This window comes from Oncorhynchus clarkii, chromosome 15, assembly GCF_045791955.1.
Source record: "Oncorhynchus clarkii lewisi isolate Uvic-CL-2024 chromosome 15, UVic_Ocla_1.0, whole genome shotgun sequence".
Classification (NCBI taxonomy): Eukaryota; Metazoa; Chordata; class Actinopteri; order Salmoniformes; family Salmonidae; genus Oncorhynchus; species Oncorhynchus clarkii.
In genome coordinates, this window is record NC_092161.1 from 22,083,912 (window position 1) to 22,194,073 (window position 110,162).

At 43.3% G+C, this 110,162-nt stretch overlaps 5 protein-coding genes across 6 annotated transcripts; 2 read left to right on the forward strand and 3 right to left on the reverse strand.

Annotated features, from left to right (window-relative positions):
* The first annotated feature begins 4,992 nt into the window (after nucleotides 1-4,992).
* On the forward strand, nucleotides 4,993-21,577 carry LOC139367047 (thioredoxin domain containing 5). Its single transcript, XM_071105007.1, has 10 exons — nucleotides 4,993-5,231; nucleotides 6,365-6,517; nucleotides 11,808-11,913; nucleotides 12,190-12,286; nucleotides 13,892-14,007; nucleotides 14,322-14,408; nucleotides 14,553-14,696; nucleotides 17,952-18,034; nucleotides 18,412-18,541; nucleotides 19,719-21,577. The coding sequence occupies exons 1-10, from the start codon at nucleotides 5,044-5,046 to the stop codon at nucleotides 19,839-19,841; spliced, it is 1,227 nt and encodes a 408-aa protein (XP_070961108.1). The 5' UTR covers nucleotides 4,993-5,043; the 3' UTR covers nucleotides 19,842-21,577.
* Nucleotides 21,516-61,752, reverse strand: LOC139367046 (bone morphogenetic protein 6). Its single transcript, XM_071105006.1, has 7 exons — nucleotides 59,964-61,752; nucleotides 40,531-40,723; nucleotides 37,267-37,415; nucleotides 36,741-36,938; nucleotides 24,329-24,405; nucleotides 23,262-23,372; nucleotides 21,516-23,041 (listed from the first exon to the last, which is right to left on the reverse strand). The coding sequence occupies exons 1-7, from the start codon at nucleotides 60,367-60,369 to the stop codon at nucleotides 22,892-22,894; spliced, it is 1,284 nt and encodes a 427-aa protein (XP_070961107.1). The 5' UTR covers nucleotides 60,370-61,752; the 3' UTR covers nucleotides 21,516-22,891.
* A 2,160-nt stretch (nucleotides 61,753-63,912) lies between these two features.
* LOC139367048 (enoyl-CoA hydratase EchA19) lies at nucleotides 63,913-85,384 on the reverse strand. Its single transcript, XM_071105008.1, has 6 exons — nucleotides 85,072-85,384; nucleotides 84,291-84,461; nucleotides 79,699-79,796; nucleotides 78,039-78,183; nucleotides 71,476-71,625; nucleotides 63,913-65,550 (listed from the first exon to the last, which is right to left on the reverse strand). The coding sequence occupies exons 1-6, from the start codon at nucleotides 85,313-85,315 to the stop codon at nucleotides 65,318-65,320; spliced, it is 1,041 nt and encodes a 346-aa protein (XP_070961109.1). The 5' UTR covers nucleotides 85,316-85,384; the 3' UTR covers nucleotides 63,913-65,317.
* A 386-nt stretch (nucleotides 85,385-85,770) lies between these two features.
* On the reverse strand, nucleotides 85,771-94,030 carry LOC139367049 (programmed cell death protein 6-like). 2 transcript variants are annotated; one of them, XM_071105009.1, is made up of 6 exons: nucleotides 93,834-94,030; nucleotides 90,930-90,991; nucleotides 88,273-88,317; nucleotides 87,230-87,397; nucleotides 86,765-86,874; nucleotides 85,771-86,422 (listed from the first exon to the last, which is right to left on the reverse strand). In XM_071105009.1, exons 1-6 carry the CDS (start codon nucleotides 94,013-94,015, stop codon nucleotides 86,324-86,326), a joined length of 666 nt encoding a protein of 221 aa, XP_070961110.1. In that variant the 5' UTR covers nucleotides 94,016-94,030; the 3' UTR covers nucleotides 85,771-86,323. The 2 variants fall into 2 exon arrangements, with proteins under 2 accessions (XP_070961110.1, XP_070961111.1); XM_071105010.1 differs by having other exon boundaries at nucleotides 87,239-87,397; nucleotides 93,834-94,019.
* Nucleotides 94,031-94,710: 680 nt separating this feature from the next.
* On the forward strand, nucleotides 94,711-108,612 carry LOC139366738 (REC8 meiotic recombination protein b). The gene is made up of 19 exons (XM_071104430.1): nucleotides 94,711-94,782; nucleotides 94,963-95,031; nucleotides 95,470-95,612; nucleotides 96,242-96,317; nucleotides 97,089-97,209; nucleotides 97,461-97,527; nucleotides 97,621-97,688; nucleotides 97,889-97,967; nucleotides 99,401-99,476; nucleotides 99,610-99,679; nucleotides 99,725-99,826; nucleotides 100,065-100,202; nucleotides 100,470-100,542; nucleotides 101,266-101,438; nucleotides 102,882-102,933; nucleotides 103,671-103,737; nucleotides 107,196-107,312; nucleotides 107,669-107,775; nucleotides 107,901-108,612. The coding sequence occupies exons 1-19, from the start codon at nucleotides 94,727-94,729 to the stop codon at nucleotides 107,993-107,995; spliced, it is 1,749 nt and encodes a 582-aa protein (XP_070960531.1). The 5' UTR covers nucleotides 94,711-94,726; the 3' UTR covers nucleotides 107,996-108,612.
* The last annotated feature ends 1,550 nt before the right edge of the window (nucleotides 108,613-110,162 follow it).

Consider the following 110,162-nt stretch of genomic DNA (forward strand, 5'->3'; position numbering starts at 1 on the left):
AACTGTAACTCAGTAAAATCTTTGAAATTGTTGCATTAATATTTTTGGTTGGTATAGCTGAGTAGGCCTTTTTTGTTTGACTTATATTCTTCAACCTTGGTAGACAGAAATCTGACTGCCATTAATTTGGTCCTCACTCTCCTCCTCTCTTTCAGTCTCCCACTCTCTCGCTCTACCACCTGCCGACTTCTGCACTCTTGAGCACCAACTTCAGGCAATTAAGAAAATAAACAGCACGTCCTAGGGTCCCTGTGGACCATTCATCTGCTTTTGCTATTACAACACATATAGTTGGCCTGGCAAGCTGCTGATTGTCAACAATGGGTAACCAGTAGACACTGGAACTATGTGGCCTCCGTTGTGAGAGGCATGCGTAAATGTGTCAGCTACAATTTAGTCACATTTACCCTCAGTATGGCATGTTGAGATGAAGCTGTTGAGATTATTTGTGAAATGTGGATACTGGTGACCATGGTAACAACAGAACACCCATGGTAGATTTGGCTCTAGATGTTATTATCATGTGTGGAAGTCAAAGAAAATATATCATATTATTTTGCACCTCCTGTTAGCTGTAAAGGCAGAGGTTTCAATGAGCAGGGAGGGATTGGACTTTGATAGGATGGCGAGAGCTCTGAGCTAGTGCGAATATCCAGACCTTTTCTGATAAAAAAATATCTAATAAGCACTTCTGTGTGTAACATTTCAAAGAATACTGAAACCTGACAAATAATGATATGTAAGCACATTGGGCAAGATTAGAGGTAGACTTGGTGGTGATGGTGTGTGTGTGGGTGGGTGTCACTCAGCCCTGTGATTTTGTTAAATCTTGCTCTCTGTCTGCACATCAACAAAGTTGTTCACCACCAAGCATTTTATGAAGCTGTTCTCTCTGAACGGGAGGGATGCTTGGGTTTGATGCCAGAGTTTGAAGTTCAACTCTAGTCAACCATGAGGCCAAAGTGGCATCATGCATCTCTGTGGGAAGAGTCTGTTACGTTGCTGCCCCATAAATGGACCCAGTCCATGTCGAATGGTGGAATTTTAATGTTCGCCCTGAGAATGGCAGGTCACAGTCATTCCCTTGACACAGGTCACCTCCAACCAGTGACCCCCAGTTTAACCAAACCCAGAACACTTTCTAAACATCTCCTCCAGTAACATGTCTGAAAGCAGACCCTGGCACCGGTATAAATATTGTTTCACTGTAGACCAGTGGTTCCTAAACATTTTTGGAGCTGTGATCCATCTAAAGCTTAAGGACTTTTCTTGTGACCTTCCTCCATGAAAAAAAGACCATTGTTTCTGACCAGGAACGAGTTGGAATCTGCTACCAAAAAGTTGCTAGCAATGGTGATATACAGCACACCAGCATCTTAATAGAGACAAATATAAAACATTACAAAATACAGTATCTGTAACCTGGTTACAATAGCCAACTCTTATCATTGTCATGCCATACGACATGGCTGAAGAGTATGTGTAGAGTATGTGCATCTGTTGTCTAGCTAAGAAACCAAACCAGGGGCCTGCACTGCGAGTTGATGAAGTCTTTCTGTGACAGGGTGGAAATAGTTTGCCCAGCCAAAGACTTGTCAGTCCTGGGAGGCAGTGCACTAAATACCTTGGGAATGGAGCTCAGATTTATAGCTCTGTAACCATTGCACAGCACTACAGCCCCCAAGGGAGGGACCATATAGCCTAAGCAATAAAGTGGATTCATTAATAGGTCTAAATGTTCTCACTCTCAGGCATCATTTCCAGTGGTGATGAAGAGGTAGGCAACCTTTACTCATATCTGACCATCAGTTTGGGAGACCAACTGGCTATTACTCATCACAACCGAGTATGATCCAACACCTCCGTCTTAGATGTTTTATTTTGTGGAAAGCAAGCCGTAATGGTATATTCTCTCTGCCACAAATCCCTTTCCACAACATTGAGAATATTGTTCTTTTTTCACTGATTTCTTCAAGGATTTATGAAACTTGCACACCAAGGGGCCAAGCTTGTTCCAGGAGCAGGACAGAGCTAGGTGTGAGGGAAAGTTGTGCTGGCTGCCAAGGAGTTGCAGTCAACCGGAACATGCCAAAGACCATTTGAAAGTGACTAATTTGGTTTTTCTAAAGACCTGTTGGAGGTGAAATATGTGTCCCCTAATCTAGGCTACTGACAGCTGTCATGCTGAGGTTTCTACACATTTAATGGAACGATTTTGGATATTGTTGAAGGGTTATTTGAAAACTATTGTACTGTATTTCATGAGCAAAACAATAGTTCTCACAAACAGAGTCCACTTCAAAGAGCTCTCACAATGGAAAACTATACAAAACAATAAATCTTATGGACATCCCTTTGTCTGAAAGACCTCAACTGTAATTTTGCAGGATAAAATGTAATTCTAACATTCTGAATTTGGGTGAAAGAGATAACTTTGAAAGAACAACCTGTTTGTTACAAGTGACCTAGTTTAACAAACCAACATGTACCTCTAACATGTACCTCTGAATTATATGCATAGAACATCTATGTAGAAGGCGTATACCAAGTCACAAAAAAATTACCAATGTGACTAGGGAAACAAATGTGGTCCATTTCCTCAAAATGGTATTCCATTGTTTTCCATTGTTCTATGTATCGAAATGGCTCAGGAGAGGAAGGCCTCTCATTTCATTTCCTGTTCTCACGTATAAATAATCCTCCTCAGAATGATTTTCGCTTGCTTCCCATGACGGTATTAATAAATATAGCATGGCACAAACAGTGTAAAAGAGTAACTGGGACAATTCTGTGAAATATTGGAATATTTGGACAAATTAGAACTTAACATTTACACTAAGTGTACAAAACATTAGCAACACCTGCTCTTTCCATGACAGACTGACCAGGTGAAAGCTATAATCCCTTATTGATGTCACCTGTTAAATCCACTTCAATCAATGTAGATGAAGGTGAGACGACAGGTTAAAAATGATTTTTAAGCCTTGAGACATGGATTATGTATGTGTGCCATTCAGACGGTGAATGGGCAAGACAAAATATTTAAGTGCCTTTGAACGGGGTATTGTAGTAGTAGTTGCCAGGCGCACCGGTTTGTGTCAAGAACTGTAACGCTGCTGGGTTTTTCACGCTTAACAGTTTTCCGTGTGTATCAGGAATGGTCCACCACCCAAAAGACATCCAGCCAACTTGACACATCCGTGGGAAGCAATGGAGACAACATGGGCCAGCATCCCTGTGGAACACTGTCGACACCGACACCTTGTAGAATCCATGCCCCAACTAATTTAGACTGTTCCTAGTGCAAAAGGGGGTGCAACTCAATATTAAGAAGGTGTTCCTATTGTTTTCTACACTGTGTATAGTCTTTTAGGCAACTTGTTCTAAAACATGTACCCCACACATACAATTATCTGTAAGGTTCCCCAGTCAAGCAGGGAATTTCAAACACAAAGACCAGGGAGGTTTTCAAATGCATTGCAAAGAAGGGCACGTATTTGTAGATGGGTAAAAATAAAAGAAACAGACATTGACTATCCCTTTGAGCATGGTGAAGTTATTAATTACACTTTGGATGGTGTATCAATACACCCAGTCACTACAAAGACACAGGCGTCCTTCTTAATCTTAGTTGCCGGAGAGGAAGGAAACCGCTCAGGGATTTCACCATGAGGCCAGTGGGGACTTTAAAACAGTTACCTAGTTTATTGGCTGTGATAGGAGAAAGGATGGCTCAATATAATTGTAATTACTCCACAATACTAAATGACAGTGATACAAAATAAAAAATATTCCAAACATGCATCCTGTTTGCAATAAAGCAATAAAGTAAAACTTCAAAAAAATATGCTAAGAAATGAACTTTATGTCCTGAATACAAAGGGTTAAGTTTGGGGCAAATCCAACACACATCACTGAGTACCACTCTCCATATTTTCAAGCATGGTGGTGGCTGCATCATGTTATGGGTATGCTTGTCATTGGCAAGGACTACAGAGTTTTTGATGATAAAAAAGAAACAGAATAGAGTTAAGCACAGGCAAAATCCTAGAGGACAGCATGGTTCAATTTGCTTTCCAACAGACACTGGGAGACAAATTCACCTTTCAGCAGGACAATAACCTAAAACACAAGGCCAAATGCACACTGGACTTGCTTACCAAGATGATATTGAATATTCCTGAGTGGCCTAGTTACCGTTTTTACTTAAATCGGCATGAAAATCTATGACAAGACTTGGCTGAGAATGGCTGTCTAGCAATGTCAACAAACAACTTGACAGAGCTTGAAGAATTGTTTAAATAATAATGTGAAAATATTGTACAACAAAGGTGTGCAACTCTCTTAAAAACGTATCCAGAAAGACTATTCGCTGCCAAAGAAGTTTCTAACATGCATTGACTCATATGTGAGTACCTATGTAAATTAGATATTTCTGTCTATCATTTTTAATACATTTCCTAAGATTTCTCAAAACATATTTTCACTTTGTCATTATGGGTTATTGTGCGTAGATGGGTGAGAGAAGAAAAAAATATTTAATCTATTTTGAATTCAGGCTGTAACACAACAAAATGTGGAATAAATTAATACTTTCTGAATGCACTGTAGCTCATGGGAAAGCATGAAGATGCAATGCACAGTCTTGATTATTCAACATGACAATATCTGTCCTTACTCAAATAAACGATTTAAAAGAATGTGCATACCTAGCAACTAGGCTGGCTGACAGAAATAACGAATGAATGAATGAATGACGCAAATGAATTAAATGTAACCAACACTGAAAAGTTGCAAACTTTGATACTAGCTGCTCTAATTCTGAAAGCATCTGGATTTAAACGTGTTAAGAGCTTGTTCAGGAGTGTTTGAAGTGCACCATTTTCGTGATGCCACAGATCTCTATCTAATATGCTTTGCATCTCCACCTGTAAAACGCCAGCAACCACTGTTCAGAGCGTCTCGCTATGCATTGGCTCTATCCAGATTCCCGAAAAGTCAGTAGTAGGGCTAGGGGCTGTCCAAGTATTCACCGACGGGATCATGGCCTCCTCAGCACTGAATTGCACACATTTTATGTTGTGTGTTATTTATTGTGCGTTACTTTTTGGTAATATATTTTGCAACGCTGATTTAGAAGAAGATGAACATGCCAAGCATACGTATACGGTGGATATGTTCAACGATGCTGTCTCCACAGCTCCTCACTTTGTCATGTTCTTCGCCCCATGGTAAGCAAACGTTTTTTCAAGTTTTAACCTGAATGAATGGATTAGCCAACGTTAGCAGCTAGCAGTTTGTAACGTTAACGACAATGTTCAGATAACGTTACCATATGTCCTTAACAATTTAGCAGGCTGTCTGATTTTCTAATTGTCATGATGGGCAAGCTTCTAACTTTGATTGCTGCTACTAGTAAACGTTACCTAGCTAATTTGCAGCTAACTAGCGTAGCTTTTTGCCGGCTAACTGGTTACCGATATAACTATTTATCTAAGTTAGTCAGACAGCTTGTTTTTAGTTACACATATGATATGGCTGTTGTATATAACATGTTAATCCGTCCTTGCATTTGATGAAAGATCAATGTAATCTGGCTAACGCGTTGGCTATTACTCGAGCGTTAGCTAACATTAGGTAGCATGCTGCTAAATTTTGGGATAGCTATTTAAACTAGCGAACCTGCTAAAGTCACGTTTCAACTTGAACTGTCCCGTACTTTACAATTGTAGTTGACAAAGTCGATACATGCACAGCGCAGTGTTTTTTCAATGTGTTCATTTTGCTGCTTAAATGTTTCTACTGTACTGCAGCTTTCTAGCTAACAGTACAGTGGAGGAATAGATAATTTCATGATTCGCTCCTGCTGTGACCGTTTACGTGGCAGGCATTGACTGACGTAACCTCGTAAACACGCACGCACTAAAACTGTGCCTAAAAATGTCCGTTTTTTTTTAAAACCCAATGACTAATCTACCTACTGTAGTTAGGCCTAAATGGGATATAAAATATGTTGGTGTCTTTACTGACATAAAGGCTTATAGAAAAACGTAGTCCTTCATCATGGAAGTAAAAAATATGTTTTATATTCTCAGATTCACCACCTCAAAAGTATTTCTGGTCTCCTCCCAATGGTTCCTTGATACTCATGTGAAGTGTCACAGCTCCCCATATACAGTTACAAGCATAACTGTGGGAAGTAGGGGTGCTGCAGCAACTCAAAAAAAATCTAGATAAAACAAATAAAAAAAAATTAAACAAAAGTACTGCACAGGGCCTTTACTAGTCGTGTATTAACGAACCGATATAGCCATCTGTAGCGCTGGCCAAAAAACAACAATTCTCTGCTGCATTGTCTTTTCAGGTGTGGTCACTGCCAGAGCCTACAAGGGACATGGAACGAGATGGCGGACAAATACAACAGCATGGAGTCGCCGCCTGCCTACGTTGTAAAGGTTGACTGCACTCAGGACGTCAAGTTCTGCTCCAACGTCCATGGCATCAGGGGGTACCCCACGTAAGTACAGGGGCGTATTCATTAGAGCCTGTGTTTTTCTTGCACAGGCACCCCCATCATAGGTTAGTGTAGCAAATGGGGATGTGTGAAACTTAATCCTCAGCCTGAAGTGTCCCGCTTGCGTCGCCTCATAAGATAGCTTTTGAGGTGGCGCAATCAGCTAAGATGCTTGAGGGATGACGGTCACGTGTGTTTGTGAGGTAGAGGTCTTGTGTTCGCGCCAGGTATGGGCTGAATTGGAGAGAAAGTGGTACTCGCTAAGTTAGCAGTGTGACAACCTTTACATTAGCAAAAAATATATTATCACGTCTTGTCATCAGGTGAATGACAATCAATATTTGACAATGAATAGATTTGGTGGACAGTTTCATTATTTTGTCCTCCCCACAGTTCATTGGAAAAGAAAGTGTAAACTCTTAAGTCTATTAGCTAGAAAGGTATCTTGGTGGTGTAGAGCAGTGGTTCCGAAACGTTTTATAGTCCCGAACACCGTCAAACATTCAACCTCCAGCTGCGTACCCCCTCTAGCACCAGGGTCAGCGCACTCTCAAATGTTGTTTTTTGCCATCGTAAGCCTGCCACACACACTATACGATACATTTATTAAACTTAAGAATGTGTGAGTTTTTGTCACACACATCCTGGCTCGTGGGAAGTGACAAAGAGCTCTTATAGGACCAGGGCACAAACAATAATATAATAATAATCAATAATTTAGCTCTTTATTTAGCCATCTTACATATAAAACCTTATTTGTTCATAAAAAATTGTGAATAACTCACCACAGGTTAATGAGAAGGGTGTGCTTGAAAGGATGCACATAACTCTGCAGTGTTGGGTTGTATTGGAGAGAATCTGTCTTAAATCATTTTCCACGCACAGTCTGTGCTTGTATTTAGTTTTCATGCGAGTGAGGGCTGAGAATCCACTCTTACATAGGTACGTGGTTGCAAAGGGCCTCAGTGTCTTAACAGCTCGATTTGCCAAGTGTTAGTGTTTAAATACTGGAGAGTTGAGACCAAATCACGGACGCTGGACAGAGTGGATTTCAGTTGTAACAAAAGACAGTTTTAATGAGTCAGAGATATCTTGTCCCGCAGTTTTACGTGCACGGACCTAGTTCACATAACTCGGCAAGGAGTCAGGTGAAAAAGAGGCCTTATACAACGGTTACATTCATTTTTATACATAGAATAAAGTAGGTGAAGTCTTGTCGTTTCGGTCTTCTTGACTGGTCGGAGGGTTGGAGGCGGGCCTTGCTCTAGCCAGAGCAGAAGCCCCATTGGTGCACAGCAGAGCCTTATCCTGAGCATCCGACCAATAGAGGGGGTCAGTCTTGTGGCTGGGTGTATGTGTTCTTGCGACGGAATGTCTTTGTTTATATGAGCTATGTGTATGAATATTTATATAACACAAGGCAGGATACTCTGAGTACAGCCCTATCCAGAAATCTGGCAGTGGCTTCTGATTAAATTCCATTTTCACAGGACCGCTTGTTGCAATTTCGATGAGGTTCTCTTGTTCAGATATCGGTAAGTGGACTGGAGGCAGGGCATGAAAGGGATAACGAATCCAGTCGTTTGTTTCGGGAAAGTAATTGCGCACCCAGCTCAATCAGGTGCTTTGCTATATCACATTTGACATTGTCCCTAAGTTTGAGTTAATTTACACATACAAGGATGGAAAGACCTGTGTGTTGTCCTTGTTATTGCAGACAGAGAAGAGCTCCAATTTCTTAATCATAGCCTCAATTTTGTCCCGCACATTGAATATTGTTGCGGAGAGTCCCTGTAATCCTAGATTCAGATCATTCAGGTGAGAAAAAACATCACCCAGATAGGCCAGTCGTGTGAGAAACTCGTCATTATGCAAGCGGTCAGACAAGTGAAAATTATGGTCAGTAAAGAAAACTTTAAGCTTGTCTCTCAATAATAAAAAACGTGTCAATACTTTGCCCCTTAATAACCAGCGCACTTCTTCTGTATGTTGTAAAAGCGTTATATGGTCGCTGCCCATATCATTGAATAATGCATAAAATACACAAGAGTTCAGGGGCCTTGCTTTAACAAAGTTAACCATTTTCACTGTAGTGTCCAAAACCTCTTTCAAGCTGTCAGGCATTCCCTTGGCAGCAAGAGCCTCTCGGTGGATGCTGCAGTGTACTGTTTGCATGCGCGTTACCACTTCACTATGTCTCCCTGTCATGGCTTTTGCGCCATCAGTACAGATACAAACATATCTTGACCACCAAAGTCCATTTGATGTCACAAAGCTGTCCAGTACTTTAAAAAATATCCTCTCCTCTTGTCATTGTTTCCAGTGGTTTGCAGAAGAGGATGTCTTCCTTAATTGACCCCCCATAAACGTAACGGTCATATGCCAGGCCCGCCAGTTGTGCCAGCCCCACCACGCCTGTTGACTCATCCAGCTGTAACGCATAGAATTCACTGGCTTGTATGCGAAGCAGTAATTGTTTCAAAACATCTCCTGCCTTGTCACTGATGCGTCGTGAAACAGTGTTGTTTGATGAAGCCGTATCTGTATAGTTTTTGTTGGCCTTTTCCCCAGCATTGTCCCAGCTATATCCGCGGCAGCAGGAAGAATTAAGTCCTCCACAATAGTATGGGGCTTGCCTGTCCTAGCCACTCGGTAACATTGTGCAATAGAACAGTTTCTTCTTGGACATATAACACACTGTGGCTGAGGAAAGGCACTACTCCCAATATACTGAGGGAACCCCAAATCAATGTAGTCATCATATTTGCGCCTCTTCGATGGTCCAACGTCCCTGTCTGTTGTTCTGTGCTTTCCCGGGTCAGGGGGCAGTATCTCTTCGGCTGCATCAGATTCAGAACTGTCAGTGTCCATGCCAGCTGGGCTAACAACAAATGTAGAATTACTGATGCTAGCATTGGATGTGCTTGTGGAAGCCGAACAACTTGTGTCGGTGGCAGGTGTAGTACTGCTGGTAGTAGCAGTACTATCAGTAGAGCTGGTATATGTCTCTATGGACGCGGGCCTTAATATATATTTTTTACTATCAATTTTTGTGCAAACGGAATGAGCAGCAGCTATGTTTGGCTACCTACATACCCTTGGTGGCATTCCTGCGAGAGAGTAACAGTCAGTGCTGCCAACTAATTTTCAGGGTAAGTTGCTAGAGGCAGGTTGATTTGTTGCTAAAAGACGTTGTGATGTCATTGCGTGATAACGTAAAACACATAATAACTTTACTCAAATTGACTGCCATCTCGGCAAAAGATATGATTTGACATTCGTTCAGGTACAGACTCCCACTTTTTTTTCTGTACTTCTGGCTGTACAATTTTGACTGAGACATGTTGATTGATGTTGTAAATTCTGTTCAAGATCAAACATTCGTGACCAACTATATTCATTGGGTTTGGCTCGTCGAACCCGCACTACTGCTGCTGCAGTCCGCCAACAATGATTTGCAATTTACTGAAATTGCTGCTGGCCTGCTGCTGCCAGTGCACGAGCTGGGCGCCTGCTGCTGCCAGTGCACGAGCTGGGCGCCTGCTGCTGCCAGTGCACGAGCTGGGCGCCTGCTGCTGACGTCACGCACAATGCACTTTTGCAGCAGGTGTGTTGGCACGTGTGTTGTGACTGAATGTGTGACAAAGAAAATCGTTTTTGTGTAATTTTAGAGGGAAAATGCGTGCATTTTAGCGTTCAAGTAACTTTTCAGAAGTTGCTAAAAGTTCCAAATACATTTTTAAAAGTAGCTAAATTTGTTGCTAGGTGCTGTCTGAAAAAAAAGTAGCTAAATCTAGCAACAAAATTGCCAAGTTGGCATCACTGGTAACAGTTAATGTAATTGGATGTTAATTATTTGACATTGTTATTTTGCTGAACACTAGATGGTTTAATTTTGGGGGGAGGCAGTGAAACGAGACTACTCATGCGAGAAAAAACATCACCCAAATGTATAGCCCTGCTGGAAAATCTAAATGGACTGTTTGAAAATGTGAATCACATTTTTATTTGGCGTACCCCTGACGGCATTGCGCGTACCCCAGTTTGGGAATAGTCGGTGAAGAGAATTTTTCTGTTGTAAAACAAATTTTCTGCATTTCTACAAACGTTTGTATTGAGTTGAGAGAACATTTAGCAGTTTTGAAGCACATTTCCAGCTATTCTACACTTTAGCAAGGAGCTAAATAATTTTTTTGCAGTTTTGAAGCAAATTTCCTCCAATTCTATGCATTTTGCCAATGCTCTGCTCAAACATAACAAAATCAATGGGCATGTGCCCTCAATTCCCGTATTTAAAGAATAAAATAAAAAATCCCATTCTCAATTCTCCCCGACTGTCTAGTCTTTTTATTTTATTTGTATTTTTCAAAGATGGTATTATTGAAAAAAATATATAGTTCAATATCTTTTCTGCATGCTTTCTATCTGGTATTGGTCGTTTCAGTTGGCACCAAAACTGCTTTTCTATTCTGAAAATTACCACATAGATGGCACAACTAATAATTTTAGCCGAAACGCGTAGTTTAAATCTATTGAACATGCCATACAAATGGCATTGGTCCTCCAATCTTTTTTGATGACCAATTCACCCCGTTTACCAAAGAGCACCTTCTGTCTACCAACATTTACTATTGTGTACCTTAGTAGCGCTTCCTTTCCTCCTCTTTCTAATAATTTTCTATACAGAAAAAAACATGTAATTAGCTTGATTTTTAGCAATGAAGTCATTTATCTACTTCCATAGAGTTTGATGAACAGTTAGCATGACTTCCAGTCATTATGCCAATGCTAGTTAGCGTTGGCTTGTGAAACTACCTCTTAACTTCCTCCATACTGGACCCAGAGACATACAAATGGTATCCACAATTGACCCCAGTTTGAAAACCTCCGCATTAGGAAATACCGTAGCAAAACATTGTGCAATAGAACAGATTCTTCTTGGATTTCTTATTGGATACGTTGAGTATACCTCACCATTTCGAGGCACTATTTTGCTACTGGTATAAACCACAAAGAGCAGTGAGCTTCAATGTAGATAGCAGTGAACATTGACATGCATTTAGACCCTAACATGCTTCTAAATTACTCTGTCGGGAGAAAAAAAACAACTGTCACAAAGAAAAGTATTAACATTTTATTAGCCATGAACATGACATAAATGAGTTGCAATGCATGTAATGACAATGGAATTTACCAATTTGGTGTATTTTGAGTATGTTGATACAGCAGAGCAGTATGGCCAAGCCCTAGTCATTGAGTTGTATGATCTCATTGATCCCTGTGTTGTTTGCAGGTTGATGCTGTTCAAGCCCGAGCAGGAGGCGATGAAGTACCAAGGCCCCAGGGACCTGCAGTCTCTGGAGACCTGGATGCTCAACACTGTGCAGGAGGAGCCTGTGGTAAGGAGAGAGGTCACCCAAGTGATCTAAATAAAACCTACAGTAGGTGATCCTGTATGGCTCAGTTGGTAGTATTGTATTGTAGGTTCGGTTCCCGGGGCCACCCATATGTAAAATGTCTGCACGCGTAACTAGGTCGCTTTGGATTAAAGCATCTGCTAAATGGCATATTCTTTTTTTTATCATTATTATTATTATATATTGAAATGGAAACTATTTGAGACTAATGTGATGTGATGGTAGTCTTTATTTGACGTGTGGCATGATGTTCTGCAGGAGCCAGAGACTGAGCTGGAGCCTCCCAAAGCCCCAGAGCCAAAGCAGGGCCTGTATGACCTCACCGCCAGCAACTTCAAGGCCCACATCTCTAAAGGTAACGTAGGGGGGGGACTGGGATTGATCATTACCACAGACGTGGCAACGGTCTCTTTATAGCCTGGTCCCAGAACTGTTTCTGCTGTCTTGCCGACTTGCAATTGTCATGCGCCATAGGAGTTGGCAAGACGGCACACACAGACCTGGGACCATGCTTGTCTCTTTAGACCTGAACGTTTTATGCAAGTTACATATGTAAAGTTTCTACAAAGTTTAACATAATTTAGGTGCTGTCATTTCCTTGAAACCATGATGCAATCCACGCTACATTTATCTCAGGCAAACAGCATGTTTCCGGTTGCTGGACAAGCACAACAAAAGTAAATGGTCATGATAATTGTCCCAATGAAATTGCAGCTCTTAAAGGGATACTTTGGGGATTTTCTATACTGAATAAAAATATAAACACAACATCCAACAATTTCAAAAATAGAAATACTCCTCAGTTTCATTAGTTGTCCGGGTGGCTGGTTTCAGTTGATCCCACAGGGGAAGAAGCCAGATGTTGAGGTCCTGGGCTGGCGTTGTTACGCGTGGTCTGTGGTTGTGACACCGGTTAGTTGTACTGCCAAATTGGAAGCGGCTTATGGTAGAGAAATTAACATTCAATTCTCAGGCAACAGCTCTGGTGGACATTGCTGCAGTCAGCATGCCAATTGCGCGCTCCCTCAACTTGAGACATCCATGGCATTGTGTTGTGACAAAACTTCACATTTTAAAGTGTCATTTTATTGTCCCCAGCACAAGGTGCATCTGTGTAATGACCATGCTGTTTAATCAGCTTCTTGTTATGCCACGTCAGGTGGATCGATTATCTTGTCAAAGAAGACATGCTCACTAACAGGGATGTAAACAAATTTGTGCACAAGTTTTGAGAGTTCAGTATTCTTCCCCCAGAGTCAGACTTCCTCATTTTGATGTATCTGTGTCCAGTATGAAGGAAGTTGGAGGTAGTTTCACGAGCCAGTGCTAACTAGCATTAGCACAATGACTTGAAGTCTATGGGTGTCTGCTTGCATGCTAGCAGATACCCGTAGACTTCCGGTCATTGTGCTAACGCTAGTTAGCAATTACTTCCTTCAAACCACACGCAGAGACATAAAAATGGTATCCATGAGTTCATCTGACTCTAGGGAAGTAGATAAAGGGCCTCATTGCCAAACTACCCAAAGTATCCCTTTAAGTCTGGTTTTTAGTCGTATGTTAAGGTTGAGAAGAAAAATAAATTATTCCTGTTTTGGAGAAAAAATGCAAGATATGACAAGGTCATTTGTAAGAGGAATGTTTATGGGTCTCACATTTAAATCTGGGCAAGATGAACTGTGACAATTGTGTAATCAGTAGCATTTAACCTCTGTGCGCTCCGTTTATTTTAGTCTCTAGGGCCGCATTGCATAGGCCATTTTTATAGTTGATGTAATTTCTCATGTTATTCCATCAACTCGTAACCCATCCTTAAGCTAAGACGCTCATACCCTATAACTTAAGCTATTATGTACCTCTGTAAAATGCTTTATAATTAGTTTGTTCAGATTGCAGCTATTCCTGGTGTACATTTATATATATATTATGTTTTCCAGTATTAAGTATAATCTCTCCACAGGGTCCCACTTTGTCAAGTTCTTTGCCCCCTGGTGTGGTCACTGCAAGGCCATGGCCCCCACCTGGGAGCAGCTGGCCACCAGCTTTGAGCACTCAGACAACATCAAGATCGGCAAGGTTGGTGACATTCCAACCCTGCCTGAGCAACAGCAGTGTACTGGAGTCACTTATCTATGTAACAAGACCAGGACACGGATCTTCTGACGAGTCATTTTGTTTGCACAATGAGATAATACAACCCACTGAACAAATGTTATTTATGGCTGTTGCCTGTTGTTTGTATTGAATTGCATGTTGATATTTCCAAGTTAAAAGCACAACTAGCTATCTTTACCAGCTACAGGAGTTAAATGTAAAGTGTGACATACTAGGTATGAGCTGGATATGCTGAATGAATTCTGAATAAACTGGTGTGTTGTGTGATTGGCCAGGTGGACTGTACCCAGCACTACGAGGTGTGCTCTGAGAACGCTGTGCGTGGCTACCCCACCCTGCTCTTCTTCAAGGATGGAGAGAAGGTACGTAGTTTGGTTGGCTAGCACACTGAAGACCTTGTGTCATTGTGTTCTGTAACACATTTAAGCTTTTAAGGAGCTATTGCTTTACCATTAAAATGCTAGTCAATTTGTTAACCCTTTCCATTGCTGTGTTTGTCTGTCCAGGCGGATCAGTACAGAGGCAAGCGGGACCTGGAATCTCTGAAGGACTTTGTCAACAACCAGGTTAAGGCTGCAACTAAGGAGGATGACGTGCACCCACATGCTAACGAGATCCCAGTACCCAGCACCGAACCTGCCAAAGAGGAGGTGTGTGTGTGTTTGACTGTTTCTCTCAGGTACCGTGAGGCCAAGCACATGTGCCTTCCAGACTTTAAATACTCCACATGCTATTTTAAAACTCTTAACATTGGTCACTGTTACGCCGAGATCTCATTTTGGGGGCGAGTACCCTGTTGTGTGTGGGCAGCAAGTTTCTTCTCCAGATACTTAATGAGTGAACAAGCTCTCGGGCAGATGTTTTAGCAGTGAGATTACCATCTAGCCCGCTCAGGCCTACGCTGTAGACTACAGTCTACACCAGGCATAGGCCTCTGCTGCACAACGGTCAACTAGACCTAGCAATTATGGGCAGGCTAGCTATTTCCTTCCGCCCATGCCAAGGCATCTCGGATATAGTGTTCAGTGTGAACAGTGACATCAACCTTGAATAAAGACATGGGACGAGTCGTTTAAGGAGAGATCCAAAGCTAATTCTAATACAACACGAGCTCGATTAGTCACGGATGTTCGGTGTAGGAATTTAGGCTACTGGTCTTGTGGACATACACTGCCTTCAGAAAGTATTCATACCCCTTCACTTATTCCACGTTTAGTTGTGTTACAGCCTAAATTAAAAATGGATTCAATATCTATTTTTTTTCTCTAAACCATCTACACACAATACCAAAGTGAAAACATGTTTTTAGATTTTTTTTTGCACAAAGAAATATAGCATTTAGATAAATATTCTCAGCCCTGAGTCAATACATGTAATCGCTGCCAAAGGTGATTCTAACATCTGTCTTTCTGGGTAAGTCTCTAAGAGCTTTGCAAACCTGGATCGTACAATATAAAAAAAATTCAAGTTCTGTCAAGTGGGTTGCTGATTATAGCTAGACAGCCATTTTCAGGTCTTTCCAGAGTTAAGACAATTTACAGTACCGGTCAAAAGTTTGGACACACCTACTCATTCCACGGTTTGTCTTTATTTTTACTATTTTCTACATTGTAGAATAATAGTGAAGACGTCAAAACTATGAAATAACAAATCAAAATCAAATGTATTTATATAGCCCTTCGAACATCAGCTGATATCTCAAAGTGCTGTACCGAAACCCACCCTAAAATCCCAAACAGCAAGCAATGCAGGTGTAGAAGCACGATGGCTAGGAAAAACTCCCTAGAAAGGCTAAAACCTAGGAAGAAACCTAGAGAGGAACCAGGCTCTTCTGGCTGTGCCGGGTGGAGATTATAACAGAACATGGCCAAGATGTTCAAATGTTAATAAATGACCAGCATGGACAAATAATAATAATCACAGTAGTTGTCAAGGGTGCAGCAAGTCAGCACCTCAGGAGTAAATGTCAGTTGGTTTTTCATAGCCGATCATTAAGAGTATCTCTACCACTCCTGCTGTCTCTAGAGAGTTGAAAACAGCAGGTCTGGGACAGGTAGCACGTCCGGTGAACAGGTCAGGATTCCATAGCCGCAGGCAGAACAGTTGAAACTGGAGCAGCAGCACGGCCAGGTGGACAACAAGGAGTCATCATGCCAGGTAGTCTTGAGGCATGGAATAACACAAATGGAATCATGTAGGTGTTAAACAAATCAAAATATATTTGAGATTCTTCAAAGTAGCCACCCGTTGCCTTGATGACAGCTTTGCACACTCTTGGCATTCTGGCAATCAGCTTCATGAGGAATGCTTTTCCAATAGTCTTGAAGGAGTTCCCACATATGCTGAGCACTTGTTGGCTGCTTTTCCTTTACTTTGTAGTCCAACTCATCCAAAACCATCTCAATTGGGTTGAGGGTGGGTGATTGTGGAGGCCAGGTCATCTGATGCAGCACTCCATCACTCTCCTTCTTGGTCAAAAAGCTCTTACACAGCCTGGAGGTGTGATTTTGGTCATTGTCCTGTTGAAAAACTAATTATAGTCCCACTAAGTGCAAACCAGATGGGATGGCGTATCGCTGCAGAATGCTGTGGTAGCCATGCTGGTTAAGTGTGCCTTAAATTCTAAATAAATCACAGACAGTGTCACCAGCAAAGCACCCCCACACCATCACCTCCATGCTTCATGGTGGGAACCACACATGCGGAGATCATCCATTCACCTACTCTGCGTCTCACAAAGACATAGCGGTTGGAACCAAAAATCTCACCTTTGGACTCATCAGACCAAAGGACAGATTTCCACTGGTCTAATGGCCATTGCTCATGTCCATTGCTCATGATTCCATATGTGCTATTTCATAGTTTTGTGTCTTCACTATTATTCCACAATGTTGCCTGTGCTCAGGTATCTTCCATTTTTTAAAAATACTAAAATACCCCCTAGTCCTTTCCGATGACAAGCATACCCATAACATGATGCAGCCACCACCATGCTTGAAAATATGAAGTGGTACTCAGTGATTTTGTTGTTGGATTTGCCCCTAAACATAATGCGTTTTGTTAATTTCTTTGGCACATTTTTTGCAGTATTACTATAGTGCCTTCACTCTGTCATTTTAGTTTAGTATTGGGTAGTAATTATATTTTTTATCCATCCTCAGTTTCTCCTACCACAGCCATTAAACTCTGTAACTGTTTAAACTCTGCAAGTGGTAAAGTCACCCATTGGCCTCATGGTGAAATCCCTGAGTGGTTTCCTTCCTCTCCGGCACATGAGTTAGTAAGGACGTCTGTATATTTGTAGTGACTGGGTGTATTGATACATTATTATTGATACACTATGCAGTGTAATGAATAACTTCACCATGCTCAAAGGGATATTTAATGTCAGCTTTTAATTTTTTTTTTACCAATCTACCGATAGGTGCCCTGATTTGCTGAGCATTGGAAAACCTCCCTGGTCTTTGTGGTTGAATCTGTTTGAAATGTACTGCTCTACTGAAGGACCTTACAGATAATTGTGTGTCGGGTACAGAGATGAGTTAGTCATTAAAACATTATATTAAACACTATTATTGCACACAGTGAGTCCATGTGACTTGTTAAGCAAATATTTACTCCTGAACTTATTTAAACTTGCTTTAACAAAGGGGTTGAATACTTATTGACCCAAGACATTTCAGCTTTTCATTAATTTGTAAAAATGTATAAAAACATAATTCCACTGACATTATGGGGTATTGTGTGTAGGCCAGTGACACAAAATCTCAATTTTAAATTCAGGCTGTAACGCAACAAAATGTGGAAAAATTCAAGGAGTGTGAACACTTCCTGAAAGGACTGTATTAACCAATACATGACCAGGAATGATCCAATCTGATATCACCTCTGTTTTTTTCCTGCAGTCTGGCGTTATTACACTCACAGAGAGCAATTTTGACGAGACAGTGGCCAAGGGGCTGACGTTCATCAAGTTCTACGCTCCATGGTAAGTGCTCTTATATACAGTAGTAACACTCTTTTTAACTATCTATCTCCCACCGTATGATCTTGGATATTTATTTGAGTCAGTGGTACTTGTAAGAAGTTGAGGAGGCTAGTGCATTTTCCCTCAGGTAATGGAGCGGCACCCTCACAGACTAAAGTTCCATCTAAATACTCTACTACTATCTGCCCTGATCTAGGCTAGGTGAAAATAATATCATGGATGCCAGTTGTCACAGCAGTGCACATGACTAAAAGTACACTAGATGAAAGTACCACTCGACTATTGAGATGCAGTCGCAGAGAAAGAGAACCTTGGTGGTCCACTGACTGGATAACCTGCATAATCATAACTGACTTGTCTCTCCCCCCCCACTCCAGGTGTGGCCACTGTAAGAATCTGGCCCCTGCATGGGAGGACCTGTCCAAGAAGGAGTTTCCTGGCCTGACTGACGTGAAGATTGCCAAAGTGGACTGCACAGTGGAAAGGATGATCTGCAACAGGTTTTCAGTAGGTGTTCTACACTGAGTGTACTAAACATTAGGAACACCTTCCTACTATTGAGTTGCAACCTCTTGCCCTCAGAACAGCCTCAATTCGTGGGGACATGGACTCTACAAGGAGTCGAAAGCGTTTCACAGGGATGCTGACCCATGTTGACTCCAATACTTTCCACAGTTGTGTCAAGTTGGCTGGATGTCCTTTGGGTGGTGGACCATTCTTGATACACACAGGAAACTGTTGAGTGTGAAAAACCCAGCAGCGTTGCAGTTCTTGACACAAACCGGTGCGACTGGCAACTACTACTACAATAGCCAGTTCACAGACACTTACATTTTTTGTGGCACACAGACAATCCATGTCTCAATTGTCTCGAGGATTAAAAATCCTTCTTTAACCTGTCGTCTCCAATTTTTGTACACTGATTTGAAGTGGATTTAACAGGTGACATCAATAAGGTATCATAACCTTCACCTTTCATGAAAATGTTTTGTACACTCCATGTAAATTGACTGTCAGTAGCTAAGATATTGCTCAGAAAGAGCAATACTGTAGTGTACTATACTCTGCGGTATAATTAGCAAGACCTTGATTGTATAACTTCCGTTCATAAACACACACAAGCAGCGCCACCCAGCGCCACAGGAAGTATACATGGTGGGTTATGTGGGTTAGCGGGGGTTGTGTACTATGGTTCAAAAAGCCATAAAACTGCACAGCCATCTCATCACGGGATTGGTTAGTCAGTGGTGCTCCGCTAACAGGAATGGTGGATCTCAAGACTCCCTCATGGCCCTGAAGACAGTCCCTTATAACCATCGCAACCTTTATTAATTGGACGCTCTCTGGACTAGTAGTCTCTTCAGCTGCAACCTGTCTGGCTCTTAGAAGCTCACTGTTAGAATTGATTAAATTAGTGTTACGTTATGACTCACACTGCTAAACAATCTAGACGATTCATGCATAGTTTATAGTAAGAGAAAACATTTGCAACCATTATTTCCTTCGGAGTTGGCTGATCTGAAGGAAAGGTGGACGTGATATGGTAAAGGCATTGCAGGGCTAGGTGAAGTAAAGACCATATTGTTTATACCTATCCATTCCTTTCAAATCAGCAAACACTGAAGAGGTCGGGGCTAGCTAGGGGTTGTTACCTTGCTGACTTTGTCTCCTTTCTCTTCTACAGGTACGTGGGTACCCCACCCTGCTGCTGTTCAGAGCTGGTGCTCAAGGTGAGGAGCATCACGGAGGGCGGGACTTGGAGAGCCTGTACAATTTTGTGATGAAGCAGGCCCGAGACGAGCTGTAGCATTGTCCAAACAACATCCACCATTACTTCTCTCCTCCACCCAACACAGAATATCTGGCCAATGGGAGGAGTCCTCTCACCCACAACGACCAGCTCTTATCTCCCATCGTTTTCCTTTCAGAAAGGAGTAGCATCAACGCACTGCTTTTTAACCCCCTCTGTAATGTCTCATGATTGAGGCCAGTCTGATTCTATAATAATCCAATAGTTTGTGTGAAATGTGAATATATTTTGTTTGGGCTGCCCAGTCCCACTGTTCCTCTGGAGAGCATTGGCTGGCTCTGCAAACCACTTTTTGCCAGCGGTACTTAAATCGGCCAAACCTTAAAATGCATACCGTTATAGTCATCCCAACACTTGACAACTCAAGCAGAGTCGTCTTAAATAGTGCCTGCTGGTTATATCAAAAAAACGTTGGATTAAGCTGACTGAGTTTGTATAGATATAAAATGTTAATGTTAATTTGGTGATTTAAGAAAATCATGTTGACGAACAATCATGAGCCGTTGATGTAATGTTACTGTTGCACAGGGGTCAAAGCCGCGTGACCTCCAGTGACGTTGATTGTTAAGTTGACGGTACTTTTTATCCATGCCAGTGACGGCCTAACTAACTTAACTCTCAGGGACCCCCAGTTGGAGTTCTTGGCCTATGCCATACTGCAATCTCTTTATCGGCTATATTTTTCTGACGAATTCCCCCAACTGCTTTTTGGCTATGACAGGAAAGGCTGCATGAAAGTGTTTCATGTCAAACTGCCCTTTGAGTGAGTGGTCTTCTGTGACATTGCAATTGTACTACAAGTCTGAATGTAAAAGTATTTTTTAGGTTTTTCATTTTAGTGCTGTAAGAGGTTCAGTCCCACGGTCCAATGTCAGGCGCCTCGGGACAGTTTTGGCGTTCTCACTGTTTTATGAACAATGATTGTGATCGTCTGTTTGGCGCACTCGAGTCATGCCTTATGCATGGAATGTGCTAGTTTGTCATGAAAGGAAAACCATATGTCATTAATCCATGTTTGAAACATCCCTCACAAATGGTTTGAGGGATTGTGTCCAACATGGACGACTTAAAAAAAGAAAAATGGAACATTCAGAATGTTGCATAGAACAAACGTCTGCTGTAAATGTAATAGATTTTCCAAAGCGGATGAATATTCTGTTGTATTGATTAAGCCCCATATCAGGCCCCAGGGTGTCACTCAAACACCCAGTGAAGCACAACAGTGATGAGGTCATTTTACTTTGGGGTTTTTGTTTGGTTTACCTCAGTTGCTTGGGATGTCAAAGAAGCAAATACCCAAAATATATTATCCACCCATATAATGATCACTCATGACTTGTTTAGTCCATAAATTACGACGACAAAGTTTATTTTCTTTTCTCCATATATAGAATATATCAACCCACAATGTTAGTGGATCAGATTTTTTTTGTGTGTGCTATTCAGGGGCGGTTGAAATGTAAGTGGTCTGAGAATGTGTTCGTATGGAGTTGCTGTGTGAGACAGTTTACATTCAATGCTCAATTAAGGGAAACAAATGCATTCAGAGGCTAACCACTTATTGTCAGTAAAATCTTTATGGATAGTACATGGTCTAGGCAGACTCCAGTGAAGGAAAGCAGTATTTTGTTTTTGTGAGTGGGTTGTACACTGCCCATGAATTTTGTAAAAAAAAAATAAAAAAAAGGCAAGTTGTAACATGAGATTTTGTAATAAAATGATTTTTCCAAAAATAGTATTTTTAATTTGTTTGTTTTTCTCTGTAATATGGCATGTGATTAAGTGGTGCAATAAATAAGCTGAAAATGTACACGTATTTACACACAAAAGTAAGTCTAAACATGACCACAAGAAATGTAAACAGCAGCTTACTAGAGGTATATTTTGTGATTTCTGATTGGTTAGGCACAAAGTTGAATTCTTTTTTTCAGGATTGGGCTCAATTCAGGAAGTGATTACAGATTGTGCAATAGAAATGTAAAGGTCATTTTCAATTGAACCGACATTCAGCGCTTACCGTGAATGCAGAAATGTTGCCTTTGAAATTTCAATCACGCTGTAATGCTGAACTTCCGCAATACGGATTGAATAGAGCCCCGATCCGTAAATGAATCGACAGTAGCAATTACTTTGAAATGAACCAAATCAAAATGTCAAACCCAAGCTAATTTCAGAAAGCTGGTTCAAAACATTTGTTCAGCTGGTTTGACCAACAAATATTTTCCCACAATTTTTGGGGATATGTTAACTCAGTGAGTGGAATAACATGGAAATTACAGTTTGCGGGATGTCCAAGGGATGAGGTGAATGTCATCCTCTTTAGAGCAGTCCATCACTTAAGCCACAACCTGCTACCTGTTGAACCAGCTTGGTGAACACCCAGCATGAGCTTGGCAAATATTGACCCAATGAAGATATTTTGAGGAGTTCACAACTAAAATAGTATGTGGTTGTTTCCGTTCGGCCCATATTATATTTTTGGAAGCCAGGTGAATATGGCGGAAGAACTTCTGAGTACAATCCATACAGAGGAGTAGGAAATATCTGGATCTTTTTACATTAACTGTAATGTATCGTGGCATACATTTCATGAATATTTCAGCAGATTGTCCATGTTAAAATCAGGCTTTGGTTAGTCAGACAATATACATACATCTCTATTAAAATTGGTGTAGTTAGGCTAATGCTTTTCCCCTGCGGTCCTATAAAAGGATTTCTACATGTTTTGTGTCATTTGACTACACCTGACGTCATGTAACAGGTTGGCTGTCAGTATTGAGATAACATTGAGTCGAGTTGTTTCGCTGTAATGGGCCATTAGCCGTCTGAGAACTTGAACACCACTTAGTTTTGAAAGGAGGGGGGGGGGGGGAGCAGCACATTGATCTGGTCCATTTATCAGTTCCTTCCTCGCCCTGAGTATGGGAGAGGAGAGGGTAGTACACAACACACACTCACAAACACGCAGACCCATGATGTCGTGTTCACACAGTCTCTGCTGCAGCCCATGGGCGGGTGACCATGATGACGCGGCAGTTTGGCGGTCGTCAGTGGCAGCCACAGGCCCTCACCACCATGTTCTTGTACTTCTTCAGGATGACATTGGAGTTGTCGTCGAAGTAGAGCACGGAGATGGCGTGCAGCTTGGTGGGGGCGCAGCAGGGCTTGGGCACGTTCTCCGGGTTCATGAGGTGGACCTAGGAGACAACAAGAGGTCAGAGGTCACATTCCTCTTCAAGCACAGCTTGAAGGATCCATGTCACTTTCCTAACGTGAAGTGCGCACTTGAAACATTTGTTTTACAAATCAAATATGCATTTACATCAATGGGAGATTTGCATGAAAATTCAGGTTCCATGAAAATTAGGATATAGCTCTTTATTAGCAATGTATTAGCTCAATTCCTGGAGTGCTCACCAGTGTCTGCACAATGGCATGGTTGGTGGCATTCATATGGGCGTTGAGGGGGAAGGAGCACTCTCCGTCACAGTAGTTGGCTGCGTAGCCCTCAGGTGCAATGATCCAGTCCTGATACAATCACAAGAGGGATACATTTACTATGGCTAAACCCGGGTCTACAATGTGTTCTGAAGACTCTGGAAACGGAATCCTGTGGCAAAAAGGTACTGTGTGTTTTAATGGGTACAATAAACAGTGCCAGTTCAGCCGCAGCATTGTCAGAGGGCATTTATACTCGCATAAGGTCTAAACCCCTTTGGACTGTAGCGTCCTACTTCACAACCTTCAGTCTCAACTGGGTCTCCTAGGACAGATCAGTGCAGAAATGTACAAGTGCCTGTGGAATCACTCAGGCAGCAGGCTGTTTTGCTACAGTCTCTCACTCTCTCTGTGTGTGTGTGTATAGACCTATGTGTGTGTGTGTGTGTGTGTGTGTGTGTGTTGGCATCTTCCCTCTAGATGTCAGTGCTGTCTTAACAGGGGGTTGATTGTTTTGCAGGACCTAGGTGGCTGCATGTTTTCCCCTCCATTAACTGTTCGCGGCCCCTGTTACCCAACACACCCAGTGACCTGACAGAGTTCACAGGCCACTTAAGCTCTTACCAAATGCCTATAAATGCTTCTTTAAAAGGTTATTCAATCGGTACAAAAGCCTGCTTGTTGGTTTGCTTTCACCTACCAAATGTCTTCACTAGGGTTGCAACAATCTGGTAAATTTCTCCAAATTCCCAGGTTTTCCCAGAAATCATGATTGGAGGATTCCGGATATTCTGTTTATTCTCTCCTGATGATTCCTTCTTTCCAGGTTTTCTGGAAAAACCAGGGAATTTTTGGGAAGTTACCATATTTTTGCAACCGTAGTCTTCAATGACCTTCTCTTTGACCTGTGATGTTTGACTCATGTCTGTATCGTTTTGAACTCTCTTTACTCTGAACAAATGGGACATTGTGGGTAATGTAGTCCACCAGTGTGTCACTGCAATTACTGGGGGGGGGGGGGGGGGGGGTGTATATTTGATCCTTACCTGCCAGCCCAGCTCCCGGAAGCTGACGTAGAGCTCATGTCTCCTACAGGCTGTCTTCTGGTCACTGCTGTTGTATTCTAAATGGGAAGAAAGAACTAGAAGTCAGGGTTGAATCATATGCCTCCGCTGTCATATATCGTATTGGGTAGTATGACACGTATGGGTGTTACACCAGTTCACAGTAACATGGGTTCATTTGTGTAATGGGTTATTTTATGTGCCTCACATTCACTTGAAGATAAATTCATTTGAAAGCTTGCCAAAATGAATTGGTCGGCTTTTGGGAGCATTGGGTCGGACGCCGATGACAAACATGTTTATAACTGCCCTCCTCTCTCCGCAGTTTGTTTGAATTATCTCCCTCTCGTCCCAACCAGCCGCAGAGTCACAGAGTTAGCGACTCAGCGGGTGTCAACCACAGGTATGGTGTTTCAGAGGGGAAGGTCATTGCTGGCACTGGCCGGCGTTCTGAAGTCAAAACGGGTGACTCAGACTTTCCACTGACGACGTTGAGAGTCCACCTGCTGATTTTTTGTTGTTGCGTTCGTCCCCCTCTCCTACTAAACAGAGAGAGTGTGAGGAGAGCTATGATATCGGCACAGAGTGGCATTACTTCCTGCTGTAGGAGCTCCCTTAAAGCCAACAGTGGGCAAACCATGCCAGGCTATATGCCATACAGTCTGGGGCCCAGGTGGGCATCAGGGGTGGCAGAGAGGATCATCTCTTTGTTCGTGTGTTTGTCAAAATAATGGGGGAGAGGGACGAGTCACTCACAGACCCCCTCCTGCCCTGTCTGTTCCCTCCTGGAGACCGGGACCCAGTCATTAAACCAGTTTATTTAGTTAGCTGGGTGTGGAGTGGTGAGTTGAACTAACTCATGGCCCTTACTGTACTGTGTTATGACCTAGTGGCTCCACTCTCCGATTTATCAATGCAAGCGAGCAATCTACACAGTGCAGGCTCCTACCAGGCCGCCAAAATGAACGCTTTTATTTGTTTCGTTTTCAGCCGACCCACTCAGATGCCGTTATTAGAGAGCCATAATTTGGATTCATAGGCCTCCCGGGTGGCGCAGTGGTTAAGGGCGCTGTACTGCAGTGCCAGCTGTGCCACCAGAGATTCTGGGTTTGCGCCCAGGCTCTGTCGCAACCGGCCGCGACCGGGAGGTCTGTGGGGCGACGCACAATTGGCCTAGCGTCATCCGAGTTAGGGAGGGCTTGGCCGATAGGGATATCCTTGTCTCATCGCGCACCAGCGACTCCTGTGGCGGGCCGGGCGCAGTGCACGCTAACCAAGGTTGCCAGGTGCACGGTGTTTCCTCCGACACATTGGTGCGGCTGGCTTCCGGGTTGGATGCGCGCTGTGTTAAGAAGCAGTGCGGCTTGGTTGGGTTGTGTATCGGAGGACGCATGACTTTCAACCTTCGTCTCTCCCGAGCCCATACGGGAGTTGTAGCGATGAGACAAGATAGTAGCTACTAAACAATTGGATACCACGAAATTGGGGAGAAAAAAGGATGAAATTCAAAAAATGTGGATTCATAACTGTAATGACATGATGTAATTACTAATTAGATTAAATTCACATAAACATAACAAGCCCAGACAAGTGTGCTTGCTCCCAATGACGACCCAAGGCGAGCAAAGAGAGCGAGAGAGAGAGAGAGTTGCCCTGAAACATGGTAATTAAAAATACCCGCCACTCGCTTCCCATTGGAACAGGAAACACTTCAACATAAGTGCAGCAGTCACCTGACTCGGGGGTTAACTCACGCCGAGGTTGGAAAACAGAAAATGTGGCATCTGGTCATAAGGTCAGGGTTGAGAGGTCATCCAGGATGTTACCGTCAGAGACACTCTAGTGTTTCCCGTGTTCTTTCCTGTGTGTGTGTGTGTGCATGCGTGCGTGTGCGTGTTCGCTGGGTGTCTACTGATGGTTTGTGTAGCTATGGGGGCGATAGATGAGGGGTGTAGCTACAGTATCTGTCCTAATGCAGTGCAGGGCGGCCATAGCCTCTGGGTCAGCCTGCCTGCCTAGCCCGTCAGCCCCCGGGCCAGTCTGGGTTCCCCGCCACCTCGGCTGTGCCTCTGCAAGGTAAATATTTACAGAGATAAATCTGCCTCTCACTGAGGTCCTGGAGCCGGTTTCGAAAGGGTACTTAACCCCTGTCCCCTAGGGCTAGTGTTCCTCTCACATGGCATGGTGTGACCTAGCTACCTGCCTCCACACACACAGGCCCCGATGGCCCTGTTTTATGGCCCAGACATTCAGCTCCCAGCCAAATCACAGGGTGGGGACCGTGTCACGGGACCATGTCACTGAACCCCCCCCTGCCCTGGGCAGCTGCTTTAACAAGCACCCTGGTACAGTTTGACATGTAACAGGACAATGTCTGAAAGGACTAAGGGGAACAGAGGACTTGGGTGACCAGGTGGAAAAGTTCTTCTGAAGGTTGAATACACACAATAAAGTAAATAAATACACCATGCTCTGAAACATACTTTGTGTATGTGTATACGTGCATGCAGGCACACACACAGACACACTCTAACAGACAGGAATACACATACACCTTGTTTCCTTGCACCTCTCTGTCTTTATAACCATCCGTATTTACAGTCAAGCTGATATTTACTGTTGACTTTCATTGAGTGAGTGTAAAGGCCAGAGTTTTGGTACCCATAAACCACCTCTCCCCTTCCTGCCTGTAAAATGTAAATCCACCACAGTTACCGCTGAGCATGGATCCCAAGGGGCTTTAATACGCTTCTAACCTGAAAAACCTGGCTTCCTTATTACCATAGACGACAATTCAAAAGGGCCTTAAAACAGTGGAGCTAAAGGTGCTGACAAGGGAAAAGTCAATAAATAACATTTATCCCTTGTCATTCCAAAAATATAGAAGTCAATGGAGCCAATTACAAAATGATCACTACACTGTTGCCGGGGGGGAGTGACGCATATACAACATTAAATGGGTTCCTTCCACCAAAAGCCTCAATCTCCAGGACTGAACACAGTAATTCCATGGTTTATTCCCGAAACTTTCTAAAAAAAAAAAAAAAAAAAGAGGCCATTTTCAAAACGGCCCCTTTTTACAGTAGCAATTACACAAGCTGTGCCTGTCGAGAGGCGGTGATGGAACGATGGGCTAATAGGCCGTGGCGTTCCCAAAAGAACAGGGTTTTCCTAAAGAGAGAGAGAGAGAACGGGCTAGCTTCTTCAAACTCCCATGAAGAAAATGTGACTGTTGTCTGTCTGTGTCCATGCCGGGTTTTTTCTCCCTCCCTCCCTCTTCCACTGAAGTTTATCTTTCTTCCTGTCTTTCATCAGGGAGGTTATTAAACCCTCTGCAGAGCTCGCCAATGTCTAATTACACCAACAGTAAACAAAGGGAGACTGGAGGATGAGAGGCAGAGATGAAAACACACAGCTGGACAGCGCCGTGTTATTAGAATTCTTTAAGCAATACTGTTAACTTGGTCAGTCTTTTAGCGAGCGGCTAATGACTGGCCTGGGTAATGACAGGTCTGGGACAGGTCTGGGGCCACGACCGGCTAGGCTGCAGTGATACTCCTCCTGGATGGTCGTTAAAGGGCCAAGCCCGGCTTCCATTACCGCCCCAAACCCCAAATTACCTTTAAAGGTGTCGTACTGTTATTTTTTTTCTCTCTCTCTCTCTTTTATTTCCAAGCGTACAGTTACTGTACAAACGTCCCCTCTCAAAGGAACTCAGTATGTAGGTGTGATTTCATTTGTCGGATAGGGTTTTCTGCTTGTATTATCGTAGGCTAACTAACACCAAGACACCTACATGATGAGCCCATGGCTATTTGCCAATATCCATACTAGCATACCACTTAGAATGAAGCAATATATTGGGCATGTATTTTAAGTGGCATGCTAGTGTGGATGTTGGAACAGAGCTCATGACTTGGCTGTTGTGTTCTTAAGCATTAAGCATACTATTATTCTGGTGTGTAGCTACATTGATTTGTTAATATGAATCGGAAACTGTAAAGACGGGGCGATGGTGGTCCCATCAGATGCTAAACAATGAGGCACTGTCCCTATTTGTTTCTCCCTCAGAGCAGCACAGAAGAAGGATGCTCCCTTTATCCATCCATCCTTCCTCTCTTCCTCAGAGCCTGTGAAATGAGTGAGTGATGCGGTATTGGAACCATATGCCTCACTAGTCTGCCTGATCATCGCCACTTGCTGTTGCAAGGGACTCGCAACTTCCCGCACGGGATCTAAATATTTACGCTCCAGACATCCCAAGTGGCGAGGCCGAGGGATTGATGTTTTGGGTTACATAAAGTCCAATCCTTCAGGACACGTTGGTTCAACAGATTGTCCTCATTAGCTTGAGCACCAGCAGACTGGTCTGGGAGCCTGTTCTGTTCCGTTCTGGGAGCCTGTTCTGTTCCGTTCTGGGAGCCTGTTCTGTTCCGTTTTCCTCTGTCCTGCTTTGTTCTGAGGGTTTTTATCTGATGGTTACAAAGCTGAGTAGCTGACCCCGTGACCCTAGCCATAAGGGCTTAGTATTAGCCTGGGCCTCATCTGTCAAATTTGCGCTGGGATCAGGCAGATACAGTGCCTTGCGAAAGTATTCGGCCCCCTTGAACTTTGCGACCTTTTGCCACATTTCAGGCTTCAAACATAAAGATATAAAACTGTATTTTTTTGTGAAGGATCAACAACAAGTGGGACACAATCATGAAGTGGAACGACATTTATTGGATATTTCAAACTTTTTTAACAAATCAAAAACTGAAAAATTGGGCGTGCAAAATTATTCAGCCCCCTTAAGTTAATACTTTGTAGCGCCACCTTTTGCTGCGATTACAGCTGTAAGTCGCTTGGGGTATGTCTCTATCAGTTTTGCACATCGAGAGACTGAAATTTTTTCCCATTCCTCCTTGCAAAACAGCTCGAGCTCAGTGAGGTTGGATGGAGAGCATTTGTGAACAGCAGTTTTCAGTTCTTTCCACAGATTCTCGATTGGATTCAGGTCTGGACTTTGACTTGGCCATTCTAACACCTGGATATGTTTATTTTTGAACCATTCCATTGTAGATTTTGCTTTATGTTTTGGATCATTGTCTTGTTGGAAGACAAATCTCCGTCCCAGTCTCAGGTCTTTTGCAGACTCCATCAGGTTTTCTTCCAGAATGGTCCTGTATTTGGCTCCATCCATCTTCCCATCAATTTTAACCATCTTCCCTGTCCCTGCTGAAGAAAAGCAGGCCCAAACCATGATGCTGCCACCACCATGTTTGACAGTGGGGATGGTGTGTTCAGCTGTGTTGCTTTTACGCCAAACATAACGTTTTGCATTGTTGCCAAAAAGTTCAATTTTGGTTTCATCTGACCAGAGCACCTTCTTCCACATGTTTGGTGTGTCTCCCAGGTGGCTTGTGGCAAACTTTAAACGACACTTTTTATGGATATCTTTAAGAAATGGCTTTCTTCTTGCCACTCTTCCATAAAGGCCAGATTTGTGCAATATACGACTGATTGTTGTCCTATGGACAGAGTCTCCCACCTCAGCTGTAGATCTCTGCAGTTCATCCAGAGTGATCATGGGCCTCTTGGCTGCATCTCTGATCAGTCTTCTCCTTGTATGAGCTGAAAGTTTAGAGGGACGGCCAGGTCTTGGTAGATTTGCAGTGGTCTGATACTCCTTCCATTTCAATATTATCGCTTGCACAGTGCTCCTTGGGATGTTTAAAGCTTGGGAAATATTTTTGTATCCAAATCCGGCTTTAAACTTCTTCACAACAGTATCTCGGACCTGCCTGGTGTGTTCCTTGTTCTTCATGATGCTCTCTGCGCTTTTAACGGACCTCTGAGACTATCACAGTGCAGGTGCATTTATACGGAGACTTGATTACACACAGGTGGATTGTATTTATCATCATTAGTCATTTAGGTCAACATTGGATCATTCAGAGATCCTCACTGAACTTCTGGAGAGAGTTTGCTGCACTGAAAGTAAAGGGGCTGAATAATTTTGCACGCCCAATTTTTCAGTTTTTGATTTGTTAAAAAAGTTTGAAATATCCAATAAATGTAGTTCCACTTCATGATTGTGTCCCACTTGTTGTTGATTCTTCACAAAAAAATACAGTTTTATATCTTTATGTTTGAAGCCTGAAATGTGGCAAAAGGTCGCAAAGTTCAAGGGGGCCGAATACTTTCGCAAGGCACTGTATTAGTCACAAGTCCTCTGAACCGCAGCTCTTCCTGCTGTAAAAGCACTGGCATCCCCCCTCACAGGGCCAGCTTTATGTTCAGCAAAGGCTAACGTTATGCTAGTGTTATGACGGAGCCAGGGGATGATGGCTGATGAGTAGCCGGATTAGAGCCTAATTTAATTTGCCTGCATACCTGTTCATAACATCAGCCGCTAAGTATGAAGAGGGGACAGAGGGCAGGTACTGTAAAGTGCACTCTCAAATGATGAGGGATAGTTTCCATCTCTCTGACTCTATTTTTTCCGATGTCCCCGTCAATTACACTGAAATCTGGTGCTTTGAGAGCTTCCCTGTTCGGCTTGCAGATGTTTGGATATTGTCTTGTGCTTTGTGTGAGTGTAAGGTGTGATGTTGTGGGATAATTGTAAGGTGCAGTTGGGTTTGATTCAAATAAAATGTAATTGTTTTGGTCGCATACACATATTTAGCCGATGTTATTGCGGGTGTAGTGAAATGCTTGTGTTCCGAGCTCCAGCAATAATATTTAACAATTCACAACAATAACAGTACACACAGATCTAAAAGTAAAATAATGGAATTACGAAATATATAAATATTAGGACGAGCAATGTCAGAATCAGGAGTACAATTATAGTGCATTCGGGAAAGTATTCAGACCCCTTGACTTTTTCCACATTTTGTTACGTTACAGCCTTATTATAAAATGTACAACATTTTATTTGTAGTACTTTGTTGAAGCACCATTGGCAGCAATTACAGCCTCGAGTCTTCGTGGGTATGACGCTACAAGCTTGGCACACCTGTATTTAAGGAGTTTCTCCCATTTTTCTCTGCAGATCCTCTCAAGCTCAGGTTGGATGGACAGCGTCGTTGCACAGCTATTTCAGGTCTCTCCAGAGATGTTAGATCGGGTTCAAGTCCGATCTCTGGCTGGGCCGCTCAAGGACATTCAGAGACTTGTCCGTTGTGCTGGCTGTGTACTTAGGGTCGTTGTCCTGTTGGAAGATTAACCATCGCCCCAGTCTGAGGTCCTGAGCACTCTGTTGCAGGATCTCTCTGTACTCCGTTCATCTTTCCCTCGATCCTGACTAGTCTCCCAGTCCCTGCCGCTGAAAAACATCCACACAGCATGATGCTGCTACCCCCATGCTTCACCATTGGGATGGTGCCAGGTTTCCTCCAGATGTGACGCTTGGCATTCAGGCCAAAGAGTTCAATCTTGGTTTCATCAAACCAGAGAATCTTGTTTCTCATGGTCAGAGTTCTTTAGGTGCCCTTTGGCAAACTCCAAGTGGGCTCTTATATGCTTTTTACTGAGGAGGGGCTTCGGACTGGCCACGCTACCATAAAAGCCTGACTGGTGGAGTGCTGCAGAGATGGTTGTCCTTCTAGAACAGGGGTGGGCATTTCCAGTCCTCGAAGGCCTGATTGGTGACAACGTTTTGCTCCAGCACCAGCTAACACACCTGACTCCAATAATCACCTGATCATGATCTTCAGTTTAGAATGCAATTTGATTAATCAGATGTTTTTTCTAGGGAAGGAGACAAAGTCTGACACAAATCAGACCTTCGAGGACTGGAGTTGCCCACCCCTGTTCCAGAAGTGTCTCCCATCTCCAAAGAGGAACACTGGAGCTTTGTCAGAGTGACCATCAGGTTCTTGGTCACCTCCCTGACCAAGGCCCTTCTCCCCCGATCGCTCAGTTTGGCTGGGCGGCCAGCTCTAGGAAGAGTCTTGGTCGTTCCAAAATTCTTCCATTTAAGAATGATGGAGGCCACTGTGTTCATGGGAACATTCAATGCTGCCAAAATGTTTTGGTACCCTTCCCTAGATCTGTGCCTCGACACAATCCTGTCTCGGAGCTCTACGGACAATTCCATCAACCTCATGGCTTTGTTTTTACTCTGACATGCACTGTCAACTGTGGGACCTTATATAGACAGGTGTGTGCCTTTCCAAATCATATCAAATCAATGTAATTTACAACAGGTGGACTCCAATCAAGTTGTAGAAACATCTCAAGGATGATCACATTGGAAGCAGGATGCACCTGAGCTCAATTTCGAGTCTCAAAGCAAAGGGTTTGAATACTTAGTTTGTAAATAAGGTATTTCTGTTTTATATTTGTAATAAATTTGCCAAAAAAATCTAAAAATCTGTTTTCGCTTTGACATTATGGGGTATTGTGTGTATATTGATGAGGAAAAACATTTATTTAATCAATTTTAGAATAAGACTGTAAAGTAACAAAATGTGGAAAAAGGGGTCTGAATACTTTCTGAATGCACTGTATATATGTATGATGGGATGTATAGACATTATAGACATGTGGATAGAATATTTAGTATATCTGTAGAATAGAATATATACGGCAATAGTTTAATAGGATTGCCTTGACTAAAATACAGTATAGACATATGAAATTAGTATGTAAACATTATTAAAGTCACCAGTGTTCCATTATTAAAGTGACCAGCGATTCCATGTCTATGTACATAGGGCAGCAGTCTCTAAGGTGTAGGGTTGAGTAACGGTGCGGTAGCAGGCTAGTGACAGCTATTTAACAGTCTGATGGCCTTGAGATAGCAGCTTTGATGCACCTGTACTGACCGCACCTTCTGGATGATAGCGGGTGAACAGGCCGTGGCTCGGGTGGTCGATGATCTGTTTGGCCTTCCTGTGACATCGGGTGCCATAGGTGTCCTGGAGGGCAGGCAGTGTGCCCACGGTGATGCGTTGGGCAGACCGAACCACCCTCTGGAGAGCCCTGCGGTTGCGTGCTGTGCAGTTTCCGTACCAGGCGGCGATACAGCCCAACAGGATGCTCTCAATGGTGCATCAGTAAAAGTTTGTGAGCGTCTTAGGGGCCAAGCCAAATTTCTTCATCCTCCTGAGGTTGAAGAGGCGCTGTTGTGACTTACTCATCAAACGGTCTGTGTGGGTGGAGCATTTTAGATTGTCAGTGGTGTGTACGCCGAGGAACTTGAAGCTTTTCACCTCCTCCACTGCAGCCCCGTCAATGTGGATGGGGCCATGCTCCCTCTGTTGTATCCAAGAAGTCCACAATCAGCTCCTTCGTTTTGTAGACTCCGCCAGGGCCCTCGCCTCCTTCCTGTAGGCTGTCTCGTCATTGTTGGTAATCAGGTCTACTACTGTTGTGTTGTCTGCAAACTTGATGATTGAGTTGGAGGCGTGCCTGGCCACGCAGTCATAGGTGAACAGGGAGTACAGGAGGGGGATGAGTACGCACCCTTGTGGGGCCCCTGTGTTGAGGATCAGCATAGTTGAGGTGTTGTTTCCTACCTTCAACACCTGGGGACGACCCTTCAGGAAGTCCAGGACCCAGTTTCACTGTGCGGGGTTCTGACAGAGGGCCCCATGTTTGATAATGATCTTGGAGGGTACTATGGTGTTGAATGCTGAGCTGTAGTCAATGAATAGCATTCTTATATAGGTATTCCTCTTGTCCAGATGGGATAGGGCAGTGCGCAGTTGCGAAGGCGATTGCATCGTCTGTGGATCTATTGGAGTTGTATGCAAATTGAAGTGGGTCTAGGGTGTCAGGTAAGGTGGAGGTGATATGATCTTTAACTAGCCTCTTAAAGCACTTCATGATAACTGAAGTGAGTGCAACGGGGTGATAGTCATTTAGTTCAGTTGCCTTTCCATTCTTGGGTACAGGAACAATGGTGGACATCTTGAAGCAAGTGGAGACAGCAGACTGGGATAGGGAGAGATTTAATATGTCCGTAAACACTCCAGCCAGCTGGTCTGCACATGCTTTGAGGACACAGCTTGGGACTGCGACCCCACTTTGTCTCTGTGCTGACGTTTTCCCTGTTTGATTGCCTTATGGAGTGCATAACTGCACTGTATTCAACCATATTCCCAGTCAACTTGCCGTGGTTAAATGCGGTGGTTTGCACTTTCAGTTTTGCACGAATGCTGCCATCTATCCACGGTTTTTGGTTTGGGTAGGTTTTAAAAGTCACAGTGGGAACAATATTACCTATTCACTTCCTGATGAACTCAGTCACCGTGTCAGTGTATACAGTTGAAGTCGGAAGTTTACATACACCTTAGCCAAATACATTTAAACTCAGTTTTTCACAATTCCTGACATTTAATCCAAGTAAAAAGTCCCTGCCTTAGGTCAGTTAAGATCACCACTTTATTTAAGAATGTGACATGTCAGAATAATAGTAGAGAGAATGATTTATTTCAGCTTTTATTTATTTCATCACATTCCCAGTGGGTCAGAAGTTTACATGCACTCAATTAGTATTTGGTAGCATTGACTTTAAATTGTTTAACTTGGGTCAAACGTATCGGGTAGCCTTCCACAAGCTTCCCACAATAAGTTGGGTGAATTTTGGCCCATTCCTCCTGACAGAGCTGGTGTCAGGTTTCTAGGCCTTGCTCGCACACGCTTTTTCAGTTCTGCCCACAAATGTTCTATGGGATTGAGGTCAGGGCTTTGTGATGGTCACTCCAATACCTTGACTTTGTTGTCCTTAAGCAATTTTGCCACAACTTTGGAAGTATGCTTTGGGTCATTGTCCATTTGGAAGACTAATTTGCGACCAAGCTATAACTTCCCGACTGATGTCCTGAGATGTTGCTTCAATATATCCACATCATTTTCCTGCCTCATGATGCCACTCTATTTTGTGAAGTGCACCAGTCCCTCCTGCAGCAAAGCACCCCCACAACATGATGCTGCCACTCCCATGCTTCACAGTTGGGATGGTGTTCTTTGGCTTGCAAGCCTCCCTCTTTTTCCTCCAAGCATAACAATGGTCATTATGGCCAAACAGTTCTCATTTTGTTTCATCAGACGAGAGGACATTTCTCCAAAAAGTACGATCTTTGTCCCCATGTGCAGTTGCAAACCGTTGTCTGGCTTTTTTATCTCGGTTTTGGAACAGTGGCTTCTTCCTTGCTGAGCGGCCTTTCAGGTTATGTCGATATAGGACTTGTTTTTCTGTGGATATAGATACATTTGTACCTGTTTCCTCCAGCATCTTCACACGGTCTTTTGCTGTTGTTCTGAGACTGATTTGCACTTTTCGCACCAAAGTACATTGATCTCTAGGAGACAGAATGTGTCACCTTCCTGAGCGGTATGACAGCTGCGTGGTCCCATGGTGTTTATACTTGCATACTATTGTTTGTACAGATGAGCGTGGTACCTTCAGGCGTTTGGAGGATGAACCAGACTTGTGGAGGTCTACATTTTTTTCTGAGGTCTTGGCTGATTTCTTTTGGTTTTCACATGATGTCAAGGTAGGCCTTGAAATATATCCACAGGTACACCTCCAATTGACTCAAATGATCAGAAGCTTCTAAAGCCATGACATCATTTTCTGGAATTTTCCAAGCTGTTTAAAGGCACAGTCAACTTAGTGTATGTAAACTTCTGACCCACTGGAATTGTGAATACAGTGAATTATAAGTGAAATAATCTGTCTGTAAACAATTGTTGGAAAAATTACTTGTGTCATGCACAAAGTAGTGTCATAACAAACTATAGTTTGTTAACAAGAAATTTGTGGAGTGGTTGAAAAATGAGTTTTAATGACTGTTATCCTCAGAGGCAACCCGGAACATATCCCTGTCCGCGTGAACAAAACAATCTTGAAGCATGGTCAGACCATTGTTGAATTGACCTTAGCACGGGTGCTTGCTGTTTGAGTTTCTGCCTATGGGAAGGGAGGAGCAGAATGGAGTCGTGATCTGATTTGCTGAAGGGGGACGGGGAAGGGCCTTGTATCCATCCCAGAAGGGACATTAACAATGGTGTTTTTGAAGCACGAGTAATACAGGCAATGTGTTGATAGAATTTCAGTAGCATTTTCCTCATATTTGATTTGTTAAAGTCCCCAGCTGACTTTATGATTGATGTTCCAATAGTGAATAATATGTACAAATCAAAATACATTTTCCACATACTGAATTGAGCGAGCAAGTAAAACAAAGCAATACCCATTCCTCACACTGTTATATACTTGTCACACTACTGAGCTGTAATGAACTAGCCTGGTAGCGCATCCACCATAATTGCTGGAACCACGCTGGAAAGGACAATGTAGAAAAAATAAATCCAAGCCAGCACAGTACAGTTTGTGTCGGTACTCAGCACAATCGTTTGAGGGTTTAAGTGGGAGTTAGTCAAACTATGGACCCACCTGCTGGGCTTGGGCCCCTGGAGCCTCCTTCCTGGGGCTGTGTGGGGCGGTTGCGGTTCTTGTTGCGGTTCTTGTTGGTGGAGCGGGCGGTGCGGATGTGCACCTCGCTGACTTTGAAGAAGGCCACCATGAAGGGCTGCTTCTCCAGCGCTCCGTCACGCCCAACTAGCCCCGCCTCCTTGGAGCTAATGCTCCGCCCTGTTTTCCAGAGAGGCCAGCCATCAATCACTTGGACATACTGAATGGGCTACAGTTTACTGAGCGTACTCTATCTGGAAGAGTATCATACACTCTACTGATATATTTGTGACAAATGTCTGTATTTTTCCTTTGATGGATGTTTTGTGTCAAATAAATGTATTTGATTTGCAAAGATATCAACCTTTTCATTTCAGCATTGTGACACATAAAAAAACACTATTATTGCCCACTACTGTTTACATTTCATGATGAAAATTCTAAAGTTAGTTAGCATGTTTCCAATGCTAGCTGTTAGCATATGTTTCTAATTTAGCATTGTGCTCACCACTGCTGGTCTCCACTCTGATCTGGAGGCCCATGTTGTTGTGGGGACTCATCACCCACAGGTTACTGGTGGCCGTGATGTCAAACTCCAGCCAGCCCTCCTCGGCCGCCCACAGCCTGCGAGACTCCAGCAGGAACAGGTCTGCTTCCCTGGGGACACGGTTCACAACAAGGAGCCATGACTGAGGGGCAGCTAGCAGCTTTCCCATCTTCAGAGAAGTATACAAATGTACATCAAAGACTGGTACACTACCATAACAGATACTGTATCATGTCAGTATGACTTTCATGTGTTCGTACAGCTTCCATTCAGGGATTTTGGCACTATACACTAGGATAGCTAATTCCTATACTGTAAACATGAGTAAGATGCCTTCTGACCTCAATGGACCTTCCTGGTTAAATAAAATATGTTAAATACATTTTTGGCATGCTTCTGATTGACATTAACTTCTGCACATCAAGAGTCTATGGGACACTTGACTTGACTTTGTAATAATATATAATATTATATTAACCAAAGCGACTTACAGTATTGTGTGCATGTTCTACCAACTGAGCCCCATAGGACATTTTTGTTTTACATTGTATAACATTCCTCTACTTCGTAACATCCCCCCACCACCATCCCCTGCCCCACTGTATAACTAACTGTAGCTAGGTCTCAGGTGCAAAAGACAACAACAACCCAATGAAAGAGAGAGAGAAGAAGAAGGAGAGAAAAGAGGTCTGTCCCCATCCCTATTACTGTAAAGACACAGCGCAGGTCCGCCGGGCGTTCCCCAGGCCACACATCAAAGCCCCACAAACTCCCAGGTGTTCCGGGAATGCCCCTGCAGTCATGCATCGGCAGCCCCTCGTTATTGCTCATTAATGAGAGTGTTTCTGAGGGCTTCCATATGAGGCCATTCCCAATGCCCCCCTCAGGTAGTTCACACGTTTGGCACAGCGTGGGTCCGGAGGGTCAGTGCTGACTCATTCTGATCGAGGCAGCCATTTTAAAGCCTGTGGACTGGCAGGGTGTCCATCTGGGAGCAGCAGGGGGCGTGGCACTAAAGCCCTATTGTAAAGCCTCTTATTGACTGCTTAAATGAACTGGAATAATAAGGTCATATGTCAACGTTTTGTGTATTTTGGTACCAATAAATCTCCTTTACTGGCCCTGTCAAATGAATGCAGTTAAAAACGCACCATATCGGCCTGTTGTTTAGACGGCTTGTACTGTTCTAACATACATTCAGCTTTAGACTGGTGACAAGACTTGTAAACAAAATAATTACGTCACAGTTCTCAAGAACACCGTGCTAAATGTGCACTGACATATTGGGTGTTGTTGAGAGAGAATATGAAACGACGTAGTAATGTTATTTAGTAAGGAAACAAACACATACCAGTGCATGTTAACCTGACCTTTTTTGCACTGACTAAGGCCACATTCTTTGCAATCAACACATTATCTGCAAGACCTCGCATTCCTTGCGTACTGCCAAACAAACCACCCCAATGAAGTGAATACTGTAGTATAATTCTACAGCCTATCATTATTGCTGAGTGTCATAACAGAAGCCTTTTTAACTGTGAACAAGGGAGGAGGAGCGGAAAGCCCCAGAGTTTGTAGACCGCCTGCATGACTTTAACAACAACTACCAGGGACATTACTGTTGCAAATGAATCCTTACGTAAGGATTTATATTTTTTGCTTATCTTGAGGCTTTTTATGAAACTTCAGAGAATGTATTTTGGCAATGATATGCAGTTGCACCTCTGTTCAGCCCTACTTGCAAGCTTTCACTACCCCATCTGCTTATTAAAGATTAGGAGCTATAATCAAAGCAATTATAACTTCCAAGACTTTAACAACTTGCAAATGAATCTGTTTGTCAGCAAATGTGTTCTGCAAGCCACACAAGTATTTATAATTTGCAAGCACAAATCGAGTTTCTCGGGGAGCCCACGAACCAAACTATATAATTTGCTTCAAGGTAAAACCTTGTCCTACAATAATACAGTAATTGGAGATATTGGCCCCTTTAATCTCCGAAATATCAAAACATTTTGATAAAAATGTCGGCAGCAGAGCACAAACTGTCTATTGTAAAGATAAAGGAATGTGGCAAACAAGTACCTCATGATAGACATGGAAACGCTTTGAGGAAAATAAGAATCCAGCAAAAATGCAAAAAGAGCAACTGTCTTTACAACTGTAATCGAATTGAGGACTTGTAGACTTGTAGACGACCAAAAACGTATACGGCAAATGTAATAATACAACTACATCACTACACATGAGGAGGAAAACAGAGGACAGACCCCCATCTTACAAAGCCATGGGACAAGCATTTTGGGACATATTATGCAACTTTTTGTGGCTTTTGAAAAGTGCCTCAATGAACAACTGCATAATCTTACATCGTCTCCTATTGGTCACTGTTTAAAAAAAGTATATAGCCTCCAGCTATCTCATTGGCCGTTGTCTCTGCGTGGGACGTCTCTCCCAGCAGCCACAATGTAAATGTTTGGCCTTGCTACTCTTTTTTGGACTCTACTAAAGTCAGGCTATTTCGGTAAGGCGTTGTGGTCATGCCTCATTCTACAAAAAATACATGGCAGAAAACCAGAGCTGGAAGTCTGTCTCCCACAGCGACAGAGAGAGGAGCCTGGACTAAATTCACCAACACCCTATCAATTCCCAGGCCGGGAGAGGATGCTGCCCACGCTACACTAACATGTAATCAATGGCTGGAGAAGTGCATGTAGCTAAGTCCTCCCTTTGCATACAGTATACTTTCCCCCTCATCTGGACAAGCTCAGGACTGACTAGGAGGACGGCATAGCAGGAGGTTGGGAATGGGATGGTCTCACATCATATCTCAGTGTTCACTTAGTCTTAGGGTCTGGTATTGTATTGTTCATGTCATCCCAGTGTTAGACAGCTAATTGGAAGCACAACCAGATGGGGACTAGAGAGAGGATTCCATAGCGGTCTGCCCGTGTTTTATGGAGGATTTTCACTCAGCAGCCCTTACACATACTATACTACTATACCTCAAATATATGTGATAACATCTCATCGCTGCAGCACTTTCAAACAGTACAACTGACAACAAGATAACCCTGATATAAACCCATGCATATAACACTAGCAAGCACCAAGCTATTTGACTGTGAAAAGGGATTGAATATATGATCATATTCTCACCAGATTGACATATTCTAAAGCCTGGACTGTGAGTGAATGCAGGGGGTATCGGTGTGGCTGTGTTACCTGTTGGGGTGCTCCTGTACCACTTGGTAGACATTGAGCAGGAGGGTCTCGTTGCGGAAGGTCCGGCTCACACACTCCTTGTAGAGGCGGAACTCGGAGGCGGTGACAGCCTCTCCCTCTGGGATCTGGGACAGGTTGAACTTGAACTCCTTGTGGTGCCGTCTGTGTGGCGACAGCTCTCTATCGTCCTCCACTATCAAACACACACAGGGCAGAGACACAGGTTAGAGCCACACACACATACTGTAAATCAGATCATTGGTTAGACCTCGCTGAGACATGCAACAGTCAAACCTAGGGATTCAACTGAACAGGAGAGATAGCAGAACGCAGGATGACTTTTGATGCATCTCGTATCCCTCCACACCCACTAGTATACAATGTCAAATTAATCTTAACCGTCTTCATTAACATAGACACATAGTATTGGGTTTCATATTGCAAAGTCTGTGTATGTAAACATATCTTACTTTGAGTTGTCCAAATAATTGAGGCTAAACACAAAAAAAATGATGTACCGACAGGAAAAGCTGACCAACTATATACAGTTACAGTTTTCTAGATTTTAAAAATATTCCCCTGACTTTATGGGGATTTACTGACTGTGGGATGTTAACATGTAACTCAGCTAGCATAACAAACAGGGCTTGACATGAAGAGGCCACACAGGGATAGTAAAAAAAATAAATAATAGTAAAACCGGACTTCCGCCTGCTATACTGTAATGCGGTTAGTTACTTAGGCGTTCCATGTATTCCTATGCAGTTGAGTGGTCAACACAATATCTCATTCACAGACACAGCACTGAGGTACACCATAAAAGGGTTTCAAAGCATCACATGTGATTTATGCATATGGACTAATAGGGCTGTGGCTTACAGCTTCCTAAAATAAATTCCCTGTTATTGTCTGAAGTGAAAACCCATGATTTCAGGGCTGTAAACTCAGTCTGTGTTCCAATGACCACTTCAGAGGCTACAAATGACAAAAATCAACTATTGCCTCCCAACAGAGCTTCCCTCTTTCAACTGCAACATGCGTTGCAATAATAATGCGTTCCCCAGGGAATTGGTTGCCATTTCGCTCGGGGACTTCCCCACAGTTCAATAGCACACAGAGAGAGAGAGGGAGAGAGAGAGAGAAGCAAGAACCACAGTGAGCTCCCCTGCACACTGATGGCATTCGTGCCACTAACCATGCTCAGTCTCACACACACATCATACACACAATCACCGCTGTAGTTCCCAGGACTGGCTTCACTGCCTGTGTGTTTCCCGCCACATAAGTACAGTATAAGTCCAGTCGGGATGGAGTGTCCTGTCCCGCTCTCCCGTTCTGATTGGATTTCCATGCGGCGTTCCCTTGTGAGGTGCAGACACAGAGCCCACACTTCCGCCACGCCAGCCCTCCCCAACAAATCTGAGGAGTAAATTAAATGGTAGAGCAGGGATGTGGAGAGAGGGGGAGGGCCAAGGGAGGTACTATAAGGAGGTTCAGTACTTCAGTATGGAGGCTACATGAAGAGACTTTCTTGTGGGACAGTAGCTTCTCTCCTAGAGACATAGGGAGTCCCCCCCCCCCCCCCCCCCCGCCGCATCGCCCCTCTTCAAACAGGGGTCAAGGGTACCCATAGTACATCTTGGCATATGTGTTCCCAATTAGGGAGGAGAGACACTTTGGAGGGTCTCACAGAGAATAAGGGACAGTATGAAGCGGGACCCCTGTTCCCATCCAACTACTGAGGCTTCAATTGACTGACTAACCTTGGCCAGTCCGCCCCTGGTAAGACAGCAGGAAAGCTCAATGACGAGCTGCCCCCTGGAGACACACAGAGAGATACTCACTGCTTTAGGGGTTTACCAGAGCTTACCCCCTTAGAGACTAGCGCGCACTCTCACTCACTCACTCACACTCACACACACACACACACACACCATGGAAGATGGGGGAGCGCGAGGACGTGGAGGAAGATGCGCCTCACTTCACCTCAGGTCTCATCTGCAGCCAGCCAGGACTCACAAGGCCAGGACCCCACTTAAGCCTTCCACTGGCGCCTAGCCGAACTCAGCTATGCGAATAGAAGGAGTGTGCTCGCATACACCCTTAAAAGAACGTAGCTTGAAAAACATGAAAAAAGCATCAATAGTACTGTTTGTTCAGCTTGAGACGCCATAACCACTTCTTCAAAATAGTCAGAATTAATCTAAGATAACTCAAGAAATATGTAATTAATTGTGACGTTTTTGCTGAGGAAGGTCTTAGACGCGCAATTTTATGTCTAACTAAGATGTTTGGTTACATCTAACTAAGATGTTAAGGAAATCACAAATGTCATGGATATATTGGAACTAGTGGATATATGGAGGCTTAATCAAGCTAGTTGTCTTGATTATATTTTTATGTCATTCTCTCTGGTACCAAAAGTTGAAAAAGTTTTGATAGGGCTCAGAATGCAGTTGGACCATCACATAATTAGCATATATATTACTCTTACAGAATTTCCACGTGGGCGAGGATATTGGAAATTGAATCAAAGCCTATTGGATGACAACTTGTTTTTAACCAGGACAGAAGAATTTATAACGGCCTTTTCTGACATAACATACAGTAGGGCAAAACAGTATTTAGTTAGCCACCAATTGTGCATGTTCTCCCACTTAAAAAGATGGGAGAGGCCTGTAATTTTCATCATAGGCACACTTCAACTATGATAGACAAAATGAGAAAAAAATCCAGAAAATCACATTGTAGGATTTTTTATGAATTTATTTGCAAATTATGGTGGAAAATAAGTATTTGGTCAATAACAAAAGTTTATCTCAATACTTTGTTATATACCCTTTGTTGGCAATGACAGAGGGCAAACGTTTTCTGTAAGTCTTCACAAGGTTTTCACACACTGTTGCTGGTATTTTGGCCCATTCCTCCATGCAGATCTCCTCTAGAGCAGTGATGTTTTGGGGCTGTTGCTGGGCAACACAGACTTTCAACTCCCTCCAAAGATTTTCTATGGGGTTGAGATCTGGAGACTGGCTAGGCCACTCCAGGACCTTGAAATGCTTCTTACGAAGCCACTCCTTCGTTGCCCGGGCGGTGTGTTTGGGATCATTGTCATGCTGAAAGACTTCAATGCCCTTGCTGATGGAAGGAGGTTTTCACTCAAAATCACACGATACATGGCCCCATTCATTCTTTCCTTTACACGGATCAGTCGTCCTGGTCCCTTTGCAGAAAAACAGCCCCAAAGCATGATGTTTCCACCCCCATGCTTCACAGTAGGTATGGTGTTATTTCGATGCAACTCAGCATTCTTTGTCCTCCAAACACGACGAGTTGAGTTTTTACCAAAAAGTTATATTTTGGTTTGATCTGACCATATGACATTCTCCCAATCTTCTTCTGGTTCATCCAAATGCTCTCTAGCAAACTTCAGACGGGCCTGGACATGTACTGGCTTAAGCAGGGGGATACGTCTGACACTGCAGGATTTGAGTCCCTGGTGGCGTAGTGTGTTACTGACGGTAGGCTTTGTTACTTTGGTCCCAGCTCTCTGCAGGTCATTAACTAGGTCCCCCAGTGTGGTTCTGGGATTTTTGCTCACCGTTCTTGTGATCATTTTGATCCCACGGGGTGAGATCTTGCGTGGAGCCCCAGATCGAGGGAGATTATCAGTGGTCTTGTATGTCTTCCATTTCCTAATAATTGCTCCCACAGTTGATTTATTCAAACCAAGCTGCTTACCTATTGCAGATTCAGTCTTCCCAGCCTGGTGCTGGTCCTTTGACAGCTCTTTGGTCTTGGCGATAGTGCAGTTTGGTGTGTGACTGTTTGAGGTTGTGGACAGGTGTCTTTTATACTGATAACAAGTTCAAACAGGTGCAATTAATACAAGTAACGAGTGGAGGACAGAGGAGCCTCTTAAATAAGAAGTTACAGGTCTGTGAGAACAAAAAATCTTGCTTGTTTGTAGGTGACCAAATACTTATTTTCCACCATCATTTGGAAATAAATTCATTAAAAATCCTACAATGTGATTTTCTGGATTTTATTTCCTCATTTTGTCTGTCATAGTTGAAGTGTACCTATGATGAAAATTACAGGCCTCGCTCATCTTTTTAAGTGGGAGAACTTGCACAATTGGTGGCTGACTAAATACTTTTTTGCCCCACTGTATGTGGGTGATACAACCTTCCCAGCTTTGCATATTTTGCTGTGAAGAGACAAACTAGAAGTCTAAGTGTTGTTGTTCATTAGTTTACTCCAGTTGGGGTATGTAGAAAATAGTAAAAATAAAGAATGGAAGCTACAATCTATCTGCAATATTAAAGCTGATCTACACCCCCCCCCCCCCCCCCCTCCCCTCCCTAATTTTATTTTTAAATACTAATAAGTTGTTTGGTGCAGTATTTCTCAAGTCATTTTTTGGGCTGTTGTATAAAGACAATTACTCTCTAGTTGAATGACAACAAACAATTATTTGAAGAATATCAACGGAGGGGCGTAGACTTTGATGGGAAGTATGCGGACACCTTTACACACACAGGAAACCAACAAGATCTTATTCACATCAGCAGCCCGAATGTTGACGTGGCCTCTGATGCCTCTTGACAGTGAATGGTTCATTACCGGGCACGCAGGCACACAAACACACACAAGTTGTAGTGAGAATTGCAGCTCAGAGGTCAGCCGGAGGTTTACACTAGTGACAGTTCTTTCAAGGGGAGAGGCCAGGGTATTCCAAATCTCACTTAGCACCCATGGGTTTAAGATGGAGGCTTGAAATGCAATTGATGGTCCGTTGAGCACTTCCATCTTGTTTAAACTGACCTGGGCTCTAGAGGGAGAAGGCATGAAGGGGATGTTTGAGTTGCTTCTCCTGAGAGTATTCCAGAAGATGTAGCATTAAGAGAACATTAGCAACGTCTTGCTAACAGTAGGTGAAATACAGTAACATATGTAGGGTCTATAGGGGAGAGTTAGGGTGGACTGACCAGATGCACACCTCCAGCACAGAGACAGTGGTCACATGCTGTAGCACAACCACAGAATGTGGTCACAAAGCCAGTGCGAGTGTATGCACCCCCCCCCCCCCCCCCCCAACACAGACACACACACACACACACACACTCATAACCCCCACACAAATGACTGCATTTACAAAGGACCGTTGATTTAAAAAATTGTGACTATAAATGTCAATGATCCTGCTGCACTGGACACCTGAGGTCTTTAGTATCCACATACAAACACACACCACCACGCACACACACACACACACAGTGGGAAAGTACACTGAGCAGCCCTAGAGACAGTGGTGACCTGTGAAAGTATGCTGTAGACGTGAGAATGGAATGTCTCTGATGATTCACTAAAACCTGGTGGGCGATACGACCGAAGGAGAGAGAGAGAGACACACACAGAAAGGGACAGAGAAAAAGAAGGGGGGTCTCGGAAAGGTATTATTGCTGTCTGTTCTCTTGTTTCCACCTGCGCAACATGTGGCTTTAGTGTCCTGGTGCTATTGCCATTAGCCCCCACACAGTATGGACGCTCTAGTAGTAGGAAATGACTGAGGAATGACTGAGGAAACTAAATGGGACATGCAGGGAGGGAGGGAAAGAGAAGGAAACTAAGAAAAGAAACCAAAATCAGGAACTGATTAACTTAAATTAATTGAGGTCTGTTTTTGAATGCAGGAAAAGTAAAGGTTAAGGAACCACAGAAAATAAGAAAAAGAGAGGGAGGGAGCTGAGAGGACAGAGGAGAGAGTGTCTGCAGTGTTAAGAAGACCAGACTGGCGTTGAGGGAGAGGTGGGCGGGTGGCTCTGTGGTCAGTGGTCAACGGCGTCTCTCACTCTAAATGTTTTCCATCCAATCCCCTGGAGAGAGCCCGGCAGTCGCCTTCCATTTAATCCCTCTGGCTGCATCCAGTCCTTTCCCTCAACCGCCCGCAACCGCAAAGAAAAACAAACGCTGTCTCCCCCACAGCACTGCTCCTCAGGGCACTGGCTAGCTAGTAGTTACACACCTCCACTACCCCCTCCCAAACCACGGGGGCGCTGTAGCAAAACGTGGTGGTTAACACCAAATCTGAACAGCACCTGTGTGACCCAGATAACAGGTCTCTGAAAGCTCAAAGCAACTTTGGGGAGGTCTGTGTGTTTTTTTTAATAATATTTTTATTTCACATTTATATAACCAGGAAGGCCAGTTGAGAACAAGTTCTCATTTACAACTGCAACCTGGTCAAGATAAAGCAAAGCAGTGCGACAAAAACAACACAGAGTTACACATGGGATAAACAAAAGTACAGTCAATAACACAATAGAAAAAAGAAAAATCTATATACAGTGTGTGCAAACGGTTTGACAACATGAGGGTTAAGGGGAGAGCGATCTTAGTAGTGTTCAGTCAGGGTTGCCCAAATCGGCAGGGGAGAGGGGTTTTCTTTGAGTACCACCACTCTGATGGAGAATAAAGAGGTTTGGATCCATTTGGATATTGTTGTTTTAAAACCCTGTTTCTAATTATAGCTGCAAACTATATAGCCCACATCTCATGTTTTCGTAGAAGTAGAATGTTGATTACAAATCCATGACATGGAGTGCAGAGAACATAGTTTGTCACATTTCGACTGTGAATAAACTACACTTGACCTGAGGCATGTAATATGCATTATTGTTAGCCACAATGGAAAACAACTTGGGACTTTACACAACCCAAAACAAGAGCTTGGGTTAGAATCCAGCCAACAGTTCAGACTGTAAATCTACTCAACAATCCACTTTGTCGTTAAGTCTCTCTAATTTGCCATTCATTCAGGAATGAGCTGCCATACCCACATTGCATAGCTGTGAACTAAAGCGAGATTACATTTTTTTTTTTTATCGCACAAGCCCTTCAATTAAATAGGACTTCTTTGCACCCTTTCAGACAGACCAGATGCAAAAAAATATATTCTAAAGACGCCTCCAATGATTAAACCAATAAAAAGGAAGCGCAGCCCAAGGCATGTGAAGAATTCATATCGTGTTTATGTAATTATATCCTCTCTTGCCTCCATCTCAGATTTGATGGCTCCTGGGGGGGCTCTCACACATCCCAATGCCTTCCCGCTTTCACTAATTGCTCCAGTGTTCATAATTAAAGGTTTGTTCGACTCCTGTTTCTTGGGAAACTCTCTGGGCTTCACATGGTGGGCCCAATTCTTCTAGAACCACAGCACATAACAAAACAAAGCCAAAGAAAAATACATTTCTCAAAGTAAAAAAAAATAAAAGATCTGCTCTAGTCTAAACATAAAAGCTCCTGGGCTTCCATTCAACTTCAAACTCTATTTGTTGGTATTAGGAGCCATGCAAAAACTAATCTCTTGGAAAAACATCCTTTCTTCTATAAAAGTTTAGACTTTTCGCAGTATCCTCTCAGCAGGATACTGTTTGGAGTTGGTGGTTGTATCCATCTGCCTAAGGAGCTGCCTCTGGCGCTCCCCGAGGGGCCGCCACGCTCCATTTCCTCCAGGGCTTGTTTCCACGTCCTGCTGGCCTGATGGGGTTTGTTGTAAGGCAGCTTGGAGGCAACTAGATAGGGTTCAAAGTGTGGGGTGAGAGTGGGGGTTTGGGGGGGTCCCTGAACACTTGTCCCCGTCTCTGATCCTCTACTCTGACCGGAGCCTGCATCAAAGCCTGCCCGCCAGAAGACACCGGCCCAGGCATGGGTCACTGGCGGGATCGGGGGTTTACGAAGGAGCCGTACCTGTGTGCACAGACACATATGCACGCACACACACACGCACACAGTCACAGCCCCCTCACACCTCTGCCCCAATGTCAGAGTACACAAATGTGAACATGGATGGGCAGACCACTCCACCATGGCGAGGATATGAGGCAAGGAGACCATCCTTTGCAAAGAACGTCCTACACCATCTGCACTAGAAGAAGAGCCTTCAAGCCAAGACTGGCCAGCTATTGGCCCATCAGCCCACCAGGTTACGTAATGACAACACTCAGGAAGGAATTCTACATTGGGACATCAGTCCCCATTAGAATCCTATTCTGACTATAATCATAATCCTTTAAAAAGGAATACTGAGTCCGATCCAAACCCCTGACAGGCAGCGTCTAACGTCTACTGTCCGGGCCTATTTTTCCACCGGCAAGTCCGTCAGCGCTGCATTCCACACAAATGCCCAGAAAAAAATTACATCTGGACGCACATCTCAGGTTTTAAAGTCCCGGGGTAGTCAGAAGGCACGGGTAATTTGTGATAATTGCAGCTTTGCGGGGGCTCTGCTAAAAGATGTCCGGGTGCTGCCTGCCCACGGCCTTGAATGTAACCAAAAGAGACTATCAGGAGCCCCAATCAGCAGACTGCTGAATGGTAGCAGTCATCCCCCTCATACCTGTGTGTCATTGGGAGATTTCATTCCCATTTCTTCCACAGCTCTCAGGACATAACTACTGTACACTGCTGAGAGGAAATTATTCTGTGTGTGTGTGTTCGTGTGTGTGTGTTCGTGTGTACGCTACAGGCCTCAGGTGTCCACAGAGCAGGCTCATTGACATTAATGGTCAGCAGTGATTTTTTTTCAACATGCCTTGTAAAAGCAGCCATTCTAATTCGCTACCCAATGTGAGCCAATGACCTGTCAACAAATAGGGTAACATCTTTTTTATAATTGAGAAGGAAATTCCATAAAAATCGTGGCAATGGTCTGGAAAATAAACACTCACATTCTTTTCCACTTTTTGACTTATGAACGAAAGCATCAAAAGTACAGCTAAGGTATAGCTGATATAACAGTGTTAGGACAGACTACAGTATAGTCTACTGCTCTGCATTGGCAGTCTCACAGAATGGGATCTTCTCATACCATCCTGCATGTGTCTCCTCCCTGACATCCCAGGACAGGGGCCGGAAAAACCGCTGGATGCTTTCAATCACACACAAACAAGAAAATAAACCCAAGCAAACATTGGTAAACAAAGTAAGAGCGATATAAGGTTCTTGGCTGGTGGTTCTACACAAATGCGAGAGCGACAATACTGAGGTCAGCATCCCTATTATCCAACATATTGCAATACATATTACAGACATGCATAGTATACACATATAAGTGTTTACATGGCTCTTATCCTGTCCTTACAGTTCACTGTCCCTTGGTAGCCATAGGATACAGGGACAAACCATCTGTGTGGGCCAGAGGGGTGTCCCAAACTGCCTTTCACTTAGCCCAATGCATATCTGCTTTCTGAAGCTACACCAAATACATTTGAGACTCATAATAATTGTCAGCTAAAAGGATACCATCAATGTCCAACTTAATCGGAGAATCAATGGCCATCCGATTTGGAGATCTTTAAAAAAGCCTCTGATCTCATTTCTTCCACTAATGTCGGATTCCTCTGTCCTTGATGTTTCGGTCAATTTCCTCTGAAATTTATAGGCTACTGACGACGAAGGCTACTTCTTTCCTATGGGCCAAACCACTGACCCTCTATAAAAAATGGCTCCCTTGCTACTTCTCAGTTTGGCTTCCATTAGTACAAACTAAATATAAACAGAGATGTACTCCGTTGTTTTTTTATGTACTTCTCCCCCAAATATGTACACTTGTAATTTTCATGACTGTTCTTTTTTCATACTCTGCCAAGTCTGTGATTATTATTGTCAAGGTTTCTTTTTTATTGGCCTTTCAGGCTTTGTGGAATGCCATTTGAGAGCTGGTCCCTAGGGAGTGTGTGTGCGCGTCTACGTCTGCACACATGCGTGTGTATGCACATACATGCATGCGTGTGTACTGTATGTGTATGCGCACACATCTGTGTGTGTGTGAGGGGGCAGCGGGACCGGGTGGGGAGACCTGCTATAGTGATCTGGTGTCTGCTGTAGCAGGTGTGTGTCTGAGCGCTCGGCGGGCCTCTGCACTCCGATTTAGAGGAGGAAGCTTGTGTCAGACGGACGAGATGGATTTCTCCTGAGGGATCCGATAAATAAGGAAAAAATATCTTTGAAAAAGGAAACGCAGCTGTTTCCAAAGGAGAAGTCAAAATATTGGTGGCTTGCATTCCACAGTCGCAAGTTAGAAGGCCAGGGTATCTCTCTCTCTATCCCCCCTCCCTCTCTCTCTAGTCTACACCTCCTTTCCCTCTCTCCCTGACTGGTATGAGGGTTAAGGCTCAATGCTATTCCCATTGGAAACTCTGAGTAGACCACAATGCCATACAGTGGCTCAAAACAAGAGCACATGATCCGCTGATAAATCAGAGCAGCTCCATTGTTCCCCAGTGTTTTTTTTTTTTTATGTAAGATACACAAATTAAACACAGCGACGTGGTCAGGGCCGGAGATCGTACTAAAGGCCTGAACAGAATCTAGGATAAGTACTACGATAAGTACCTGCACAGGTCTGTCAGTAAAAATGTCAGCATGGTAGTCAACATTACAAGAAAATATTCTTTGGGGTTCTCAAGTAATTCACCAGCCATCTGGACATGTAATACCAAATGAAGGTGCTGTGGCCATGAAAAAGGATCAACACTCCCTCTCTACTAATCGACAGAGCGAAACATGACACAGACATAACCATGGAGACCAACCAACGGGGGGAATTCCTTACCCTGCTTTAATACTGGCCATATGATTTAAAAACGCACTCCAAAATGGAGGGTCCCCCCAAAAACACTTAAGTGCTCCCATAAATCAAAAGTTCCAAGTTCCAACCCTCCAGACCTGACAAGTCAGACAGAGACGGGACAGCAGGCGAGCCCCGCTGAGAAACTCAGCTCACACATTTTCTATTATATTCATTAGCAGCCAGGATTTAGGATACATACCTCCCCAGGCTACAGGACAGGAGTGTGAACATTGAACAATACAGGGTGTTTTGGGTCCGAGGGCAGGTAAACAGTCTGAAAGCTGCCTAGACAGTGACCTGACTAGTGGAATGTGCCAGTGGGAGTGTGGCTATGATCTCCATCCCTCCCCTCAGCTCAGGGAGCTCCCATCTCGCTTTGTTTTCGTGCCTGTATCATGTTTGGAAAGACAGCCCTTCGGCTAGTCTGGCCCTCATAAATTTGTCAGCGGCGGCACGTTTGAAATAGAGGGGCTGCTTGTGGAGGTTGGAGCGGTTGGAGTGTTCGGAGCACGCGGAGGCCCTGATTCTCCCTGTGTTGTTGTTTCAGGCACGTCCTCTTTAGAGCTCGGACCGGGAACACTGAACACGGATGGGTAGCAATGGTCAACCCTGTCCTATCTCCACCCGCAGACGTCTTCCATTGAGTGTCCTGACCCCTCTCCTTCCTCTTGACCCTTCCAGGCCACAGAAACCCTTAAATCACCCATGGCCCCAGTGGCCTGTCCCTCTCAGCTCTTTGTATCCATGTCTCTGTCTTTGTGCCACATCTGGGTATGCCCTCCTTTGCCTTTTGTTGGCTGGAGATAAATCCTGCTCTTTTCTGTATTGGACAGAACAAAGCTCCATGTTGGAATGTGACAGGCAGCCTGTCATGAGTTAGACATGACGTTTACACACGTACATCTCTTCTTTAGTGGCCGTCTCTGTTGACCGTGTTTATTGTTAAGCACATTTTATGAAGTCCTGATCATTCAGATAGCTGCCTGGAATTACATCTCACAGAGTAACCAATATCCACCATAACCTATCATCCTAACGTCTGTGTGTTTGATTTACAGAATAACACAAATGCAATTTCGATACCTCCCTGAATCAATTTGATATCAATGATATCAGTTGCATCTATTCTGTTGTCTGCAGCATGTCAAGCTTGAAAAGCAAGCAACAAAGGAGATTGATGAGAATACACCTCGGGCGTGTGTGTGTGTGTCTATGTCTGTGTGTAGGCATACGTACCTGTGTCTACGGACGTGTTTGTACGTATCTGGACGCTACTGGCCAGGATAGCGGGAGGGCATTCATGTGTGTGTGTATATTTCACAGCTGCTACGCTGTGTTGATATCAGTGCTGTGTTGATTCAGGAAGCGCTAACGCCACCCAGGCATCAATAACTCCTCAGCAGGGGAGGTAGTAAAGGCCTAAGGAGCAGGAGAGGGGGTGTTCAGAAAGAGGGGCGATGCTGTTTTCACCCTCCCATCAATGGCCTTTGCCCCCCCCCCCCCGCTTAGAGAGCAGGTGAAAAGGGAATGTATCACTTGTTACAACAAACGTGTATCACATAGGATAATTAATCTAGAAAATAGTTCATTCAGCAAACTGGAAGCAACGTTTCTATCACCAGGGTAGACTGTAGTACTCCTATCTTTATTTCTGGCCTAGGGAATCCTCTGGTCTCTCTCACACACACACACACACAAACACACACACACACACACACACACACACACACACACACGGTTAATTATCTCCTCACTAAAGCCCTCTCTAAAAGAACCAGCAGGGAGTCAGAAGGTCAGAGGTCATAGCAGAAGCAGGCCGACTGTACTCCACTCTCTTCTTGGCTTCTGACACCACTGCAACAGTTGCAAGAATGAGCCGTAAGGGAGATTTGGGTCTGTCCTCGAGATATAGCAGAGCAAACATTCCTGCATGCCAGCACACGACGTGATAAATAGGAGAAGAGCGGCCCGTAATCAGATGTTCCGTCGCAGTCATCTGCGCTCCTTGACAGATGGTTAACTGCCGGAGTGTGCCGTGTATCACGCTCTTATCTCCTTCCGCTCCCATCCCACACTGTCCCACCGGGAATAGGAATGTCTGTAGAATTTTCAGAGCGGGACTTTGAAAAAAGAAAGTATGGAACATGGCATTCTTAACACGTATAAAGTCCAATCGTGGCAGCGATCTTGTCAAGTTAGAGAGTGATGGCGTGAGAGGGAGCGATACCATCAGGTTTTTAAAGAATAGGGTGTGACAGAAACTTATTCGAGTGTAAATGGAATGCCTTCTTAAAAAGTGTTATCTTGTGCATGTTCTCCCAAATAAAAAGATGAGAGAGGCCTGTAATTTTCATCATAGGTACACTTCAACTATGACAGACAAAATGAGAAAAAAAAATCCTGAAAATCACATTGTAGGATTTTTTATGAATTAATTTGCAAATTATGGTGGAAAATAAGTATTTGGTCAATAACAAAAGTTTATCTCAATACTTTGTTATATACCCTTTGTTGGCAATAACAGAGGTCAAACGTTTTCTGTAAGTCTTCACAAAGTTTTCACACACTGTTGCTGGTATTTTTTCCCATTCCTCCATGCAGATCTCCTCTAGAGCAGTGATGTTTTGGGGCTGTTGCTGGGCAACACGGACTTTCAGCTCCCTCCAAAGATTTTCTATGGGGTTGAGATCTGGAGACTGGCTAGGCCACTCCAGGACCTTGAAATGCTTCTTACGAAGCCACTCCTTCGTTGCCCGGGCGGTGTGTTTGGGATCATTGTCATGCTTAAAGACCCAGCCACGTTTCGTCTTCAATGCCCTTGCTGATGGAAGGAGGTTTTCACTCAAAATCTCACGATACATGGCCCCATTCATTCTTTCCTTTACACGGATCAATACTTTTTTGCCCCACTGTATGTATGTATGTATGTATGTATGTATGTATGTATGTATGTATGTATGTATGTACAGTGCCTTGCGAAAGTATTCGGCCCCCTTGAACTTTGCGACCTTTTGCCACATTTCAGGCTTCAAACATAAAGATATAAAACTGTATTTTTTTGTGAAGAATCAACAACAAGTGGGACACAATCATGAAGTGGAACGACATTTATTGGATATTTCAAACTTTTTTAACAAATCAAAAACTGAAAAATTGGGCGTGCAAAATTATTCAGCCCCTTTACTTTCAGTGCAGCAAACTCTCTCCAGAAGTTCAGTGAGGATCTCTGAATGATCCAATGTTGACCTAAATGACTAATGATGATAAATACAATCCACCTGTGTGTAATCAAGTCTCCGTATAAATGCACCTGCACTGTGATAGTCTCAGAGGTCCGTTAAAAGCGCAGAGAGCATCATGAAGAACAAGGAACACACCAGGCAGGTCCGAGATACTGTTGTGAAGAAGTTTAAAGCCGGATTTGGATACAAAAAGATTTCCCAAGCTTTAAACATCCCAAGGAGCACTGTGCAAGCGATAATATTGAAATGGAAGGAGTATCAGACCACTGCAAATCTACCAAGACCTGGCCGTCCCTCTAAACTTTCAGCTCATACAAGGAGAAGACTGATCAGAGATGCAGCCAAGAGGCCCATGATCACTCTGGATGAACTGCAGAGATCTACAGCTGAGGTGGGAGACTCTGTCCATAGGACAACAATCAGTCGTATATTGCACAAATCTGGCCTTTATGGAAGAGTGGCAAGAAGAAAGCCATTTCTTAAAGATATCCATAAAAAGTGTCGTTTAAAGTTTGCCACAAGCCACCTGGGAGACACACCAAACATGTGGAAGAAGGTGCTCTGGTCAGATGAAACCAAAATGGAACTTTTTGGCAACAATGCAAAACGTTATGTTTGGCGTAAAAGCAACACAGCTCATCACCCTGAACACACCATACCCACTGTCAAACATGGTGGTGGCAGCATCATGGTTTGGGCTTGCTTTTCTTCAGCAGGGACAGGGAAGATGGTTACAATTGATGGGAAGATGGATGGAGCCAAATACAGGACCATTCTGGAAGAAAACCTGATGGAGTCTGCAAAAGACCTGAGACTGGGACGGAGATTTGTCTTCCAACAAGACAATGATCCAAAACATAAAGCAAAATCTACAATGGAATGGTTCAAAAATAAACATATCCAGGTGTTAGAATGGCCAAGTCAAAGTCCAGACCTGAATCCAATTGAGAATCTGTGGAAAGAACTGAAAACTGCTGTTCACAAATGCTCTCCATCCAACCTCACTGAGCTCGAGCTGTTTTGCAAGGAGGAATGGGAAAAAATTTCAGTCTCTCGATGTGCAAAACTGATAGAGACATACCCCAAGCGACTTACAGCTGTAATCGCAGCAAAAGGTGGCGCTACAAAGTATTAACTTAAGGGGGCTGAATAATTTTGCACGCCCAATTTTTCAGTTTTTGATTTGTTAAAAAAGTTTGAAATATCCAATAAATGTCTTTCCACTTCATGATTGTGTCCCACTTGTTGTTGATTCTTCACAAAAAAAGACAGTTTTATATCTTTATGTTTGAAGCCTGAAATGTGGCAAAAGGTCGCAAAGTTCAACGGGGCCGAATACTTTCGCAAGGCACTGTATGTATGTATGTATGTATGTATAAGATTCAAAGTGTTCTCTAAGGCATTTCCTGCACATAGGCCTACTGCAGGACAGAAAGTAGACTTTTAAGGGGCTGAACTTAAAGTTTTAAAACGAGGGGATAAATGTAACCATAAACAAACCATAAACATTATTTTGGCTTTCATAAGTTTTATTTTGGCTTTCATAGGTTTTACGTATCAAACATATGATGCTTCCACTCTTAACATGGGACCAATAAAGTTCCAATGAAGTGCCCAAAATACACAAACGATTCCGCATATTGAGTTACCGCATTTAAAGAGCTTCCTTTTCCGCTGTTTGGACTGTATTGGACATGAGGCTCTTTGGCAAAACATACAGCCGCTTCATAGAAACAAACAGTTTGATAGAGGAAACATCTCCAGAGTCTGGTTGTTGTAGCTTTTCTAGACAGTATGGAATTGTATTACAGAGCTAGGTGTTAAATCATAACTCCATCCTTTTTGACGTTTATTTATTTGTATCTCTTATTTTCCTTCAACTTCATGGCCTAGATACTTAGTATTTTATTCCACGACAGCATTTCTCCAATGCGTCACTTCATTTACTCCTAAAACACTGAACACAAAGCAGGAATGACACGGTTGATTTTGTTTAAGGGGTCTACAGGAAGTTGTTTAGAGGCTTTCACGGGTATTGGCCAAAGCCGCCCTCGTATCAAACAATTAACTCTTTGATCATTCCCAATGAATTATTTCATCATGCCAGAGCTTTGGGACACGTTCTGGTGCAAAAAGAACACAGCTTACCTGAGATTGAGCTGCTCAGAAATGCACCCAGGCATCGTAAGACAGGAAACACACATTTTAAAAGGCTGGGATTGCGAGAGTAAGCCTGGTATTGTCTAGACCCGGGTAATCTCCTGAAACCCCCCCAAGAAAACCCTCTGTCTCCCAGGTCACCTTTCAAGTGTGGGAGGCTGCTGGTGTGTTAACACCCGACGCGGGTGGCTATTGACTTAGCTAAGAGGGGCACTGACAGATCCTTCATTGCAGTGCAATGGGGTGTGGAGAGGGGGATGAACGTAGGTCGGGTTAGGGAGGGTGAGGACCGGCTCATCCGTGAATCATGAAAACCACGGAAGGAGGGCGGCTAAAAAAACCAACAGCTGCCTGGTCCCGGCAGGTGGAAAATTAAGTTCCAAACAAGACAACTCCTACAAACAGGGATGGATTTTCCTGGATTTTGCTCTTACTTACTGGAAGTCCCCCTTTAGAGGAACTCATAGACAAATATAGAGAGTTATGAGGAGAAACAGGAGATGGGAGTTTTGGTAGTTATCTCATGCCAAGCAACGCTCGGGAAGACCTTCACCTGTCTGTGAGGCAAAGTGAATCCATCAGAAATAAGTGAAATTGACATGAGAACAACATTTGAAGTTCCTGTTCAAGCAGCACACAAACTAAACCAACTCTTATTGGACATTTGTGTACATTGGCTGAAGACTATTTTGACACAGAGGCCATGTCCTACATGAAAAAGCGAATTGACTGTTTTTAGACCATGTTCTCTCTTCTTCTCTTCATGTTTTCTCTTCTTCTGGTCAGAAAATGACCAAAGCTTGGTGATAAGTTGGTTATATGAATCAGCTGTGTAGTGCCAGGGCAAAAACCAAAACGTGCACCCAGGGAGTGCCCCAGGACCGAGTTTGGGCCTGGTTTAGAAAACAGTGTTTCACAGAACATGCGACTCAGTCACTTTCCTAGAAGACAGAATGACAGCTCACTCCAAGGGAAAGTCCTTTCTCACAGGACTAAAGCTATCATCTTCAGGCTGACTAGAGCTGCCACTGACCGGCTGACCGTGGCTACTACACAGCGGTGCATTAAGACAAGTCTGGACTTGTGGTACAACACGATAGACTATGACTCATACTGTACATAGTGTAACACTGTGTAACTGCACCATGCCAGCACCAGGGTAGGGTACCCACCAGGCAAACAGAGTGATGACGATGATCAACACACTATTTTAGGGAATGAGTGGGACGGAAAGGAAGGGATGTTTCTGTTAAACTAATTTAAGTTCTTTCCTCTTACTTGTGATGAGTCAATATGGGTCGTTGGCATGAGCGGTATTCTCAACGAGCGGATGACTAAACAAGACCTAAACATGAGTCACTGACGAGGAACAGAACGTCTGCTTCACACTGGCCACACATCAGACAGATGCTGTAGCACCGTAGTGTTAAGGGACTCCTAAATCCATGATCCCCCATGGGAATGCCCAAAATGAGGTCTCTATTAGTGGAGCTGGGTGTGCAGTGGATCAATTGAGACCTACAATGCAAACGTAAAAGGTCAATCACCATATTCTCCAACACCGATCAGATCCGACGGTTGTCCCTATACGATACACAGACTGAAGGCAGACTTGAAAGAAACGAGACCACCCAGACAATAAGCAGCATCCAGTGGTCTGTTTCTCGGCCATCCGTCAGGAAACCATAAAATATAGAGGAAAGCGCATTAAAAACTAATCCGATGACACACAGTAGTCATGCAATGCTTTATTCGCAAAGCAGATGGAGCACCTTGGCCTGTCTAGCATTAATTAGAATCACATTGGAAGAGGAAGCCATCTTCTCCAAGGCAGTAACTAAGTAGCAGTACTCTTGTTCTATTGGGATGGCAACTTAATCCCTGGGTACAATGAATTTGAGGGAATTTTGAACTGATGTATGGGAGATTATTAATTTAAGTGCATACCCAGATGTGCAACAGCAGCAAAAACCCAAACTAACAGGGACTCGAAACCACTCACCACACTCCAACAGCGGTCAATAGAGTCACCGAGTTACTTGAGAGAGAAAAAACACCCTGCAATATCTGTTTTTCATCACTACATGATGCAACTTCACCATTGAACACTCCAGAGGACGATTAAAAAAGGAAGCTTTCGCTGCTTAGTTTGTTACACGCTCTACTTTGAATTGCATCTCATGATAATTACTTGTGGAATTGTGTGGTTAGGTTTTAGTTTTTTTTAACAGACTTTTAAAAAAAAATCCCTCTTGGTTCGGACACTTCCGTAGTATTCTCAGACTCAATAATGACAATATGCAAAGAATGGCATCCATCAAGCTTAGCAGCGTTGACCGGAGTCTGGCAGCGCCTCTGTTTATCTTCACGCAGTCTGTTTAGACGAGCACTGTAAACACTCGCGCGGCTAATGGAAGGAGAGACCGTGGGCTTTTATGTTGAATTGTTTATGATGAAAGTATCTCTTTATCGTCCAGGGTCTAATTAAAGAAATCCAACGAAGCAACACAAACAATGCAACACAGTTCACATATTAAACCGCAATTTATATGGTCAATGCCAGAAATAGGTTTACATAAATACCAGCGTGCTGGTTGTTGTTTTTTGTATTTAGTTTGGTGTGGATAAGTTTTTAATTTTCCTCCATCAGATTTAAATCATTGAACCGATTGCACAACATTGAGGAATCAGCATTTGGACTAAATTAACCAATGTATCTCTGTGCGTAAATGATCCTCCATATAGACAAGTCCATAGACAAACAAAGTTAGGAAGCCTAGAGATTAAAAGCGTTGGGCCAGTAACCGAAAGGTAGCTGGTTCGAATCCCCCGAGATGAAGCATCTGTCGGCGTGCCCTTGAGTAAGGCACTTAACCCTAATTACTCCTGCAGGTCGCTCTGGATAAGAGCGTCTGCTAAAAAACTCAAATGTAAATGTTACAATTAAGAGAACTTCTGATATTTCAACACAGTAAATATAACATGTTATTTTTTATCGCGCTGTCGTTTTTACCACTGATGAGGACTGAGAAGAGTTTAGAGTAGATCTGTCCCTGTGGTTGGTGGGAGCACGCGCAATGTTGCAGGCAACCACGGCCCAATACAGGCTCATTGGAATATTGTTGCCAATGGATCGAACACCTTGTGAACAACAATTCACAAGTAGGCTGCAAAGGAACACCTCTGGTCTCTATTTTGTTCAGCCTCTGTAGAATTAACTAACGATACTGCTTTTTACGCACGAGTGTAGTCTACGTCTCCAATTTGCATTTGGATTGATATTAAGGACGTATAAACCATTACTTTATTTGACTATTTTATAACTCAAAATTAGTTAAATGACTTTAGTTGAATACATTACATTTGTAATGATAGAATAATTAATAACTTACCCAAATTGACAAAGCTCATCACCATGTCGGCGTCATTTAGGAAGGCATTCTCCTGATATGTTGCCAAAGGGGGACCTTGGGTGGTGTACATGGACTGGTACTGTTCCAACATGCCCTCCACTTCGTTTTTCTCCTCGCTGGATATCGTATTGTAAAGATCCAGCATGAAGAGCGGAGCGGAGTTGTACTTTCCATGTGACAGATGCGGTCTGGGTCTGTGTGGAAGTCCAAGGATGGAGAGGATCTCCTTCTGCATCTCTCTCTTTTCGTGAGTCCGCAACCGCCGGTGAATGAAACTTGGGTGTACCTCGTTGTTCCCATCGAATAAATAATTGCTACCTGCAATAAGGAACATGCAATAAGCGCTCCACCACAAACCCACAAAGGCAAACCAACAGCTTGTCATTGTATGTCCAGTTTCTAGTCAGTGTGTCTCTGACGTACGGTTTCAATAAGTTTCAATTGTTTTTCTTCAAATTAGCTCCTTGTTCTCACTGAAAGCTAAAGTAGCTAATTTGAAATAAATCGAGAATCATTCACGCATTATGCAATATCATCCAACAAAAAAATTTCGTAAAATTGGTCTTCATAATTTCTGAAAAGTCTCCAAGTCCACAGCTCGGCTTTCTGCGTCAAAGGCAGCATGTAAAACAACTTATGAACGCTTCGGTAAGTCCAAGTCAGACCCAGTCAAAATTAAAAGTTACACGACATGTTTTCTGGTAAAACTATAACTCTGAAAGAAACCATTGTACTCTACTGTATGTATTTAATTCTTAAATACAATATTTCCCAATGTTGCGTAGAAGAAATAACCCCTTAACTTGAAGTTTCCTCAATTCCACCGGTTGAATGTGTATCTGCAGTGTATGAGTCTGAGTTCTAAGTAACGGGCATTAGCAGGTAGTAAAGCGCGTGTAGCCACTGTACCCGCCCAGTTAGTGCGCGCAGAGGATAGGTGGGGCTGACGACATTTGATTTACATGTAGAAAGTGCCCATCAAAAGCTGTACATCTTTTCATACGCATGAGAAATAAAAAATACTTGAATTCATATTTATGACCATTTGTCAGCAATAACCTTCGCACCAAATGTAAAACTTTCTTTGCCCGAAAAATAGTGATATATACTATTCGAATAACCTGGACAGGTCATAACGGTCTTATTTTTAAGTAGTTAAAAGGTTTGAGACACTTGTTTCTTAAAGGTCCTCAAGGTCTTTCTTTAGGGAAAACTACTATAGTCCGTTTGGAAACAATATTATATTGGTTATGCACGACCCCTGACGATGAAATGAAAAACAGCAACATCTCAGACACGTTACAACATTACTATAAATAATCATTATTTTTACATTTATGCCTTTATGCAAATTGTATCAAATTGTGATCCACGTTTGCTTAATGACTCCGTTACACACTTGCTTCAAGAGACAGGGTTCAATACCACACATGGTGCTCAAAATAACACTATTATATTCCAATAAATGTGTAATGCACCAGACAAATGTAAAAAAACAACAACAAAAAAGCTAACTCCATTATTCATATGCACTATATAACTGAGCAACATTATGTCACTGAGTCATGAGCCTAGTTAAATAAAGGCTAAATAAAATAATAATAAAGTACTACTTATTTAGGGTGAGGGGGGGGGGGGGGGGTAGAGAGGGAACAGAAGAGAGTGCCCCCACACCACCACCGCCCCTCCATGTTGTGTCTGTCTGTGGGCCCAGATCCCTCTGATAGGAAGGCAGGGTGTCCTTATCTCTCTGCAGCCTATCTTATCTGTTGGGAGCTTGAAGAGCGTAGCAGCATCAAAGCCACATCCCCTCCCCCTTCCTCCTTCCCCACCTCCTCCACTGGCTGAGGTCCAGGCGAAAGAGAGGAAGGAGACTCCCAACAACTGCCTACAGGACTGGGGGGGAAGAGATGAGACAGACAGACAGCCAGCACAGTGGGGAAAAGTAAAAGAAGTCTGGCTGTTATATAAAAGGCTACCTGCTCACTGTTTTTGGTCGTAGAGATTGAACTCGTCTGTTTGCAGCCTTGTAGAATTAACTTTTAGAAAAGTAAGAATGAAAAATAATGTATAAAATTCAATACAGAACCCTTCTACCAAGAACCATTTGTCAATAATGCATTCTTTGCTAGTAATTCAGTAAAACGGAGACACAAAAAATATACTATATTGGACCAACAGTTGACTGTCTTAATATTAGCTTTATTTACACATCATCACATCTAATTTAGGCATGCTACTCTTACTGTATTAGCAAGTAAAATACATCATTGTAAAGACATGCCACGATTAGTGACTGGCTATTGACGAATATTAAACCTCAAACGTCCACTTCGAGCGGTACAAAAATTGAATAGGAAATAACAATGTGTGTGTTTGTGTGTCTGTGTGTGTTGGGAGCAGGTGATAGCTGGGTGTATTGGCCGTGGGTGAGGAGGCAGGAGGAAGCAGAGGGAGGGCACACAGGCTAAACAGGGGGTGTTTGTCCTGTCATCATGGAGTCTAGACAGAGCCTCTCCTCACCCTAATTAACACACACACGATGGGTCACACTCACAACCTGAGGAGAGAGATTGGAGTCCCTCATACACAGGCTGGTCTCATTGCAACCTGTGGATATACAGTATATATGTGTGGATATACCATACAGTATACACACACACACACACACACACACACACACACACACACACACACACACACACACACACACACACACACACACACACACACACACACACACACACACACACACACACACACACACACACACACACACACACACACACACACACACCTTAGGGTACTACTTTCTCTGCTTCCAAGCTAAATCATCTCTCACACATATGCATGTGCGCACAAACACCCACACACACACACACAGATAATTGAGGGGGAGCTGTCCACCAGAGGAATGTTCACTCATAACACCAAGTTCACTTGGACTGCTAAATATTCCACACTAATTATACAGACATAAACATGTGGGAACACACACATACACACAGGCATAAACACACTCACAGTCATTCTTCGCACAGTAATTATTCCTCTAAACATGGCATTTCCACACAAAAATATCCACACCACCATCTTACTACAGTATAGTCTGATGGTAGACCCAAGACCCCACACATCACACAACCATTGTACAACTCCAACCAGAAACAATGCCAGTATAGTGCTGGTGCTTTTGATGCTATTGCTGCTTTCCAGTCTTTGTCTTTCAAAGGTTTTGCTTCTTTCAATCAGCCTCCATACCCCTACTAGCCCTCCCTCTAATTCCTCTAGATATGAGGGTGGTATACCAACCACAATTGTCGAGCGTAGTGATTTAACTTTAAAGAACCTTTGGTATGTGGGGGATCATTATGAAATAGACTGTACAGATAAGCAGCTGGTGAGGTTCTGTCATTGTTTGTATGACTTTGTCATTTGCCCCACGGAGGTTGTATCTGACACACCAGTATGACACCGTGTGATGCAAAATGGTGGGAAAAAGGTGGACAGTCGGCTAATAATCCATTATGAATGAGTTTTTTCTAACCATTAGTAAACCATGTATACGTGTTTACCATCTATAAACCATTTAGTGGACCTGATATCATTTATAAATCATGAAGAAAAAACTACGTACATATACATTATATATACAAAAGTAGTGGATTCGGCTATTATAGCCACACCCGTTGCTGACAGGTGTATAAAATCAAGCACACAGCCATGCAATCTCCATAAACAAACATTGGCAGTAGAATGGCCTTACTGAAGAGCTCAGTGACTTTCAACGTGGCACAGTCATTATTATATATATATTTTTTAAATGTTACCTTTATTTAACTAAGGTGCCACCTTTCCAACAGGTCAGTTCGTCAAATTTTTGCCCTGCTAGAGCAGCCTTGGTCAACTGTAAGTTTTTTTAAATTCATTTTTATTGAACCTTTTTTTTACCAGGTAAGTTGACTGAGAACACATTCTCATTTACAGCAACGACCTGGGGAATAGTTACAGGGGAGAGGAGGGGGGATGAATGAGCCAATTGTAAACTCGGGTGATCAGGTGGCCATGATGGTATGAAGGCCAGATTGGGAATTTAGCCAGGACACCAAGGTTAACACCCCTACTCTTACGATAAGTGCCATGGGATCTTTAGTGACCACAGAGAGTCAGGACACCATAACGTCCCATCCGAAAGACAGTGCCTTTATTGTGAGGTGGAAACATCTAGGAGCAACAATGGCTCAGGCGCGAAGTGGTAGGCCACACAAGCTCACAGAACGGGACTGCCGAGTGCTGAAGTGTGTAAAAATCGTCTGTCTTCGGTTGCAACACTCACTACCGAGTTCCAAACTGCCTCTGGAAGCAACGTCAGCACAATAACTGTTCGTCTGGAGCTTAATGAAACAGGTTTCCATGGCCAAACAGCCGCACACAAGCCTAAGAACACCATGCGCAATGCAATGAATGAACGCTTCACCTTTTGGCAGTCCGATGGCCGAATCTGGGTTTGGCAGATACCAGGAGAATGCTACCTGCCCCAATGCATAGTGCCAACTGTAAAGTTGGGTGGAGGAGGAATAATGGTCTGGGGCTGTTTTTCATGGTTAGGGCTAGACCCCTTAGTTCCACTGAAGGGAAATCTTAACGCGACAGCATACAATGACATTCTAGACGATTCTGCTTCTAACTTTGTGGCAACAGTTTGGTATAAGCCCTTTCCTGTTTCAGCATGACAATCCCCCTGTGCACAAAGCATGGTCCATACAGGAAAGGTTTGTCGAGATCGGTGTGGAAGAACTTGACTGGCCTGCACAGAGCCCTGACCTCAACTCCATCAAACACCTTTGGGATGAATTGGACCGCCGACTGCGAGCCAGGCCTAATTGCCCAACATCAGTGCCGACCCCACAAATGCTTGTGGCTGAATGGAAGCAAGTTCCCACAGCAATGTTCCAACATGTAATGGAAAGCATTCCCAAAAGAGTGGAGGCTGTTATAGCAGCAAAGGGGGGACCAACTCCATATTAATGCCCATAATTTTAGAATGAGATGTTCGACGAGCAGGTGTCCACATACGTTTGGTCATGTAGTGTACATAGTCATACACTATGTAGTCATGTTTACAACTCTCCTTCCGTAGCCTCCAACTGCTCTTAAATGCAAGTAAAACTAGATGCATGCTCTTCAACCGAACTCTGTGTTGTTGTATATGTCAAACTGCTATGCTTTATCTTGGACAGGTTGCAGTTGCAAATGAGAACTTGTTCTCAACTAGCCTACCTGGTTAAATAAAGGTGAAATAAAAAAAATAAGCATACCTAAATAAAGTGTTACTAGCGCTTTGAGGAGAATTTCCCGCCTCTTCCTGTCCCTGAGCTGAACGTGGTTGCCCCGGCGACAGACTCAGTCTGGATGATTGGCGCTCCATGGTCCATTTCGTACTGCAAGGCCAAGCTGAAGGAGGGGGCATCATAGACACTGTAGAGGGCAGAGGAGCGGTCTGCACGCATGCACTGCTGGGGGAAGGTGCTGATCTGCTCAGCTAGCTCCAGAGCTGCCTGCAGAGCTGAGACACACACACGCAAAAACACACACACAAGATATGTAAGTGAGCATCGTAAAGAAACAGACTCATGCGGAGGCAAATAAGCACATACATGTACACACATACACACCACCAAGCGTACATTCATTACACACCACCAACTGTACACTAATCAAAATCAAACTTTATTTGTCACATGCGCCGAATACAACACCTTACCGTGAACTGCTTACATAAAAGCAACAGTGCAGTTCAAGAAAGAGTTAAGAGAATATTTCACAAATAAAATGAAGTAAAAAATAATAACAATTAACAATAAAATAACAATAATGAGGCTTTATTACCTTTATTTATTTTATTTTATTTAACTAGGCAAGTCAGTTAAGAACAAATTCTTATTTTCAATGACGGCCTAGGAACGGCGACAGACTCAGTCTGGATGAGTGGCGCTTCTGCATGTTCAGGGGCAGAACGACAGATTTGTACCTTGTCAGCTCAGGGATTTGAACTTGCAACCTTCCGGTTACTAGTCCAACGCTCTAACCACTAGGCTACCCTGCCGCCCCAACACTTTATACAGGGGGTACCGGTACTGATTCAATGTGCAGGGTTACAGGTTAATAATAATAACAAATAGCGAGTAGCAGCAGTGTACAAAACAAATGGGGGGGGGGGGGGGGGGGGGGGTCAATGTAAATAGTCCGGTGGCCATTTGATTAATTGTTCAGCAGTCTTATAACCCATAAGAATGAGATGTTCGACTAGCAGGTAGAAGGGGTAGAAGCTGTTAAGGACCCTTTTAGTCCTAGACTTGGTGCTCTGGTACCGCTAGCCGTGCGGTAGCAGAGAAAACAGTCTATGACTTGGGTGACTGGAGTCTCTGAAATTTTTGGAGGCTTTACTCTGACACCGCCTGGTATATAGGTCCTGGATGACGGGAGGATTGGCCCCAGTGATGTACTGGGCCGTCCGCATTAGCCCCTGTCGCGCCTTACTGTCAGATGCCAAGCATTTTCCATAGCAGGCAGTAATGCAACAAGTCAGGCAGGATGCTCTCGATGGTGCAGCTGTATAACATTTTAAGGATCTGGGGACCCATGCCAAATCTTTTCAGTCTCCTGTGGGGGAAAGGTGTTGTCGTGCCCTCTTCACGACTGTCTTGGTGTGTTTGGACCATGATAGTTCGTTGGTGATGTGGACAACAAGGAACTTGAAACTCTCGACCCGCTCCACTACAGCCCCATCGATGTTAATGGGGGCCTGTTCAGCCCGCCTTTTCCAGTAGTCTACAATCAGCTCCTTTGTCTTGCTCACATTGAGGGAGAGGTTGTTGTCCTGGCACCACACTGCCATGTCTCTGACCTCCTCCCTATAGGCTGTCTCATCGTTGTGGGTGGTAACACTGTTGTGTCGTCAGCAAACTTAATGATGGTGTTGGAGTCGTGTTTGACCACGCAGTCGTGGGTGAACAGGGAGTACAGGAGGGGACTAAGTACACACCCCTGAGGGGGCCCAGTGTTTACGATCAGTGTGGCAGACGTGTTGTTGCCTACCCTTACCACCTGGGGGTGGCCCGTCAGGAAGTCCAGGATCCAGTTCCAGAGGGGGGTGTTTAGTCCCAGGGTCCTTAGGTTAGTGATGAGCTTTGTGGGCACTATGGTGTTGAACGCTAAACTGTAGTCAATGAACAGCATTCTCACATAGGTGTTCCTTTTGTCGAGGTGGGAAAGGGCAGTGTGGAGTGCGATTGAGATCGCATCATCTGTGGATCTGTTGGGGCGGTATGCAAATTGGAGTGGGTCTAGGGTATAAGGGAGGATGTTGTTTATGTGAGCCTTAAGTGTTACGTGCTTCGAAGTGAGCATGAAAGGCATTTAGCTCGTTTGGTAGGCTCGCGTCACTGGGCGCGTCTGGGTTTCCCTTTGTAGTCCGTAATAGTTTTCAATCCCTGCCACATCCGAGGAGAGTCAGAGCCGGTGTAGTAGGATTCAATCTTAATCCTGTATTGAAGCTTTGCTTGTTTGATGGTTCGTCTGAGGGCATAGCGGGATTTCTTATAAGCGTCCGGATTAGTGTCCCCCTCCTTGAAAGTGGCAGCTCTAGCCTTTAGCTCAGTGCAGATGTTGCCTGTAATCCATGGCATCTGGTTAGGATATGTACGTAGTCACCGTGGGGACGGCGTTGTTGATGCATCTATTGATGAAGCCAATGAGGTGGTATACTCCTCAATGCCATTGGATGATTTCCAGAACATATTCCAGTCTGTGCTAGCAAAACAGTCCTGTAGCGTAGCATCCGCGTCATCTGACCTCTTCCGTATTGAGCGAGTCACTGGTACTTCCTGCTTTAGTTTTTGTTTGTAAGCAGGAGTCAGGAGGACAGAATTATAGTCAGATTTGCCAAATGGAGGGCGGGGGAGAGCTTTGTATGCATCTCTGTGTGTGGAGTAAAGGTGGTCTAGAGTTCTTTTTTCCTCTGGTTGCACATGTGACATGCTGGTAGAAATTAGGAGAAATGGATTTCAGTTTGCCTGCATTAGTCACCGGCCACTAGGAGAGCAATCTCCATAGACAAACATTGGCAGTAGAATGGCCTTGCTGAAGAGCTCAGTGACTTAACGTGCCACCGTCATAGGATGCCACCTTTCCAAATCAAATTTCTGCCCCGCTAGAGCTGTCCTGGTCAACTGGGAGTGCTGTTATTGTGAAGTGGAAACATCTTGGTGCAACAATGGCTCAGCCGCGAAGTGGTAGGCCACACGAGCTCACAGAACGGGAGAGCTGAAGCTTTAAAAAGCTTTTTGTCTGTCCTCGATTGCAACACTCACTACCTAGTTCCAAACTGTGTGGAGTATAGGTGGTCTAGAGTTTTTTTCCCTCTGGTTGCACATGTGACATGCTGGTAGAAATGAGGTAAAACGGATTTAATTAAGTTTGCCTGCGTTAAAGTCCCCGGTCACTAGGAGCGCCGCTTCTGGGAGAGCGTTTTCTTGTTTGCTTGTGGCCTTATACAGTTGGTGTGGAGTGTGCAGTCTTAGTACCCGCATCAGTTTGTGGTGGTAAATAGACGGCTACAAATAATATAGATGAGAACTCTCTAGGTAGATAGTGTGGTCTACAGCTCATCATAAGGTACTCTACCTAAGGCGAGCAATATCTTGAGACTTCTTTAATATTAGACACCAGCTGTTATTGACAAATAGACACACCCCCACTGCTCGTCTTACCAGACGTAGATTCTCTGTCCTGCCAGTGCATTGAAAAATCCCACCAGCTCTATATTATCCGCGTCGTTCAGCCACGACTCAGTGAAACAATTTACAGTTTTTAATGTCCCGTTGGTAGGATAATCTTAATTGTAGGTCATCGATTTTATTTTCCAATGATTGCACATTGCCCAATAGAATGGATGGCAGTGGAGGTTTACCCACTCACCTACGAATTCTCAGAAGGCAGCCCGACCTCCGCACCCTTTTCTCCGTCTTTTATCACTCAAATGATGGGGATTTGGCCCTGTTCCCGAGAAAGCAGTATATCCTTTGCGCCGGACTCGTTAAAGGAAAAAGCTCCAGTTCGAGGTGAGTAATTGCTGTTCTGATGTCCAGAAGTTATTTTCGGTCATAAGAGACGGTAGCAGCAACATTATGTACAAAATAAGTTAAAATAAGTTGGTTAGGAGCATGTAAAATGTCAGCCATCCCCTCTGGCACCATTCTAAACATTCACACCACCAAGCGTACTCATACACACCACCAAGCGAGTGTTATACACAAACACACAGGATATATACCCTCTGTAGTTAGTTTCAATAATTACATTAGCATAGGAAACTTGGCAGCTATTCAGTTACAGCTACTGCTGGTGCATCCTCCCTTCCTCCTGCACTTCCTGCCTCTCTGTGCTTGAGCCAAGCCACTTTGTTCCCTGGCCCACATGAAAGCACTGGATGACATCCAAATCTCCTATGGAAGCAAAGGGCTGATGTGAGTGATGCCCAAGTGCCCCCTCTCTCTTTGAGCTATCTCTAACCAAAGTGATCAGCCTCAGAGTCCAATTAGTCGGACTTGGCTGTGGGAATGACTTCCGAAAAGACTTAACTTAATCTTCTAATGTTTTTTGAGGAATTTTAACCAGGAGAGCACATGAAAAGGCTTTTCATAGGGATGAAGGAGTTGGAGTTCACACATTCATAGAAAAAATGCCATTTTGGAAATTATACATAGTCCAATTCAACTATCATTGCTCATAAATTTGATGAAGTTATTCGTAAGGTTTATTCCAACCAATGAAATGGCATACAAATTTGATAACTCTTGAGTAAAATAGCTTACATAAATCTGTCTAATCTACCACAGCCATTACATTGGAATAGATACAGTGGGGCAAAAAAGTATTTAGTCAGCCACCAATTGTGCAAGTTCTCCCACTTAAAATGATGAGAGAGGCCTGTAATTTTCATCATAGGTACACTTCAACTATGACAGACAAAATGAGAAAAAAAATCCAGAAAATCACATTGTAGGATTTTTTATGAATTTATTTGCAAATTATGGTGCAAAATAAGTATTTGGTCACCTACAAACAAGCAAGATTTCTGGCTCTCACAGACCTGTAACTTCTTCTTTGTCCTGTCGTTACCTATATTAATGGCACCTGTTTGAACTTGTTATCAGTATAAAAGACACCTGTCCACAACCTCAAACAGTCACACTCCAAACTCCACTGGCCAAGACCAAAGAGCTGTCAAAGGACACCAGAAACAAAATTGTAGACCTGCACCATGCTGGGAAGACTGAATCTGCAATAGGTAAGCAGCTTGGTTTGAAGAAATCAACTGTGGGAGCAATTATTAGGAAATGGAAGACATACAAGACCACTGATAATCTCCCTCGATCTGGGGCTCCACTCAAGATCTCACCCCGTGTGGTCAATTTGATCACAAGAACGGTGAGCAAAAATCCCAGAACCACATGGGGGGGACCTAGTGAATGACCTGCAGAGAGCTGGGACCAAAGTAACAAAGCCTACCATCAGTAACACACTACCCCGCCAGCGACTCAAATCCTGCAGTGCCAGACGTGTCCCCCTGCTTAAGCCAGTACATGTCCAGGCCCATCTGAAGTTTGCTAGAGAGCATTTGGATGATCCAGAAGAAGATTGGGAGAATGTCATATGGTCAGATGAAACCAAAATAGAACTTTTTGGTAAAAACTCAACTCGTCGTGTTTGGAGGACAAAGAATGCTGAGTTGCATCCAAAGAACACCATACCTACTGTGAAGCATGGGGGTGGAAACATGCTTTGGGGCTGTTTTTCTCAAAGGGACCAGGACTACTGATCCGTGTAAAGGAAAGAATGAATGGGGCCATGTATCGTGAGATTTTGAGTGAAAACCTCCTTCCATCAGCAAGGGCATTGAAGATGAAACGTGGCTGGGTCTTTCAGCATGACAATGATCCCAAACACACCGCCCGGGCAACGAAGGAGTGGCTTCGTAAGAAGCATTTCAAGGTCCTGGAGTGGCCTAGCCAGTCTCCAGATCTCAACCCCATAGAAAATCTTTGGAGGAAGTTGAAAGTCCGTGTTGCCCAGCAACAGCCCCAAAACATCACTGCTCTAGAGGAGATCTGCATGGAGGAATGGACCAAAATACCAGCAACAGTGTGTGAAAACCTTGTGAAGACTTACAGAAAACGTTTGACCTCTGTCATTGCCAACAAAGGGTTTTTTTTTTCTCATTTTGTCTGTCATAGTTGAAGTGTACCTATGATGACAATTACAGGCCTCTCTCATCTTTCTAAGTGGGAGAACTTGCACAATTGGTGACTGACTAAATACTTTTTTGCCCCACTGTAACAAAACTTCAAAATGCAGTTAAAAAAATACTTGTTCAGAGTGAGGAGAGGAATATTACCAACAAAACCTCAAGAGAGGGCATATTTCTTACCTTGGCCATCCGGTACCACTCTGTTAGCCAATCCGAAGGCTAAGGCCTCCTGTGCCCCAATGGGTCTTCCAGTCAGAATCAAGTCCATAGCCCGGGAGAGACCAATGAGATGGGGGAGCCGGACTGTACCCCCATCAATCAAGGGGACGCCTAAGGAGACAAGGGAATCATCCATGAGTGACATTCTAAGGAGGGCTGCAGGACTTTACAGAGTGGTTGACTATTCTAGTCTTACTGTTGCACACAGACATACACATACATAAGTGGGTAGGTAGACTGTGAGGGAGTTTATCACTCATGCGTTCCACCCAGTGATATAGTGTTAAAAATATATATGGGAGTAAACGCTGACCGCCGTTCGTGGTGAGTAAAGCAATGCTCCTTATACTTTTAATGCATTTTCCGCAAAAGGTGGGTAAACGCTTGTGCAAAATTAAAAAGCTGCATTAACAGTGTTGTCATGCTTTTACCCTCCACTACACACACTCCTGGTTGCACCAATGTATGACTTAAAAATGAATGTTTTTCCACCAACACTGAGTGGCTCCTAAAATATCATATTTCATATACAAATGAAATCTAAGTTTATTGGTAGCGTACACATATTTGTAGGTGTTATATCAGGTGCAGTAAAATGCTGACGTTACAAGCTCCAACAGTGCAGTAGAATGTCTTGCAAATACAATACTAATAAACAAATAATCAAAAATCAAAACAAGAAATCAAGATATGACAGTACGAGTCCAATTAATGATCCAGAGTAGCTAAATTAAAGTGACCATGTCCACCAGCATATCCAGCAGCCAGAGAATTCTGATAGTCGGATATTTGCGGAAGCCCTTGTGGCCGTGAGGCAGATGGAGGTAGAGTTTTACTGGCCTCCGAAGCACAGGGAGCTTGTGTCCTCAAGTCCTGTCAGTCAGAGATTCTGCTTGACCACCCATTATTAAGAGCATATGAGTCCAACATATTTTCATAACCTGAACTCATCTTTCTGGGTTTTCGGTGGGAGTTCCCCAGGGGAGAGTTGTGGAAACACTAATTCTATTCATTCATACTCCTCGCTACATTCTCGGAGTCCTTCAAATAAATCACATTTGAATACATTGAATACCAGTGTTAATACATCTGCAACCAATCGAGAGGCCTCGGGTCAAAAACTCAGCACATATGGCAACCTGACACAAGACAGGTTCTTAGGGAGGGAGCTCTTTGTCAGCAAATACATATTTCCCTGTCTCTACCGGTCAGGTCGATTCCGTTGAAAATTCCTATGAAAGAGTGTGCTGCCAATAGCCCAAGGTGAAGAAATCTGACTTCAATTCCATTATTTAAAAAACATTATTTTTTTTTTACAAAGGCATCGCAACAATAACATCGCATTACAGACTTTAAGTCCATTTGTTACATTTTCTCAAACAGGATGGCCAGTTTGAGCAATTCCACCCCACATACTGATGAGTCCCTCTCCCCCTCGCAAACACACACACACACACACACACACACCACAACCCCCTAGTTTCTCTCAGGGCCGGAGGCTAGATTAGATTGTGGCGCAGAGAGCCTCTTCAGTCCGTGTCCAGAACTAACAGGCCAGATTGGAGAGAGAGGAGCCAGGTTGGGCCAGATAATCTTTAGTGCTGTTGGCACCGTGCTATCAGCCCTCGGAAGGGTCCTCTCTTATCCAGCAGCCGCCTCAAAGCCTGCTGATACTCTCCCTGTCTGTCTCAAACTAGTCCTGTTTGCATTAACACACCAGCCTATCCTTTGTTCCCTATGAATGGAATCCAGTGTGTTGGGCAACGTCCCCTTGAAATTGTCTGGCGGGGGGGGGGGGGGGATCTGAGAATGAGAAAGGCCATTTTGTGGATATACCAGAACTTCCTTTAATTCCTCATCTATTCAAAGCAGATAAATCCATCTAGAGTCATACCAGTTTTAACATTTTTTTTTGCGTGTGTCAGCAGAGCCCATTGTCCAATAATAGATATAGGTGGTTCTCTTCCTGACTGTCAGCCTTATCCTCTGCATTGCAGGGGTAGTGCAGGAGGATATGCCTTTTACCACTTTTTTATCCAATGTTTTTTTTCTAAAACGCTGCTATGCTGGGGAGATGATGGTTAACCATTCACATTCCAATAATCATGTCTATGCATGCTGGTTGCAACAATGGCCTCACTTAGGGCTGTGGCTGTCATGACATTTTGTCAGCTGGTTATTGCAAAAGACTGCTTATAAGTCCTGTGCCATTATATTATATTATGGCATTGTTGAATACTTGTTTCTGATTGGCTTGAAGGGCATTATGTATATCTGCACGGTATAATTCAATGGCTATAGTTCATTCTTACATGTTCTATGTTTGAGCTGCTTTTGAAAGAAAAAGTAGAATTGAAAACATTATTGGCATTGTTGAATTCGATTTTCATAATGGCAAGCTAGGACTGATGGTTTGGTTAGCTAAACGAGCAAGTCTGTTTGTTTGATTACCACGGCAACTACTGTAGCTATCTAGTAAACTTGCTAGCTACTTCAGTGGATGTTGAACACATTTCTAGCTGCAAATGTGTTAAATTATAGCCATGGTATAAAAGGGATAATCAACTCGGGGCTCAATGCGTTCTCTGGAAAACAGTGGAAGGTCAGTTCAACTCCGCTTGCACATCGTGGAACACACCTTCCGAGTCGTTCATTATTTTACATTGAACGCATAGCCCCTCGATGATTATCCCTTACGTATATGATTTTATAGTAAAACGAATATAATTTAACTTAGCTGATATTTGAAGTGGCTATGTTGAGTGTAAAACGTGATCATTTGAAATATATGTATAGTTATTTGGCAACTTTAGATGTGAATGATACAAACCTTAGAATGTCTTTGAAATCAAAACATTATCTATTGATGATTTGAGAAAGTAGCAAAAAAAATAAGCTTGTTCCTTGCCTCAGGCTGCACAGCTGTTCTCTCGTCAAGTGATCATATTTTCACCCATCAGACTATTCTCAATTGAATCTTGTCTTTACTAGTAACATTTGTTTAGATTTAGAATGGCCCATTATCAAATGGGCAGGAACAAGGGAAAAAAGACATGTCATCCGTATGGTACACTCGAATAGCGAATGGAGGCCGCTCGCTTTCCCGCCGGACCGTTTTTCAATGATGCCGGGTAGGCTACTTAGGTTTTATAGTGGAGCATGTGCTTAATTTGAGCAGCTGATATATACATATAAGAACACTTTCACTCCATGTTTGAGAAGCATGCTCTAGCTGCGCGACAGGTAATATTACGCCCAAACCCTGCAGCTACCCAGTGCTTGATTTGGAACATCAATAGTAACATGATTTCGCAACAAAACATATTTTACTAAACTGTTGACAGCCCCCCTGCGCGCTCTAGAAAGGAATAGAGAGAGTAAGAGATGGAAACGCACAGGGGTGAGATTCTGTATAGCTAAAGGTAATGTGTCAGCCAATTAATTCTGAAGAAAAAAAGGCCTATTCCTAGGCAATTCAAAAACAAATGCACTATAATTGTAGGCCAACTCTGTAAGCCGCCCTGCACAATCAATGAACCAACAGCATTGCCTAGGGCTATACATTCTCTCCCAGACTCATGGATATACATCTTGGAGCATAGCATAAGGTAACCAGTCCATCCTGTATGAATAATAATACAGTCCACACTCAAAGGCAATAAATCAAATTTGTTTAATTTTGAAGTATAGGCTAGACCAATTATGTAGCAAAAACATCTTAAATCACTTTAGTTTTTCTGACTTTTTAATTCCGTTTTTTTGGGGGGGGGGGGCTCATGAGCCTACTCCGAAGCTCTAATGTGGGTATTGGTGTTTTGAATGAATCATCACCTTAAAAAGCGCTGTCCATTTTGTTGCCTTATTGAAACAACATCCACAACAACCATGTTTTACACTCAGTTTCAACCTGCTGTTGAACTTCTTTCTTCAAATTTACCATCAGTGAGGTGAGTTTAAAAAGCACAATACTGTTTTGATGATAAGAGTTTTGATTTGATTTTCAAATGCATTGATGTCAGAGTGATTAGAGGGACAATAGAGCCCTGAGTACCAGACCATTAAGACCTGAAGGTTGTTAGCAAGTTGGGTAAGAGGAGATTAATGTGACGGTCACATGGAATTTTCCTGCGGTCATGACTCATGACTGCCGGTGTGGCGGTAATACAGTCACCGCAACAGCCCTAGCCTCACTCTCATTCATTTGCTTCCTCTTGGTTCAAACACCACATCTATAGGTACAGTAAGACTGCCAGTACAACAGTGAAGTGTTGAACTCTGTGAAACAGTTTGGGCAGACGACTGATGTTTTTTAGTTTGAACTGAGCTGTGCTGGAGATACAGGCATCTGCACCACTTCAAAGCAAAGCTGTCCACAATGGACTCTCATGAGGGTTAATGTGATTAAGTTCGATGCGGATTAAAGATTTCCAGCCAAATCCGTACGGAACGGATACAGAGATGAGAACGTGAACCTTTAACGGAGGTTCACTTTGAAACACTCCGACACTCCATCTTGGAGAAATATTTTGGGCTTAATACACTGTCACAGGATTCCCTTTTTGTTCAGCACATCAAAGAAATATTTGGACGTTTTTTGGTGTCTGCGAGTTCATTGTTTGATGAAGGCCTCCCCATGGGCTCTGAAGAACGCACAGGACATTCTGAGAACTAGAGTTTAACTCACATCCAGTAAACCACAGAGACGCACAGTGCTGCAGGTGCCTTTCTAGCCACTAGCCAGATCCTCTAGTCTTAAGATTAGGGTGTGGTCTCTCTGCAGGCTTGGGGTCAGGTCCAGTCCAGTATCACACACAGTCTCTGGCAGCTGTATCTCACCCCACCACCCCATCCATCTCACTAATTGGATCTTTTAGCGCAGCCGGAACGTCCCGGAGCCAAGGTCCAGAGGTTATCCTGCATTGGGCCAAGGACAGCCAGGAGGTTCGAAATTCAGGTTCTGCTAAGGACTCCCTGTAGAGGTTAGACTAACTGTCCACTCCTGTGCCCATGCACTGCTTAGAGGGGGAGTATTCAGCCATGCAGCTTCACGTAGCAGAGCTTTTGAATGGTATCCCCATGTCATCAATAACAAGTCATCGGATAGTTGTTTGAATTGGCCAACATGATGTCAGCTTTGGACCGGGCTGTGCTCTAAACATGTGGGCTATCCTATGATCCCTCGTTTTGGCCTTCCTCGTTTTTCCACACGAGACGGGGCTCCAATGAATCATGTGACAGGAAGCTGTCACTCACTTGTGTCTTCCATTGGGCCACATGACATAGATTTGGGTTATTCATTCAAACCACAGGGGATCCCTTGGGCTGATGTCCAAGTGTTTCTCCACCAAAAACGCTAACAGAATTCTCCCATTAAACTAAAGAGATGCAACAAACCTACCAGAGAGATAGACTACAGAGGAGTAGAGTTACTTTTGATGAGTAGAGCCTTACTGCTATACACTCCAGGCTAACTACAGAGTGGAGGAACACAACGTCCACAGCTGATAACTGGGTATGGTCAAAATAACAATTACACTGCTAAACTCACATCCAATTATAGAACGAGCCACAGTGGCCAAACTAAGCTGGGGAAACGACTGGGGAAAGTGTTGACAAACAACCCAGGGGTTTGTGGAATGAGGCATAGCCGAGATGGTGTGGTGGCTGAACATAAGCAGCTGAGAGGAAATGTGCCTCTGCCGCCAACAGTGTCAAAACCTCACAGAGCACACATGCTCCACTCTGGGCTGCTTAAGGAGATCTAAAGTGAGCGATTAATCATTCCCCTTTCACCAGCTCGATTCGGTACGTATCAAGGAAAGGAGACAATTTGAGGATTGAGGAAGCCAATAGACTATTGCGATTTACCCCTAATGTCATGCACTTAGCGGCGTCAGTATGATATATGATGTGATGTGAAGAAGACGAGACATGGTGGCCATGCCCCTGCCACAAGACAGTCTGAACGGTGGCACTGGCTCTGGCCCTAGCTCTGGTCGCAAGTCAGGCAAGGGCACTGCCAGGATGCTGTTTAATTACAGAGCCAAAATGATAAGCCCCATTTAGAGAAAGAGACCCAGGATCTACCCGCTGCCAGTAAATTATAGTACGGCCGGTCCTATTTATAAACACAGAGGTCATATTTTTAACCCCGGAGGCAGACTGGTATCGAGATGGGAGATGCTACTACACGCTACATTCATTTCCTCTCCTTCTGGTTATCAGAGAGTGCAGCATGTACAGTACTGGTGTCTGTACATGCAATGCTTTCAAAGGCCATGGTCATTGCTGCTATCGCAGTTACTGAAACCCAAACAGGAGAAAGCTAAAGTGATAATGGCTTGAAATTCTATGTTGCTGTTGAAAGGAAAATGAATCAGGCACTTTGTAACAATTTTGACTTCCACTGGTGGGCTAAGGGCTGCAACCTCACACAATTACATGGCATACACACACACTAGTGGGGGGGTGGACCAGGCTCAGGGAGGTGGTTAGGGGTCATCTCGTAGGTGGGATACACATACCAAATCTGCGACAGAACACCCCCATGACAGCGCTCTCCTCCACCACTCTCAGGTCAGCCAACAGAGCCAGCTCCAGCCCTCCAGCCACTGCGTAGCCACTGACCGCTGCTATCAACGGCTTGGACAACACCAGTCGGGAGGGACCCTGGGAAGCACACAACATGACACACACACCCTGAGCGAGGCATGAAAAGAATACACTCCCTAAACAAGGCTGCAACTAGACTTCCTGCACAAACATACTCCCACAACAAGGAAGGACCTCGGTCTTTACAAGAATACAAGAATACACAAGCTTGAAAGACTGGCAATAGAGATAACAGATTATATACAGTGCCTTTAGAAAGTATTCATACCCCTTGACTTATTCCACATTTTGTTGTGTTACAGCCCAAATTCAAAATGGAGTCCACCTGTGGCCAATTCAATTGCTTGGACACAATTTAGAAATAAACACACCTGTATATATAAGGTCCCATAGTTGACAGTGCATGTCAGAGCATAAACTATATCATGAAGTCCAAGGACCTGTCTGTAGATCTCCAAGATAGAATTGTGATGAGACATATCTGGGGAAGGGTATAAAACATTTTCTAGAGTGTTGAAAGTTCCCAAGAGCCGAGTTGTCACCATCATTGCGAAATTGAAAAAATATGGAACTACCCAGTCTCTGCCTAGAGCTGGTCGTTCGACCAAACTGAGAAACTGGGCAAGAAGGACATTGGTCAGGGAGAGGTGACCAAGAACCCAATGCCCACTCTGAGCTATAGAGTTCCTTGGCTGAGATGGAAGAACTTGCCAGAAGGACAACCATCTCTACAGCACTTCACTAATCTGGGCTTTATGGGAGAGTGGCCAGGTGGAAACCACTCCTGAGAAAGAGGCACATGACAGCACGCTTGGAGTTGGTAAAAACGCACGTGAAAGACTCTGAGAGCATAAGGCAAAAGATGATGTAGTCTGATGAGACAAAAATGTTGCAAAGCGCTATGTCTATAGAAAACCAGGTACAGCTCATAACTTGTCTAACACCATCCCTGCGAAGCATGGTGGTGGCAGCATCATGCAATGGGGATGCTTTTCAGCGGCAGGAACTGGGAGACTGGTAAGGATAGAGGGAACAATGAATGGAGCCAAATACAGGCAAATCCTTGATGAGAAACTGCTTCATTGTGCAAACAACAGACTGAGGGGCAAAGATTTACGTTCCAACATGACAATGATCCCAAACATACAGCCAAAGCAAAATTTGAATGGCTTCAGAACAAGAATGTGAAAGTCATTGCGTGGCCCAGACTTGAATACCATTGAAAATCTGTTGAAAGACTTGAAGATTGCTGTTCACCGCTGCTCCCCATCTAACTTAACAGAGCTTGAGAAAATCTGGAAGGAAGAATGGGAGAAATTTAATCAAATTTGAATTCAGGCTGGAACACAACAAAATGTGGAATAAGTCAAGGGGTAAGAATACTTTCTGAAGGCACTGTATGAAAGACATACCACAACTGAACTATTTACATATACATACAGAGGGGTCAATAATGACAAACAGATACATTGAAAGTTAGGTTGTGTGTTATCAGTCATCAACGGTTCTGTGCACACTGATCGCGTGTGAGGGTGATGCAAAGTCAAGGAAGGTTTTTGCAGATGCGCGCACCATAGGAGCAGGACCTTTGGTGACATCTTGCTCCAATTTGAGGGAGGCAGTGTGATGGGCCAGCTCTTTCAGATCGTAACCAGCACAGAAATTCCCTCCTGGAAGAGACCACAAAATTACAAAGTATGGCAGCTGGCAACTGAAGAGGAAGGGAAAATGACGAGGATGAAAAAAAACACAACAACTTGAAGAAGAGAGGCAGGGCTGCAATTTAGAAATGAATGAGGAAATATGGCTGGCTGGCACACATGGTTTTCTGCTCTTGGCGTGGGCTCAGTCTCTCTTTACTGCACAATGCTCTCATTAATGGTAGAATATCGCACCCTGACCAAAGCCCCTTCCATTGGATTCATGTGGTAATTACAACATTACCCAGGAGGCCTACAAACACTAAGTCACAGGCGCTGAGGCGGAGGGCTGTAAAACGGTGTGACCGCTCTGTTTCTAACTGTAATGAGACTGAGGATGAGAAATGTGCTACAACACCCCTCCACTGAGACTGGCTTGATTACAGCAGCAGTGGATCTGAGGAGGAGTGTTCTTTAAAAGGCTGTGTCTGTGTAATTATATGCCGGTGCTTTCTGGATTTGATTGAATCTGTACGAAGACATATTGTAAAAGGACTATATCAGGAGATATTATGATATCATTTTCTGTTTTTAAAACTGATGAGAGCATATTGTGACTTCATGGTGAGTTTAGAATCAGAGAAACAAACTACAACCAATATGCAAATTGTGCAGTGCACACAACTCTTTGGGGAAAAGCACTTAAAAAGTATTTTATTATTGATATTAATGGAAAAGTTGAAGTAACATACCCATATCTCAAGTTTGGATTTGGCCTCACGCGACAACACTTTATCGTATGTTCTCTACAATGGGGATAAAATGGCCTCATTGAAAGGTGCTACAACAGTGACCTTTGCAGCTATTTCAGCAGTTAGCAAACCTTCAGATTCCCCCATCCCCCTTACTATAAAAACAGAGAAATACGATTCCAAAAAACTCAAAATATGTGCCAACAGATTCAAAAAATTTATAACAGAGGTAATTACTCATAATTTAGTGAAAAGTACTGAAACAATTCTCCCAAAATGGCGATGAAAATTATCATGTTTTGGACTAATTTGGACCAAATAGCTTCCTTATGGCTGCACTGTTAATATTCCAGACTGGACATGTCTAGCTGTCACCTCCACAAGTAAAAATATTAGTATTTACCAGGGCAGTACCACATTTCAACCTACAAACTGGATTTACACTCCAATTAACAACGATGGCCAGCACAGGAATCCAAGTGCACTCTGCCAGATTCGTCCATTACGTTGGTCAAAGTTAAGCCAAATAACACAAGGCAATTACCGACACACTATTTTCAGTTCAGCGCCGAAGTGACCAGCATTTAGCAGCCGTCATTTCTGGGTTACAGCTTTGAGGTGTATAAGCATTAACATAAAGCCTCTCTGCCGACGCTACACTCTAAGAGAGGAGAATTGATCCTGGTTGAAAAAATCATTTCCATTGTGGGAGTTCATTTGGATGGGGTGAGATGATCTTTTGGAGAGGTATTAAGTGTGTATAATTCTCGCTCCCTGGTTGACACAGAGCAGGGCCCTGGAAGCTGTGAGCATACATTTGTTAATACAGACACTGCGGCGGCCGTCATGGCTGGCTCTCAGGACCCCTGTGAGCCCATCTCCTGGATGCTGTTAAATCAGGGCTAATTAGGCAGTGTGAGCGGGGGATGAGGAGGAGGAGTGGAGGATGTGATTCCCACTCATGGCTTCTAGCGCCTGCAGTTAGCCGGCGAAATGATTCAAAGTGAGTTTGATCTCTCGCCCCAGCTGATTGGGCAGCATTGTTCTACATGTGTAATTAAGGATATCTAAATAATTGGTGACTGTTTATAGTGTGTTATTGGGAGCCCGCCCACATAATTATATTCTGCCGTCTTAAGGGGTTATTATGAACACCTTGCTATGTAGGAATAAGATATATACAGTGCCTTCAGAAAGTATTCATACCCCTTGACTTATTCCACATTTTGATGTGTTACAGCCAGAATTCAAAATGGATGATTCTTTTTTACCCATCTACACACAATATCCCATAATAACAAAGTGAAAACATGTTTTTAGAAATGTTTGCCGAAGGCACTGTAAATATCATAATAGCCTGAATGTAAATGTCCTTATTAGCATTCTGTTGTCAAAGACATACAAAATATACCGTTTCCATCCAATAAAAGGGGTGTAATTGCATCTCTATGAGTTTGCTGTCTACTGTTCTGTATGTCTGGGGGAGAGTGGGATGTCATGTTTTGTACGTGTAACTGTTAGTGAGCCGTGGAAAGAAAATACATCAGGTGTCCGCAACAGGCCAAAACCATCCTGTGAGCGATTTTTTTAATTAAAAAAAGAATATTCATTTTGGGTCAAAAAACACTAAAATCACCAGAAATTCAGCTAAAATGTGTTAAATTTAGGAAATCTGTTCTGAAGTATTCCCACAAATCAAAATAGAAAAGTGCCTTCAGAAAGCATACCCGGTGACTTATTCCACATTTTGTTTACAGCCTGAATTCAACATGGATTCTTTTTTTCTCACACAAATGACACACAATACCCCATAATAAAAACCATGTTTTTAAAAATGTTTACAAATGTATTGTAAATGAAATACATAAATCCAATGTACATAACTATTCACACCCGAGTCAATACATGTTAGAATCACCTTTAGCAGCGATTACAGATGTGATTCTTTCTGGATTAGTCTCTAAGAGCTTTGCACACCTGGATTGTACAATATTTGCACATTATTTTAGACAGACATTTTTCAGTCTTGCTATAGATTTTCAAGCAGATTTAAATCAAAATTGTAACTAGGCCACTCAGGAACATTGTTTGCCGTCTTGGTAAGCAAGTCCAGTGTATATTTGTCCTGGTCTTTTAGGTCTTTGTTCTGCTAAAAGGTGAATTTGTCTAAATACTTAACCAGGTTTTCCGCTAGGATTTTGTCTGTGCTTAGCTCTATTCCATAAATGTTTATCCTACAAAACTCCCTAGTGATTGTCAATGACAAGCATACCCATAACATGATGACAGTCACCACCATGCTTGAAAATATGAAGTTGTACTCAGTGATGTGTTGTGTTGTACTTGCCCCCATCCAACACAACAGTTTTACTTTAGTGCCTTATTGCAAACCGGATGCATGTTTTGGAATATTTGTATTCTGTACAGGCTTCCTTCTTTTCACTCTGTCATTTAGGTTAGTATTGTGGAGTAACTACAATGTTGTTGATCCATCCTCAGTTTTCTCCTATTACATCAATTAAACCCTGTAACTGTTTTAATTGGCCTCATGGTGACATCCCTGAGTGGTTTCCTTCCTCTCCGGCAACAGAGTTAGTAAGGATGCCTGTATATTTGTAGTGACTGGGTGTATTGATACACCATCCAAAGTGTATTTAATAACTTCACCATGCTCAAAGGGATATTCAATGTCTGCTTTTTATTTGTATTTTTACCCATCTACCAATAGGTGCCGTTCTTTGTGAGGCATTGGAAAACCTCCCTGGTCTTTGTGGTTGAATCTGTGTTTGAAATCCACTGCTCGACTGAGGGACCTTACAGATAATGGTATGTGTGGGGTATAGAGATGAGGTAGCCATTCAAAAATCATGTTAAACACTATTATTGCACACAGAGTGAGTCCATGCAACATAGTGACTTGTTAAGCAAATATTTACTCATTAACTTATTTAGGGATTGCCATAACAAAGGGACTGAATATTTATTAACTCAAGACATTTCAGCTTTTCATTTTTAATTCATATGCATAAAAATGGAAAAAAACATAATTCCACTTTGAAGTTATGGGGTATTGTGTTTAGGCCAGTGTCACAAAATCTCAATTTAATCCATTTCAAATTCAGGCTGTAAAACAACAAAATGTGGAAAAAGTAAAGGGACATGAAAACGTTCTGAAGGTACTGTATGTGATCGTGTCTCAATGTATAAAATGATTGTATTTAAAAAATAACCTATTTTCGTGCTTAGTTGTGGTCAACTTGCAGTGTACACATTATTATAATTATGTTCCAGCCCCGACCATCCGCTACGACAAAAATCGGCTTGTGGCTGAATCTAGTTGCCTACTACTGCAATATATCATCATCAGCCATGTCTCTGGTGTTGTCATAGAGACCCTCTTTGCTTGTCTCTATGTGCTAATGTCATGGGCGGGATCTGAATCGAGGTCTACTGCAGAAGAAACCAACATCTTAACTATTGGTCCAAGAAGAAATTCCCTCTTGGGCCAAGGGCTGACAGATTTTGAAGTCCCAGGCGGGGCTACCTCATCATGTGACCATGAGCAACTGCTACATTAACCTGCTGACCTAGCCTAGATGCCAGTCAGTTTCTGCTCTCTTGCCAACTCTTTCTGGAATTATCATGCAAAACACGTTTGACTTGACAATGGAGTAGGCAAAAGCACAAACAGATCTGGGACCAGGCTACTGCTGACCTGCCATCAGAGGCTTTGCTGAGCTCCTGTCTGTAGTGTGCAAGGTGTCTGTCTAACCGTTGCCATGCAGCACTGCTACGGTCAGGGCGGGGTCGCTGTCGAAGGCCGTGAGCTCGTCCAGCAGCCGTCCAGCCGTCTCCTGGTTCACCGCGTTCCGCACCTCGGGCCGGTTGATCGCCACGGTGACCACTGACCCCCTCCTCTCCTTCACCACAGTCCGCCCGGCGACTGCACAACAATGGGAGAGAAGAGAAGTGAGACCGCAGCACTTAGAAAGAAATGTCCCCAAAGCTGGGACTGGAATAGATCATGGCTGAGGATGAAGCTCTGTGGCAGAGAGCTACAGTTGACTTGACATATTTACGGTAAGAAAAAGGGACCGAAATCAAGGTAGTTGCATCCAACATAACTTCAACAAAAGAGATGAGAGATCCAACATCACCCCACCCATCCTACAATCATACAAAGTAAACAGTGTGAGAGCCAAAACACAATTCCATATAATATAGTATATGAAATAGTGTGACTTAGCGTTATTCAATATTGACTACAATTTCATATTCCAATTGGAAGTCCTTGGAAGTCAAGGACAGTAAATTGAGTGTGCAGAACTCCACACAAATTATATCCACATATCCTAAATGCATGTTTTGTAACAAAGTGATACATAATGGCGCATGTTTTGAGAAATATATGTCTCAAATATTTTATGAATATACTAGGCTCCACATTCTACTCAGCCGCATGTCCATGGTCTGGTCTGAAAGCAAGTATTTGCTGCCCTCGGCTGCCAGAGATATGCCATTGCATATGACAACTGTGTTCTTCGACGTACTACCTTTCTCTGATTCCTTTCCGGCTGTAGTGCTGTAAGGGCTATTTTTCTCAGAATACTTTTTTCCAAGTAACCGGACTAGGGCAGTAGCAGCTCGCCAGCTCAGATTTCTAGCTAACAAAGCACGTGTCGTACTCTGACACGCTCGGAGAGTCATAGTTGTGATTGACAAGCACAAATAGAAACTTCTGAAGCTTACAGGAACTAAAGTAGCCCTATTTGAAAAGTGAATGTCCCTTATGCACATCTACAAACAAAATCAAATAAAAATGTCTACCCATCAACAAACGTTCCAATGTTTACTAATAATGTGCAGCACCTTGCAAGTTCCCCCCCAGAAACAAGGCAAGCTGTAAGTAAGGTTCTGCACATGATTGGAGCATGCAGGGGTGTTAAACACAGACAGGAGAGGGCAAAGTTGAGCCATTTCTTGCACTGCAGTTGCACATTCCCGCACAGAGGTACATTTTCTGTAGAAAAGAAAGTTCCTAAGCACAGATGAATAGTTGTTAGTTAGAAGTACAGTGCCTCTTGACTAAATCTACCTCTTCCCAGAAAAGGATTATCTTATCATCAAATCATGACAATTTTATTTATCCATCTTCAGTCAATAATTGTATACAGTAACAATTTATACTATTGTGTCTGTCTACAGCAAACTATTAGGTCTTTCCACCACACATTAAATTCAGAGCTCACAACTTTTTTTCAGGTTTCTTTTTTAATAAAAGGAGGTTCCTCTTGCATTTATACAGTTTAAGGCATCATGCACACAAAAAAATAAACAATACAAAAGCGTACTCTTCTTCTACCTAAAATAATAACAGGCTAACTTTTTTATAGATTTGCTGGTTAAAAATATGTCTTTACAAATATGGCATTAGCTGGCATGTCAGTGAATCTAAAAGCAGGCTTTGTGCCCAACCATAACCTGCTTTCACAGTATTTGTAAACATGACTTCAGCAAAATAGATCTGAGATTAACAGTGTATGCTTTGAACATTGGCAAAAGTCCCCCAGAAGCATGCGGTTATTTGTCCTAAATGATATGTACAATGCAGGTTTACCTTAAACACAGATATTCATTATTAAGATAAGATTCAGACATGAAACAAACATTATGAACAATGACAGACAGAACATAATGTCTTTATATCCTATCCCAGAGTCCCAGTCATCTTGATCAAGGAAGACACGTGGAGGTGGGAAGGATTTGGCTTTGGCACAGTTGTGTCCAGTTGTGCTGTTGGATCTACTATACAACGTTGAAAACCATGGATAGATACTGTTCATAAGAAACCTGGATCCAGCCGTCTTGGTCTGTGTCGTACCTCCTGAACACGTCGGTCAACCTCTGAAAGTGACAAAGAACATTTTACAGTAGATCTTGACTTAGACATACTAGCCAGTACAGATGCCATTTTGGTAAATAAACATCAATGGCCTCTTTCCCAGTCACACATTAAGCCTAGTCCAGGACTAAAAAGCATTCTCAATTGAGATTCTACATTGAAAGAGTTTAGTCAAGGACTAGGCTTAATCTGTGTCTGAGAAACCAGCCCAAAATACCATACTGAGCCAACACAAAGTCCAATTTCAACATGGGCTGTATATACTGTACACACAATATTTTGACAAAACAATGTAGGCTACATAACCAGTGCTATGTGCACAGGAAGCCCAGTAGGACGGTTACCTGTAGAACGATACAACACTGGATGAAGTCATCAAAGGCCACTTGTCCCTTCCTCTGCCTGTCAAACTTCTCTATGAGAGTATTGTAGAACTGGTCAGAGAGGCGATACCCTGAGGAGGACAGAGAATAGTCAACATCACAGAAACACATCTGTTCAACAACCCTTAACCAATTTGTAACATGCATATGGCTTTCACCTGCTTACTTCACATACAGGACTAAGAACTACTACATTTCAATAAGGGTAGAAAACAACAACATGCATGCGAGGCGAACAATTAATATCGTCATGCATCTACACAACTATTTTGGCACATATCTTTATCCAGGCTCATGCATGTTGACCTTACTTGATCTTACAGAAAGGCATTAGAATATCGGATCTGACCTTGTGAACCACAGAAATGAATGTAACTGGTATAGCGGTTGGCCCGCCACCAGTATGGTCAAATAAAGAAGGCATACTTTGCTCACCGAATCCAGTCAGTGCCTGCTTAAGCTCGTTCTTGTCGATGAAGCCCGAGTTGTCTCTGTCGTAGGTGCGGAAGATGTTCTGCCAGTCCGTGATGTACTTCCACACTCCGGCAAACTCGTTGAAGTTCACCCCTCCTTTGTTCTCCCTGTCAAACATGGCTGTAAGACGGAAGTCAATAGAGAAGATATGAGTGAGAGCAAGAGGTCTGTTCAGAAGGGTGCAATGTTACAAAACAATGTTCAGATAGAAATGCATTTTCTGTCTTAGTCTTATATAATCAGGCACCATGTAAACTTTATTCATTATATTTCTCTCCTCAAAATTCTGAAATGTTACTACACTGAATAGACCACTGAGAAACACCACCTAAGAAGGGACAGCTGGGAAGTGTAGTTCAATGCTAGAAGGCATAACGTCAACACACTGGACTAAGGACTACCATAGCATCTGTTATGACACAGAGTTAAAGAAATCTTGCCCGTTTGAACTTTCCCCTGCGGTTTAATCCAATTACATCCTAACAAAGTGCTTCATTGCATGGAAGGCCCAGGGCTGGTCGGCCATTTGAATACAACTGATTTACTGTGTACAGTACAGTACATTGGGAAGCAATGGTGGATTATTGAGATTCAAAATAATAGCACTAAATATAAAACTAGTTGTATCTTCTTAGTATATTTTTCTATTCATATTCAGCTACACTTGGACTAATGCAGATTCCAGCTGGTGGAAGGGTAAGTGTGTAAGCCAATCAATAGTGGATGGTTGTAGATAGATGCCTTAAGAAATAAAAAAAACACCTCCTGTTTGTTAGAAAGAAATGCTCCTTATTCCCCCTTTTACCAATAGCTGCATGCTTCCACTTAACTGGGGAGACGGGTTGAAATGTGTCACTGTGCACCAACGTTAATGAAAAAGGTTGCTATGGGGATAACGTATAAAACAATGGTAGTACACCAGGTCAGAACAATATAGGCTTGTCATTGTGCAAGTTTGTTTGTGTGTCAAGGGTCAAAGAGGGACAAATACTCACATATGATTGATCGGACTGTCACTGGGTTGAAAGGTGTCCATGTACCTACAGAGAGAAGATAGTCATTGTTGTTCAACAATCTTTTCTCTAAGACATTCTGCCACAAAAAGTTAAATTGCACAGGACGGCTGTGCCAAGTTAATTAATACATTTGGACTTTAATGAACTAGGCTATTTATAACAGAACAAGAAGAAGAGGGAAATAGGCCAAGTAAAGAGTTAGGAGGACTTAAGCAACCATTCTGTTCTTATCTTGGGTATTCTTTTTACCAAGCCAGTATTTTGGGTAACAGAGGAGAACTGCTGGAGATTCATCAGGGTTTCTTAAACCTTGCTGACTCACCATCTCAACCTTTTCACTCTCACTGCTCTGAGGGGGGAGAGAAAGCGATAGAGCGAGAGATAGAGGAGGCTTTGCAGTCCAGTAAAGTGAACCACTTTTCACATTAAGCCTTTCCTCTGCAACGACAAGCCTCGAACAGATGTCTCCCACTCAGGCCGCTCTGCCTCCTTATTCCGACCTGGGCTAGTTTTACAGCTGGGTGGGACTGGCTGGGATTTGGTCTGGGCCAAGGAACAGACATGAAGCGTCTGGACTACACCCAGAACAGAGAGGAATGGTCAGGTCTCCAGCCAGACTCCCCATTCTCCAGCAGCTGTGAGGTCAACAACAGTGACCGGCCATGTCCGAGAGAGGTGCCCTGTCTGTTGGTCAAGCCCTGAGACGGGCACCACAGGAGTGTGTGCGTGTTTGCGTGTGTGTCGAGGCTGCCCCCGCCCGGCCTGTGAGACAAAGCTTCCTCTGTCCAGCACACACACTGGACCTTCTCACTGCGCTGCCCAGTGCCCACTCATGACGAGGTTGGGGGAACAGGGAGTGGCACATGGAAGAAAAAAACAGGGTGACCGCAAAACTGCGCCCCACAGGAGAGGCTTAGTGAGAGCGCTCTAACACACATACACACACCTCGAAAGGGCCTCACACAGGTTTGAATTCACACAGATACACACACTCATTCACTTACTACTAACTGCTCCAGGCAGGCTAAAACAGCATGTGCACGGTTGAGCTCAACCTTGAGATAGAAAATGACCACCAGTTCCCCTCCCCTCACCCCTGTCCTACATGCAGTACAGGCAGGGTGCTGAGCAGGGAACCTCTTCTCCACAGATGCCAGACAATCTGCCCCGTTGCTGTCAAAGCCATACATGATTGTTTAGTGTTATTATTCTGCCTTTTGAAAAATGTTCATGAGGCGATTCAGGAGTAGTCAATGCGGGAGTTTTTCTCATTAGTAGATGGGCCTATATTCCCTTGGCACGTTGATTTGCCATTGGAACTACTCAGCACAGTGAATGCAATGCTGCCGATTTCAGAAACTACTTGGCTGGTTGCTCCGGAAAAAAATAAATAAAATCAAAGCACATTAATCTCAGTCGGGGAGGAGAGGTACATTTTGACAGGTGGTTGGTGCAGAGCGGGGGCTCAGAGGACCGTTAATATGGAGCGCTAGCTAAAAGACCCCGACACCTATAAAAGATTCCCTTTATTGATAGACTGGCGATGTACAACAGGGGCCATCTGTTTCTCATCAGGGAGCGGCACTGTCACAGGGTCTGATGGAGAGAGGACGTCAGCCCCGAGAGGACGAGCAACAGCTTATAGTGGTAACACTACACAGTCTGCCTGAGGGGAGGAGAGGGATATCAAGGGAAGGGGTGAGGGGAGAAGTGGGAAGACAGGAGGACAGGATCGATAAGAGAAGAGGAGAATGGAGAGGTGAAAAGAGCAGGGGGGGGGGGGGGGGGATCAGGAAAGAGGGAACAGAGAGGTCTGGGGGGGGTGTCAGCGTGATATAGTGACAGCACCGTGGGCATGGTCAGTGAAGTGCATGGCCGAGAACGGGGCACAGCTTGCATTCAGTCAGCAGCCTGCACACAGTCTCACTGGCACAGCCAAATCATGACACAGCCCTACTAATGAACACGACTGGACTGACTGTGTGAACACTGCGCCTGCCTGCCTGCCTTCCACACAGCTTGGGTCATCAGTATTCTGAACCAGGGATACTACCAGATAACTGCTCCTTTCATCGCTCTTGGGCCTCAACACTTTTTCACAGTGTAGAGAGAAGAATGTCCATTCATACCCTTTCAAAACCCTTTCCGCAGAGAGACCTTGACCAATTCAAAATGTTGAGGTACAGAATACATGTTTGTTGTAAAGATGATCCCAACGTCTGGTGTGCTGTACTCTAGTAACTAGCGCCCTAAGCTACAAAACTCGATGCTCACTCATAGCATTGATTCAATCATGAGCATATCTCGCCATCCAGCCCAGTGGAAAGACTAATGTCTGGTTGTGCTTGTGGCGTTGGCTAAGCCACTCCGCTCTGTCATATCTCAACAACAAAAGGGTGTTGAGTTAATTATCAGGTGGCACATGTCGTCAGCCATTTCCTGTCTCATTCAGGAAGTACTTTCCCTTTGTCACCAGACAACCTTTCCATCTGTTTTTTTGAGGTAAAAACAAAACGTCTGTGTCAATTTCAAGTTCAGACCACCAACTCTCCTCAGCAAGCTTCTCTCTGTTCCTCGCCAGGTGTTGAAATGAGAGGAGGAGGCGTTGAGGTCTAGAGGAGAAGGAAGAGACGTACCGTTCGATAAGGCCTGCTGGAGCTCTGTGTCTGATATCACACAGCTCCTGTCCTTGTCCACTCTGGGGAGGAAACACACAATTAGATACAGACAGGCAGACTGTATCAAACACACAATGCAGCCCAGCTGAAACCATACCGGCGCTACGCTGTAAGCCCCTTGTCAGGATCTAAACACTCCATTCAATGGGAGTGTGCGGGCTGGGCTAGGGACAGGACGATGACTTGTGGGGATGGTGGATGGTGGTCGTTTTACACTCGCCACCATCCCCAACATCACAGATCAGTGAAAAGTGAAACCAAAACTAGCCAACATGTTTGACATGACAAGCATAGAAGTTGGGTACCGTACAGCACAAACAGATCTGGGATCAGGCTAGCTAATACTGTATATTGAGTGCAATGCCAAAGAAAGGAGACTTCAGATACTTTCTTCATCAAGAGAAAATAGATCAGAGATGCAATAAACTGTTTTGCTTTGAATTTACAATACACATAAATATCTTCTTGCATTCTATTGTACAATCTCAGAACCCACTGCCTTTCAGTATAAAGCTATGCGCTAGGCCATCTGTTATAGAAGTGTAACATCACAAACTAATTAGCCTAATTTTTTAAATCGTGTTCCAATTGAATACGATTAGAATGGTACAGTCGTTCTGTTTAGACGTGGGAGACGTTTTGTGAGAGTTGAACATTAACACAAATTAGAGGCCTTGCCTTCCAGTTCTGGAATAACCTCGTCTGTGAAATGTAGCACAATCCTCCAATGACTCACATGTTCCTTAGCAACCTCCCCAGACCAACCTACCAACAACACACCAACCCAACTGCAGGCCACATAGAAATACAAAACCTGACTTTCCATGAAGGCACGCTTTGTGACTTCCTCCAGAATGAAAGAAATGGAGTGCTTGGTCAGACGGGGGACGTACCCAACCTTAACCAAACACTTTTAGAGTAGAGTCTGTGCTGTGCGTGTGTGTGTCTCACTGCTCAATCTCACTTACTTTGTTAACCCTCCTCAGGTTTGACTTACCTCACTGGGTTTTACATCAAATTAGGTGAATTGAAAGTGCATCATTAAAATTCCTTTCCCTGGCCTGAAGCAGAACCATCGTCCCATTTTCTGAATGGTGCTCAGAACAAATCCCAAACATTAGTTGTACACATTAGTACTACAAGCAGCACAGCAGCCATTGGAATCGTAACATTTCACCAGCCTGTCTCAGTTTTTCCTATGGAGCTATTCAAGTTATGACATGCCTGGCGGAACTTAGTTTTCCAGTCAAATGGTTTAGCAGCTTATCTCATGCTGCCTCTCATGGTAGGGGGAAGTGGAGGTAGCTCTTCTGAACACAAAGCCGATTTTCAGACAAAATTATCCTAAACATGCGTTTACTCACTGACGGCAGACAGTGTAAGCAATTGTTTGTCTTGTCACGTATCAGATGTTGATCTATGCCTAGATGGATCCTTTGCTGTTCTACTCTAGGCCATGTATTTGGCTGTGTTTACACAGAGTCCAATTCTGATCCTTTTTTCACCAATGGGTCTATTGACCAATCAGATCAGCTCTGAAAACAATCTGATGTGAAAAGTTCTGATGTGATTGGTCAAAAGATTAGAATTGGGTAGCCTGTGTAAACTCAAGCCTTTTTGGCCTACATTTGACATGCCAGTGTAATGCCACATGACCATGGACTAGTGAGTTTTGTTTAGGTCTAGTGACTACTTGTTTGTCATGGGATCATGTCATGGAATCTAATGATCATATAGGCAGAGTGGAAAAGGATCATTCTATGACTCAAGCCTAACAAAATGCTAAGAAAAGCACCAGGTTGCTGGTGACTAATGGATTTCCACTTTGACAACTCGAGTCATATGACCCAGAGAGTTCCAGCCCCAGTGTGTTGCTTCAGCTCAGGCTAGGTACACCTCTGAAGTGTGGAGTGTGTGGAATACTGATAGACAGATAAGACCAAGTTTTCTAGGTTTTGCCTCCTTATAAATTATTTTCCAAAGTGTTTTACAAAGTGTTTTGCTGCCTGCAGCATTTTAATGTTGTGAGAAAGCAGAGCACCATGGATCCTCTGCAGTATTACATAACTCAATACCAGGGACTAACATGAAGCGAGACATCTCACTCACTCCTTTCTTCTGGTTGATATACAGTCAATGAACTAAGAAGACCAGGCCCAGCTGATAAGGCATTGGTGAATATGGGAGAACCACCCATTTAACAGACCGGTGACAATTTTTTCAGAAACGGTCATGAGTGGGACATCTTCATTTATCAACCATATTTGTCAATACTACAGATAGGGGAAATTAGATCTTCCCTCTTTTTCTACAACGTTTTGCCAGCTATTGTCAGTTTTAAGTAGTGGTAGATTGTCATGTCTGCTTTCTTGTCGGTCCCTGTAAAATAAAGTGTATTCAAAACTAATTGAATAGAATAACGGACCAACACAATAGAAACAGATAGTAAATTATGAGATCATTTTAATTAGCTAACGTTACATGACTGACATTGATCATATCTACGCCCTATACTGGTTGTAACTGGTAACTGTATAGAATACAATTAAAAAACAAGGCATTGTATGTGTGTGGTAGGAAAATGTCATATGCAAAACTAAATAGAAAACTGACAGGCAAAATAAATCCTGATATTTGAATTTCTTAAAGAAAAACAAAAAATAAGTCTGTCAAATGTAATCACCGAACCACGGCTATAATACTAAGACAAAAATAATAACTTTTTATGCATACCGAACATAAACTGCTATAGTATTATAATCTCTGCCCATTATGCCCTGTGGCAGCAGTTTTCAAAATGAAGCTCAAATCAATGCGGAGTACCGTTATTTCGATAGCCACGAAAGACGTCTTTTCACTCACCTCTGAAATATATTCCAAAGAAAACCTTGATCCGGCGCCGGTTGTTGTTGAGGTTGTCCTCTATACGGACTACCTGTATGATATGCCATTTTAAAAGCTTTATAATTGGTGTTGTGAAAAATATGTGTACCCTGTACTCGTTTCAATCTGACACTGACATTCTCCGCGCAAAGGCGTGGCATCTAACTCACCACTTCCCGTAAGAAAATGTGGAAACGTCATAGGGCTACCTCCTTAGTGGGTGACTCGAAATTGACTCCACTTTCACTCTTTTCACGCCACTTCAATACAAAGTGATTAACGTCGCAGGTTATGAGAGTAATAAAAAGTCACTTCGGTATCGAAGTGGCGTGAAAAGAGTTTCCCACTTCCACACGTTTTTGATTGGTCTTCTGCCCGGCCAAATGATTTACCAAAGCTTTCTGGTGTGAAATTCTAAATCACGTTATTGCACGAGACGCACTACAGGTTAGACTGCATGTTCTCCCTCACAGCAGTTTCTAAAGAAGCGACCTAATTAAACGTTTGAGTTTTAAATTATTTCCAACATAATCTGATGTTCACTTAGCTAGAACTAAAACATGTTCAGCCTACCATCTACCGCTACTATATTATCTAAATTACAGACTGATGTGTTTATCAGATCCATGTATTTATTCTCTAGATATCTAATCTTTTTGGACTACTGCACTCTCCATGATTGGTCAAAAACCTAAACGTCATCAAGCTAGCTACGTTTGGCGCGAATTTCGATAACGCTGCTCTCTGAGGAGAATCTGCCTGTAACGTTAGCTATCTAGCAGCTGACATCAACCCTTTTATTGATCAATCTGATATTTTTACGTTCTACACACCAAATTGCAAAACAGTATTTCTGCATGACTTGAGGAAAGATGTTTTACTATCCAAACGTTCTTCAGAGGCACACCGGTTGCTTTTCCACTATTTGGTGAGTTGCTCTCTAGCATTAGCTAGCTAGCTAATATTAGCTAGGCTAGCATCCTCTTAGGCTGAGTTTAATATTTTGTAGCTTGTGAATCTCAGTCAATGTAATGTGAGTATGCCATCATCATCATCAGTGACCTTTCCATTTCTGGTATTGTCATGCTGTTTTGTTTCTGTGTTTTAGGTTGGCTGCCACCAAGGGGATCAGGATAACACGCAGAGAGCTTCTGAGGGTCAACGTTGGGCGGACATGGTAACCACAATCCTTCTCCCTTTCTATGTCTGAGGGAAAATATTATGTCAAGTGATCAACCCATGGTCCCTGCTTAGCTAGTCCCTGCCCCAGTATCTCTGCGTTAGAGATGTCAACTATGAAGTGTCTCCTCCCTAACACCCATGAAGCTCCGATTCAAACTCCCACGCATTAACGTTATAATGTAAAAATGTTTTTTAAAAACTCACAAAATATGGTGTTTCGCTGAGAAACTATCTTAATTTTCTCCTGTTACATCTGGAGACACCAGAGGAGACACATCGACATCTCTAACACAGAGATACTGGGGCAGCTACTCCCTAACTAAGTTCTGTCCTGATGAAACATGTCCCAATTTTGTGCCATGGCCATACACATCATTTGTGAATGTGATAGTAATCTGATGTCAATCATGTAGCTATGGTGGTGTATTTGCAGTGAGGACATCATGGATTACGTGACGGTCCAGGTGGCTCCACTCTGCCCTGGTCTCCCTCGGCCTCGCTTCTCCCTCTACCTGTCCTCCCAGCTGCAGTATGGGGTGGTTATCGTCTACCACCGCCAGTGTGGTTTCCTTCTGGGTGAGAGAGAGGGGAAGGGTTAAAATAAAGGGCATACAGAGATTACAGACTAACGCCATGTAAAGAGATGCTTGTTGAAATAGTCCGGTAATCAGAGACACTATATCAGGTCTAATGGCAAGACAAGCTACAGGACCACGGACACTGATTGAACTGAAATGCAGCCTACCGGTTACTCTCCATCCATACACACTCATTGATACAACCTGAGACAATAAAGTATACAACAACATTGTTGCTAGAGGTCGAAATGAATGATTACGCTTAGATATACTCACTTATCATAACAGACAACTCGATAGTCTGATATAGCCTCCTAAGCAGCCAGACATAAATCATGCTAACAGATACACAGATCCACTACCATATCGTGTTCAGGGTCACCAGCTTGTACAGAACCACGTGTTCAGAACCGCAGCTGTCCAGTCAGGAGGATGTATTTGTATGTATGCATGCCATGGCAGGTAGCCTAGCGGTTAAGAGCGTTGAGGTTGCTGGTTTGAATCCCAGAGCCAACTACGTGAAAAATCTGTTTAAGTGCCCTTGAGCAAGGCACATAACCCTAATTGCTTATGGATAAGAATGACTGCTAAATTACTTCACCGCAAACTTTTTCTCCTTCCTTTTAGAGGAGATCCAGCAGACCATTGAGCGCCTGGTACGCTCTGAGAGACACGCACGCATCGACCTGGCTGACCCTGACAGGTGAAAAAACACACAAACCGTTACCCGTATGTCCCATACACACATGCCCCCTTGAGTTGTCAGATATAACTGTCACACATACACTGAGTGTACAAAACATTAAGAACACCTTCCTAATATTTAGTTGCACCCCTTTTGCCCTCAGAAAACCTCAATTCGCTGGGGCGTGTCGAAAGAGTTCCACGGGGATGCTGGCCCATGTTGACTCTAATGCTCCCACAGTTGTCTAGTTGGCTGGATGTCCTTTGGGTGTTCGATCATTCTTGATACACACGGGAAACTGTTGAGCGTGAAAAACCCAGTAGCGTTGCAGCTCTTGACACACCGGTGCGCCTGGTGCCTACTACCATACCCCGTTCAAAGGAACTTCAATCAGTGTAGATGAAGGGGAGGAGACACTAAAAAGGAGTTTTAATCCTTGAGACAATTGAGACATGGATTAAGTATTTGTGCCATTGAGGGTGAATGGGCATGACAAAAGATTTAAGTGGATTTAACAAATTACATCAATAAGGGATCATAGCTTTCAGCTGGATTCACCCAGTCAGTCTATGTAATGGAAAGAACAGGTGTTCCTAATGTTTTGTACACTCCGTGTATATTGACAATAATAATGGATTGGATTTATGTACTGTTTTTTTTTTAGGTCAAAAGGTACTGTACATTGTGTACATTGTATGGCGTTCACCACCAATGTGTCGCCTGGGTGATTCATGTCAGCCGTTTTGTAGCCATGTTGTAGTAATAACATTAGCACCCTTCCCTCCCCAGACAAGCCCCAAATGTCCCAGACTCCCTGTTCCTGCTGGAGGAGGCCGAGGGGGCACAGGACCCCTTCTTTGGGGTGATGGGCTTTGAGCACCTGCTGCCTAGTCCATATAGAATCCCTCAGGTATACAACCATTTCTACACAATTTTTACCTAGTTAACACATTTCCAACGGTATGTCACTACAAAAATATGTAACCCCCATACGGCCACAGTCAATTCCTATGTACACAAAGTACACAAAAAACCTTTTCAAGACACACATTTAACTTTACCCTCATTGAGTCACCTTGTGAGTTGATAATGTATTTATTGATTGAACACCGTTCTAACAACACTCCCTCTGTGTGTCTCGTTCATTTCCAGCCATGGCAGCTGATGGAGAGCATGACTCCAGAGCGCCCCATAGGGGCCAGTCCTGGAACTGCACCAGAGGACGGAGGTGAGACTGAGTGACAGTCTTATTTGGGATGGAAAATCCTCAGCAACAAATCTGCATTACTAATGTTTGTTGCCCTCTGTCTCTCACTCTCAGGTTTCAAATCCCCTCCTGATGCCATTACCCTGAAAGAGAAGGAGCAGCTTGTCATCGTTGCTGCTGAGGTTACCTGAATATAGTGTTGTAATATACTGATAAAAGGACATAGAAAGGCTATTGTGTATATTTATAAACCTTTACTCACTTTGCCTATTAAGAGACCATGTGAACACAACAAGGAATTTGGATCCAAAAGGATCTTTCCTGAGCTCTCAATCGTTCCTGAAGTTGAACTCAGTCTCCCTCTGCCCTTCTCTCCATAAAGTTTGAAGGAGCTGAGCTTCCTGAAGCCACTGGCAAAGAGATTGACATGCTTCTGGAGCAGCAGGACCAATTCCATGACGGTGAGAGAAGAGAGGGAGAGTAAAGAATAGAGCCCTGCACATGCCTGCAACGTTCAGGCCCAATTGCTTCTGCCAAATTGAAGGCCTTGCCGAACCTGAAATCAGAAATAACTTCCTTCATTATTATCCATTAGCTGCTGGTCTCTGTATGTCCTCCCCTCCCTGGGCTAGTGGTGCGTGTTTCAGCAGTTTATTCACCTGCACCTGCCTGCAGTTGCTAATAACACATCCACAACCGCCCGACTACACAGTGCCTTCAGAAAGTATTCACACCTCTTGACTTTTTCCACATTTTGTTGTGTTACAGCCTGAACATTTCAAATTGATACAATTTAGAGTTTTTGGTCACTGGCCTACACACAATAAATACCCCATAATGTCAAAGTAGAATTATCTTATTTGACATTTTCACAAATTAATCAAAAATGAAAAGCTGAAATGTCTTGAGTCAATAAGTATTCAACCCCTTAAGTTCAGGAGTAAAAATGTGCTTAACGAGTCACATAAGTTGCATGGACTCACTCTGTGTGCAATAATAGTGTTTAGCCACAAAAGACCAGGGAGTTTTTTTTAATGCCTCGCAAAGAAGGGCACTTATTGGTAGGGAGATATAACACTATACCGGTCCATTGACCAGATTGGTGCACATTCAACAAATATGATTTAACAAAGTGGATATTCGTCAAATCTGTCATGATTTATGTATTGTAACGGGCCTACAATGTGGTAACTTAAGTCCAATTTGGATATATTTGGCTGTTTTCGATGCTGGTTAGCATAGCTAGCATATGGAATTGGTGGTGGTAGTCAGTTGTTTTTAACTGTAATGCAGTTAGTTGATTGGTGACGATGACATGAACAAGTGTTGGGGTTGACATCCATACAAACATTACACTCAGATTTTTACCTCAATATGAAATACACATATAAATAATAGACTAAATATAGGCACATTTTGCTTGGGGGAAATGAGGATATTCAGGATCTTTCCCCCACGTGTTTCCATGGCAATTATATTGTGTTGGTCAAGTTTGATTTACCTTTTTACCACATCAATCACTACCCTGCATCCGCTCTGCTGCTAGTCTGCCTGTATAGTATCCATAGCAACGGCTCCGCTTTGGGCTGCTCAATGACGAGATGCAAAAGAGCAGTTAGCGAGCTACTTTTCATCACTTTAAACTCCGGAACATTCTTATTTTCCGTGAAATAATCTCTCTTGTCGACTCGGACAATGGTCACCACGTTATGGTCTTAGTAAGATATGAGATAGGCTACTGTGCAACAACATGAGCAAATTGATCAGACCGTACCCTAGTAATTGATGAAAAAACAGGCCTTTGTAACATATTAGAACCCGTAAGACTGATAATGAAAGGGAAATAAGTGAGTAAATATAAGTTTGCGTAAACTGGTGTGTGTGTGTTGTACAGAGCTAGAAGAGAGGGAAAGGGAGAGAGAGGGAGAGAGAACCAGGGACATGGAGTCAGGCATGACCTCCATTGACCAGTAAGTTATATGGAATAATCATGTTTTCTGACAGGGCAGGTCACCTTGATCTTCTATTATCTTCCCATGTCTTTTTTAAAACGTACTCTTTGTTGTATTGTTTTTCTTTCTCTCTGTGTGTGTGTGTCTCCAGGCTGAAGGTGTCGGTGGTGGTGGGGGACAGTGTGTGGCTGCTGGACGAGGAGACCGGCCTGCCCATGGAGGTGCCTTTAGAGGTCATTCCCATGGAGATGACCCCCCCTCCTCAGGTGGCCATGCCCTCTGCCCCAGACACCTCCGAGAGAGCGGGGGAGTCAGCGAGTCAGTCAGAGAGGGGGACGGAGAAAGCGGCAGAAAGTTCCTGTGGCGAGGTTTGTGTGTGTGTTCCTGTGGCGAGGTTTGTGTGTGTTCACACTGTTCTGTGTGTGACTCATCATGAGGACTCAGGAATCCAAGCATCCGTATGAACAAGATATTTCTGTCCTATATTTTCTCCTGCCAAATGTGTGGGTGTGTATAGGCTCCTCTCAGTTTGATCTATCCATTACCCTCCCATCTGCTCTCTTCCTCTCTGTTCTTGCCTCTCTCATCCCTCTCTCATCATCCCAGCTCCCCCATATAGATGCTCCTCCTCCTATGAGGCGGGGTCGCAGGCGCCAGCTCATCTTTGCAGACCCTCAGGTGCAGATCTCCCAGGATACCATGCGGGTGCAGATCGAGGACACTAAGGCTGAGACTCTGCTCCTGGTAAAACTCAAGCCTTCCACTACTTATCCTTCACTAATCTTACCAGAGTTGTGTTCATTAGGGCATGCAACAGTAACGTTTTAAAGGGTTTGCAACTGGAAACAAAAATGTAAGTTTCTTATTGGACAGGTCCAGGTAGTCCCTCCCTGTTTCAGTGGGTTTTCTTCCATTTGGTGCCTGATGAACACCACCCACATCAGTGATTACTTCAAAGAAAATAAGGATATAATCGTATTCTCATTGCTTTGTTCTGTGCCTCCTCCTCAGTCTCAGGTGCTGATAAACTTTCCTGCCCAGAAGAAGCTCCTCCCAGCAGAGCTCTACACTGCCCCTTCTGGCTGTGAGTATATGACTCCTTTCCTGAGATGGTAGTAATATGGTCATTTAGTAGATGTTTTGATTCAGCCAGCAGCATACCACCCTGCATACCACTGCTGGCTTACTTCTGAAGCTAAGCAGGGTTGGTCCTGGTCAGTTCCTGGATGGGAGACCAGATTCTGCTGGAAGTGGTGTTGGAGGGCCAGTAGGAGGCCCTCTTTCATCTGGTCTAAAAAAATATCCCAATGCCCTAGGGCAGTGATTGGGGACACTGCCCTGTGTAGGGTGCCGTCTTTCGGATGGGCCGTTAAACAGGTGTCCTGACTCTCTGAGGTCATTAAAGATCCCAATGCACTTATCGTAAGAGTAGGGGTGTTAACCCCGGTGTCCTGGCTAAATTCCCAATCTGGCCCTCAAACCATCACGGTCACCTAATAATCCCCAGTTTACAATTGGCTCGTTCATCCCCCTCCTCTCCCCTGTAACTATTCCCCAGGTCGTTGCTGCAAATGAGAACGTGTTCAGTCAACTTACCTGGTAAAATAACAGATACATTTTAAAAAATCTAAGCAACTCATAGTTCTTTAATAGTAGTACAGTATGTGTATGAATCCAATGTAGCATTCAAACCCATAACCTGGATGTTGCCAGCACCTTGCTCCAACCAACGGAGCCACCTCACAACTGCCACACCATGAGGTTATAATGATGATGAGTCTTTTCTCTCTCTCTTTCCTCGATGCAGCTCTACTGCACCCTGACCTCCTGTTGCTATGGAAACAGTGCGCCGTCCTCACTACGCTTCCTCGCACCGGGGAGAGAAGCAGAGAGGAGGAGACTGAGGAGGAGGGCAGCTCCGAGATGGAGAGAGTGAGGATAGAGGTGGAGAGGAAGAGGATGGACTCTAGCATGCGAGAGGTGAGCGGATCTACAGTACCAGTCAAAAGTTTGGAGGCACCAACTCATTCCAGGGTTTTTCTTCTATTTTCTGCATTGTAAAATAATAGTGAAGACATCAAAAATATGAAATAACACATATGGAATCATGTAGTAACCAAATAATCGTTCTAAATATTGAGTCTTCAAAGTAGCCACCCTTTGCCTTGATGACAGCTTTGCACACGCTTGGCATTCTCTCAACCAGCTTCATGAGGTAGTTAGTTACCTGGAATAGATTTCAATTAACAGGTGTGCCTTGTTAAAAGTGGAATTTCTTTCCTCAATGCATTTTAGCTATTCATTTGTGTTGTGGGAAGGTAGGGCGGTATACAGACGATAGCCCTGTATGGTAAAATACCAACTCCATATTATGTCAAGAACAGCTCAAATAAGCAAAGAGAAACGACAGTCCATCATTACTTTAAGACATCTAAAGTTTCTTTAGTGCAGCAAAAACGATCAAGCTCTATGATGAAACTGGCTCTCATGAGGACCGCCACAAGAAAGGAAGACCGAGTTACCTCTGCTCCAGCCTCAGAAATTGCAGCCCAAATAAATGCTTCATAGTTCAAGTAACAGACACATCTCAACATCCGCTATTCAGAGGAGACTGTGTGAATCAGGCCTTCATGGTCGAATTGCTGCAAAGAAACCACTACTAAAGGACACCAATAATAAGAAGAGACTTGCTTGGGCCAAGAAACATGAGCAATGGACATTAGACCGGTGGACTGATGAGTCCAAATTTGAGATTTTTGGTTCCAATCGCCATGTCTTTGTGAAACGCAGAGTAAGTGAACGGATGATCTCCGCATGTGTAGTTCCCACCGTGACGCATGGAGGAGGGGGTGTGATGGTGCTTTGCTGGTGACACTGATTTATTTAGAATTTAAGGCACACTTAAACAACATGGCAACCACAGCATTCTGCAGTGATACGCCATCCCATCTGGTTTGCGCTAGGTGGAACTATTAATTCGTTTTTCAACAGGACAATGACCCAACTCACCTCCAGGCTGTGTAAGGGCTATTTGACCAAGAAGGAGAGTGATGGAGTGCTGCATCAGATGACCTGGCCTCCACAATCACTCAGACCTCAACCCAATTGAGATGGTTTGGGATGAGTTGGACTGCAGGGTGAAGTTTGACACCATATTCTTCTAAATGACCAATGCCGCCAGGGGACACTTGAGCAGGACATTTGTAAGCAGTAATTTACATAATAAAGACTTGTGGGTGAATTCAAATGTACCCAAGGGAGAAGTTGAATAAGACAGTGAATACTGTTAATAATATCTCAAATGACTCAGAGAGCCTGGAATAACAGCATCTAGTCTACACTGCTTCGTTTTTCATGTATACAGACAGTTCAGAAATGTCTGAAGTCTAGATGACTGTCTTTTCTCTCCTCTTGTATCCCCAGATCCCACGAGAGTTGCTGAAATCAGGAGGAACAGCCCCATCTGAAGCATCAGGTCAAACATTGTTTTCCTGTCAGTTACTTGAAATTATAAAATGACGCCCACAGAACTAGAATAAGATTCTACTTCTATGATGATGCCATTGAAATGTACATACAATCATTTTACCGCAGTAGTGTAAAGTACATAAGTAAAAATACTTTAAAGTACTACTTAAGTAGTTTTTTGGGGGTATCTGTACTTTATTTTACTATTTATATATTTTTTTTTACAACTTTTACTTCACTACATTTTCCCTAAGACCCAAAAGTACTCGTTACATTTTGAATGCTTAGCAGGACAGGAAAATTGTCAAATTCACACACTTATCAAGAGAGCATCCCTGGTCATCTCTACTGCCTCTGATCTGGCAGACTCACTAAACATAAATGCTTCTTTTGTAAATTATGTCTGAGTGTTGGAGTCTGCCCCTGGGTATTCGTGTGTGTGTGTGTGTGTATATATATATATATATTTTTTTAAATCAATCTGGTTTGCTTAATATAAAGACTTTAAAATGATTTATACTTTTACTTGTGATACTTAAGTATACTTTAGCAATTACATTTACTTTTGATACTTAAGTTTATTTAAAACCAAATACTTTTAGACTTTTACTCAAGTTGTATAGTACTGGGTGACTTTGACTTGAGTCATTTTCTTTACTTTTTCTCAAGTATGACAATTGGGTACTTTTTCCACCACTGCTTTACTGTTGCATTTTGATATCTGTTTGTGTTCTATGTTTTCAGCCGAGGTTCTTCTAGACGTGTCCAGAGAGGACAAATCCCTCGAGCAGATCACCCCTGTCAGCAGATGGTGATATGTACATATATGTATTTTATATATATGTATGTGTGTGTATATACAGTGGGGAGAACAAGTATTTGATACACTGCCGATTTTGCAGGTTTTCCTACTTACAAAGCATGTAGATGTCTGTAATTTTTATCATAGGTACACTTCAGCTGTGAGAGACGGAATCTAAAACAAAAATCCAGAAAATCACATTGTATGATTTTTAAGTAATTAATTTGCATTTTATTGCATGATATTTGATAACCTACCAACCAGTAAGAATTCTGGCTCTCACAGACCTGTTAGTTTTTCTTTAAGAAGCCCTCCTGTTCTCCACTCATTACCTGTTAACTGCACCTGTTTGAACTCGTTACCTGTATAAAAGACACCTGTCCACACACTCAATCAAACACACTCCAACCTCTCCACAATGGCCAAGACCAGAGAGCTGTGTAAAGACATCAGGGTTAAATTGTAGACCTGCACAAGGCTGGGATGGGCTACAGGACAATAGGCAAGCAGCTTGGTGAGAAGGCAACAACTGTTGGTGCAATTATTAGAAAATGGAAGAAGTTCAAGATGACGGTCAATCACCCTCGGTCTGGGGCTCCATGCAAGATCTCACCTCGTGGGGCATCAATGATCAGGAGGAAGGTGAGGGATCAGCCCAGAACTACACGGCAGGACCTGGTCAATGACCTGAAGAGAGCTGGGACCACAGTCTCAAAGAGAACCGTTAGTAACACACTACGCCGTCATGGATTAAAATCCTGCAGCGCACGCAAGGTCCCCCTGCTCAAGCCAGTGCATGTCCAGGCCCGTCTGAAGTTTGCCAATGACCATCTGGATGATCCAGAGGAGGAATGGGAGAAGGTCATGTGGTCTGATGAGACAAAAATAGAGCTTTTTGGTCTAAACTCCACTCGCTGTGTTTGGAGGAAGAAGAAGAATGAGTACAACCCCAAGAACACCATTCCAACCGTGAAGCATGGAGGTGGAAACATCATTCTTTGGGAATGCTTTTCTGCAAAGGGGACAGGACAACTGCACCGTATTGAGGGGAGGATGGATGGGGCCATGTATTGCGAGATCTTGGCCAACAACCTCCTTCCCTCAGTAAGAGCATTGAAGTCGTGGCTGGGTCTTCCAGCATGACAACGACCCCAAAAAAACCACAGCCAGGGCAACTAAGGAGTGGCTTCGTAAGAAGCACCTCAAGGTCCTGGAGTGGCCTAGCCAGTCTCCAGACCTGAACCCAATAGAACATCTTTGGAGGGAGCTGAAAGTCCGTATTGTCCAGCGACAGCCCCGAAACCTGAAGGATCTGGAGAAGGTCTGTATGTGGGCCAAAATCCCTGCTGCAGTGTGTGCAAACCTGGTCAAGAACTACAGGAAACGTATGATCTCTGTAATTGCAAACAAAGGTTTCTGTGCCAAATATTAAGTTCTGCTTTTCTGATGTATCACATACTTATGTCATGCAATAAAATGCAAATTAATTACTTAAATCATACAATGTGATTTTCTGGATTTTTGTTTTAGATTCCGTCTCTCACAATTGAAGTGTACCTATGATAAAAATTAGACTTCTAAATGCTTTGTAAGTAGGAAAATCAGCAGTGTATCAAATACTTATTCTCCCCACTGTATGTATGTATTTTTATGTATGTACATACATGTGTGTGTGTGTGTGTGTGTGTGTGTGTATACATACATACAGTGGGGCAAAAAAGTATTTAGTCAACCACCAATTGTGCAAGTTCTCCCACTTAAAAAGATGAGGCCTGTGATTTTCATCATAGGTACACTTCAACTATGACAGAGAAAATGAGGATAATTTTTTTTCCAGAAAATCACATTGTAGGATTTTTAATGAATTTAATTGCAAATGATGGTGGAAAATAAGTATTTGGTCAATAACAAATGTTTATCTCAATACTTTGTTATATACCCTTTGTTGGCAATGACAGAGGTCAAACGTTTTCTGTAAGTCTTCACAAGGTTTTCACACACTGTTGCTGGTATTTTGGCCCATTCCCCCATGCAGATCTCCTCTAGAGCAGTGATGTTTTGGGGCTGTTGCTGGGCAACACAGACTTTCAACTCTATCCAAAGATTTTCTATGGGGTTGAGATCTGGAGACTGGCTAGGCCACTCCAGGACCTTGAAATGCTTCTTACGAAGCCACTCTTTCGTTGCCCGGGCGGTGTGTTTGGGAGTATTGTCATGCTGAAAGACCCAGCCACGTTTAATCTTCAATGCCCTTGATGATGGAAGGAGGTTTTCACTCAAAATCTCACGATACATGGCCCCATTCATTCTTTCCTTTACACGGGTCAGTCGTCCTGGTCCCTTTGCAGAAAAACAGCCCCAAAGCATGATGTTTCCACCCCCATGCTTCACAGTAGGTATGGATGCAACTCAGCATTCTTTGTCCTCCTAACATGACGAGTTAAGTTTTTACCAAAAAGTTATATTTTGGTTTCATGTGACCGTATGACATTCTCCCAATCTTCTTCTGGATCATCCAAATGCTCTCTAGCAAACTTCAGACGGGCCTGGACATGTACTGGCTTAAGTAGCGGGACACGTCTGGCACTGCAGGATTTGAGTCCCTTGCGGCGTAGTGTGTTACTGATGGTAGGCTTTGTTACTTTGTTCCCAGCTCTCTGCAGGTCATTCACTAGGTCCCCCCGTGTGGTTCTGGGATTTTTGCTCACCGTTCTTGTTTTCATTTTGACCACACGGGGTGAGATCTTGTGTGGAGCTCCAGATCGAGGGAGATTATCAGGGGTCTTGTATGTCTTCCATTTCCTAATAATTGCTCCCACAGTTGATTTCTTCAAACCAAGCTGCTTACCTATTGCAGATTCAGTCTTCCCAGCCTGGTGCAGGACTACAATTTTGTTTCTGGTGTCCTTTGACAGCTCTTTGGTCTTGGCCATAGTGGAGTTTGGAGTGTGACTGTTTGAGGTTGTGGACAGGTAACAAGTTCAAACAGGTGCCATTAATACAGGTAACGAGTGGAGGACAGAGGAGCCTCTTAAAGAAGAAGTTACCGGTCTGTGAGAGCCAGAAATCTTGCTTGTTTGTAGGTGACCAAATACTTATTTTCCACCATAATTTGCAAATAAATTCATTAAAAATCCTACAATGTGATTTTCTGGATTATTTTTCTTCTCATTTTGTCTGTCATAGTTGAAGTGTACCTATGATGAAAATTACAGGCCTCTCTCATCTTTAAGTGGGAGAACTTGCACAATTGGTGGCTGACTAAATACTTTTTTGCCCCACTGTACATACATACATACATACATACATACATACATACATACATACATATGTGAGTTAGTGAGAGAAAAAATAAGAGGATATATAGTTGTATCATTATGTAGTTGTCTGGGTCCTGGTTGGATAGCGCTGAGACTTTGCCCATTTCTATCCATAAGTGTCACTTTTAACTAATACTGACTGTTCAGGTCTCCTATGGAAGAAGCCCCAGTGCCTATGGAGGCTATAGAAGAGGAACATGTGGCTCTACCAGACAGAGAAGAGGAGACAGACGGTAGAGGGGTCACTGCAGAGGGCCTGTTGAGGTGTAGTATTACTAATCACCCATCTATCATCACTACCCTGCTATCTATTCTATCTATATCCTAACATTTACATTTGAGTCATTTAGCAGACACTTATCCAGAGCAACCTAGCGTTAGTGCATTCATCTTAAGATAGCTAGGTGGGACAACCACATATCAGTCATAGAAAGTGGGGGGTTCGTCAAGTGCAATTGTGTTGGTTCAGGAATTTGATGGCAAAAGTGGGGAGGCCAGCCAACAGCTTCTAACTCAGTCATTACTGCACTACTATTCTATCTTCTTTATATCTATTCTCTCTAACTGAAACTCTAGGCAGTGTTTTTCACATGGCTATCATCTCCCTCTGCTCCTTTCAGTGTGGTGTCCTCGTATCTCCTGAGGTTTGGGAAAGTCACCTTTTACTCTCTGTTGCCCCTGGAGGCAGACCGCACTACTACAGCCCACATTCTCTCCAAACTGCTAGGTGAGAGCTGACAGAGAGAACAGTGGAAAAATGGATATCACTTGTGGGGCTATATGCATGTATGCATTCCAATATTGTTTTACTTAACTAACAACATGCAGGTATTTTGTGTTGTGATGGTCCAGAGCTGGTGTCTGCTGGGGACCTGGCTGTATGTCAGGCTGAACCCTACAGCCCCATCACCATCATCCCTGGACCACTCAGCACCGTGCAGGCCTGAGGAACACAGATGATGTCTCCACCAGCGTTTGACTTGGACAGGATTTCACCTCAGCTGAGTACCGGCACCTCAAATGTTCTACTGCTTGAGCTCCTGTTCCTCTTATGGAATATTAGCTTAAAAGTATTGTGGAGCTCCTGCACCTAATTATAAACAGTACCCAGCACGAGCACCGGCACCTATTTCAGTCCAAGTTAAGCAGTGGTCTCCACACACACAGGATGTGTGCTGCCATACTTTTATAACAGAGTAATAATGTTCATGTCCCAAATATCGTTCGTACGAGATCATCACCTCAAACTGATTTGTAGGACACACCCAAAACGATGACCTCTTGGAGTTAACATTTTTTGTAACCTTTATAAGTGAAACCTTTTTATAAGAAGTGAAATTACTGAAGGGAAAAGCTTTTTTTATTCAAAGTTGGTATTTTTTAAATTAATCTATTGAATAGCGTATATATTATTCATATATTTAATACTGTACCTAGCAGATATTTTTATACTAATTTATTTGTCAACTGTCATACAAGTTGATATTGTTGACAAAGTTTTTGTTTAACCTTTGGTGGTTTTTGTATCTTATCAATTGTGGTGTGATGTTGCTCTGTTCTTACGTTGAAGCATTCATTCAATGTATTTTTTAAATAAAATGCATGTTTACTCATTATTAATAAGCCTCAAATGTAATTCTATCAAGTTAAAATGGTGCCATTATCTCCCAGTCATTTGGGATCTACTCAATAGATAGATAGTGTTGTCCAACGTGGACTCAATTTAAAACCACATCTGAGATATAAAAACATCTGACTAACTTTGATTTGGGGATTAACTATCCCTTTAAATTTGTGGTCAATCAATGATATTACAGTGGGATAGCCTTGTAGTTTGCTACACTGATGTATTTTTGAGGAATAGGCTACAGGGGGCAGTAGAGGATCATGAACAAGTCAGTCACCAACTCACCGGCAGAGGTTTACTCTGGACTATGACCTCATCGCTCTCTCCTGGATTGAAGTCATTGTGCCTAGCTGGCATAATCATATCTGATCTCATGGCTGAATTACTCAATACAATTAACTGTTGGTTAGAAGGAGAGGGAGTTGTGCAGCCTGTATCACACAGCACAAGTCTGTAGCCTCAGGCTGCAATATGCAAAAGAGGCAGAGGTCAATGCTGTGGTATATGGGTTAATGGTGACCTCAGCCTGTTTCTCTGCTGAATGCAGACCAGACCAGAATAGGTGTGACGGAGTGTATGTTTGGGGAGCGAAGGCATGGCTGCTGGGCCAGATATGTTTCATGTTCTAGTTCTGAACTAAGGAAACTGACATTACTAGTGTAAACCCTTAACCAAGATAATTATTGGTTCCTTTATTTTACTAATTGTTTTTTTTAGATAATTTACCATTTACTTTACATATTCAAAGGTGTTGGGTTAAATGTTGAAGACATTCCGTTGTACAACTGACTAGATATCCCCATCTCTTCCTGCTAAGGCCAAAGGTAGATGTCACTGCACTGTGCAACATACCCACTGACCAGTACCCACAACATCAATGATCAACTCTGCCATTGTCACTTCAGAGGGCAGGGCACTGAAATGAGAAATTAATCTCTGAAATGCCCTGACATTGGAAAACAATTCTATGTCCATCTGTTGGGTTGTTGGTGTGGTAACTAGGTGATAGGTTTGTTGTGAAACCCTGGTATGTCGCATGGGTGTTATTCCCCATCGCTGTACTGGGGACAGAACACACACACACATGCATATAAGAATTATCAGGGGGAACAGTTTAACGCTTTTTTTCATGCTTACAATGTGACACCACACTGCCAATATTAATCGATCCAGGCGCACTGGCAGAGAGATGGGGAGGCAGTGAGACAAGCTGATCGGAACAATCAGTTAGGGTCAAAATATTTACAAGCGGTCAGCCAAAGTCACTGCATATATAACAAATTAACTATGTTTAAAAAAGAAAAGGGCATTGAGATGAAGTGTGGTAACGTGCCCTTTTGACCCTACAGAAAGAGTTAGCTCTTAAGCATGTCAATTTGGTATGTAAAGAGGATCGCTAGGCGTTCACACACACACACACACCAGGGAAATAATTTTGAACATTCTTTAAGTGCAGTCTTTGTATTTTGTTGCAAGCTTTGACCTAC

Coding starts and splice junctions, on each gene's coding strand:
- LOC139367047 (XM_071105007.1), top strand. CDS start 5,044: ATGGCCTCCTCAGCACTGAATTGCACACATTTTATGTTGTGTGTTATT. Junction 14,409..14,552: donor TCTTCAAGGATGGAGAGAAG/GTACGTAGTTTG, acceptor TTGTCTGTCCAG/GCGGATCAGTACAGAGGCAA. Junction 18,035..18,411: donor ATCAAGTTCTACGCTCCATG/GTAAGTGCTCTT, acceptor CCCCCACTCCAG/GTGTGGCCACTGTAAGAATC.
- LOC139367046 (XM_071105006.1), bottom strand. CDS start 60,369: ATGACAAGCTGTTGGTTTGCCTTTGTGGGTTTGTGGTGGAGCGCTTAT. Junction 24,406..36,740: donor CAGGGGCCCAAGCCCAGCAG/GTGGGTCCATAG, acceptor CTTCCCATTTAG/AATACAACAGCAGTGACCAG. Junction 23,373..24,328: donor TCCGGGAGCTGGGCTGGCAG/GTAAGGATCAAA, acceptor TGATTGTATCAG/GACTGGATCATTGCACCTGA.
- LOC139367048 (XM_071105008.1), bottom strand. CDS start 85,315: ATGTGCATAAGGGACATTCACTTTTCAAATAGGGCTACTTTAGTTCCT. Junction 79,797..84,290: donor AGCAGTGCTGCATGGCAACG/GTTAGACAGACA, acceptor GGTCTCTTCCAG/GAGGGAATTTCTGTGCTGGT. Junction 65,551..71,475: donor AGTGGTACCGGATGGCCAAG/GTAAGAAATATG, acceptor TGTGTGTCTCAG/CTCTGCAGGCAGCTCTGGAG.
- LOC139367049 (XM_071105009.1), bottom strand. CDS start 94,015: ATGCCACGCCTTTGCGCGGAGAATGTCAGTGTCAGATTGAAACGAGTA. Junction 88,318..90,929: donor CCAGCAGGCCTTATCGAACG/GTACGTCTCTTC, acceptor TTCTCTCTGTAG/GTACATGGACACCTTTCAAC. Junction 86,875..87,229: donor GACTGGATTCGGTGAGCAAA/GTATGCCTTCTT, acceptor TGTCCTCCTCAG/GGTATCGCCTCTCTGACCAG.
- LOC139366738 (XM_071104430.1), top strand. CDS start 94,727: ATGTTTTACTATCCAAACGTTCTTCAGAGGCACACCGGTTGCTTTTCC. Junction 94,783..94,962: donor GGTTGCTTTTCCACTATTTG/GTGAGTTGCTCT, acceptor TCTGTGTTTTAG/GTTGGCTGCCACCAAGGGGA. Junction 100,543..101,265: donor CTACACTGCCCCTTCTGGCT/GTGAGTATATGA, acceptor TCCTCGATGCAG/CTCTACTGCACCCTGACCTC.